Source organism: Spermophilus citellus, assembly GCF_964194105.1.
Source record: "Spermophilus citellus genome assembly, chromosome: 2".
Classification (NCBI taxonomy): domain Eukaryota; kingdom Metazoa; phylum Chordata; class Mammalia; order Rodentia; family Sciuridae; genus Spermophilus; species Spermophilus citellus.
Window position 1 is genome coordinate 162,361,961 of NC_138183.1, and position 144,179 is coordinate 162,506,139.

Consider the following 144,179-nt stretch of genomic DNA (forward strand, 5'->3'; position numbering starts at 1 on the left):
CACATGCAAGGCAAGTGCTCTACCACTGAGCTACAATCCCAGCCGGCCTTCATGTTTTTTAATTTTTCCAAATGCATTTTTCAGCCTCAAAATTTCTGTTTTAATTGCTTTTCTCTGTTTGTAAGTTTCTGTGTTAGAGTATTGAAATGTTTCTCTTCATTTTCCTCAATCTCATTGAGTTTCCTTAAAATAGTTCTTTTAAATTCTCTGAAATTTTTCCCATACTAATTATGGCTTGTTCAGTTTCTGATACCTTATTAGGTGAAGTTGTGATTTCCTGAAACCTCTCAATGCTTGTTGATGAGACATGTTGGGGCATTAAAGGGTTAGGTCTTCCTAAGTTCACTTTGTTTGTGCCTGTCTTTCTAGAAATAAGAAAGCCAGCTTATTTTCTCTGAACCTGTAGTCACTTCCACTGTTTTAGCAATGGATTATGCCCAGGTTAATTTTCTAGGAGTCTGCTATTGATTTGTCATTCATAGTACTAGAGGGCAATCCAAGCCCAGGTTTGTCCCAATACACGGTTGGTGTGTTGTTCAAAAAAGAACTAGGAGAGTCCCTAGAAAGAGTAGTCTGTTCCCACAAGCCTGGCTTGTGTAAGGTTGAGTAGGCCCATATACCAACTATGGTCAGTCACTGTGGGATTCTGCCAGGCTCTGGGTAGAGGACCATGGATGGACCAGCTCCAGGCTCCTATGTGACACCTGTAGCCATCAATAACCCCCAAGCTGTGTCACACCCTGAGCTCCCAGCCTGCCAAGACCAGCATAACACTGGGAGTAAGATCAAGACTTATACAGCTGTTAGCTACCTATTGTTGTGGTAAACTCCTGACTCAAGACGGCTGCAATCAGCCACAGGGGATGCTAGCTGCAACAGAAGTCTGAAAGGCTGGGGCCATGTGTCTTCCCCTGGCATTGGAGCTATTCCAGTTGTTCCATCCTCAGACAGACCTGGGTATGGGGGCCATTAGGAGGCCATTACTGTATTGGTTTTCACTAACGTAGCACTAAGTTTCAGGGTAAAGTCTGTCCCACCTTTGGCAAATGGTATCTTACACTATATTATGTTGCCCAAGGTTGGGAGAATTCTGGTGAAGGCAGTCCTTTGTCAGATGCTAAGCTGGGTCATGCTTGAGTCTCATAGTTGCAAGGATATACATGGTTTCAAGGTATATCAAAGCCCACACCAAAGGTGGCAGAGATGCAGGCTGAAACAGGGTTATATCCCATTGGTGCACAGGTCTCTGCCTATTACCTGGGAAGTTCTAATGACCCATGTCTCAGTACTAGCCTAGAGATTGCTGTGCTGCTCAAGGTAGGGAACAGGTGGTAGAGACAATACCTTGACAACTAAGGCTGTCACAAAGGTTCCTTATGTCTCACAGACACAGTGTCCTGCACAATTTCAGGATGAGGGTGGGTGTTCTCTAAGCCATTTCAAAGCTAGAAATGATGCAGACCAAAACTTGAGTCTGTTTCACTGGTGTGCATGTCTCTGCCTAATGCCAAAGCCTATCTAGAGGAACCATCTATAAGCTCTGGTCTGTTTACAGGGATTTCGGTTTCTTCCAGATGGTGGGTCTTATCTTGGTGAGCCTGGCACTTGGCTCCAGAGAAAACCCCTGTGCTAGTTTTCCTGCTTGCTCTCCAGTGGATGGAGTCTTGACGCCTATCTACTGCCTGAGTTGAAAGGAGCTATGTTGAGGAAAATTTCTAGCAGCTCATTCTGCAGGTATGCCATGGGGCACTGGGTTTCACTGTGGTGAATCTGGTATTGGGCTTCAAGTCCAAGGTCTAGACTCCATTCTTTTTTCCTTTCCCAAGCAGGATGCCTCTTTCTCTACACTGGGTGCTTAGAGTTGGGGCAGGAGTGATGTAGGGAACTCTATTTTTTCCTGCCTTCTTCAATCAATGTTTTCATTTCCTTGTACTAAAAGCAGGCACTATGGTCTCTCACCTGATTTTTTTAGGGCTTGTAAAGGTAGTTTGGTGCATAAATAGCTGTTCAACTTTGTGTTTTTGTAGGGACAATTACCAGAGGATCTTAATTGGCTGCCATCTTGCTCCTCCCATCCTATATGGTCCATATCCACTGGGGATTGGATCCAGGATTTCCCCCCTCCCACAGTACCATAATTCAAGGGTGCTCCATTGTATAAAAGTGTAATAATGGCTGGAAATGGTGATATAAGCCTGTAATCCTAGTAATTCAGGAAGCAGAGGCAGGAGGATCCCAAGATCAAGGCCACAATCAATAACCTAGTGAGATCATGTGTTAAAATAAAAAATAAACAGGGCTGGAGATATGGATTAGTTGTAAAGTTCCCCTGGGTTCAATCCCCAGTATCAGAGAAACAAACAAACAAATAAATTAAAATAATAGCTTGGTGTAGTTATATAAGCCTGTAATCCCAGTAATTCAAGAAGCAGAGGCAGGAGGATCCCAAGATGGAGGCAAGCATCAGTAACCTAGGGAGACCCTGTGTCAAAATAAAAAATAAAAAATGTTGGAGACATAGCTCAGTAGTAAAGTGCCCCTGGATTTAATCTCCAGTATCAGAAAAACAAACAAACAAACAAACAAATACAATGGAATAAGCTGGGTGTGGTGATGCATGCCTGTAATTCCAGAAACTCAGGAGAGTGAGGTAGGAGGATTGCAAGTTTAAGATCAGCCTGAGCAACTTGGTGAGACCCATCTCAAAAAAAAAAAAAAAAAAAAAAAAGGAGCTGGAAAATATTTGCCCAGGCTACTATCAAACTTGTGGGCTCAAACCATGCCTCAGCCTCAGCCTCCTGAGCAGCTGGGACCACAAGCATGTACTACTATGTCTGGCTTCCTCCAGTACACATTAAGTCATCTCTAGATTACTTATAATTACTAACACAATGTGATATGCAATAGTTGTTGCACTGCATTGTTTAGGGAATGATGACAAGGAAAAAAAATCTGGCTGGGTAGGGTGGCACAAACCTGTAATTCCAGCAACTTGGGAGGCTAAGGCAGGAGGATTGCAAGTTGAAGATCAGTCTTAGCAACTTAGTGAGACCCTAAGCAACTTAGTGAGACCCTGTCTCAACATAAAAAAGTAAAAAAAGGGTTGGGGACTTATCTCAGTGCTAAAGCCCCTGGATCCAATCCCCAGTACACACACACACACACACACACACACACACACACACACACGGCTGTAACTCTTCAAACACAATTAAAAAAAAATAGTATTTGTAAACTGGATACAGTGATGCAAAACTGTAATCCCAGAGACTTGGGAGGTTGAGGAGTATGGCAAATTCTAGGCCAGCCTCAGTAACTTAGAGAGACCCTGTCTCAAAAAAAGGCTGGGTATATAGTTCAGTGATAAACCACCTCTGGATTCAATCTTCAGTACCCTCACCTTCATCCCACTCCAAAAAAGGTATTTGTGATCTGAGGTTGGTGAATCCAAGAATGTGGAACTAATGGATGCAGTTGTGGGCTCACTATACCAGGTTCTTTCTAATACCTTCTAAGACATCCATCGTTCCTTTATGCTGTGTATTCTTTCTTACTCTAAGGAGTAATAAATTCAACTTGTCTAACTACATATATATATTCATGAACATCTAAGCCATATTTTAATCTTATATATTTATATAAAAGCACACACTCCATAAAGGGACTATGTCATGCTTGCTGGAGTTGTTTTTTGTTTTTTAGGTAAATTTTTTTTTTTTGTCTTGCCTTTTGCATCTCCACCCTCTTTATGGTTACTTCTATTGACCTGTATCCTATGCTTTCTTCCTTGCTCACATAATCATATACATATGTTGTCAAATTAAAAAACCATACAAGGGCTGGGGATGTGGCTCGAGCGGTAGCGCGCTTGCCTGGCATGCGTGCAGCCCAGGTTCGATCCTCAGCACCACATACAAACAAGGATGTTGTGTCCTCCAAGAACTGAAAAATAAATATTAAAAAATTCTCTCTCTCTCTCCCACTCTCTCTTAAAAAAATGTCAAAAAAAACCCCCATACAAATCCTACTTAGAAGAGACTTTCTGGTAGTCTTTGATAGGAGGATATTGACAATATGCTTTGCCTCTTTTCTCTTAGGACCCTTCTCTGTGGGGAGGGACCAGCTGCCAAGTAAGCTGACCAAATACCCTGATGTCACCAGGATGTGAGGAAGTTCAAATTAGTCTACATGGAGGGTCCCTGAAACTAAGTGGCTACAGAGAGGTGCTGGTCAAGTGCTAGATTTTTCAACATTATTCTCATATGCTACCCCTGCCTTCTAACTTCAACTGCCTTCAAATGTAACTGCACTAGAAACCTCGAGCCAGAATTGCCTGGCCCATGCTTTCCTGAATTCCTGACCCACAGAAACCACAAGAGATAATAAAATGATTGTGTTTGAAGCCACAAAGATTTGGGGTTGTTTGACACACACAATAAATAATATAAGTATCTGATACATGGTAGGTGCTCAGTAAGTGGTAGTTACTATTGTTGCTATTATTTTGACTTGTAAGAAGTAAGATTATTATGTGCAAAATTCCCAGCCCCTAATTTTTTTTCCCAGTACATTTCCTTGGACAAAAACTTGTGGATTGGTGCCAACAGATCGACTCAATGTATTTTAATCCTGATACCAAAATAATGTAGACTGATCAATACTCCTCAGTAAGGGAATGAGCTCATTTCGTGCTAGAAAGTACTACTATTTGCTACTCTTTGAGGAGGACTTTGTGTTTAGAAAATACATATAACTTTTTAACTTTAGAATCTGTACCAGTGGTTGAATATTTTCTGGCTCCATCTTCTCCTGGAAGTGATACATTGAGCCTAACATGTTTTAAATTAAGATTAATGTGGCCTATTGAAACATTCCCTAATTGAATTTTATTTTATTTTTCTGGTACTGGGGATTGAACCTATGGGTAATTTACCACTGAATTACACCCCCAGCCATTTTTCTTGTTTTTAATTTTGAGACAGAATTCAATAAGTTTCATAGGGTCTTGTTAAGTTGCTGAGGCTGGCCTTGAATTTGTGAACCTCCTGCCTCAGCCTCCCAGGTTGCTGGACCACAGGCAAGCACCATTGCACTCACCCAGCTAAATGAATACTTTTTTAAAATCACAAAATTAAAATATTAATTTCTAAAAATTGAAGCTATTTTTTAAAAAAAAAGAAGAAGAAAGGTATGTCAAAAGAAAATGAAGATATATAAGGCAGCTGGATACCGTGGCACATGCTGGTAATCCCAGGGACTCTGGTGAGCTGAGGCAGGAGGATTGTAAATTCAAGGCCAGTCTTAGATATTTAGTGAGACCAGGTCTCAAAATTAAAATAAACAAACAAACAAACAAAGAAAAAGTGGCTGCTGTGAATGTAGTTCAATGGTAAAGCACCCCTAAATTCAATCCCCAGTACTAGGGGGAAAAAGATATATAAGACAATTTCTCTGTTACTGAAAGCTCAGCCCTTGTCCCTGATGCCAATCCAATAACAAGGATGAGGATAGTTTTAAAAATTTTTTAAATACATGACAGCAGTGGAAAACTGCACAATTTTTATTACACATATAGGGCACAATTTTTCATATCTCTGTATATAAAGTATGTTCACACCAGTTTATGCCTTTATACATGTACTTTGTTGTTCTTTTTTTGCATTATAATTCTTTTTTTTAAGAGAGAGAGAGAGAGAGAGAGAGAGAGAGAGAGAATTTTTTAATATTTATTTTTTAGTTTTCGGTGGACACAACATCTTTTTTTATTTTTATGTGGTGCTGAGGATCCAACCCAGTACCCTGTGCATGTCAGGTGAGCGTGTTACCGCTTCAGTCACATCCCCAGCCCCATCATTATAATTCTTAATACACATATATACCACAATTTTTCGTATCTCTGTTTATATATAAAGTATGTTGACACCCAATTCAAGTCTTCATACATGTACTTTGTATAATGATATCCATCACATTCCACCATCCTTGCTAATCCCCTACCCACTCCCTCCCGCCCTCCCCCCACATCTAGAATTAATCCATTCCTCCCATGCTCTCCCTCCCTATCCCACTATGAGTCAACCTCCTTATATCAGAGAAAACATTCAGCATCTTTTTTGGGGGGGATTGGCTAACTTCACTTAGCATTATCTTCTCCAACATCATCCATTTACCTGCAAATGCCATGATTTTGTTATTTTTTAATGCTGAGTTAAATTCCACTGTGTAAATATGCCACATTTTTCTAACCTTTCATCCACTGAAGGACATCTAGGTTGGCTCCACAGTTTAGCTATTGTGAATTGTATTGTAATAAACATTGATGTGGCAGTGTCCCTGTAGTACACTGTTTTTAAGTCCTTTGGGTATAGACCGAGAAGAGGAATAGCTGGGTCAAATGGTGGTTCCATTCCCAGATATCCAAGGAGTCTCCATACTGCTTTCCAAATTGACTGCACCAATTTGCAGTCCCACCAGCAATGTATGAGTGTACCTTTTCCCCCCAACACTTATTGTTGTTTGTCTTCATAATAGCTTCCATTCTGACTGAAGTGAGGATATGGTTTTGAGAAAAAGGAAAAAGAAGTTTTATTGCTTTGCTAACAAAGGAGAAACACAGGGGACTCCTGTTCCAGAGGCTGTGATTTTTGCACATTAAGGAGAGTAGAGGACTTTTAAAGAGGTTATTCAAAGGCTATATTCCACATGTTCTGTCCAGAAGTTGTAATTCACTTGTTAATTTGGAAGACAGTCATTTCTGAGATTTTTTTTGGTGCCATCCCCAAAGTCTGAATTACTTCATTCCTATAATGGGACAGATAAATCTGCATAGGATGGGGAAGAAAGGTAATCCTGTTTCCCCTGAGATTAGGGAGAGAAAGAATTTAGGGAGGCATGGGGAGAGAGGAAGAAAAAGTAATATGTTCTTTACAAATCATTTAAAAAATAAATTGCAGTGGCAGAAAAAGGCCTATATTCAAAGCATAAAGTGGACCACTGTCACATCTCCTTATATCCAACTTCAATTCCTGATCACTCCCATGATTTAATCCTTATTAGTTACTTAATATGTATTCTTCCACACCCTACCTTTCTTGATCATGTAAGCGCAAGTGAGTATAAATATATTTATATGTGTGTGTATGTATTTGCAAAGATATTTTGCTATTTAATTGGTGGTTTTCATTAAAATGCATACACATTATACTAATACTCCGCAACTTGCTTTCTTTTACTTGATAATATATTATCACCTTTATAAATTAGTATGTTTATATTTATGTTTGTTTCTTATGGCTACTGTTAGCAAATTACCATCAATTTTTGTTTTTGTGTTTTTGGTACTAGGGTTCTAACCCAGGGCATTATACCACTGAGCTACAAACCCAGACCTTTGAATTTCATTTTGAGGCAGGTTCCTGCTAAGTTGTTGAGGCTCTCACTAAATTGCTGAGACTGGCCTTAAACTTTTGATCCTCCTGCCTCCTGAATTCCTTAGATTACAGAGACTTTTCTTTTGCTCCTTCCTATGCTTCCTGCTCCTCCTCCTCCTTCTTCTTGCATAAGTATGTGGGTAGATGTGCACTGGGGATTGAAGACAGTGGTACTCTATCACTGAGCTAAATCCACAACCCTTTTTAATTTTATTTTGAAATAGGGTGTTGCTAACTTGCTCAGACTGGCCTTAAACTTGAGATCCTCCTGCTTCAGCTTCTTGAGTAGACAGGATTATGGGTGTGTGCTACCATACACAGCAGGTTCACTTTTTTTTTCATTTTTCATATCCACTTACCTTTTCTCCTTTTTCCCTCTTAAAAGTTTTTCTTTTCTTTTTCAAATTTCTTTTTTTCCCCCCTCACCTCTCACTCTCTCTCTTTTCTTGTACTTAGTGAAGGGAAAGTGAGGAGCAAGAGATGGGTAAGCAAGAAATGAAAGACGGAGACCAGACAGAGATACATACAAGAGTTTATTTGTCAGAGCTGACAAAGAAAGGCCCTTTCTCTATAGCGCAGAGAGGCAAAACAGGCTTGGGTTCCGGGACTTTTATGGGGGAAGGCTCAGGAATGAGAGCTGGGCACATCCTAATGCAGGCGGTTAGGGCTGGGGTTGGTATGAGGGAATGGTGAGCCTTTCTCAGAAACGCTTTTGGGAGGGAAAGCGAAACTTTCCTTAAAATGATGGTTGTCACTTAAGATGGCTGTCCAGATGCTAAGCAAGGACCTTATACCTAGGGCCTCATGTATGTTAAGTGTTCTCTCTTTGCCCCTCATGTTTTCTCATGTTCTTTTAAGGTTACGTGGTTACTTATTTTGACAAACATCCTATATTTTTCTCTGTGCTCAATAACCATATATATATATTGTCAAATAAAAATATGACTTAGCAAGCAGAGACTTTATTTGAAAGAATTATTGCCTGGGGAGGGGTGGGGTTTACTGCAGTAGAAAGAGGGGGGCTAAGGGGTGGGGTTGGGCTCAGTGGTAGAGTGCTTCCTAGCATGCATGAGGCACTGGGTTCCATTCTCAGCACCACATAAATATAAAGACATCATGTCCACCTAAAACTAAAAAATAAATATTGAAAAAAGAAAGAGGGCAGCTATTCCCTGAGTAAGTGGGGGGAATAAATGTAAGTGTGGCTTGATTGTTAGTAGATGAGAGAATGTTTTGCCCTGAGGTCAGCTTATAAGGAAGGGCCTTAAGGAGGGTTTTAAGTGTTTGCTCAGCCTTAGGGTAGGTGAAAGTACAGAGGCCAGGAAAGGAAAGGAATTTTACCAAGAATTTTGTTTTGGTTGGTCAGTGGAGACAAACATTTCAGCCAATCATTTGTGACATAAAAAATAGTAGAGGAAAGGGAAGAGAGGGAGGGAGGGAGGAGGTGGGGGAAAGGGAAGTACTGGGGATTGAATTGAAGTAAATTATATTCCATGCTTGTATAATTATGTCAAAAGAACTCCAATGTTATGTGTGTGTGTATGTATGTGTGTATGTATATATACATATATATAATATAATATAGTTATATATAAATTATATAAGATATTTTATATATATATATATATATATATATATATATATATATGAAAGAATTTAGAAGATCTGAGGCTCACCTTGTCCCAAAGGGACTTTATGGGTCTTATAAAAATCATATGGAGGACAGGGCTGGGGTTGCAGCTCAGTGGTAGAATGCTTACCTAGCACGTGTGAGGCACTGGGTTTGATCCTCAGCACCACATTAAAATAAATAAATAAATAAATGTATTTAAAAAACTCAGTCTTCATTAAAAAAAAATCACATGGGGGTGTTTCTTTGTACTGTGTTGTTTACAGGAACTCAACAGTGTGGGAGATTTTTAAGCCATAACTATTTTCCAGGAGCACAGGGGTTGGGTAAAATTCAACATTGTCAATATGCAGGATTTAATGCGCTGGGGCTTTAGAAAAATGAGATCCTATTAAACACAGTTCTGATGTCCTCATAATGCTTCATGATGTGGATGTTTCATACCATTTAGTTAGTCCTTTATGGATGACTTAGTTTTCAGGGGTTTTTCCTCCATTTCACTTCAGCAATTTACACACACACACACACACACACAGAGTGGGGGGCAGGGGGAACCCAGGGGCCTGGAACATGCTAGCAAGCACACTACCACTTACCTCTATTTCCATCTCTTTCTATTTTTATTTTGAGACTGAGTCTCACTAAGGTGCCCAGGCTGGTCTTGAATTCCATCATTCTCTTGCCTCAAGTTCCAGAGTTTCTGGGATTATAGCAGTGCACCACTACACCAGGTTCACTTCAACAGTTTTTAAAATAAATCATTTCTTTTAAACTTTGGGGTTTCAGCTGGTCCCTGTGACACACCCAAGTAATCCTTGCGCATCCGGAGGCTGAGGTAGGAGGACCAAAAGTTCAAGGCCCTCCTCAGCAAGTGGTACCCTCAACAACTTAATGAAAGCCTGTCTCAAAATAAAACATAAAAGGAGTGAGGATGTAGCGCAGTGGTAAATCTCCTCTGGGTTCAATCCCCAGTTTAAAAAAAAAAAAATCAAGCAATAGAAACAAGCAAACAAATAAACAAGCAAAGTAAACTTCAGGGTTCCTGTAGTTGGTAAATTTGGAATTCCTGAAGCTACATTTCATCTTTCAAAACCTATTTATTTATTTTTTTAAAGAATCTTTTTACAGAAAACTGCCCATTCATTTACACTTCTTAAATATATATATCTTTTTTTTTTTTCTTGTCTTCCACCTCTCCCAAGGAAGGAGGTGGTGGGGTGGGTGTGGGGAGTGGGGAACAAACAGTACCAACACCTTTTCTTTTGTCTTCTTTTTTCCGGAAGCAAGGACTCCAGCAGACTTACTGATTTCCTTCTGTTTGGGAGAGCCTGGAACTTTCCCACCTTAGGCTTTAGTCTCTTTTAATCCTTAATCCTCCGGGGTCCTGGGGAAGCATCGGAAGGTGTGGCCCTGGCAGCGGCATCCTGGCTGAGCGCCAGGGGTCGGTAGCGTTTCCCTTCCTGGCACCCCCAAGACAGCTCCGAATGCTGCAAGGAAAACCTAACATACCCGTAAGGAAAGAGACGTGCCGAGCTCCACGCCACAAAGACACATTTCCAGGATCTTTTAAGGATCTTACCGTTGCTTTGCAAGGAACACACACACATACACACACACACACACACCCTGGAATGTCCCTTTAGTTCTTTCAAAGGGGCTGGCTATCTTCTATAAATCAGAGGGAGGAGACCGCGAGATAAAGGGAGAGGTCAGTCGGTCCTGCTAGTTAGCAAAGTTCAGGTAGTTACCGCCTCTCTGTCTTTAGTGAGGACACCGTGGAGCCAGTCACAATAACCTCGGATCACCCCATTTGCTGATTTGAAACAAGGAACCATAAAAACCTGAAAGGCATATTAGGTGCCACAAAACACTGAGGCTCGACTGCCAAGGTGAAAAAAAAAAATCGCCCTTTCTCCTGCTGCTGCCCTGTGGTGCCAGGTTGCAATCTGCAAATGTATTGTCTGGCCCTTGGGGCTTGACAGTTAATGATTTGTCGCGGAAGGAGCCCGACCGAGGAGCGAGAGGGAAGCGAGGGAGCCAGCCGGCGAGCGAGCTAAGGAGGTAGAGCCAGCGCAGGGCCCGAGCTCAGTCCCCGCCGGCTGCACAGGCGCCGCCTCCTGTCTTCCGGGCCCCGGCACTTCGTGGGGTTCCGGGCGCAGGACAAGTCAGGGGTCCCCATGGAGACAGACTCGCCGGCGAGTACCGGCACCCCGCTGCCCCGCGCGCTGGGAGAGGCGGGCGCGCTGGGTAGCCTGCTGCGCAGGATAAAAGGCAAACTCTTCACCTGGTGAGTGGAGGGAGCGCGCGGCGGCGGGCCAGGGAGGCGGGAACCGGAGCAGAGCGCGGGCCAGACCGCCTGGCGACCGGCTCGCACGTGTCTGGCAAGCGGGGAGGCCGAGGTGGCGGCGGCATGGACTTTGGTTCTGGGCGCTCAACACGAGCACCAGGATGTTGCGCTTTCACCTGGCTTCCTTAGGTACTTCTGGCCCCTCCCTTGGCGCTCTTTTAGGTCGTGGCACTGCATTTCAGAGGATCTGGGTGACATTCACCCTACTGGCATTGTTAGGTCGGGTCCCCGGTGGCCTCCCGGGCGGATGCTGTGGAGAAGGGGTACCCATCCTCGGGCTTGGCAGGTGGATGAGTTCCACTTCTGGCACGGCGCCCGCATTCCTTCTGCCTCTGATCCTGTCAGACTGGGGGCCGTGATCTGCACTGAGTTCACCCAAGTAACAAATCCAGGTTAAGTTTAGTATGGCAGAACAGAACCTGACTCGTTTTTGGGCCCGAAGCTAGGTGACATGGCCACCTCCGGAGCTGGAGTCCAGGGAAGGCTGTTTCTGGTGTCACTCCCGCTCTGAGGGAAGTAGGGAGAAATGTTCTTAAGGAGCTGGCAGCGACTCTGGGGAAACCATTTCTGTGGTTACTGGAGGACTTGCATTCTGGAAATACAGATAACCCAGGACCTAAATAATGAAAGCCATTTATTGAGCATTCATTCTGCGCCAGGTATTGTGCATAGCAGTTTGTATGGATAGTATCATCTCATCCTCCCCAGTAGGAGATAGTGCTATTGCAGATGGAGGAAACAAAGAAGGCTAAACAATTTGGCTAGGACCATTAGATGACCTGTAAGGAGAAGTGACCGTAATTTCTGATCTAAACTGCACCTTAACCTCTCCTGGCCAGGCACCTCCTAAAATGGGCATTTGATTTTTATCTTTTCCCTTTGGAGATCCTGAAAGCTATATTCTGAAAAGCCATACTATTTTCAAAACTAGATCAATAAAGGTGTATGTATTGTCATATAAATAAGTATAGTTTTAAATAGATGCACATGTTTAAAGGGGACATTTGGTCAAAAATCACCTTGTTTCCAGCTGGGCACTGTGGCCCATGTCTGTAATCCCAGCAGCGCCTCAGGAGGCTGAGGCAGGAGGATGGTGAAGTCAAAGCCAGCCTCAGCAACAGCCAGGCGCTAAGCAATTTAGTGAGACCCTGACTCTAAATAAAAAACAAAATAGGGCTGGGGATGTGGCTCAGTGGTTGAGTACCCCTGAGTTCAATCCCCTGTGGCCCCCCCCCCCATCACCTTGTCTCCTAAAACTTGTGTATATCCTGATAATGTAGCTAAAAGTGCTCAGCTCTGAAGTAGTATAATGGTATGGCCAAGGACACATATTCTGTATTCAAATCCTGGCAGGTAGACATGAGCAAGTCACTTAACTTCTCTGTGCTCCAGTTTTTTCTTTCTTTCTTTCTTTCTTTCTTTCTTTTTTTTTTTTTTTTTTAATTTGTAAAATGGAGATAATCATAGTAACTACAGAGGCTGGGAATGTAGCTCAGTAGTAAAGTGCATGCTTGGCACATGCAAGTCCTTGGATTCAGTTCCCAACACCAAAAATAAAATGTAGTAAAAACAAACAACAAACAACAAACAAAAACAAAAACAAAACAAATCAAAACTACAAACTAAACAAACCAAAAAAAAAACAAAATTACTTCCCAACCTCAGGACAGTACTTACCTTGTAGGACTGTGTGAAGATTAGTTGGGAGACTATACATGGCTACACAGGAGTGGGCACACAGTCTGGTCATTTCAGTGCCTGCATAGGTTGTTGTCACCATTAGTTCTCTCCATTCCTGGGTGATGGGAATGTGGAGGTGATTGCTCCATGAGATGCCTGTGTCCTTGAGGCTGGGCCAGATGATATAGCAGATTTCAGTTTAGCAAGATATAATAAATAGCAATAATTACATTAGCAATTCTCCTAATATTCTCACATTTTCAGAGTCCTGGTGTGTTTTACACTTAGAGGCTCTAGTAGCCCATTTATTTATTTATTGTGGTCCTGGGGATTGAATCCAGGGCTTTGAGACAGGCCTTGCTAAGTTGTCCAGGCTGGCCTTGTGATCCTCCTGCCTCAGCCTCCTGAATAGGTGGGATTCAGGCATGTACCACTGCACCCGTCTAGTTACTTTTTAAATATGAGATTTCCTCTGTCTCCAAATGTACTTCCTTTTTTTCTTTCTTTACTTTTTTTTTAAACTTTCTTTACTTTTTTACTTTTGTCTGGAGACTTTTTGCATTTCCAGTGGATAGAGTTCTTTAACAGCAGGAATCATATTATTTTCATTTTTATATCTCCTACAACCTTTAGCACACAAATGAATGAAAGAATGAATTGGAATTGTTCATTTAGGTTTTTGGTCTTACCTATGCCAAACATCTAGGCACTTCAATTCTGGATGGCAATTTTGTCCAACCTAGTGACTAACTAGTTTAGTTTAGAGAATACCTATCTGTGGTGAGGGAACTATGGGGATGCAGAGCAGTTTGTGAATGGAGATGATGTGTTACCATCGTATGGATAGGATGCAGAGGGATTGGTTTGTAATTGCACAGCTCTTTTCTACTCCTTTTACCCAAAAGTGGAAAGAATAGCCCTTTTACCAACTGGGTACCAAATACAGAACAAAGTTGGGGGCCTAGAATTCATTCTGTTTTCATCATGAGAAGCATGTATTCTAGGTGACCCCAACTCTTAGCTATCTGCCTCCCTAAGGTACAAACAGCTTTTCTCTTTGATTAAGAATTTCAGGTTGCTCATTAAGTTTATTGAGCACTTACTATGTGTTAGGATTCATGATAATGAGTGCCACATAGTCCCAAAAAAGTCTCTGCTCTTAATTTTTACTTTCTTTTTTTTTTTAAATTTTAACTTATTTTAGTTGTAGTTGGACACAATACCTTTGTTCCATTAATTTATTTTTATGTGGTGCTGAGGATGGAACACAGGGCCCTGCACATGCTAGGTGAGTGCTCTACCACTGAGCCACAATCCCAGCCCCTAATTTTTACTTTTTAAAAATATTTTCTAGGTGCGTGCTTTGGCGGCACATATACTAAAATTAGAACGATACAGAGAAGATTAGCATGGCCCCTACGCAAGGATGACATGCAAATTCGTGAAGTGTTCCATATTTTAAAAAGTATATATATATTTTTAGTTGTCAACAGACCTTTATTTTATTTATTTATATGCATTGCTGAGAATTGAACCTAGTGCCTCACAGATTCCACCTAGTGCTCCACCACTGAGCCACCACCCAGCCCTTAATTTTTACTTTTGTCATTTATCACTATCAACTCAAATGACCAGTGCTGTAACAAAAGTCTGTGAGTGCCCAGAAGTACCTGAAGATGCTTATTATTTAATTGAATTCCATCAGGAGGTTTACATATTGTCCCACAGATTCTTTTATTTATTTATTTTTTTGATTAGAGAGAAAGAGGTTTTATTGTTGTTCTGGGTATAGTGGCGGAGAGCTGATGGCCAGGCCTGGGTGAGTCCCACCAGGTAACTTTAGGTAGAGGGGAAGGGATGTACCCCAGGATGGAGAAATCGTGGATCACAGAACCCCTGTTGATTGCTGTTGTTCAGTGCACTTCCCTTAGGCTGTTTTATTAGCTGCTTGGAATGAGGAGGCAACTTCTCTAGGTTGTAGCCCATTAGCCCAAGGAGCTTAGAGCAGGTGGGTGGAGGAATGATCGCTGGCTGGACAGCCTGACCTGTTTGGTTAATTTCTCAACCCTCTGGGGAGATGTGAAAGGGGCAGGCAGTATCTCTCCCCTCGCAAATCTAGCGGGCCTTCCTCTAGGCTTCTGGTTGCTCCACCTCAGGCTGTAGTCCTCTCCCTCCTCCAGACCAGTTCTAGACAACCTCTGGATTCTTCTTGCTTTCCTTCATTCCTTTTTACATGTTGATTTGAAGGAAGCAGCAATGGCTGCCAGTGCTTGTTCTCTGTTTTGACAACACTTCCAGAATATTCCCAGATTCCTTCTCCTTTTTTAATCCTTACCTTCACTACTTCAGTGCAAGCCTTTATCTTAATCTCTCACTTGGACTCTTATAGCAGCTTCCATTCACATGACCTACCTTCCTCCTCCTCAGTCCCCTGACTTCCCAGGATCCAGAGTGATACCAGCTAAGAAGAAAGGGCACCAATAGTTGTCACTATGTGAGAATTCACCATGTATCAGCTCTCCTACTTACATTTCATCAATCTTGTGACACTCCTATAAAATATGTTGTTTTTTTTTTTTTTTGCTTTTTAAAAATTTTTACTTTATTTGTTCTAATTAGTTATACATGTCAGTAGAATGCATTTGACATATTGTATACAAATGGAGCACAACTTCTCATTCCTCTGGGTATTCATGGTAAAATAGGTTTTTTAATCCCACTTGACAGAGTAGGTAAGTAACTTGCCTAGGACAAATTGCTGCTGCAAGGCAGAGCTGAGGGAGTGTCATTTGATTCCAAATGCAGACTGCCTCTACTATTTGCAGCGTCTCACTGTATCATATTCAAGTGGAAGCTTCTTAGATATTCCTCACATCACCTACACCAGTGATTTGCAAACTGAAGGTGAGGCTCTTGGGGTTCCCTGGAGGTTCCTTAGGGTTCACCGTGGGGGACCAATGGAAAATTAGGAGTTTGTGTGCTTCTGGGAGGGCCTCTGGGGCTTCCACCAGATCTGCTGCTATTGTCAGTTTTATAGTTGGGCTTTTAATCTGTCCAATTGGGCTGTGATAACAGCAATACTATAGACTGGGTAGCTTATACACAACAGAAATTTATTTCTCATAGTTCCGAAGTCTGGGATGTCCAAGATCAAGGCTCTGGCAAACTGATGTCTGGTGGAGGCCCACTTCCTGCTTCATAAAATGCTATTTTCTCACTGTGTCCTCATATACCCCAAGGGGCCAGAGAACAATCTGGTGTCTTTTTTATGAGGGCACTAATCTTGATCATAAAGACTCCACCCTTACTGCCTAATTACCTCCCTGACCCTCTCCCACAGCTACCATCACACTGGGGATTAGGTTTCAACATGGATTCTGGGAAGACACAAACATTCAGTCCACAGCTGTGTTGTCTGAAGAATGATTTCTATAGCTAATAGGGGTCTGAAAGCCACTGGTTACTGGAAAGAGCTCAAGTTGGTGCTGTAGCTGCTGGCCCCTCCCCTCCTGCTGTCTCTTCTTTTTCCTTTACCTATTATTTTTTCGTTTTTTTCTTGAACTCGGAATTGAACCCAGAGGTGCCTTACCACTAAGTTGCATTGCCAGCATTTTTTTTTTTTTTAATTTAAGGCAGAGTCTCACTAAATTGCTGAGGCTTGCCTTGAATTTGTAATCCACCTGTCTCAGCATCCCGAGTTGCTGGGATTACAGGTGTGCTGCACTGTGTCAGTTCATGTTTTTTTTTTTAATTGTGATAAAATATATGTAACGTAAACTTCACTATTTTAGCTGCATTTATGTGTGCAATTCAGGGGCATTAAGTACCTTCACAGTGTTGTGCAACCATCACCAATGTGTATTTCCAGAACTTAGTCATCCTCCCAAACTCCATAGCTGTCAAACAACTCTGTGTCACCTCCCTGCGCAGCCCCTGGTAACTCCTGTTCTACATTTCATGTCTGGGAATTTGATTTCTCTAGAAGCCTCACATCGGTGGTGTCTCATCACATTTGTCCTCTTGTGAGAGCTTAAGCTTCTTGGTATGAACCATAAGGGCCCCATCATCAGCCCCTCCAGGCTCATATCCCAGAACCTGCGTTTCTCACTTGTGTTTGCTCCTGTGATTGCTCATGTGCATGCCGTGGTGGCTGCAGTTTTGCCCTGTGGTCCCCTCCTGGGTTGCTTTTGATGTTTGACCTCTTCTCCTGGCATCCTAAAGAATCTTTGTAGACAGCATCAAGTTGGGAAGTTGTCTTTGCTGAATTCTTTCAATTTCTCTTCACAGACATCTTCTTTGGGTGCCCCTCCTGTCAGGATTCTTAACTATTCTTAACTCATCATTGCCCTTACCGTATTGCAGGGTGAAATGTAGTTCTCACCAGCCTGCCAGTGTACCTTCAGGTAGAGGCTGCCATTCATCTTGGAACTTCCTGCAATGCTTCGTTCTTGGCACAGACCTCAAATGATAGCAGTTCTTTCCATTTTGGAGGTAGAATTGATTTCAAGGAACAGTAAAAACCTATTTGCAACTAGATTTGGTAAGTAAGATGTATAAGTTAGGACTGAAGTAAGATTAGGCTATTTCTGGGGAGGAAATTTCAAAGCTGTTTCCAAGGTAAGCACATACATGGAAAATGGGCTTGTGTCTGTAAGTTTCGGTAACTTTATTAAAGGACTCTACAACTTCCTTATGTTATTATTTACTGAGGATCATCAGGAGGAAATTATCATTTCACACAGGTGAATTTCCCAAATAACTTCAAATTTACTCTTCTAAGCATTAAAATTTACTTTTTAACCCAATTGAATGGCAGCATTTATGTAATGGATTTCTCACTTCTGCTAAATCATTTGTTCATAATTTATTTATTTATTTATTTTTGGCAGCAGCTCTCCAACACTTAATTGGTCTGTACTGAACAACTCTCCAGGGTAGGCCAAACCATTTAATTACTTAGTGGGTCCATTTGCAACAAATCCTAGAGATTTTGCCAAGAAAGAAAAAAATAAAACATTATTTAAAATTCTTCATGGCATGTTTAAAATATATAGCAGTAGTCTTTTTCATAAATTGAACGTGATGCTATCTCTTCTTGATTCAGGATCATCATGAACTTGATTCTGTTGAGCGGCAATAATATGCTCAGGTGAATTTAAGTGAATTACTTATTTTTTCCAACTTTTTCTCCCAGCTTGTCAACATGATGTGTGTGTGTTACTAAGCATATTTGCAGAAGCCTGTATTCTTTCCAAATTATGATTTCTAACCCATTAACACTATAAGAACAAGATAACTCAGTTCACTTACTGTGAAAGGGTGAATAGGCTCTGAATAAAGACTTGAATGGTTTTCATTTTAATAAGTTATAGATGTTTTTAATCTGCAGAGTTTGGGATGTTTATTTTGGATGGTTACAGGAGTCTATATTAATTGAAAGTCACCAGGAAAAGTGGTATGTCGCAAAAACCTGTGTTAGTTATTGATAACAGAGACAGATTTTATGAGACTTACATGAAAAATCCATTCCAAAACTTCTTTCTAAGGCTCGGGTTGTAGCTCAGTTGTAGAGCAGTTACTTAGCATGTGTGAGGTACTGGGTTCCAGTCTCAGCACCACATATAAATACATAAAATAAAGGTCCATTGACAACTAAAAAATAAAAAAAATTTAAAAAACCCCAAAACTTCTTTCTAAAATATGGGTGTATTTATAAAACAAATTGATTCAATTTCTTAAGTCCAAGTCCTTACTGTGAATTTAAGGCTGTTTTCATGCTGGGTGTAGTACGTCTTCCCAGAGAATTATTAAAACATTTCTGCTCTAGAAGAGCTTAGGATATACTTGGGGAGAATAGCATTTTCTAAGTTTTTCACAGTGGAATCAAGTGAGAGATAAAAATAATAATAAAAGTCAAACTTGATTAAATTGGACTCTGTGCACCTAGAGCACCCACACCATTTCAGGACTTTGGGGGTGGGAGAATTAACTCATGTAATCCTTCCGCTAACTTTCTGCAGTCAGCATTTTAATACTATAATTGCCAGCCCCATTTGACATATGTGGAAGCTGAGGCAGAGAGGTTAGGTAATTTTCCCTAACAGGATAAGTCATACAGTAGTGAGGAATGCAGTCTGGTACTCAACACTGTTCTCCCTGTTTCTTGAGAGATGCACAGCAACAACAACAACAACAACAACAAAAAACCCAAAAAACAAAACAGTTCTTGGGCAATCTTATCCCAGGCTTGCTCTGGGCTATTTGTGTCTCCAGTGGGACCAGAAAGATGTACATCACAGGATAAATAAAAGTATCTTCCTGGAACATCATTTGACTAATTTTTTAGCCTCCAGTGCCCTGAAGTGGATTAATCATAATTCCTGGCTCATGACACACTCCTATTGTCGACCCATGCGTGGCTCAACTGATTTTTTTAATGTAACAAGTTCCCATGTTCCTACCACCAGCCCTAAAACGAGGATTTTCAAGTTTTGTAAAACTAAATTTACATGCAGATAATCCCTCTTCCAATCCCTTACTCTTCAACCACAGATCATCATCATCTGGAATCCTCTTTAGCTCTTATTTTCATATAGTTTTGTATTTCTATGTATGTCCACAAAGGGTTCCTGTCGTGATTTTAAACTTTATAGAAAGGGTACCATGCTGTGTGTAATCTTGAGATCTCTCCTCTAAGTCACATTACTGAGATTACTCCGTCTTGTTGCATGGTGCTGCAGAACAGTCACTTTTTCTCTGAATAATATTCTTTCTGTGAGCACATCATTCTCCAACCATTCTGTTTCTGGGCATTTAGAAGTTTCCAGGTTTTTCACTCTTGTGAACAGGACACGCTTTTTGCACATTATATTTATATTAAACAGATCCCTCTGTACACTTTTCTGTGAGTTTTAAAGACACCACCAGAGGGCTTGCAGCAGGTTTACCACCCAGGCTCTTTGGCTTCCCTTGGAGAGTGGAAGTTCACTGGTGAAGTTTGAGAGTATCGAGCGTTGGCTGGATGAAAGCAGTGGAAGCTGATGTAGGAGGAGGAGTGTGACAGTGTTTCGGGTCTGAGGCCTGTGGGGTGTTGAAAGGCTGGTAGGATAGGATGACTCACAGGAAATCTCCCCTCCGCCTCCGTTCCTCTCACTGGGCCAGGTCCCCAGGAGCTTTGTAGGTCAGTTTTAGACTCTAGTTTTTTTTCAGGAGCTTGGGTGGTGTTTGATGAGTGGATTAGGTCGGTTCTTCGAGAAATCCAGCTCACCACTGGCCTAGGAAAAAAGAGCATTTATCGCTTTATAGGATCAGGAAAGACCACTCTGCCAAACCACAGGGAGACCAGGGAAGGAGATGGATCCTGGAGCCCAAACCACACCGGGGTTCTTTCTCTCTGTCTCTATTTGTTCTTCTCGTTCACTGTTGGCTTCATTCTCCCAAAGGCAGGCCAGTTGTTATGTCTTCATTTGAATATTACATTTTGTAGTTTAAGTCACACAAAACAAAACAAAATAAAAAACAATGGAAAAGTCAAGTTTTGAAAACAATTTTTGCTTGGATAATCCATGAAGAAGTAAGTTTAGATGTTATGACAGTTAAATAGTCCTTCAAAACTTCTTATTCGGCTTCAATGGTCAGGCAGTATTAAGGATTTTCTGGGATATGGCTTCTTGGCTGCCTTTGAGAGCAGGGTTAGTCTGTTCTCAGTTCTTGTGCCAGATTGGGGTGGGTAGAGAGGGGGGAGTTGTGTCCGTCCCAAGGACATAAACACTTGTAATCCAGACTTGAAACAGCAGTGCACTTATGATTCAGTAACAATCCCACGCTTCCTAATCCTGCCCTCCCCCCATCCCTGCACCCACCTTTCCAGCTGCACTGGAGCTCCTGTGTGTCTACCTGGGTGCTTCTCTTGGAATTCACAGAGAGGAGTCTGGGGAGAGGGAATATTCTGGAAACAGAGGCAAAATCCTTCACAGCATAGGACTCCCCTCCCTGAATCTAGGATCTACAAAAATAGAAGGACAAAGAGAAGACTATCATAAATTGATTTTATGGGATCTGGAACTGTAGCTAAGAGGCAGAGTGCTTGCCTAGCACTTGTGAGGCACTGGGTTCGATCCTTAGCGCCACATAAAAATAAACAAGCATGCTGTCCACCTACAACTATAAAATAATTTAAAAAATTAGATTTTATGGCTTCTTTCCTTCATTAACTTTGCAGTACTGGGGATTGAACCCAGGTCACTGAACCCAGCCCTTTTTATTTTTTATTTTGAAACAGGGTCTTCCTAAATTGCTGAGGCTCGCCTCAGACTTGTGATCCTCCTGCTTCAAACTTCTGAGTGGCTGGGATTATAGGTGTGCTCCACCTGCCTGGCTTTCTTTCTTATTTTCATCAGAACACCCATTATTAAATAACTGTAGAACATATCATCAAATGGGTTGTGCTAATCAGTGCCCATTGTTAGAGATGCTGGAGTAGTTTATATCAGTTCATCTCCCTATGTAGTATAATAATCCTCAATATTATATATTTACTATTATTAATATTATGAGAGAGACATTGTGTGGACTGGCAAAAATGTAGACTTACTAATTCTCTGACCTTGGATAAGTTAATTCTCTGAACAGCCGAACCTCACTTTCTCAACAGTGTAACTGTGCTAATCATCCCTATCTCATGAGAGTTTTTTTCTCCTTTGATACTCAGAATTGAACCCAGGGGTATTCTACCACTGAGCCACATTCCCCAGAACTTTTTATTTATTTATTTTTTATTTTGAGACAGAGCTTAGAGGCTCACCTTGAACTTGTGATCCTCCTGCCTCTGCCTCCTCAGCTGGGATTACAGGCATGCTCCACTACAGCCAGCAAGTTTTTGTGAGATTGAAATGAAACATCATATATAAGCACTTAGTATGATCCTGGCACATAATTACTTTTATTAAGCCACCTCAGTTTTGTTGGGATAAAATGAAAGTGTTTTTGAATCCCTAATGGAGGGCTGGGGATGTGGCTCAAGCAGTAGCACGCTCGCCTGGCATGCGTGCGGCCCGGGTTCGATCCTCAGCACCACATACCAACAAAGATATTGTGTCCGCCGAAAAAAAACTAAAAAAAAAAAAAAAAAAAAAATTAAAAAAAATTCTCTCTCTCTCTCTCACTCTCTCTTTAAAAAAAAAAAAATCCCTAATGGATGTAAGTAGTGTTCTCCCAACATAGCAGTGGTTATGAGCTCTAATGTCACACTTGGGTTGTTTTCCAGATTTTATCATTTGCCTGTTGTGTGATATTGGGTGAGTTGTTTAACATCTCTGTGTCTTGGTTTCTTTATCTATAGATAGCAACAATAAATGAATTAGGACTGTGAAATTGTTAGCATAGTACTTGGAATATAGTGCACAATGACTATGAGATGTCATTATTATTACTATTATTATTATCATCATCATCACTATCCTCATTCTACTGTTACTAGATATTTTGTGTGGCTATGTGTATATGGAGAGAAGGGGTAAAAAATATTCCTGACACGGTTTCTTTATTTATAATCTGGTAAATCAAATGCAATATGTAAAACTTCACAGGAAGAATGTAGAAATAGGAAAAAAGGGTTATAACCAAAATGCCATAAGAATTTAGAGGTTATCATTCTGGTGCTATGCACCTTTTTCTTTAATACTTATTTTTTAGTTGTAGTTGGACACAATATCTTTATTTTACTTATTTATTTTTATGTGGTGCTGAGGATTGAACCAGGGCCTTGTACATGCTAGGTGAGTGCTCTACTGCTGAGCCACAATTCCAGCCCCTGCTATGCACTTTTATTACTTTTATTTATTTCATTTTCTCAGCGTGGCAGAAGGGAAAGAACACAGGCTGTAGAATCATATTTAGATTTTGAACCTAGTGTTGCTACTTATATGCCATATGAACTTGGTTAAGAAACATGAACTTTGGCAAAATGCTACCTAGTTTGTAGTATTATGTGAAAACACAGTAAGTTCATATGTGTAAGAGGTTCAGCACAGTGGCTGGTACTTTCCCTTCTTCCTGTATAGGAGGTGGGAGAGCATTAACAGATTTCTCTTATTCTTGACTATCTAAGAATCATGCAGGCCATACTGTATATGAAGAAATCACTGGATTTATACTTTTATTTTTTTGGTCTGCATAAAAGTGGTTTAGTGCCACTTGATGGCATGGTTTTATCTTTTCCCTGGCAAACGATGAAAGTGCTTTAATCCAGGTTGACTCCTGATCAGCTTTGCATGCAGTTATTTAATGGACTTTTTATTTGATGGGATTATCTTACTAGTGAGGAAATTCACTGAGATGAATCTGAATGGGTCTAACATTATGATTCAAGTATCTCATACATTATTGACTTAGTGTGCTAGTTTTCTATTGCTTTCATAACAAATGCCTACAAATTTAGTGACTTAAAACAACACAAATTTGCTGGGTGTGGTGGTGCACATCTATAATCCTAACTACTCAGGAGGCTGAGGCAGGAGGATCTCAAGTTGGAGGTCAGCCTCAGCAACTTAGTGAGACCCTGTATTCTGATAAAATTTTTTAAATAAAAATTAAAAAGGAGCTGGGGATGTGACTCAGTGTTAGAGTGCCCCTGGGTTCAATCCTTGGTACCACATACACACATCCAAAAAAAAAAAAAAAGAACCCACACATTTATTATTTTATAGTTCTATAGGTCAGAAGACCAACACAGGTCTCACTAGGACAAAATCAAAATGTTGGTGGAGTTGCATTCTTTTTTAGAAAAGTTAGAGGAGAATCAAATTGTTTGAGTTTTTCTAGCTGCTAGATGCTGCCTGCATTCCTTGGCTCATGGCTCCTTTAGATCTTCAAAGCCAGCAGCTCTCTGACTCTCTGACTACACTTGGAAAAAGTTCTTCCTTATAAGGCTCATGTGGTTAGATTGAGTTTACTTGGATAATCCAGGATGACCTCCCCATCTCAAGCTTCTTTACCTTAATCACATTTGCAAAGGACCCTTTGTCCTGTAAGTTATCCTATTTACAGGTTTGGGGAGAGGACTCGGCTGTTTTTGGAAGGCCAATATTCTCCCTCCCAGAATTAGTGATAAAACTTAAGATGGCTCCAATAAAAAAAAATAGCTTTAAAGCACAAAGAAAGAAGACTACCTGGATATTGGTAAAAATGAAGCAATAATTCATAAAATGTCAAGGAAACATTTTCTCAGAATTTTTAAACCCCAACTTTTCACGTTTGAAATAATCAACCAAGAATAATTGCTACTGACTCTGTTCAAGTTGTACTATAGGTTTGGAAAAAATTAGGAAACTCCTAATTCCTTTGGAAGAGCTGCATCTCCTTGCTCCGGTCATGCTGAGGACTGCTGCTCCGGCTGCTGGAATGACACTTCCCATATCTCTTCTCTTGACCTGAAAAACTTGTCCTCCACTACTTCTTCCTTTTAGGTTTTCTTCTTCTCCTTCTCCTTCTTCTTCTTTTTTCCCCACTGTGGATGGAACCCAGAATCTCACACTTGCTAAGCAAGTGCTCTACCTCCCAGCTGCATCCCCATCCTTTTTTAAAAAAAAAATTATTTTGAGAGGGTCTCATTAAATTTCCTGGCCTGGACTTGTGACTTCCTGCCTCAGCCTCTTGAATAACTGGGATTGTAGGAATGCACCACCATGCCTGATTTACTCTGTAAGTCTCAGATGACATATTACTTCATGAAATACTTCATGAAAATCTCCATGAAATCCCAGATTAGGTTGGATCCTATCCTACCCGCTCATCTCTTTGGGCACACTCTCCATATTTGTAATGATGTCTTTACTGTTCTTCTTTTCTGTTGTATTGTGAATTCCATGAAGACAGGTGCTTTATTTGTCTCTATTCTCAGAGCCTGGCATAGTGTTAGCATCCCTCTAGGTATTAAGAATGTATTGCTGAATTGAACTGGACATCATTAAAGGGATGACAATAAAAGTCACTGTGGGTATTTGAAGTTGCATTCTAGGTTTGGACTGTTTCCACTAAACAGACAAGGAAAATTCTCCCATATTCCAGTCTCTCGGTAGAAGACTTGCAGTGAGTGCTATTGCAAAGGCCTCTTCTGAAAAAGTCCCAGGAACAACCTGGATTTGAGTGTTCCCGAAATAGTCCAGCTCTCAGATAAGACTGCATTTACCAGGTGTGCCCTGTCTATTCCACAGGTGCAGTTACCACCTTTCTCTCCATCTTTGTTTGCAAGTGTGTGTGTGTGTGTTTTTTAAAAGAGAGAGTGATAGAGGGAGAGAGAGAGAGAGAATTTTTTTTAATATTTATTTTTTAGTTCTCGGTGGACACAACACCTTTGTTGGTATGTGGTGCTGAGCGCGCTACCGCTTGAGCCACATCCCCAGCCCGCAAGTGTGTGTTTTTAAGGTTCAAGACATTGAATGGTTTAGACCCTTCAACTAGCATCTATTTGATTTTCTGTTTAACAGTAATTTTCTAGAGGATTTGATATTGATAGCTTCTGTCTTATTTTCAGTGGGATGATATCGTGATGATTTAAAGTTGCCAGGGATTGCAGAAAGTTGAACATGTCAGTAGTGTGGGCAATATCTATTAAACTGATTAAAGTGTGTTAGTATATATATATTTGCATGCAAAATTCAGATAATTATAATCTTATAATAACTGAGTCTGTAGTTATTATGAAATACATTATTATAGATTGTATGAAAAATATTATACCAAAGTAATGTTTAATGATTAGGTAAAAGGTCAGGCATTTATAAAAAGAGAAGAAATTAGTATGATCCAGCCTGTTATTTTTGCACCTTCATTCATTTTTATCAGTTCTTTGGTTGGAGGAAACAAAAAAAAAAGATAGATCCTTTAGTTTGGAGTTATTTTAATAGTTTCGTGTAGGAGGAATGTGGTTAGCAAAAGCACTCTACTTAGTGCCAGTGGATTTGAATTTTGTACCTGACACTTTCGAACAGCGTCAGGTGACCCATTCAGCCGCTCTTAGCTTTAGTTTCCTTGTGTATCATCCTGCAGCATTGGTGGATGGATCAAAAATCAAATAAGGTAGGGTATAGAAAAGTTTCTGTAAACTATGAAGCACTATAAAAAACAATGTATTCTGATGGGGTCCATTAGCATGAATGTGATAAATAAATAATACCTGATGGTGATGGATGCCCCACTGGCAAATCCAGGGAGCTTTCAGTCAGCAGTTTGGAAACCTTGATTGTCAACAGAGGATCACAGGGTAGGAGGAGGTGGAGGGGAAACAAGAGGAAGGTGAGCTGTGAAAACAAGTTAGCCCAAGGATTCAAAGTGAGGAGTGAGGAGAAGTCTTCGAATGTTATAATACTGTTTTCTCCTGGTCCCTTTACTTTGCTAGTTTTTTTTTTTTTAACAAAGATTTAAAAAATAGATTTCTCCTTGTTAAAAAACTTGGTTCACATAAAATGGATAAAGAAGACTTACCAGATTCTGTGGTTCTTTAAGATGCAGTCAGGTAATTTGATCCATTCATCAGTGCATCCAAGTCATTGATCTCCTACCCCTTCTACTAGTATCCTTCAACTCTAAGCCTTCTCTTTTTTTTGGAAGTGGGGTGTTACTGAGGTATGAACTCAGGGGCATTTGACCACTGAGGCACATCCCCAGCCCTATTTGTATTTTATTTAGAGACAGAGTTTCACTGAGTTGCTTAGCACCTCGCTTTTGCTGAGGCTGGCTTTGAACTCCCAATCCTCCTACCTCAGCCTCCCGAGCCACTGAGATTTCAGGCAGGAGCCACCACTCCCAGCTCTAAGCCTGCACATTCAGAACAGAATGAAACAGTTCCAGGAACTAACAGTGTTGGGAAAGCCAAAGTTTGAAGATTGTTTTCATTGAGAACATCCTGAATTACAACTAAAGTGACTGGATGTAATTCAGTGGGTTTCTTGCAGGATCTAGACCCACACTAGGCTTGCTCTTCTCTGCACTTTTGTTATGTTGAGAAAAATGCTGTAAGACTGGTTCACTGTATTCCCCTCTTCTAGTCTAAGAAATACAGTATGATATATTGTGAAGATTAGTAGAGGAAAAAAATTACTGAAATCAGGGATATCTTACTACATTATTCTGTAATCACAAATATAAGAAAATGTATTTGGCCTAACAAAATGTGTGGGGTCATTTTTTAGAAAAGCTTGCCTTGTTACTTCATTAGATGCTGGACTATGTGAATATGCTTCTTGAGTTGTAGATAAGGCTGACATCTCGATCTCAGGATTCCTGTTCCTTGTTGGAATTCCTGTTCCTTGTTTGGAACATCAGTTAGTTCACTTGAGGGTGACCAGGCTCTGGAGAAAGTTCTTGGGCTATTCAGACTTACATTTATACTTGAAAACAATTACTAATGTACTAATTAATGAGAATCGATCCTGTTAAATTTGAAGCTGGTCATAATAGGATCCTTCCAAATGAAAAACCAACATAAGAAATGTAAGATCTGACACATACACATGCACACACACACACACACACACGCACACACACGTGAAATATGAGATCTGAAGTTTCTTGGTAAATCTAGAACAAGGACAAAATAAATGATATGACCTCCTCACTCCGAAACCTTTTCTTCTACTCTTGATATCTGTCTTCCAAGAAGATGAGAAGTATTGGTAGCGGAAAAGGACTCCATGACTCAAAGAGAAGTCCCCCCCCACTTTTCTTTTTAAATTCATATTACCCAGCATATCAGATCACTATCACTCTGTCCCATTTCACTATACACTATGACTTATTTTACATTTTATTTTTAATTTATTTTTATGATGCTGGGGATTGATTCCAGGGCCTGGCCCATGCTAGGTAAGCTCCCCACCACTGAGCTCTACCACAACCCCCTGCATTTTTAAGTTGAATGCTTTCTAATAGTCATGTATGGGTTGGCACATTTCTAAATTACACTGTGGAATGGTTTCTTTTTATAATCCATTATAATTTCTATTTATAATCCATTTGCTATAGATGGACTAATGGGCCTTCAGAAAGGCCAGCTTTCTCTGCTGGTCTTTTCTTAACCTTTGCAGCAATTCAGCCCATACTAATTCACATACAGGATGAACAGAGATGAACGTAACATAGTGTCTGCCTTCCAGGAGCCTACTTCTTTACTTGGGGAGCCAAACACACATAGTAAGGAGAATTATGTGAGATACTTTATAGTGGATCAGCAGTTTTCATGTTTTTCCTTCATCATAAACCCAATTTGTTCATTTTTTTTTGCCAGAAATCCTGTTTTTTAAAAAAATTTAACATTTCGCTCCCATAATTGCATTTGTTAAGTACTAATGAATTAATGTTTCCCTCTGTCTCTTAACTAATCAGAAACTAGAACTTCTCATTAGCAAAAGAAAATGAGTATTACCACACTTGTTGGTATAATTATAGCTGACAGCAAATATATGCGATGCTTTGGTGTGTCTGAAAAACCTTACCATTGAAATGTTTCCTTTAAATTTTTTTTTTTTTTATTGTGGGAATGTTGAAATAAAAGTAGAGGCTGTTCCCTCTGATGTACTCATCACCTAGTTTCAATAAATGTCAGTAACTCATCTCGTGCCTTTTATACCTCTGCACTTCCTCCTTCCTTGATGGTCTTAAAGTAAATCTAGGTATCAGATAATATTATGCATAAGTATTTCCATATTCATTTCTTAAAGACAAAGACTTAAAGATATAATCATAATCCTGCTATCTCATTTAAAAATTAACGATAATTCCTTAATAGCAAATAGCCAGTTCATATTCAAATTTCAGCTGTCTTTCGTTTTGTGGTACTGGGGATTGCATCCATCACCCACCCCACACTGCCCTGCACTTTTTTTGAGGCATACTCTTGGTCTTGCTGAATAGCTGAGGCTGGCCTTGAATTTATAATCCTGTTTCAGCCTCCCATGTAATTGGGATTACAGGCCTGTTCCATCATGCCTCTGGCTCATATATTTTTTTTAATGGTTTGTTAAGTCAAGGTGCAAGTAAGCTCCACAAATTGCAGTGGATTGTATTACCTATATATTTTTCTCTCTGGAGGCTTCCTCCTTCACTTTTTTTGCTCTTGGTGTATTTTTGAAGAAACATTTTTTTTTTTTTTTTGTTATACAGAGTTTTCTATATTATGGTTTTTGTTGATTGTGCCATTCTGGTGGATTGACGGTACTTCTTTCTTTTTCACATTTTTAAATTGGTTCATTATAGTTGTACATAATGATGCGATTTTTTGCTGCATTTTCATATATGCACACAATATAACAATATAATTTGGCCAGTTTCACTCCCCAGACCTTCCCTGCTCTGTCTCTTCCCTCCAACCCCTGGTCCCTTTGTTCTACTGATCTTTGATTTATGTGAGATCTGCGAACTTTCTTTTCCCTTTTCCTCTCTAACTTCTGCATATGAGAGAAAACATGCAACCCTTGACCTTTTGAGTTTGGCTTATTTCACTTAACATAGTGGTCTCTAGTTCCATTCATTTTCCTGGAAATAACATAATTTCATTTTTCTTTATGGCTGAATAAAACTCATTGTGTATCTATAGCACACTGTCTTTATCCATTCCTCTGTTGATGGACACCTATGTTGGTTCCATAGTTAGGCTATTTTGAATTGTGCTGCTATAAACATGAGTATACACATGTCACTGTAGTATGCTGACTTTAATTCTTTGGGATAAATACTGAGGAGTTGGTATAGCTGGGTCATATGGTGATTCTTTTGAGGAGCTTTCAGACTGATTTCCATAGTGATTGTACTAATAGTGTAGAGTGTCTATTTTTTCTTCATATCCTCTCCCTCATTTATTCCTCTCTGTATTCTTGATGACTGCCATTCTGACTGGTATGAAATAAAGTCTGTGTAATTTCGATTTGCATTTTTCTAATTGCTAATGGTGTTGAACTTTTTTTCATATGCTTTTTGGTCCTTTTTATTTCTTATTTTTAAGAATCTCTTTAATTCACTTGCCCATTTATTAATTGGGTAATTTATTTATTTATTTATTTTTTTTTTGGTGTAAAGTTTTTTGAGTTCTTTATATATTTTAGATTTAATCCTCTGTCAGAGGAGTACTAGCAAAGATTTTCTCCCATTCTGTAGAGTCTTTCTTCACATTCCTAATTGTTTCCTTTGCTGTGCAGAAGCTTTTTAATTTGATGCCATCCCATTTATTAACTCTTGGCATTATTTCCTGAGCCTCAGAGGTCCTATTAAGTAAGTCTTCGCCTGTGTCTATATGATGGAGTGTTGACCCAATGTTTTCTTCTAAGAATTGTATAGTTTCTGGTCTAATTCCTAGGTCTTTGATCCATTTTGAGTTGATTTTTGTGCAGGGTGAGAGATAAGGGTCTAGTTTCATTCTTCTACATATGAATAACCAGTTTTCCCGGTACTATTTGTTAAAAAAGCTGTTTTTTTCTGTGATTTATATTTTTGAAACAGTACTTTTTTCTTAGAATAAATATTTGCCCCCTCACTACTGGGATTAAACCCAGTACTGATTCAACCCAGATTGAATGTATTGAATTCAGAATATATCAACTGATCTATATTCCCAGCCCATTTCATTTTTATTTTGAGACACGGTCTTGTTAAATTGCCCAGATTGACCTCAAACTTGTGGTCCTCCTGCCTCAGCCTCTGAGTCACTGGAATTACAGACGTGTGTGCCTGGCTAATTCCTGAATTCTTTGGCAGCAAAGTCATAGATACTGTAGTACTACAGTAGTCATCTACATTCATAATTGAAGGAATTGTTAAATTTTCAGATCATGTTACTGAAAATCAGGATGTATTTTTCTCCTAATGAAGTATACGTTCCCCAGACTATTTTCATGGGCTTGGCTCATGCATGCCAGGTAAAAGCACTTGTGATTATATTATTAGTGAGAATATTTCACAGGTATTGTATACTGCCATTAGGAAGCACTTAGGGTTTGCTTTCTCTTTTTGTTATGTTAGTAGCTATTGACATTTATTATCCAAACCCATTTTTAAAAAATTAAGACATAAAGTGATATTTTATTTCTATCATTTCATAAGAATATTTCTACAAAGATTAAACTCGCTTTCATCAACTCTTTGAAATGTACAGAAAAAGGCAGGATAAATGTTTCATCTTTCCCTTAATTTACTATTACTTATTTATTTATTAAGGGTACTGTAGACTTTTAACCCAGGGGTAATTTACCACTGAACTACACCCCCAATCCTTTTTATTTTTCATTTAGAGATAGGGTATCACTAAGTTGCTTAGGGCCTTGCTAAATTGCTGAAGCTGGCCTTGGACTTGTGATCCTCCTACCTCAGCCTCCCACTTGGCTGAGATAAAAGGCTTGTGCCTCCACACCCTTTACCACCACGCTTGGCTTATTTACTAGCTTTTAAAATAACGAATTGGTTCTTTAGCATTTTCCGAATTCCAGTGAGTTTTTTTTTTTTTAAGTATTGCTATTATTAACTAGTGGATTTAAACATATTTGAGGTGTGTGAGTCCATTGCAGTTATTCTTATCATACTCAGAATATCTTTTTGTCATGTATTTGGTAGTTTTCTTGTGCTTTGGTATTGATGGTCCAGGCTTGTTTTGTCACATTTCCTGCCCTAGGTCTGAAATCAGCTATTCTCAAAGAACCCTACCTCTTTTTAGTGGGAGGTAGTACTTGGTCACCATAATATGGGTTCTATGGGTGTTCATAAGTCAGTGGGTAGGTGTTTGTTTCAGGGCTTTTCAGTGGACAGAGGTGGGAAATATGAATAATCATAGAATATCTCATTAGTTAATTCTAACTTTTAAGTTCAGAATTTAGGGTCTTAACCCAACCTCGTCAGTCTTAAATCTTCATCTCCTTTTTCCTTAACATTGGTACATCCATGTAATTTCTTATTTGTTTTATTCCACAGTATTCACGCACAGTCTCATAATAATAGGAACACAATTGCCAAACAGTTTAAGATGTCTTACTGTTCTTTTTGTTCCTATGGTGTATATTTCTGTTAGGAATGTACTGTTAAATTAGCATATGTTAAAGTCACTTGAAATAATTCCCCTGTTTTTTTTTTTTTTTTCTGTACCTGAGACTGAACCCAGGGGTGTTTAGCCACTGAGCCACATCCTCAGCCCTTTTAAAATATTTTAGCTTAGAGACAGGGTCTCACTGAGTAGCTTAGGGCCTTACTAAATTGCTGAGGCTGGCTTTGAACTCTTGATTACAGGCCTGTGCCACTGCAGCTGGCCTCCGTTTGGTTTTGCCACCAATTTAAAACATCAAATTCATTTTTAATTTAAGTTTTTAGTTAGATGTACCTTAAAAGTTTATTTTAGATAATTATATTGTTTTATAGTCTTTACATGGTTCCAAAGACAAATCTAGAAAACAAGATATATTTAGATATCTTTTACTTTGTTCCCTTACAACCCTATGAATAACTTTTAACTTTTAAATTCTAATTTTTTAATTATAAAATATTAATAAGCCAGGTGTGGTGTGGTGTTGCACGCCCGCAATCCCAGTGGCTTGGGAGGCTGAGGCAGGAGGAGTGCGAGTTCAAAGCCAGCCTTAGCAAAATCGAGGTGCCAAACAACTCAGTGAGACCCTGTCTCTAAATAAAAAGAAAACAGGGCTGGGGATGTGGCTCAGTGGTTCAGTGCCCCTGAGTTCAATCTCCAGTACTCCCTCCCACCTCCAAAAAAATAATAAGCCAGGTGTGGTGACACATGCCTGTAATCCCAGAGACTCTGAAGCCTGAGGCAGGAGCACAATTTTGAGACCAGCCTCAGTAACTTAGTGAGTTCCTAAGCAACTTAGTTAGACTGTCTCAAAATAAAAAATAAATAAATAAATAAAAGGTGGGTGGGCTGGGTTTGTGGCTCAGAGGTAGAACACTTACCTACCATGTGTGAGGCACTGGGTTCAATCCTCAGCACCATGTAAAAAAAATAAAATAAAGATATGTGTCTACCTATAACTAAAAAATAAATATTTTTAAAAATAAAAATATAAATAAAAAGGGATAGGGATGTGGTTCAGTGGTAAAACATCCTGGAGCTCAGTCCCCAGAACCAAAATAAGTAAATAAATACATAAATACAAAACTAGTAATGAATTATAGACAAAAATTAGTATTCTGTTTCCACTGTGCCCCACATTTGCTTCTTTTATTTAAGTGCACCTGGCAGTTACTTTATAGCAGCCTATAGAAATTTTTGCCTTTTTTCTTTTCTTTTGCCCTGTTTCATAGCTGTACAGTACTGCTCTGTGTTTACTACTCCAGTCCCTTGTTGGACATTTAGGTTTCTTCTTTAGTCTTGCTATTACAGTGTTGCAGTTAATAGCTTTGTATATATACCTTTTTGTATTTTTGATGACATAGCTTTGGGATGGGTTCCTAGAGATAAAATAGCTCAAGTTGCCAAAAATTGCCACTCCCTCCCTTTCGATAGAGATTGTTTCATTTTGCATTCTTACCAGCAATGGTCAGAAGTAATTTTAGACTTCTTGAAGTTTTATAAAGATCCCCAACAGAACAAGGATTGCTGTCACTTCTTTCAAAGGGTTCTGGGTCTGAGGTCTCTCAACCTCAGAATTGGAAACATTGCTGTAAAGCCTTGCTAAATCAAAGTGTGGTCCAGGGACTGGCAACATAGGTATCACCTGTGCACTCATTTGAAATGCAGAATCTCAAGATTGTCTCCAAATGCATTGAGGCAGAAGTATGCAACTTAACAAGAGCTTTAGGTGATTCACATCACATTAACAATTGAGAGGTACTGGGCTAGAGCTGTGCTTTCTAGTACCAGAGCTAGTTGCCATCTGTAGTTATTTAAATAGAAATAAATAAAAATGAAATAAAGTGAAAAATTTAGTTTCTCATTCATACTAGCTACCTTTCAAATGCTCAATAGTTACTTCTTGAACATTCCCATTATTACAGTAACTTCTACTGCACAGTGCTCTTTTATAACTGCACCATTTAATTTGATACCAGTAGCCACATATGACTGTTTTAATTTACATTGTAGTTGAATAACATTAAAAATTCAGTTCCTCATCCACATTTTTTTTTTTACATTTTTTTTATTGGTTGTTCACAACATTACAAAGCTCTTGACATATTATATTTCATACATTAGATTGACATGGGTTATGAACTCCCAATTTTACCCCAAATGCAGATTGCAGAATCACGTCAGTTACACATCCACAATTTTACATAATGCCATATTAGTGACTGTTGTATTCTGCTACCTTTCCTATCCCCTACTATCCCCCCTCCCCTCCCCTCCCATCTTCTCTCTCTACCCCATCTACTGTAATTCATTTCTCTCTTTGTTTATTTTCCCATTCCCCTCACAACCTCTTATATGTAATTTTGTTTAGCAATGAGTGTCTCCCTTCATTTCCATGCAATTTCCCTTTTCTCTCCCTTTCCCTCCCATCTCAAGTCTCTGTTTAATGTTACTCTTTTCTTCCTACTCTTCCTCCCTGCTCTGTTCATACTTGCTCTCATTATATCAAAGAAGACATTTGGTATCTGTTTTTTAGGGTTTGGCTAGCTTCACTAAACATAATCTGCTCTAATGCCATCCATTTCCCTGAAAATTCTATGATTTTGTCATTTTTTATTGCTGCATAGTACTCCATTGTCCTCATCCACATTTTAAGAGTTCATTAGCTACACATGGCTACAGAGCAATGTATTTGATGGTACATGTATTAGTCCATTTTGTGTCGCTAGAGCAAAATCTCTGAGACTGTGTACCTTTAAAGAAAACAAACTTATTTGACTCACTATTTCTGGTGGTTGGAAGGTCCAACCAGCATCCTGATGGGATTCCCCTATGTCACAACATGGTGGAGAAATGGAAAGGGAACCAGCTGTGTGCAGAAAGGGGAGAGTAGCCGCATGGTGAGACAGGAAGCCAGAGAGGTTTAGGGGAGGTTCGAGGCTTATTTATAACAGTCCTCTCTGGGAGAATGCACTTCCATGAGAAAAGCATCAATTCCTCTCAAAAACTTAATCACCTCCCAAGAGGCTCCACCTCTTAGAGTTTGTACCACCTTTCAACATCACCACATTTGGGACCAAGATTCTGGCACATGAAACTTTAGGAGACACACTCAGACCATATACAAACCATACCAGTGCACATATGAAATATTTTCATCATTAAAATTCTACTTGGCAGGTTACTGAAAGGATGGGCAAGGCAGAGGAAGGAAGGAAATAAAATTCAATGAGTGCATAAGGTGGGTGGGTGGTATAATATCCATTTAAAATAACAAGAACAACTATAATTTTAAAAGAATTTTAAAAGGGTAGAGTTAGGTTCTCTGTTTTGAAGTCTAGGATTCTTTGGTATATTTGGAAGGCATATTCCTTTGAAGGCCACATCTCAGGAGCAATTACCCTCAGACTTCTAGAACAAGGCTTGATGCAAACCACCATTTTCACTTGCCTATACCTGTTTCTGTTCTCGTTCATGTTTCAAATTTAAATCTAGATCTCATTTATTTTTAAAAGTTATTTTATTTTATTTATTTACTTTTTGGGTGCCGGGGATTGAATCCCGTAGTGCTTTATCCCTGAGCTACATCTCTAGCCTGCAGAGATGGAAACAAAACAGGTCATTGAGGCTTCTTTTCACTATGTAAAGAAAAAACTATTTATAATTAATTTTGAGCTTGTTTCCAATATTATTTAAAATGTTCTAGAAAACAACTGGATAATTTATGTGTGCTAAGTGTAAGGGCTTGGCCTAAATGAATATTTCTTTATGGATATGTGATAAAATTTCTATAGATGTTATGGAAATTATTATTCTTTACCAGATATTTATAGGTGGTAGATGTGATGGATTTAAAAAAATTATCCAAAGTAGCTGTGCTTTATAGAAGTCTTTAATATTAAATCCTACCTTTATCAGACCATGTGCAACCTAGCAGCAGATTTATTGAGACATAATGTGAAGGAAATATGTGATCTGCATCCAAACAATGCATTTTATCAATCATTTGGATGTTTCTCTCTCTCGCTCTCTTTTTTTAATATATTGAGGGAGTTGAACCCAGGGTACTTTATCACTGAGCTGTATTCCCAGGCCTTTTATTTTTTATTTTGAAACAGGGTTTCACTAAGTTGCTGAGGCTGGCCTTGAACTTGTGATCTTCCTGCCTCAGTCCTCCAAGTCACTGGGATTCCACGTGTGTGCCCCTGTGCCCAGCTTGGAACTCTTTTCTTTTCCCCCCATCAAATAAAAAGGAGAGAATAATTTGATGGTTTCCTATCTTGATTGAATCTTAGACTCATCTAGGAGGCTTTTAAAATAGGCTGCTATTTTAGACACTGCATCCTGAGAATTTGATTCTGTTGTTCTGAGCTGGGGTCTTGATGTCCAAGTAGAGGACTTCTCATCTGACTTGAAGTTGCACATGAACAAGTGCTAAAGAAATGAATGAACTCCATCATTGTGTATCATGTATATATTATGTCCAACTAGTGTTTGATTTAGGCAGAAATCAAGATTGTAGCCTTTCCTGTGTTCTTGAATCTTCCTGGAAATCATTCGTCTTTCTAGTCTCTAATCAAGTATCTCCTCTCTGAACCTTCTCTAGGAGATCTTGACCCTTTTCGTCTTAGCTGCAAGCACTGCTTTTATTTTTAACTTTCCCATTTTATTGTCCTTCTGTGTTGTTAGGTCTGACTCTTTATCTAGACAGAAACTCCTTAAGATGTTCAACAATGGTAAATATCCCTCCCTGTGTGCCAGACACTGTGTTAGTCATAGAGGATGTAGGGTCCCTGTTCTCTTGGAGCTTAGGGTCTTAGTGGAAGAAGAGCCATCGGCCCACAGTGTGAGGCCCAGATTTGGGCTGGGGAGAAGAGAGAGGGTCTGGACTGGGAAATATGTGGGTCTTTTATTTTTTTTATGTTAATGACTTTTAAAAAATATCTTTATTTTTTTTAATGTGGTGCTGAGGATCAAACCCAGTGCCTCAGGGATGCGAGGCAAGTGCTCTCATTCTGAGCCACAATCCCAGCCCCATATGTGGGTCTTTTAAATTCTAAATTCCTGGTGGGTGACAATTCATATAATATACATATATTAACATTCAATATATGACTGAAGAATTTACTGAAGGAGTAAGTGCATAAAAGAGGATATGGTTTCATTGGAAAGCATATGCATGAGTATGTGCTTTGGAGTAGAAGGGATATTAAGTTACGTACTTTAGGTTTTCTGGAAGAAAGAAGGGGGAAATAAAGTGCTGTAAAGATTGGGAATGTAGCTCAGTGGTAGAGCACTTGCCTAGTGTGCGGAGGTTAGGTCCCCAGCACTACATACAGTCTTCTTCTTATTTTTTTTTTTCATTCCGTAAATTCTTAGGTTCTTATCCAAACAATAAAGTGGTTGGAAGTGGCCTTACTCACATCTTTCCTACCTGTCTTCTGCTGCTGCTTCCAGTGATCCATAGCTCTTTTGTTTGCTGTGCTTTCTGGTGGCCTGGCTCCCACAGCATGATGCTGCCTTGGGAAATATATCTTACAGTTGGACCATATCCTGCCATTGAAGTTCACTTCAGTGAAGGTTCCGTTTGAAAAACCATGACAGGATATATCCCATGGTCAGATGCACGTTGATTCTGGCAGCTTCCCTCAGACAGGAACAGGTTTTGTTCTGGTGTAGTGTCCCTCTGTTCAGAATTCACCCAAATTAGGACCTCATGGTAAAATGTAAATATGAATGTTAGGTTATAAGCAACAAAATGTGTTTTGAAGCTGCTGTGTCTTTCATTACAAGTCTGAGTGTTTCCCTCTTTTTTCTTTAATTTCCATCCCCTCCAGGTTCTCCCTCTCTCTTGCTTGTATGCCCTCTCTTTTTCCCTCTCACTTGCTCACTTGATCTTGCTCTCTCTCTCTCCTGCTCTTCCATTATAGATGAGGTCATTATGATTTGGAGCCAAGAGAAGTGCATTCCTGTAACTTTAAATCTCCATACTCAATTTGTGACTCTTCTTTTTTTTCTAGAAGATGGTATACTTTATAGTTGGAGGACAGCTTGCTTAATTGCACTATTTTAGAATGCAAATATGAGCTTACTGGAGAAATTCTGTCGGTTTGTGAATAGGACTTAGTGATGCCACACTTCTTTTTCTCACTTATTTCGAATTTATAATTGTTTTCAGGTCCATTATGGGATGTGAAAAATAGTCTGAATATGATTAGGTTATCAGCCACTTGATTAGATTTCCTGTGCCTTATCGTTTGGAAATCTATCTCCCCCATTATACACAGGGAAGCAGTGTTACTGAGGGGAGGGGAGAGACCAGGGGTGGCTCGCTCTTTCTTGACAGCAATGTGAGGTGCCAAGAATGTTTCGGAAAAGAGGTTTTCTGATATGGGCTGTGTTATGGAATCACAACAGAGAGGTTCAGGCCGCTGGGGAGAGAGACATGAGGAAGGAGATTGAGGAGAAATGATGCAAAGAGGAGGAAGATACCCACTGTGAGGGATGACTTCACCTATTATCTCAAGACCATGTGCTGTAGGAGGCACAGCAGATGTTTAATGGTCAGGAGATTTGGGCATTGCATTTTTTTCCCTGTCTGTCCTTAGGCAGAATGAATCCCTCCTGTGGGTCCCAGTCTCCTCAATTTAAAGAGGTGGGCATTAGTACCAAAGTTTGATAATTCTAAGATTTTCTTTCTGGGGAGGAGAGGAATTTTCCCTAACTCCCCAACCCTCTTAAAGGGAATTTGAATCTTCTGATTAGTTCAAAACAAAACAAAACAAAACTGATTTCTTTTGCCCTTGGCTAACTGGGTGAGCTTCTGAACCATTCTGAGCTTCGTTTTGTCCATCTGTAGCATGAGCATGATGATACTTCTCTCGGGGTTATGGTGAGAATTGTGTTGGGAGTGTGTGCTACGGTTATACTCACTGCACAATGAGATATTGGGAGAATGAGAAATTGGGATAATTCCCTTTGCCACGCACCCTGTCCTTCATGCTTACCAAGGGGAATATGTGGCTGGGAGGAAGGACACTAACGAATGAACACATAATGAATGACAGTAATGAATGAACTGTTCATCCTTTGGCTTTGTCTCCTTATTCCTTCAGACCCTGAGTGCACTATACAGGACCAAGTGGTGCATTTCTTTTGTCTAGGATAGACCCATTACAGCCCGAGATCAAGGCCAACAGGCCCCTTTAGTAAGAAGTGAGCACAAAAGAAAGAGGCAGCAACCTCGGGATCTGGGTTACCACTTTAGCCTGTGGCTACAGCATGCCTAAGAAAGTACCTCCCCTCCAAGAGCATGTCCTTAATATTTTGCTCATCTTGGTGAATTGTTTTTTCAATAGCTTAGTCTTTGGATTTGGAAAGTTTCTGACATCATTCCTTCCTCCTGAAAGGTGGAAGTTCCTTCCTTTTGGAATGGGCAGACTAAAACTACAGGGAAGAATATAACCCTTTGAACAGCAAAACTAGTAAAGTTGATGCTTATGCTCTAAGACCAATGACTCCACTCCAGATTAAATGATTGCTTTAAACTCTTAAGGCACAATAGAAAGTCATTATATTTTCAGTGCACTCTAAATTCACTGTTCCCAGAAGTAAAAGCAACTGACTGGAATCTCTCCAGATGCCTTAGATAGCCCCATCAGGCAGTCCTGAGTGCTAGGGAGATTACATTTTAAGTATATCTGTAATCCATTTGTACAGGTTTGTTAAAAACTAGAAAAATAGATATGTAAATCAGGAGACATACACTAGAATGTTTTTAGAGGCCTTGTTCACGAGAACAATAAAAAATTGGAAAACAATCTAAAAAATCTAATACTGGGAGAATGAATAAAATATGATATATTTGTACAGTGGAATACTACACAGTAGTGAAAAGGAAGGGATGATACTCTCAAACAATGTTGATCAAAATAGCAAGTTGCAGAAGTATACATATACAGTATAGTGCCATTTATATAAAATTTAAAAACAAACAAAAGCAATGATATTTGCTTAGGGATACTCATGGTAATAGAAATGCATGAGAATAATAAATATCACATTCTGGAAAGTAGTTACCTCTCAAGAGGGCTCAGAGATTGGGGAGAATGCAAGAGAGGTATGTTGATGTTGTTAATTTTTATTTCTTAAGCCACCTGGTAGCTACATGGTACATATTGATTGCATATAAGATAATTGATCTTATATCTGCAGGTTGTATAACTATAAATTCAACCAACCACATTTTGAAAATATTTGGGAAAAATTATGTCTGTACTGAAGACATACAGATTTCTTTTCTTGTCATTAATTCTTTAACAATACATACATTATAACACATACCTTACTTTTTTTTTCTTTTTGATGGTACTAAGAATCAAATCCAGCACATGCCAGGTTAGTGCTCTACCATTGAGCTATACCCTCAAGTCCCATATAAAGTACTTACGTTGTAGTAGGTATAATAAATACTCTAGAGGTGCTTTAAAATATACAGGAGAATGCTTTGGTTATATTTGAATACCACATCCTTTAATATACAGTATTGAGCATCTGTGGATTTTGATAAGTGTGGCAGATCCTAGAACTAGTCCCCCATGATACCTTTGTTATATTTTTAACAAAGGTATCATGTTAAAAATTAAACAATCTGTGAAGGAGTAGTGCAAGATGAGGCTGGAGAGCGAGGCACAGGTCTATCTCCAACTTGGTTCTTTCCCCAACTTCCAACTGCCTACTCGACATTTCTTCTTGGCTGTCTAGCAATTAAACAAAATCCAGTATGTCCAAAATAGAGTTATTTCCTTCTAAATGTGTCTTTTTCTCTTGCCTTTGGGATCTTGATTAAACATTGTTTTCTGGTCTAGGAATCCGGGTTTTGCTCTAGACTCTTTTGTCTCTGTTAACTTGTCTCTTTAATTGGTTTCTTTCTGTATTAGATAAGGTTTCGGGTGACATATTTGGAATGACAATGCTAAGGGTTGACAATGTATTCTTTTCTCTGTAAGATTTGTTTCAGTAATTTGCCATTCACCTTAAACAAGGTCAAAAAGAAGAAAAGTGAAGCTTGCTGGGTAAGACAACCCTAAGTACATTTGTAGAGCACCTACCATGTGCCAGGCCTTGGAGATGCAAAAATGAACAGGCACCCTCTGCCCTGAGAGGCTGGGTCTGCTGGGGATGGATGTCAAGAGTTCACCAGAGGGGCTGGTGTCATGGCTCAGCGGTAGAGCACTTGCCTAGCATGTGTGAGGCACTGGTTCGATTCTCAGCACCACATATAAATAAAGGTCCATCAACAACTAATAAAATATTTAAAAAAAAAAAAGAGTTCACCAGAGGAGGGCTGCAGCTTAGTGGCAGAGGATTTGCATAAAGCACATGGGAGGCCCTAGGTTTGATCCCTAGTGTCACACACACAAAAAAAAATTCACTAGTCTGACTCAGTAAGAAAAGGCATTCCCAGCAGAAGTGATATCAGATACCAAGGCACAGAGCCAGAAAACTGTGGCACATTCAGAGATTTCAAGTACATTGATGTAGGTACAGCACAGAGCATAAGGAAAAATGGCAACAGGTGAGGGTGGAAAAGTCAACCCAAAGCAGATCAAGAAGGGCTGAGGATGAAAAATGCTCTAATGTGAATGTCTTATCTTGCTGGTGTTGAGATCACTAAAATCTCCTAAATAGGAAGGAGGGGAGTGATCAGCAAGGCAGGAAGGGAGCATTCATTCACCAGGACACCAGCCCCTCTGGTGAACTCTTGACATCCATCCCCAGCAGACCCAGCCTCTCAGGGCAGAGGGTGCCTGTTCATTTTTGCATCTCCAAGGCCTGGCACATGGTGGGTGCTCTACAAATGTACTTAGGGTTGTCTTACCCAGCAAGCTTCACTTTTCTTCTTTTTGTCCTTGTTTGAAGTGAATGGCAAATTACTGAAACAAATTTTACAGAGAAAAGAATACATTGTCAACGATTAGATACTCTGTTTCCTCTTATTGCTTAGGAACTCTGGACAACAAGTACATGTTGAATGAAATAAAAGAAATGAACGAACAAGGAAAATATTTTAAAAAGTAAGACAGGGTGACAGTATAAAGTTCTGAAGCTAGAAGAAACACTAGAGAAAATAATTAGAGCTGGGTGGGGGGTTGCATCCCTATTAAGCCAGCTACTTGGGAGGCTGAGGTAAATTCAAGGCCAGCATGCCCAACTTAGCAAGACCCCTGTCTCAAAATTAAACAACAAAAAAATGTTGGGGATGTAGCTCACTGGTAGAGCATCCCAGAGTTCAAGCCCCAATACTGTAAAAGGAAGAAGAAAGCACACATCTAGTAATTTAACAGAAATTCATAAATCACTGCAGCAAGGCTGGACTCTATCAGGCTTTCTTGTGGCAGTTGGGTTGTTTTAGTAAAGCAAGACAATAGCTAGTTGTGTTTAAAAGATGGCTCCTGGGGACTGGGGTTGTGGCTCAGTGGTAGAGCACTTGCCTAGCATGTGTGAGGTTTGATTCTCAGCACTGAATATAAATAAATATATATATAATAAAGTCTATCAACAACTAAGAAAATATCTAAACAACAACAACCACAACAAAGTTGTCCCCTGGCACATAGTTTTAAAATTCTCTTTATTGGCTCTAAAGATGGTGGTAGGAGCTGCCTCACAGTCCAGGAAAAAAAAAAAAAAAAGAGGAATATGGTCATGATTAGAGGAAGGGGCAGCCCTACCAGTGGCTGATGGAAAGGCCCATCTCAGTGGCATTAAAGTATGTAGGGGGCACTTGTGGCTCCTGCAGTTTCTACTTTGCATTCTCAAATCCAAAGAGAACAATGCCTGGAGCTTTCAGCCTCACCAAAGAGCCCAGCCTACTAAGGTGACATCGAAACCAGAGGTGTTTTTTTTTTTTTTTAGTTGTAAATAGACACAATATCTTTGCTTTATTTATTTATTTTATGTGGTGCTGAGGACCGAACCCAGTACCTCACCCATGCGAGGCAAGGGCTCAACCACTAAGCTACAACTCCAGACCCCAAACCAGAGGGTTTAAAAGGAGTTTTAAAAAGCCATGACATAGTTTGCTGAAATAATCATGCACATCCTCAACACAGATGACATGGTGAAGAGTCTTAGAATGTCTGTGAAGACTTATTGGGTTATGCATAATTTCTCTGAAACGTTAAAAAGAAAAAAAAAGGAGAAATTCGTAAATCAGATTGGATCCCTAAGGCACCTCATCTCCCCTGTGAACTTTCCTGTGGCAGCTCTAACAGGAGAAGGTTGAAGTGCATCTTCAGTCTCAACGTGGCTCCCTAAAAGCAGACCAATTCCTAGATTCCACTATAGAGATTGTCCAATAATTGGTCTGTTTGGGGGGCCAGGAAACCAGAATTTTATCCTATTTGTTTGTTTTTTTGCGGTTGAAGATTGAATGCAGGACCTTGTGCATGCTAAAAATTCTCTCTGCCACCGGCTCCTTCCTGAGCCATAGGTACTTTTAAAACAGCTCTCCTGTTAATAGTAGTATGAGCCAGGGTGGAGAACCAGTGAGCTCTGAGGTTCACACGATAATGAATTCAAATTCTTATCTCTCTAAGTTCAAGGAAGCATTTCTATAGAGAATATTTTTGATAAAGGTTGTAGTGTTCTCAGCCCTGGTTCCTGACCCTTCCAAGAACTGCCTGTCTCCATCATCTCTTGATTTTCTTTCCTGTGGGTCTTAGGCTTTCAACCTTGCTGCCTTCTGTTGTTTACCTTCCAAACATGCTTAAGTTTCCCTGATCCTTGGCAAGACAATGAAAACCCTGTCCTCAACACTGCTGCCTATTCTTTGAACTCTTTGCCCATCCCTGTTCTCCTTCCTTTCATCATTTTTTGAAACAGCCGTCTGTTTGGTGCACTCAATTGTAGGTCTTCTGTTCCCTCGGCCCGTTGAAATCCACTTTGGATATTCCCACCAACAAAAAGTTTGCCTTCAAAAATCCAGCAGCTTCCAATGTACCAGTCATCCTGTTTCCTTAGCCATCCTGTCATTCTCTCCGCAGTTTCTGACACTCTGTATTGATGATCTCTTCCTTCTTAATGTGCTTTTTCTATCCTAACTTCTCTGACATGGCATTCTCAGAATTTCTTATCTTTTTCTGACCATTGCAAACTATTGGGAAAATAGGGAAGTGTATGTATATTTGGGCTGACAAGGACTGACAATCTATTTACATTCTTTCATTTAACAAATGAAAGAATTTATTTAGTGATTACAAAGGGCCAGTTATCTATGGCTACATAAGAAATTAGCATAATCTTCGTGGCTTAAAAACAACATGTATCTATTATCTTACTGTTTTTGTGGATCAGAAATCTGAGCACTGCTTAGCTATACTTTCTGCTTCAGGGTCTTTCACGAGGCTGCATCATGGTGTTGGCCTGGGCTGGACTCTAATCTGAAGATTCAGCTGGGAAAGGATGCACCACCAAGCACCAAACTTCTAATGTGCAGGCAACTTTGACAGTCGCTGCTTCTAGAAGGGCAGATGAAGAAACAGTCTTCAAAGAGTGAAAAGATGACAATGCTTACCGAACAGAGAGAATTTAACTAGAGTTAAAACTGAATTTAAAGAAGTCTCTCTCTCTCTCTCTCTCTCTCTCTGTCTCTCTCTCTTTCACACACACACACACACACACACACACACACACACACACACACACATTTCAAATAACATAACAGCTTAACTAAAGTGATCACTGATTGGATGGTCAATTAAATGGGGAACATGTCTTCATGAGACTGAGGAGGGGTCAGAAATGTAAAAGAGAATAAAAATGTAGCCTCTTAAAATCCAATAATTTAATTTTTATGCACATGAAGTAAGCAATAAAATGAAATAAGGAACTATTGCAAAAAATTTAATATTTCCCTTTGTGTTTATCGAGAGAGAGAGAGAGAGAGAGAGAGAGAGAGAGAGAGAGTGTGTGTGTGTGTGTTATGGATAAAACTTACTTGCAAGTTATTCTGATATCTTCTTTTATTTTCTAGGAATATTTTGAAAACCATTGCTCTGGGCCAGATGTTGTCCTTGTGTATATGTGGGACAGCCATCACCAGCCAGTATTTGACAGAAAAGTACCAAGTGAACACCCCCATGCTTCAGAGCTTTATCAACTATTGCTTACTGTTCCTAATTTATACAATGATGCTGGCATTTCAGTCAGGTAGGTCAAATGTGGAAATTACCTTTTCAATAAAATTATCTTCAAAAAGGTGTTCTGCTTTTAGACGCTTAAAAAATAAAACAGTGCAAAACCAAGAAAGAAAACAGTAGCATTAGTTATAAAAGTTATTAGAAAAAATGACACTTTTAAAGTCTGAAAGTAGTGACTAGAAATTTATGCATAACTCTCAGAAGTTGTTGATTAAAATCAAGTATGTAGCACCAGCTATTTGTAACAGGGTAGAAGTTGTAAAAAAAAAAAGGGTTTAAATGTTAGATTTCATTTTTTTTCTTCTTCTCTCCTCTGGTTAATAAAATTAAGAGCCAATATCAGAAACACTTGAAAAGTCAAGAACTTTACTTTCAAAATACCTAGTTCCAGCCAAGGGGAGAATGTTGCATACGCATGGATTACATGTGGATCAAGTCCATTTTGTGAGTGACAAAGATGAGAACTTGGCAAAGAATTAACATCATTATTGCTAGCACCATTAGAAAATTGTTGAATTATTGTTTCTAGCTAGTTACACAAAAATGGGAAAAGCTAGACATTTTTTTTTTTTTGTGGTGTTGGAAATCAGACCCAGGGTGTTGGTCACATGAGCTCCACCAGAGCCCCAGGCATCATTTTGATTGCTTAACTCGTTTGTTATATATGGACTCATGGAAGCCTCATAGCTCAGGTGTTATATTATCCTCATTTAACAGAAGAGGAAGCAGGTGTGTAGCACTTAGATCACTTGCTTTAGGTTATGTTGGTGGTAACTGGTAGAACCAGGAATTCAACCTAGGCAGCCTGTCCCAGATACCATGCTCCCATCACCTCTCTGTATTAGGGGCTGCTTGTTTTGCAGTCCTAAAGTCCTTCTCACAAGAAAAGAAGAACATGGTATTGCCAAATCAATTAAAAAAGATTCAGTTCAGGAGCATGAAGAAAATGGGCAACCCAGCTGACTAGGTTTCATCATATTTAAAATTACCAGTGTGGCATTTGTTAATCCACTTTTGAAATGAATCTTAGTGCATTGGTGGTATTCCTATGTGTCAGGATCATGACTTTTTTTTTTTTCTTAAAGAAAATAGAAACTAGTTGTGAGAGGGGAAAACATGTTTGGGAGTAGGGGAACACTACATTTGACAAGAGCTCTAGAAGTTGGAAGCAAAACCAGTACATGGTTTGCAGACATAGACCTTGCTCTTTTCTGGAAGCCCTGGACTTCAGGAAGTCAATGTGATTCATAAGTGCATCATGAGGTCCTCCTAAGGAATGCTTGTTGTGTGCTTTCCATGGATCTTACATCTAGGAAGACTTACTCTGTTTTCAGGATATTCCTGCCAATTGGATTTTAATGATGTTTATTTGGTTATTATTCTCATTGGTTTTATTTCTTTTTAAAAAAAATTTTTTTAGTTATACCTGAACACAATATATTTATTTTGTTTATTTAGTTTTATGTGGTGCTGAGGATCAAACCCAGTGCGTCACACGTGTGAGGCAAGTGCTCTGCCACTGAACCACAACCGCAACCCACTAGTTTTATTTCTTCATGGGTTATCTTACCATAAAGCTTCCCCTATACATGCCAACTCAATGTCTCCTGTGATGCTCGATTCTCCAAAGTATTGACTCTTTGTTAATATGAATAAACAAGATTTGGTGGAATAAAAGGTGTTTGTTTAGTTGTATGGCTGGGCCTTTTCCTAAGCTTATCACTGGCTTCCTTTCACTTAACAGTTCATCTTTTTCAAAAGAAAGACCACTTGCAGAGTTTCCTTTGAAGAAGCCCATGAATGGAGGTTAAATAACCAGTTAATTCACAGGAAAACATTTCATTTCCTAGAATAGTCTGTGGCTAGTCAGAAATAGTGACATCCATGCTCATCTGGATATTGTACTTCTTTGACAACAGGAAAGAAAATTTAACCACTTTTCTCTCAATTTCTTTCTGGTGTTTTCATTGACTACTTGTTCTATTGTGACACCTTAACTTGAGTATCATCTAGAAAAAATATGACTCTGCTAAGGTGGTGCAGGAGTTTGGATTCTGGGTAATGAAACTTAGGTGGGACCACTTTCAAAATACGCAATACCGAATACAGATCAGAGAGTCCTGGCTTGAACGCTCTGATCTCCAGATGAATATGTGTTTTATTATTTTCAAGTAACATGAACTAATCCAGCATTCTTTCAACCAGGCAGTGATAACCTTTTAGACATCTTGAAAAGGAAATGGTGGAAGTACATTCTGCTGGGACTGGCAGATGTGGAAGCGAATTACACGATCGTCAGAGCATACCAATACACCACTCTAACCAGTGTCCAGGTGAGAAGGAGCCTTCTGACCACGGTGGATTTTATAGCTTCAAGAGGAGAACATGTGCTTATGTGTGCTAACTGATTTTATTGAAATCTGTTCTCTTGAAAAAATAACCTAAACACAGGTGGATGATATCTGTTTTCCAATAGAGCACATGCAGTAATGAGTAATGTTGCCTGGAATTAGTAAAAAAAAAAAATGTATACATGTTAATCATTTCCTAAACCACTAATGCTAGAGCAGTTTAGAACAATTCCTACCAAAATAAGCACAAATATTTAGTTGGCAGTTGGTACTGTGATGTTGACAGGAGTTCTGTTTTATGCGTTGCTCAAACATGAAAGTGGATGTATCTTTATACTACAGAAAAGTTGGAGGTTTGCAAGCAAAGGAACCTATTGAAGGAGCCTATTAAACATCTTGGGGAGAGAGGGTAGCCAAAGGTAGAACTCTCATCCCTATTTCTTTATTAGTTTTATTCTTGCAGGGTTGAAAGAAAAATGCTCCTATATAGCATTAATTTCCAACTTTTTGGAGTTGAGGAAGACTTAATTTCAGTTGTTTAAATGTTAGTGGGAATGCTATGTATTAATACCAACTCATCATTACTAGCAACAAAATGTATATGGAGATGGAAGTGAAATGGACTCCATGTTTAAACTTCGAAGTTCTATGAATTTATACCTTTTTGATATATTACTTTTCTCACTATACAGTTTGTATTAGACCTACAAATTTTAGCAACTGTGGAAAAATTAAAGTGAAATTAAACTCATTTCACTGGAAAAGGTAAAGATTGACAAAAATCTATTTTTTCTATATGAACATACATTAAATGTTATTCCCAGAATGTGTTTTATTAAATACTTTTTTTCCCCCTATAACATTGTGCTAAGCATCATCCTCAGCAAACCCTTTGGTTTTTTCACTGGTATAGCTTAAAATTCCCAGATAGGAAATGATTTGTTAAGACAGACATTGTTTTAGTCACCAAAATTCCTGACAAGAATAGTTAGAGGGGGAAAAGTTTATTTTGGCTTGCAGTTTTGGAGGTCTCAGTCCATAGATGACTAACTGCATAGCTCTGAGCCCAGGGTGAGGCAGAACTCTTGGCAGAGGAGCATGGTAGAGGAAAACAGCTCAGGATGTGGTAACAGGAAGTAGAGGGAGCTCTCCTGGGATAAAATTCATACCCAAAGGCTGGCTCCCAGTAGCCTATGTACTCCAGCCACACCCTACCTGCCTACAGTCACCACCAGTTAATCCATATCAGTGGGATAAGCCATCCCATCAAGTTACACTCAAAACCTAATCATATCACCTCTGAACGTTCTTGAGTTATCTCACACATGAGCTTTCAAGGGACACCTCATATCTAAACTGTAAGCTGAACACCAGAGGAGGCACACAAAGAACCTAGAATTTCATAAAAATTATAAGCAGTTACGTAAAGGATGAAGTTTGTCACAAGGAGGAGTGAGTACATATAGAAAATGTCATTTTCTAGTCACATCTACCCTTATAATTTCAGATACCTTTTTTTTTTTTGGTGCTAGAGAGTGAACTCAGATACATTTTAATTACTTGATTTCAGTTTTCAGAAACTTTGATATCTGACTAGTAATGATGAACAGTTTTTTAATTGGTTCAAGGTCTACACACAGTTAAACAAAATACTTACCTTTGGATTTTCTTTAAGGGGGGGGGGGTACCAGGAAGTGAACCCAGGGGTGCTTGATCACTGAGCCACATCCACTGCCAGTTTTATTTTGAGACAAGGATCTCCCTAAGTTGCTTAAGTCCTTACTACGTTGCTGAGACTGACTTTGAACTTGCGATCCTCCTGCCTCAGCGTCCTTAGCTTCTGGGATTACAGGCATGTACCAACATGCCTGGCTTACCTGTTGCAACTGAAGTTCATGCTTTTTCCTATTGAAAACAATTTCTTTTATGCTAGTCCCTTAGAAAAACCTAAGCATTTGATTGTCAAGTCATATACTTCTGGTCCTAGCAAAGAATATATTATTTCAGAAAAAGCATCTTCCTTCTAGCAGCAGAGATGCCTATGATTGGATTTATTCAAGTTGATTCTCTGTTAAAGTAAATCTCTGACTGGGGAAATCTGAAAATGTGGAAATTTGGATTAGAAGGTCTTTGTACCTCCTTCTTAAGGATTCCTTCAAAGATTCGTAATTACAGGTAGTCAGACAGTTGTTCATTGAAGTTCATGGTGTGGCCTTGGGTTTCTACTCCTGTCTCTTCCCACTCTTCTACCACATCTGCCCATCCCCTACCATATCTTCTCCTTCTCTCTTTTGCCACTCTATTTTTTTTCTAGAATATAATCTAGAAATCTGTTTTGAAGTCCTCTCCCCTTTCTCTAAGGCTTACTTCAATGTGGCTATCTTTTCTATATGCTATTGTTATTTTTTATTTTATTAAAATATATATTTATTTTGTTATATATGATGGCAGAATGCAATTCATTTCATATTACATGTATATTGCACAATTTTTCAAGTCTCTGGTTGTACACAAAGTATCTTCACACCATTCGTGTCTTCAAACATGTACTTAAGGTTATGATGTCTAACTCATTCCACCATCTTTCCTACCCCCAAACTCCCTCCCTTCCCCTCCCTCCCCTTTGCCCTATCTAAAGTTCCTCCATTCCTCCCATGCTCCCTCCCAATTGCCATTATGAGTCAACATCCTCATATCAAAGAAAACATTTGTTTTTTTTTGGATTGGCTTACGTCACTTAGCATGATATTCTTCAACTACATCCATTTACCTGCAAATGCCATTATTTTATTCTCTTTTAATGCTGAATAATGTTCCATTGTGTATATATACCAAAGTTTCCCTATCTATTCATCTACTGAAGGGCATCTGGGTTGGTTCCACAATTTAGCTATTGTGAATTGTGTTGCTATAAACATTGATGTGGATGTGTCCCTGTAGTATACTGTTTTTAAGTCCTTTGGGTATAGACCAAGGAGAGGGATAGCTGGGTCAAATGGTGGTTCCATTCCCAGTTTTACAAGGAACCTCCATACTGCTTTCCATATTGGCTGCACCAATTTGCACTCCCACCAGCAATGTATGAGTGTGCCTTTCTCCCCACATCCTCACGAACACTTATTGTTGTTTGTATTCTTAATAGCTGCCATTCTGACTGGAGTGAGATGAAATCTTAGAGTAGTTTTGATTTGCATTTCTCTAATTGCTAGAGATGTTGAACTTTTTTTATATGTTTGTTGATTAATTGTATACCCTCTTCTGAGAAGTGTCTGTTCAGTTCCTTGGCCCAATTATTGATTGGGTTATTTGGTTGTTTTTTTTTTTTTTGGTGTAAAGGTTTTTGAGTTCTTTATATATCCTAGAGATTAGTGCTCTATCTGATGTGCTTGTGGTAAAGATTTGCTCCCATTCTGTAAACGCTCTATTCACTTAATTGATTGTTTCTTTTGCTGAGAAGAAGCTTATGATTTTGAGTCCATCCCATTTATTGATTCTTGGTTTTAATTCTTGCACTATAGGAGTCTTATTAAGTAAGTTGGGGCCTAATCCGACATGATGGAGATTGGGGCCTACTTTCTCTTCCATTAGGTGCAAGATCTCTGGTTTAATTCCTAGGTCCTTGATCCACTTTGAGTTTTGTGCATGGCGAGAGGGGTTTAACTTTATTTTGTTGCATATGGATTTCCAGTTTTCCCAGCACCATTTGTTGAAGAGGCTATCATTTCTCCAATATATGTTTTTGGTACCTTTGTCTAATATGAGATAACTGTAATTATGTGGGTTAGTCTTTGTGTCCTCTATTCTGTACCATTGGTCTACAAGTCTATTTTAGTGCCAATAGCATGCTGTTTTTGTTACTATTGCTCTGTAGTATAGTTTAAGGTCTGGAATAGTAATGCCACCAGCTTCACTCTTCTTGCTAGGAATTGCTTTGGCTATTCTGGGTCTCTTATTTTTCCAGATTAATTTAATGATTACTTTTTCTATTTCTATGAGGAATGTCATTGGAATTTTGATTGTCATTGCATTGAATCAGTATAGTGCTTTTGGTAGTATGATCATTTTGATAATACTAATTCTGCCTATCCAAGAACAAGGTAGATATTTCCCTCTTTAAGGCCTTTTAAAATTTCTTTATTTAGCATTCTGTAGTTTTCATTGTAGAGGTCTTTCACCTCTTTCATTAAGTTGATTCCCAAGTATTTTATTTATTTATTTTTTTTGAGGCTATTGTAAATGAGGTAGTTTTCCTCATTTCCCTTTCAGAGGATTTGTCACTGATGTACAGAAATGCCTTTGATTTATGGGTATTGATTTTACATCCTGCTACATTGATGAATTCATTTATTAGTTCTAGAAGATTTCTGATGTAATTTTTTTGTGTCTTAAGGTATAGAATCATATCGTCAGCAAATAGTGCTGATTTGAGTTCTTCTTTTCCTATCCGTATCCCTTTAATTTTTTTCAACTGTCAAATTGCTATGGCTAGAGTTTCAAGAATTATGTTAAATAGAAGTGGTGAAAGAGGGCATCCCTGCCTTGTTCCAGTTTTTAGAGGGGATGCTTTCAATTTTTCTCCGTTTAGAATGATATTGTCCTGGGGCTTAGTATAAATAGCTTTTACAATGTTGATATGTTTCTGATATCTCTAGTTTTTCTAGTGTTTTGAACATGAAGCTGTGCTGTATGTTGTCAAATGCTTTCTCTGCATCTATTGAGATGCTCATATGATTTTTATCTTTGAAGCTATTGATGTGATGCATTACATTTATTGATATCTGTATATTGAACCAACTTCGCATCCCTGAGATCAATTCCACTTGATTGTGGTGCACTATCTTTTTGATATGTTTTTGTATTCGATTTGCTAGAATTTTATTGATAATTTTTGCATCTATATTCATTAGAGATATTGGTCTGAAATTTTCTTTCTTTGATGTGTGTTTGTCTGGTTTTGGAATCAGGGTGATATTGGCCTCATAGAATGTGTTTGGAAGTGCTCCCTCTTTTTCTATTTCATGGAATAGTTTGAGGAGTATTGGTATTCTTCTTTAAAGGTCTTGTAGAACTCAGCTGTGTATCATCCAATCCTGGGCTTTTCTTGGTTGGTAGGCTTTTGATGGTGTCCTGTATTTCCTTGCTTGAACTTGATCTGTTTAAATTGTGTATATCATCCTGATTTAGTTTGGCATATCATATGCCTCCAGAAATTTGTTGACGCCTTTGATATTTTCTATTTTTTGGAGTACAGATTTTCAAAATAATTTATAGTTATCGTCTGTATTTCTGTAGTGTCTGTCATGATTTTTCCCTTTTCATCACGGATATTAGTAATTTGAGTTTTCTCTCTCTCCTTCTCTTTATTAGCATGGCTAATGGTTTATCAATTTTATTTATTTTTTTCAAAGAACCAACTGTTTGTCAGTTTTTCCAGTTGTTTCATTTTCATTGATTTCAGCTTTTATTTTAATTATTTCCTGTCTTCTACTGCTTTGGGGGTTGATTTGTTCTTCTTTTTCTAAGGCTTTGAGATGTAATGTTAGGTCATATTTTTTTGACTTTTTCTTCTTTGAAGGAATGAAATTTCTCTTAGAACTGCCTTCATAGTGTCCCAGAGATTTCAATATGTTGTATCAGTGTTCTCATTTACCTCTAAAACTTTTTAAATCTCCTCCTTGATATCTTTTGCAACCCATTGTTCATTCAATAGTATAGTATTTAGTCTGCAGGTGTTGGAATAGCTTTTATTTTTTGTTTTAGCATTGATTTCTAATTTCATTCCATTATACTCTGATAAGAATGCAGGGTAGTATCTCTCCTTTTTTGTATTTACTAAGAGTTGCTTTGTGACATAATATATGGTGTATTTTAGAGAAGGATCTATGTGCTAATGAGAAGAAAATGTATTCGCTCGTTGATAAATAAAAGGTTTTATATATGTCTTAAGTCTAAGTTATTTATTGTATTATTTAGTTCTACAGTTTCTTTGTTTAGCTTTTGTTTGGAGATCTATCCAGTGGTGAAAGAGGTGTGTTAAAGTCACCCAGAATTATTGTGTTGTGGTCTGTTTGATTCTTGAACTTGAGAAAATTTGATTGATGAACATAGATGCTCCATTGTTTGGGGCATACATATTTATAACTGTTATGTCTTGTTGATGTATGGTTCCCTCAAGTAGTATAAAATGTTCATCTTTATCCCTTTTGATTAACTTTGGCTTGAAGTCTACTTTATTTGTTGTGAGGGTGGAAACCCCTGCTTGTTTACGCAGACCATGTAAATGGTGTATTTTATCCCAACCTTTCACCTTCAGTCTGTTGACATCTTTTCCTATGAGGTGAGTCTCTTGAAGGCAGCATATTGTTGGGTCTTTTTTAAATCCAATCTGCCAGTCTCTGTCTTTTGATTGGTGAGTCAAGGTTATTATTGAGACCTGATTTGTATTTTTGGTCATTTTGTTTATTTTTGGTATTTAACTTGACTTGGTTTCTCCTTTGGTTGGCTTTTCCTTTATTGTAGTTCTTCCCTTTGCAGATTTTCATTGTTGTTTTTTTATTTCCTCCTCCTGGAATATTTTGCCAAGAATGTTCTGTAGTGCAGGCTTTCTTGTTATAAATTCTTTTAGCTTTTGTTTAGTACAGAAGGTTTTTATTTCATTATCAAACCTGAGGCTTAATTTTTCTGGATATAAGATTCTTAGTTGGCATCCATTATCTTTCAGAGCTTGGTGTATGTTGTTCCAGGATCTCTGGCTTTGAGAGTCTGGGTTGAAGAATCTGCTGAGACCTGAATTGGTCTTTCCTTATAGGTAATCTGATTTTTTTTTCTCTTGTGGCCTTTAAAATTCTATCCTTATTCTGTATGCTAGGCATTTTTATTATAATGTGTCTTATTGTAGATCTGTTGTTATTTTGTACATTTGGTGTCTTATAGGCCTCTTGTATTTGATTTTTCAATTCATTCTTCATGCTTGGGAAATTTTGTGATGTTATTTCATTGAAGAGACTGTGCATTCTTTTGGTTTGAATCTCTGAACCTTCCTCTATCCTAATAAATCTTAAATTTGGTGTTTTGATGCTATCCCATAATTCTTGAATGTTCTCTTCATTGTTTCTTACCATCTTCATTGTGAGGTCAGCTTTATTTTCAAGATTGTGTATTTTTGTCTTCATTGTCTGAGGTCCTGTCTTCCAAGTGATCTAGTATGTTGATGATGCTTTCTATTGAGTTTTTTATTTGGCTTATTGTTTCTTTCATTTCATGAATTTCTGTTGTTGTTGTTGTTGTTGTTTTTCCCCAGAATCTCTCTTTCTTGAAGTAATCTCTTGCTACCTGTCTTTGCTCTCTTATCTCTTTGTTGGTGTGATTGATTTTTGCCTGTATCTGCTCATTTAGGTCATTCTTTAATTCCCAGATCATTTAGTTATAAATATTCTGAACTCCTTCTCTGACATTTCATCTAGTGTGCTATCTGTGGATTCTATTGTTGTAGTATTTTGCTTTGTTTGGGGCACTTTCCTCCCTTGGTTTTTCATGATGTCTCTGTGTGTTCCTCTCTTGCAGTGTAGATCTGAGGTATTACAGCTTTGCCCTATTGTCTTATAATGTCCCTGCAGGTTACCAATACCTCACCTTAAAGGGGGAGATTAACATTACAGCACTCAATGTACCCAATGTGCAATCATAGATCCGTTAGTTTCTATTTTTACATTTACAGTTTTGTTGCTATAATCAGAAATGATGAGTTTGGTTATCTTCTACCATATAGTTGATGGGTTTGCATAATGGTTTACAGTTTCTAATGGTAGAAGTGGTGGCTTGGGGGTGGGCTGAGATGTTTGTGAGGTAGGATGTTAGTAGGAGAAACAAGAGAGAGGCAACCCTGTGCAAGACTCCCTGTTACCTTAGCAACAGGATAACTGTTAGCACCCCTAGTAAAGATACCTCTGGTGCAGCCAGGCTCACAGGGACTTTGGTGACATCTTACCAGGTCCTTATTGTTGTCCCTTGATAGAAGTTACGATATGCCAGTTTTGGGGCAGTGGCAGCTTCGAGCCTATATGTACCCTGATGTTGAGCCATGGAGCCACACTTTGGTGAATAAGGAACCCCAGCTCAGGCTGGGCCTCTCTCTGGGTCACCAGGCCGCGTGGAGCTGCGGAGCTTCTAATATGATCTAACTCGTTTTTATATCCGTGTCTCCCTACTCCTGTCCTCAGGGTCTCACTTAGTGTCCTCTTGTTGTGGCTCTATAATGCTTTTTAAAGATGAAGTGAGAATCTTGGAACTGAAGGCATCGAAGAAGACACCCATCAGCAAGAATACATTTTTGAAAATTTGGTTCATGCGGATAAATGACTGAAGGTGTTAGGTATCAGATGAGAAGTTATGGAATTTTAGAATAGAAGTGAACCTGAGATCATTTGGTCTGATCCCTTCATTCCATATTTTAACTCAGAGAGTGACTGGCTTGAGATCACAGAGTTAGCTGGTCCATGTCAGGGACAGAGCCGAAGCTTCTGAGGCTTTTCCCATGACAGCAGCTTCCTCATAAGGTCATTTGTGGCCTACTGAAATTGGTACAGGTAGAGCAGATTCAAGTTTGATTTTAAGATGCAGTTTTTGGATAGGGAGTCTTTTGTGACAGTTTTGAGTGAACTTTTTCTACTTTTTTTTTTTTTTTTTGGTTTGAGAACTTTGTTAAGCTATGATGGGTTCTGCTGGTGTCTTCCGGGACAGCCTATTATCATTTGCATCATTTAATGGCTTGTTATTCAGGCAAACTCAATAAAGCACTTAGGAGATTAGAGAATTGCAGCTGGAATAAATAACAAGGCAAGGTGCCCATTTCTACATGGTGTGTTGGATTCCAGTGATGATACTGCAGTAAAAGGCAGATAGGATCAGACAGGCTGCTGGAGATTTAGAGATCTGCCTTGTCTATGACTAAACAGATTCAGAGAGAATCAAGGACAAGAGTTAAACAAATAACCAAATCAAATCAAACTGACCAACCAAATAACAACAAAAAACAGGTTAATCCAAACCCAGCAGTTCTGGGATATTATTTGTGTAAGGCATATATATACTTGAATGCATCATGAATTATCCTTATTTATATTTTATCCTTGAATTTACATAGTTTTGCAAAATTAAGAATTAAGTGCCATCTTTATTTTTCTTTTATTTTGCAAATAGTTTTGGATTTGTTATAATTTTGACACCCTTAATGTCCCTGTCTTTGAGATGGGCAATATCAGGGTACAAGTGTTTTCTGGACCTAGGATTAACAGGTGATGGAGGAGCATGTGATGAAAACAAGCAAGAGTTTGAACAAACTATTGTCTCATGTCATGGGGTCACATACTCATCAGGGAGAGGGTTCTACTTGCTCTTTCAATGTGACCTTTACTTCTTTGTAGCACATTTCCCTTTTGCAGTTACTTATCTGGTTTTGTGATTATTTATTCCATATCTGTTAACCTTGTATAACTCCTGAGGACAGGCCTTGTATCTATCTTGTTCACCTCTGTATTCCCATCTCCTCTCACAGTGTCTTGCACATGTCAAGTGCTTAATAAATATTTGTTGACTGAGTAAAGAGATGAATGTAGGAAGGAAAGTTTGCCTTCTGGATTTTAGGATAAACATAAGAGGGAGTGTAGAGGTAAATTGCATATGCCCCCGAACAGAATTTTTGGGTTCAGCAACCAGTCATCCCACTTTGGACAATATGGTTTTGGGCAACTCTTTTCTTCTCTCTGTGCTTTTGTTTTCTCATGTATAAAATGTGATTATAATTCCAAGCTCACAGGGTTGTTGTCAAGGATTTTTAAATGAGTTAGTACAGGTAAAGCACTTAGCATACAGGACTGGCAATAATAAATGCCCAAGAAATACTGCTTCCTATTATTAGTAGCCATTTTTTAGCTTATGAGAGACTTTTGAAGCTGTTTATTTTTCTTTCCTTGAAGCTTTTGGATTGCTTTGGGATTCCTGTGTTGATGGCTCTCTCGTGGTTTGTTCTTCGTGCAAGATACAGAGTGATCCACTTCATTGCTGTGTTTGTCTGTCTGTTGGGGGTAGGAACCATGGTTGGTGCAGACATCTTAGCTGGGAGGGACGACAACTCAGGTAAGAACTTGTGTGTTATTTCTTTGTGGTTCAGTCACAGAAAAGTTTTGCTCATGTTTGCACTTTTAGTTTTGCAAAGATGCAGTCAAAGGCAGTAAACATGTCCTGGTTAACTATCTTTTACATTTCATTTTCAGCTGTACTTGTTTCTGGTGTTTTGTAACTGTTTTCACAAAACAATCTTCCTGTTCCTACTGGCCCACAGTCCTTCCCTGCTCTTTTTTTTTTTTTTTTCCTTCTCAGTAAATAGTTTCTGGTTTTGTCTCATGAGAGAGTCGTTTCTTTGTATATTTGCAATCATCATCTTTTGGTATGAACATTTAGATTAGTTACTGAAAAATCTATTGTAGAGTCTTCTTGTTTTTCTGTTTTTATCAAAAATGAGACTTGGTGTTTTCTGGTGACATCTAAAGTCACTGTAGATGACTTTGGTGAAATTTAGACTTTGTGTCAGATTTAGACAAGAGCATTTCCATGCTTCCTGCCCTGTGGTTTTTAATATATCCCCTTCCACAAATTCCATGAATTTGTCAAGTTATAGAATCACTTTCTGAGGCCTCATACTATGGAATATAATATTATTTTCCAGTTATTGAGGAGTAAAAATATGAAAACTTTGCCATATAGTGAGAATTGTATGAACTTCTAGAAACCAGGGTTAAATAAAAATCTTACTTAAATGAACAGGAATCAGGTAAACCCCTAGTTCACTTATTGACAATATATTCCTCTTTGTGTTTTGCCTGCCTGTAGGGAGTGACGTGCTGATTGGTGACCTCTTGGTCCTGCTTGGAGCTTCCCTCTATGCCGTTTCTAATGTGTGTGAAGAATACATTGTGAAGAAGCTGAGCAGACAGGAATTTTTAGGAATGGTGGGCTTATTTGGAACAATTATCAGTGGCATACAGTTGTAAGTGTCTAAGATTTTTCTTAAGAACAAACTAAGCAAATATATCAGAGATTGCTTTCTAACTACTAATATTCATATGTTCGATTAAGCCCAAATTCACTTCTGAAATAGAAAGCTGATAAAGATTTGTTAGAGGATTGTTAAACATCAATATTATTATGTTTTATTTTCTTACGCATGTGGGATTCCATAGGATTCCTGACTACAATGTTGTGGAGGCCTTGCCAGTAAGAACTTTTTCTTTTAAAATTATTTTCGAAAAAATGTTAACACATTAACTTTCTAATCTTGTTCAAGGGAAAGGAGTATGCCATGTTTTCCTTCTATAGCTGACTGCTGTTGAAGAACACTTGCAAAGGAGTCTCACATATCATTTTTTTTTGGTGGTGGTGGGGTACCAGGAATTGAACCCAGGGGTGCTTAACCACTGAGCCACATCCCCAGCTCTTTTTAATATTTTTATTTAGAGACAGGGCCTCACTGAGTTGCTTAGGGCCTTGCTAAGTTGCTGAGGCTGGCTTTGAACTTGCAATCCTCCTGCCTCAGGCTTTTGAGCAGCTGTGATTACAGGTGTGTGCCAATGTACCTGGCTGAGTTTGACATATCTTTATGGACTCCTTTGGTTTTATTATTTGTCATTTTTATTGAAGATAATTATTTCCTAAGAAAAATTCAAAAGTCAACATACTTTTGCTGAAGTATAGCAACTAAACTACTTATGAAATAGTAAAAATTAGGGCTGGGGATGTGGCTCAAGTGGTAGCGCGCTCACCTGGCATGCGTGCGGCCCGGGTTCGATCCTCAGCACCACATACCAACAGAGATGTTGTGTCCGCCGAAAACTAAAAAAAAAAATAAATATTAAAAAAAAATTCTCTCTCTCTCTCTCATCTCATCTCTCTCTCTCTTTAAAAAAAAAGAAATAGTAAAAATTAATATGTGGCTCTCTCTGCAACCTCTTGTTTTTATCTTAGATTGATTGTGGAATATAAGGATATTGCCAGCATTCATTGGGACTGGAAAATTGGTATGTAAATAAATAATAATTTTGTTATCCGTGTTCTATCCCCAACTGACAAAAGGCACACCAAAAAACAAATGCTTCATTTTAATAATATTTATGTCTTTGTAAAATCACACTGATGATAGAGATTTACATTGAGTTTTCTCTGAGAATTGGTAGATGAACCCTTATAAAATTAATTTTTAATTTTTAACTCCAGGAATAGCTTTAAAAAAAAAAACCAAACTATGAATTCTGAACAAGACTGATGACTGAACTTCGTCACACTAGCTTTCAGTTAGATCTGTATTTAGGTCCTCCAACGTGTGAAAGTTGCCATCTGCTTGTTGTAATTTGTGAAGCATTAACTGGAATCACTCACCACCTCTGGTTGCTCCTCTCATCTGACATTGCTAGGTGTCTGCACAAAAATAAAACTGAAGAAAATGTTAAGAGAGTGAAGAAATATTTGAGCCGTATTTTTTTTTTAATTGGTTGTTCAAAACATTACAAAGTTGAGCCGTATTTAATGATGGGTGAAAAGAAGTTAAACAGTACATAAATGTCACTGAAGATTATGTACCATGCTTGAATAACTTGATTCAATTAAATAACAGAGAGAGAGAAAGAGAGAGAGAAAGAGAGAGAGAGAAAGAGAGAGAAAATGAATATATGTATATATTCGCACTGAGCATAGCACAAGGTTAAAGAAGTAGATACAAAGCGGAAACATTGCTATTGTGATCAGCATTCACATGACTAGCACTGTCCCAAAGAGGATAGTTATATCGTGCCGTCTTGGAGCATTTAATTTAATGTGATGTACAAAATACAAAGATCTATATCTGTCTTGGATGTTCTAAAAATACTTTATTCTGAATTCAATTACACAAATCATACCCTAGTGACCAAATAAAAGGAACAAAAGATAATGAGTGATTTCTCTTGACACATGACATTGAGTCTGTTTTTATTGACCTTTTATCACAGAATCATTTGCCTAGGGAGGGTAGATAGGATAGCAGAGGATGATAAGAGCTGTTAACTCAGTCACACTATAAGCAAGATATTATGGTCTTCATCATCCAACACCCTATTAGATTTTTAAGGTTTGTCATCTACATCACAGCTTGGTATTTTGGTATTATTTTCCAGAGAACTTTGTAGTCGCATTTGCAGTACTACTATTAGGAGAAGCTTTGTAGATAGTGTGTTAAAGGATCAGGGAGTTTTATATGGCAGCCAAGCTTAAGCCACTTTGTCTTGTGATTTCTCCCCATAATATTAGATATTCCATTTTTCCACAGCCCTGCTGTTTGTGGCATTTGCTCTCTGTATGTTTTGCCTATACAGCTTCATGCCATTGGTGATTAAAGTCACTAGTGCCACCTCTGTCAACTTGGGCATCCTGACAGCTGATCTCTACAGCCTTTTCTTTGGACTCTTTCTGTTTGGTTATAAGGTAAGAAAATAGATCATGTTCAAATAAGAACACTTACCTGGTGGAAAAGAAGTTTCTTTAAGCAGGTTTCTTTAAACTCTCTATCCAAAAATAAAACCTCATCCTCTTAACAAGGATTTCACTGGACAAGCCTAACTCCTTTTGTTTCCAAATTAGAAAATTGGTCCAAATAAGAATCGCCCTTCTGGAGTTATTTCAAAGGGTGAAATGCAGTGCACTTTGTTTTTGATTTATCCAAGAACACTAGGTTTTGGAAATGCTAATATGTGTTGCCAGGTGATAACCAAACAATGCCAGAGATGCTATTGACCTTGCAAACTAGACTGAGCACTTGGGGCTTTTCTCTTCACTCTTTGCAGATACAGAGTCTGCAACACCTGATGGAAAGGAAAGAGGAAAAGGTACATTATCACGAGTGTGTGATTGCAATGGGTTCCTCTTTGGCAGTAATCTTATATCATAAGGGACCTAAAAGGTAGTTCAGTCCAGTGGTTTTTCAGATTTTTTTCTGTCTCCAGAGCATCACAGCACACCATAAGCATAACCCACTCCCATCATTAATAGTTTCTGCTAAATGCACTAATGATCAAGGGGAATAGGGTGGGAGGAAATAAATCAGCGTCCTCAGGGGAAGCAAGAGAATGAATATGTAATTTGAAAAAATTGTATCCTCAGTCTGGACCACTCTCTCTCGAGAATTACTGATTATATTATTTATTTTAGAGATGGGAAACAAAGGCCCAGGGAAGTTATATGTAGTTAACTTGGTTAGCCTTAGTGAGCAAGGCTTTACCACTGGTTAGTGGTGAAGTCATGACCAAATCTTAAGTTGTCATCCTCTTCTTTCTCTTCTAGCAATCCAATTTTCTTTTCACTGAACTTCCCACCCCCCCATTTTCATTTATAAAATGAGAATATCAAGTTAATGAATTCATCATGTTGTCTCATACATCAGAGAGAACCAAATAAGTAAATATTTTTTGACTTCACAGCCTATTTGAGAACTCTTAGGGCAGCATTTTCCATACTTTTTGATCTCAGGACACTTTGAAATGCTTAAAAATTGAGGGCCCAAGTCACTATTTCCTATTATTTATCATATTAGAAATTAAAGCTGAGAAATTTAAAAATATTAATTTATTAACACATTGAGAAAATAATAAACTCATATAGTACATAATAGCATAAAAAATATTTTTATGAAAAATTATGTTGTCTAAGATTTTTTAAAAATGAAATTGATTTACATGTTTTAAAGATTAGTATATCTTATTTTTTTAGTTGTAGATGGACACAATACCTTTATTTTATTTTTCATTTTTAGGTATTTTTTATTCTAATTTGTTATATATGACAGCAGAATGCATTGCAATTTATATTACACAAATAGAGCACAATTTTTCATATCTCTGGTTGTATACAAAGTATATTCACACCATTCATGTCTTCATATGTGTAATTAGGATAATGATGTACATCTCATTCCACCATCTTTTTTACCCCCATGACCCCTCCCTTCCTCTCCCATCTTTTTTTTTTAATTTTTTAATTTTTTTTATTGGTTGTTCAAAACATTACAAAGCTCTTGACATATCATATTTCATACATTAGGTTCAAGTGGGTTATGAACTCCCATTTTTACCCCAAATACAGATTGCAGAATCACATCTGTTACACATCCACATTTTTACATAATGCCCTATTAGTAACTGTTGTATTCTGCTACCTCTCCTATCCTCTACTATCCCCCCTCCCCTCCCCTCCCATCTTCTCTTTCTACCCCATCTACTTTTCAAAGAATCTGTTTAATGTTCAGCTTAGTAGAAAACAGTTGGAATCTTGCATCTGCTTCTTCATTCAGCCTTGTGATTACACGTCATGTAGCCTCTGGAACATTCCTCTGTGCACTTGTAAGACAGTGGAAGTGAAAAGGGCAGATATTATCTTAGTATCATTGTGAAAATAGTTTTGAATTTACAGATTCCCTTCAAGGGTTTCCCTCAAAGGTCTTTGGATCACACTTTGAGAAGTGCTCTCTTAGAAGCTTTCCCCCCCGCATCATACCCACAACAGAGGCTGGTTGACCTGCTTGCTCTCTTTCTCCATAATTGTGGAGCAGATAGTTACCATGTTGGCTGTTACCTGATAATTTTAATTTCAGTAAGGAATAGCAGCTATATTTCTTTGTTCTAGTAAACTTTGTATCCACATAGTAATCCTTTATGCTGATGTATGCTCTTTCCCAGGAACCAGCCATGAACTCACATACTTATCTGAACTGTTGATACATGAAGCTTACTGGGTTCTCAGAAATTGTTGCTTATGAACTGTAAACCTTTGTCTTGCAAAGCGATGGAGGACAGAAACCAGATTTTATCTTTGCAGACTTGGTTAAGATATTACTGAATTAAGACAGAAGGAGTATTTATAGTTTATTGGAAGCATCACAAAAAAGTAACAAATGTCAAAGTGAATCTGAGAAGTGGTCCTGACAGGCCCATCCCCCCCCCCCCCCAGAATTGTCAAGGGTTACAAAATACTTCTTAAGATACTGAGCTGCTCCTTGGTTCTGTGGTTGCATTTCTCATGACTGCCACTAGGGGATGGTGGCGTTTCCATACTGCCTTTCCAGGCCCATGGTAGCTTCTGTACCCAAACAAAGCATTTGGGGGCAAAAGTAAAATTTATGACCTGTCTCACCAGTGCTGTTTAATTTTTTTTAACCAAACATATTGATTTATCTCTAGTAGCTTAACTTTTACTCTCCTATCATAAGTAAAATATTGTCCAAAAAGGAGCAAAGGTTAAAGAAATAACTTCTAGGACTGGGGTTGTGGCTCAGTGGTAGAGCGCTTGCCTAGCATGTGTGAGGCACTGGATTTGAGCCTCAGCACCACATAAAAAAAATAAATCAATTTATTGTGTTCATCTACAACTAAAAAAAGAAAGAAAGAACTTCTAAGTGGAAGTTCCCTTGTCATTGTCATAAACTCTTTATCTTAACAAATATGTTATTTAATAAACTCTTAATAATAAGTAATTAAGATTAGACCTTAAATATTTGCTCTTCAATCTCCCTTGAAAAAGCCCCCTTTTGTGTCATTTTTGGGGCACATGACTTTAAAGTATTATTCTTAGAATGGGAACTTGCAGTCTATATATTCCTCTCCAGTTCTTTTGTTTTATGGTCCTTTGTCCCTGCTGGTATAGTAGCTAACTCCTAACTCAGATTAGATTTTATTGCTTTTGTCCAAAGGCCATTTCAAGACTTACAGAGCAAAGAGCAGGACTGCAGTGATTTTCAGGCTAAATTGTAGATGTATAAAAAAGTTCAGGGAGTAATGAAAACACCTAGCATTTTAGACAGTTTTTAAAGGAAGCCCAGTATACCACCAATTTAAAAAATTGTATAGCCAAAATAACTTTGATCTTTTGAAGAAGACAATTGAAAAGAGGTTTAAAAGTTTTACACTTGTCTGTGTCAGATCTTAAACACTCTGTTCCTCTGGAATCGACCTTAAGTAAATACCTGTTGAATAAAGTGGCTACCAGAAACTTCCTGTATAGATCCAGACTCACAGGGTAGAATTGTATAAAGGAAAAAGGGTCATAACCTCTGTTTAGGAGACTTACCACACTTCCTCAGTCTCTATTCTAATAAAGGTGCCTCCATTTCATCACCCTTCTTCCTAAGAGTGATACAGTGTTTTTCTTTGGAACATCTGAAAACCACCAAACCAAATTGGGTATGTTTTGAACAAACTATATAGCTTTCCCCAGAGGTACCTCTGAACACTTTACAGGAGAGTGTGATTGCTTTTTATAATACTGACTTTAAAAGTTTAATGAGCTGGGTGCAGAGTTGCATGCCAGGTTCGTGGGAGGGTGAGTCAGGAGGATTTTTTCGAGTCTGTGAGTTCAAGACCAGCCTAGGCAACATAGTGGGACTCTCTCTTAAAAAAAAAATTAGGATATTCTAAATAGCTTTAACTTCCCCTAATAGTCTCTGAATCAATGTTCCCCCTACAAGCATCTGTTAGACACCAGCTATGTGTTGACACCGTGCTAAATGCTAGATATAAGAATTAAAGCCAGGGGCTGGGGATGTGGCTCAAGCGGTAGCGCGCTCGCCTGGCATGCGTGCGGCCCGGGTTCGATCCTCAGCACCACATACCAACAAAGATGTTGTGTCCGCCGAAAACTAAAAAATAAATATTAAAAAATTCTCTCTCTCTCTCTCTCCTCTCTCACTCTATCTTTAAAAAAAAAAAAAAGAATTAAAGCCAGTGGTAAGAAGGTAACTCAACTGCTCAGCTTGATGTTGTCACTGGCTCTGAAACATCATTGAATCTGGTGAAGGCTGTCAGGCCTTGGGAGGAGAGCTGCGGCCTTTCTGTTCTTTATGAAGATTAATATTAAGAGGAAATAAGCATCTTTGAAAATTAGCATGTCAAACCCAATGGTGTTCCATAGAAGGTCACTTATTTCACAAACCTACCTTTAGGGATGTGTCTTGCTTTCCTTTTCATCTCTTTCTGTAATCTTTCTCTTTCCTTTCCCTTGCCCATTCTGTTTTCTTACTGCTCTTTTTGTAATCCCCTTATTTAAAAACCCTTTTTAAATGGACATAATATAAAACCTAAGTTAATTCAATACATCTACTGACCTGAATAACATAACATGCCCTTCTACCCCCATTCTTCATTTTAAAATCAGTTTAACAGGACCATTCATGAACTGAATCTACTTCTATCAAGAAAAAAAAAATCCTGGGCATTTAATTACGCATTACTTATGCTACATAGTTTCCATAATTTAAAAAAATATTCTATTTTTGGTACAGGGATTGAACTCAAGGGCACTCGACCACTGAGCCACATTCCCAGCCCTATTTTGTATTTTATTTAGAGACAGGATCTTTCTGAGTTGCTTAGAGCCTCGATAAATTGCTGAGGCTGGCTTTGAACTTGTGATCCTCTTGCCTCAGCTTCCTGACCCACTGGGATTGCAGGCATGTGCCACCTCGCCTGCACGTAGTAGTTTCCATAATTTTTACTTCACTATTCTTGATTAGTCTTCAGTAATTTTCTTTCTGTGCTTTATTTGTCATGCTAATATAAAAGCAAATACAGTGTGTTCCAAAACCTTCAGGGAGTACCTGAAACTGACTGAATGGCACTGAACCCCATATCTATCTATCTATCTATCTATCTATTGATAAAGTTTATAAATTAGGCACAGTAACCCTAATGATGACTACTGACAACAATTATAATAATAAACTGTAATAAGAGTTATGTAAATGTGTCTTATTGTACCGTTCTTATCCTTGTTGCCTTGGGTAATAGACACCAAGGAAGGTGAAATCATGGATAAGAGGGAACCACTTATATTGATTTTATTAATTTATTTAATACTTGAACTTTTGTATGGATCTTCAATTCATATAAGAGAACATTTACAAGGTACCTAATATAACTTGTTTAAATTTTGGGAGGTATGTCAGATGTCAGTTTTGGAATATATACCCAATGAATTAGCTTTCTGTCTGTATTGCATTTTGCCCTGGGTAGATGTTTTTATTCCTAAAAAGGATCATTTGAAGAAGTCACCAAAACTGCTCTGTATTCTTATGGTGTGTCTGTCAGAGTGGGCTCCAGTTCTGTTGGTCCTTCTGGGAGCAGAGAGGGTAGCCAATGTCTCCTGCAGGTTCATTCTTGTGGTTGTCATCACCCCACTCTCCTCTTTGGGCTTCAGACTCTTTTGAAAAATGGTGTCTTAGTCACTTTCTAGCTCTAAAAATCTGAATCTGTGCAGTCCATCATAAATTTTACTATGTAATAATTTCCTACAGAAACAGGATAATTCATTCTAGTATAACAAAATGAAATTTATTGAAATAGCAAGATGTGTTAGTCAGCTTTTTATCCTTGTGACCAAAATACCCGACAAGAACAATTTATAGGAGAAAAATTTATTTTGGGATTATGGTTTCAGACATTCTGTCCATGGTTGGCTGGCTCCAGACTGGAAGGGGGAGAGGAGCGAGAGAGAGGGGAAAGAGGGAGGGAGAGAATGCACACATGAGCAAGAAAGAGCCCAAGATATAGTACAAAGCCACACCCCCAGTAGCCTACTTCCTCTAGCCATGCCCCACTGCCTACAGTTGCCACCCACTAGTCCATTCAAATTGTTATTCCATCAAATGGATTAATCCACTGGTGAGGTTACAGCTCTGATAACCTAATCATTTCACCTCTGAACATTCCTGCATTGACTAACTCATGAGCTTTATGGAGGACACGAAAGATCCAAATTATGATACACAGATTGAGAAGTTATTGAGTAGATATGACATCTGTGCATCCATATTTTGTCTTAGGTTCTGTGCCCTTCTGTTTTATAACAATATGGTAAACTGTGTCTAGGATCTGAAATGGGCTCTCTCGTGGTATTCATCATGGCCTTTTATTTCCTCCACTTTGTTGATTGGTTTCAGGGTGAGGTACATCTAAATTATCACAAAGAAAGGCAAGTTTCCATTTCCCTAAAGAGGCAAGGCTGTAGTTGGCTGATGTGCCAGGTGTTTCCATAGCCCGTGCATTCACCAGTATACATGGGAGGGTCTGGGGCATTTAGCTTCTTCTTACAGAACTTTCAGAAATAGGTAAAGAGAAGGTAACCTTCAAAGGACTATAGACGAAAGGTGTATATATATATGCGGGAGCGCTTTGCATTGTTTGTTCTTTTCTTCTCCCAGTTTTCAGGACTCTACATCCTGTCCTTTACTGTCATCATGGTGGGGTTTATCCTGTACTGCTCCACCCCTACGCGCACAGCAGAGCCAGTGGAGAGCAATGTGCCCCCAGTCACCAGCATTGGAATTGACAACCTTGGACTGAAGCTTGAGGAGAGTGGTCTCCCAGAGACCCAATCTGCGGTCTTGTAGCTGGAGAGGATGGCACACACCTGTGCAGCACCAGGAGAAAGCAGAACCCACCGACTGCTGAGAGACACTTGGGGAAATTACAAGGCTCGGAATGAACCCTCTATAGCACTGGATTACATTCAGTGGTTAGATTTTAGAAAGGAACACTGAACAATGTATCAAAAATAGATATACCAAAATAGAGCAGAACCCAAGACTAGGACCTGTTTCTTCTGTGTGTTAAGGACCAAAACCTTTGGGTGAGAGGGAGACAAGGTGTGGACTCAGAAGTACATGTGAGAGAGCAGAATGGGGGAATACCCAGGAGTGAACCAGCCTTGGGCAGGGTCTGAAAGCAGGCTGTCCAGCCTGGGCCAAGTGCTCAGGAGTAGGGATGGTCCAGGGCGGTTCTGGAACAGGTTTCCTCTGTTGGAAACTTTGGGGTTTTGTCCTGCTGAGGCAGTTATCCACAGGCCTTGTGGCCTTTGGGCACAGATGAGTCCTGGCCACTGATTGCATACGGTGGGAAAATGGGTGGGGCAGCATTTGAGAGCTTCTCAGATAAAAGAATGAATAATATGGAAGCATGAAACTGGAATGTAGTAGCCTAGAACCCTCTCTCAACTGTATGCTCTCTCTCTTTTTAAATATTTCTCCCCCATCATTCCCAGGTCCTCACTGGTCACATTTGTTCCTTCATTCCAGGGCCCAGAGCAGACTGTGATCTTAAAGTCTGTGACGGTGAACATCACTTCTACATTTTCAGCTTTACACCATATGCCAAGATTTCTCAAAACCTGAGCAAATATGTGGATACCATCCTTTAACAAAAATTCTCATGAATCCCAGAAATATTCCCTACTGATCTCATTTCACTGTTTCAGCTCAGAAAACTAAGTCTTACAGCAAATTATCACAGCAAGGAGAAAACTTTATTTGTATAACTGGTAAAGAAAATAGATTATCATCAAAATGAAAACATAAAGTGAACGATTTTTCAGAGAATAGTATGCCCCAGAGCCTAGGAAGCCTCCATTAGTTGATAGAGAGCTCTACACTACTTCCTACCAAAATGTTTGTAATGCCATGAGATTTTGATGATTCTTTTTCAATGTAAAGTGTTAACAAGCAGCATCAGTATAATATCAACCACCAAAATGACACTTTCAGAAAACTTTGTTTGTAAAAAAATTTTTTTTATAAAAGTATAATACAACAAGTGGGGCTAAATAAAGATTTTGAATTCACAAAATATAGTTATTGTGTGTTTTCTTAGGTTCACTGAATCCCCTGGTGGACATTAAATGACTTCATATATTCAAGATCTTTTATATTCAATTTTTTAGAATCATGTCTCCTGTGAGGTAAGGCAGACATACCTATTTGGGGGGCTACTGTGGGATTGAGGGAAATTGATACTGAGCTTACAGGTCGTTTGTAGGAATCTGAATGGCCACAATGGGATTTTTACTTTTTTGAATAAATATACTTTCATTCTCTGAAACCTATTAAAACTGCCTTCCCGAACTCTTCCCTCTCTCCCTTCCCCCTTTCTTTCTTTGTACAGGGGTTTGAGTCCAGGGTTTCATGCATGCCATGCTAGTGCTCTGTACTGAGTTATATCCCCAGACCTGCCCGTCCCCTTTAAAACATTTTTTTTTTTTTTGAGACAGGCTCTTGCTAAGTTGCCCAGACTGGTCTTGTACTTTTGATCCTCTTGGCTTAGTATCCTGAGTAGATGGAATTATAGGTTCACACCACCATGCTAGATTTTTATGACAAAGTACTCATTGAGCAGGTTATAGTGGTGCATGCCTGTAATCTCAGTTATTCAGGAGGCTGATCCAGGAATATCTCAGATTTGAGGATAGCCTTGGCAACCTGGCTAGACTTTGTCTCAAAATTTAAAAATTTAAAAAAGAGCTGGGGACATAGCTCAGTGGTAAAGCATGCCTGGGTGGTTCAATTACCAGCACTATAAATTACAAACAAACAAATAAATAAATATTTAAATATGTGGTGATTCCTTTGAAAATCAAGAGCATATGCAGGTTTTTGAAATACCACATTTTTAAGCTGAGAGTCTTCTCTAAATTCTTTTTGCCTATTAGAACAATATTGATTTTTCAATAATTTTAATAGATATTCATGGCATTAAAAAAGACCCCTATGAATGAGAGAGTTGCTAGAATGTTCCCTAGTGTTGTATAGATGTGATAAATTGGGAAACTGGACTGTGGTAGCACTATAAGAAGAGAGGACTTTGCCTATGCCATGTTCACTATTTGTATTTTGAAATTAGGTTTTCTTTGGTAACAGTTAACAATTCTAACCTGATAATAGCAGCATCTCATCCAATTGATATGTATCAGTGGCCTTTCCAGCAGGTGGCGCTTTAACAATTGTAACAATCCAGAAATTGTGATATAAATAACAGTGTCATTTTATAGCACCACCATGCTGTCCTGTTAGCATATTTGATTTTTTTCAATTTGTAGATGGAAATGATACCTTTTTATTTATTTATTTTTATGTGGTGCTAAGGATCGAACCAGTGCCTCACATATGCTAGGTAAGTGCTCTACCACTGAGCTACAACCCCGGACCCCAAGTGTATTTTTTTCCCTGCATCTTTTTTTTTCCACATCTATTTTCTTTTAAAAAAGGTATAATGAATTTCCTCAGCAGAGATTGCTGTTGCTTAACAGTTGAAGAACTGGGGGTTCAGAAGAGTTGAAACACCTTTAGCAGCTCACACAGATTTTGGGGGCTAAGTAGAAACAGGATGCAGATTTAAAATTTTTCAGTTTATCCAGAATCTGGTTCCTGCTCAGTATATTCTCAGGGGTCATGGTTCCTGTGGGACTGCTGAGTCGGTGAATGCAAATGCTACTCTTTTGAGAGCTGTTGGGAAGATTTTTGTGGAAAAACTAGCTTGGTAGTGTTTTCTCCGCAACTCTGGAGCCTGCCCTTTAAAGAGAACTGTCTACTTTTGTCTCCACAAGGTGTTTTGCATGCTTAGTCACGATTCTCGTTTCTACCATAATTATAGTGATGTGCCATTTCATCCTCATTGAATCACTTAGTATCTGGACATATCCTCAGCCCTCAAAAGATATCAATAAATCAGGGAAATTCAGCAGATAGCCACTTAGCTGATTAAAAGGCAAGAGATTTATGAGCAAATTAGGTAATGCTGAACATGCAATTCTCCAGTAGTCATATAAAGGGTGTTTTGGAAACTCTGACGCTATATAAAAGGTATATCAGGGGAATAAAGCCTCTTCAAAACAGCAGAATGTAACCTGCCCTTCCATGTGTGAACCTGTAGAATTTAATGCCCCAAGGTTTTTTCTCCCAATGCTCAACACTTTTCACTATGTACTTTATTCCTTGATTTAAATAATGCCCTCTTCTAATAACCTAGGTCTGAAATGCAGACAATTTTGGAGAATGAAATTGAGATTGAAGGAGGGTGGGTAGACCTGATACTGATATAAAAAGGGAGGCCTTTTGAACAATCATTGTCACTGACCATAAACAAGCATTTAGATGTTTCCAGGCACTGGTCACTCAATCTGCTATTGCCACTCACTGCCTGCTCACTGAGGAGGCCAGAGTTTATACACAAGGTATGACACAGAGAGCTTGTAATGCTAGTAGCTACAGTTTCCTTGTGAATCCCACCTTTTCTGTGCCTTTCCACATTTGCCTGATTATTTTACATTCTTTCAGATTCATAATCTGACTTTGGCCTGTGATCCTCTGTAGATCCTACTAGTTCAGTGCATCTACCTTTAGAGATCTCTCTCTCTCTCTCTCTCTCTCTCTCTCTCTCTCACACACACACACACACACACACACACACACACACACACACAATCACTAAAACAAACCTCACCAAGATCTACTTTCTTAGGAATTGCTATTCTCAAGATGGATTGTAGCAGTTTCAGGGACTCTGCCCCTGCCTCTGGCAACATCCAAAGGCCTTCCTAAAGAACTTTAATTTCCCCAGTCCCTCTGTTAGCTTGAGTGTATTTGGTACCCATACTTGGACACAGTAGGTGTTCAGCAGTTTTTTGTTCTCTGTTGTCAATCTGGAGGATCACATAGGCCATGAAAGGGCCAAGGGTTGGTCCCCTGATTTGCTAACTAGAGTGGGAGACATGCCAGAGCAGGCAGATTTGGCTCAGCAGAGAGGCCAATTTGGCTGGTGAGCCCAGTGCACTATCCTGGGTACTCTTGGTTATGATGTAGTAACATGGCTGAAGTCCATATCTCCTTGTGGGATGCAGAGCAGGAGGACTCCAGGCTAGGCCCACAAACGCTGTTGGAGAGATCTATCTGTGGATAACCAGGCACTCTAACAGCCTGGAATTTAGCGACCACATGCCAGTCTCTTAGGGAGAAGGCTAGCTAGAGCATGGGAGGGTGCTTAAATAAGTCCCCAAGGTGGGATACCTGGCATGGGGAAAGAAACTGAGGAAGGTGAGACTCCTGAACACCTGGGGTGAAGATGAACTCAAGAAAGGTAACTGCGGGCGTTAAAGACAGACTGAACTCAGTCTGCTATTGGTTTAGTAATAGGCCTGTGTCCTTAGAATGTTCTTAAACTTCCTAATATGGAAATTCCTGAAGCTGACTATCCCACCATTGCCTCAAGCCCAGGAAATCAAATTGAAGCATGTTGTGATTTCTATTCCCTTCTCGTCTTCCGTCATCTCCTCTCACCTTTGAGCGTCCACTTCTGAATTCCATATTGCATTAGTTGCACTGTTCTAGTGTTGCTCAGATGCAAATCTTTGAAACTATATTAGATTTTTTTCTCACTCATTACATCCAACAGGCACCAACAGGCTATTCTTTGATGATAACTCTTACAACTGTCTTTCTTTTTATTTTCAGTTCTTTCATTAGCTCAAATTCTCATTACTTTTTTTCATACACATCCTATAGCCTTCTGTATTAATCACTGTTCTCTAAAGAAACAGAACCAATAGGGCATATAGATAGAGATACAGAGAAAGATTTTAATGAGTTTTTATTTATTTCTCATGCTTCACTATTTATCTTTTAGAAAACATAAATGTCAGATAACATACAAAATCTTATGTAACTGCATGTTTTGTCTCACAATACAATTTCAAATTTATTAATCATTTTTTGTTTCTAATAATTTTAATTTTTCCTAATTTCTATTTTATGGATTACTGATTTTACTGATTATTGATTCGACCTCTATACTACTCTCAGACATTTTCTTTTTAGAATTTTGCATGTGTACACACATTTGTTTGTGGGCATGTAGATGTGATTGCATACATTAGATAAAGTATCAAAATGAATGCTTTGAGGAACCCTAACCTTCAAGAACTCTCTTAGAGATGACTGCCTATGAAGCAGACTACTATGAAGTTTCTTCCTTTATGAACTTAACTGTGTCTTCCCAATATTCATATCTTGAAGACCTTACAAACAATGTGAAGAAATTTGGAGATAAAGTCTGCAAGGAGGTCATTAAAGTTAAATGAGATCATAAGGTTGGGGCCCTAATCCAAATTGACTGGTATATTCTCATAAGAAGGAGAGAGATACCAGGGATGCACACAGACAGCAGAAAGACCGTGTAAGGACAAAGCAAATGGTGGTTGTCTGGAAGCCAAGGAGAGAGGCCTTAGGAAAAGCTAAACTTGCTAATATTTTTATCTTGGATTTCTAATTTCATAAATGTGAGAAATAAATATTATTCATTTATACCATCCTGTCTGTGGTGTTTTATTATGGTAACCCTAGCAAACTTATATGTCCCACACGTACATTTCCCACAGTCACTAGAATGGTCTACATTATGGATTATCACACAAAATAGAAACTAAAAAATGGCTTCACGTAGCCAAAATACTAAAACAGAAAGAGAGGGGGAAAAAAAGAAAAAACTGGACTCCTGTTTTGGTCAGATTTTGATTGCTGTGACCAAAAGATCCAAGAAGAACAACACAGAGGAGGGAAGGTTTATTTGGAGCTCATGCTTTTACCGGCCTCAGTCCATAGATGGCCAACGTCATAGCTCTGGGCCTAAGGTGAGGCAGAACATCATGGCAGAAGGGTATGGTAGAGGAAAGCAGCTAAGGAAACGACGGGGCAGCCAGGTAGCTAAGAGAGCTCTGGTTACAGGGACAAAATGTAACTCCAAAGGTACACCCGCAGTGAACTACATTCTCCAGCCACACTCTACCTGCCTATAGTTACCACCCAGTTCATCCATATCCTTGGGCTAATCCACTGATTAGGTCATACCTCTCATAATCCAATAATGTCATCTCGAAAAATTCTTGCATTATCTCACACATGAGCTCTTGGGATTACACCTCTTATCTAAACCCTAACATTCTACCCCTGGCCTCCAAAAGCTTATGCCCATTTCACAATGTAAAATACATTTAGTCTATTTCCAGGAGTCCCCATAGTGTTAACATTTCCAGCATTGTCCCAAAGTCCAAGTCCAAAATCTCATCTGAGACGAAAGACAAACTCTTAGCTGTAACAGTAAAAATCAAAAAGCAAGTTACACATTCCAATATATAATAGCAGAGTAAACATTTCCTTTCCACCAGGGAGAAACAGGAGCACAGAAAGAGGGGATGAAACCAAAGCAAGATTGAGATCCGGCTGGACAAACAAGTCCTGTAGCTCCACATCCAGTATCTAGGGCACATGGCATTATGATGTTCTCTCCAAAAGCCTTGTGTAGCTCCACCCCTGTGGCCTTGCCTGGTTGCAGCCCACAGGGCCTCTCTCTTGACTTGTTTCTGCTTCATTCCTGCAGGTTTCCTCAGAAGATGCTCTGTATTGCTGTCATCTCTTAATCTTGGGACTTTCTACTATAGTTTTGGCATCCTCCTCACTTCTTCATGCATCGCCATCTCAGGGGGCACCCCACAGGGACTCTAACCCTGCTACATTTTGCCTGACCTCCCAGGCCTTCCTTTGAAATCTTGATGGAAACCTCCACAACTCCTTACCTCCACTATCTTGCATTCCTGCAGAACAAGCACCATGTGGTTAATGCCAAGTTCTGCCTCCATTTAAGGGTAACCAACCTTCCTGGGAACATGGCTCCAGCAGCCTCTGAGTACCTGGGCAGCTGAGCCTGGTGAAAATAACTTCTTAGACACCTCTGCAAACAGGGTACCCTAGTGGTCTCTTCTCAAAGGAATTTTGACTTTAACATCCTTGAACCTGAGATGGATATGGTTTTGCCAATTCGTGAATTTCCCTCAAGCCATCTTTTTAAATTGTTTCTGGGTAAAGTACTTAGCATTCCTTTAGTGGGTGTAATGTCTTTAACCACTACACCTTCCCTGGCCATAGTTTTACTTACACTTTTAAAGCTGAATTGCCAAATTTTAAAATCTTTCTGCTCTGCTTTCTGCTCCTGATTATTACAGTAAACATGGCTAAAGGCTTCCAGCAATATCCATGTCACTGCTTGAATGCTATGCTGCCTAGAAATTTCTTCCACCAGATAATTATTCCATCTTCTTTAAATTCAGCCTCATGGAAAGTCTCAGCACATGGGGAAAATGTAGACAAATTCTTTGCCACAACATAACATGAATTGGCCCCTAATCTAATTTCCAGTAGAGTCCTCCTCCTCTGAAATGTCATGAGCCCAGTGTTTACTGTCCACAGTTCTATTGGCCATTCTGGTCTTCTGAGTTCTCACCCCAATCATCCATTAAGCTCTGCTTACAACATTCTAAAGGTTTTCAAACTTGCATCTCTAAACTTTTCCAAATTCCTCCCCCCTGCAAACCAGCTCCAAATGCTTCTGAATCACATGGTCAGGTTAGTCACAGCAATGTCTCCACTTCTTGGCATCAATTTCTGTTTTAGTCAGCTTTTTTTGGTCACCGTGACAAAAAGATCTGAGAACAATGTAGAGGAGGGAGCACTTATTTGGGGTCATCCATAGACGACTGATCTATAGCTCTGAGCCCAACATGAGGCAGAATATCATGGCAGAATGGCATGGCAGAGGAAAGCAACCAGGAAGCAGAGTAGAAAGATTTACTAAGTGGGGTTGATTCCTGTGACTGTAGAGGCCAAGAAGTGCCACAAAATGCCATCTGCAAGCTGGAGGTCCAAGAAAACCAGTGGTGTGGTTTTAATTCAAGCTCCAAAACTTAAGAACCAGGGGTGCCAATGGTGTAAGTCCCAGTCCAAGTCTGAATACCTGAGAACTGGGGGGTTGATGTCCAGGAACAGGATAGATGACTCAAACAAGAAGAGGGAATTTAACCTTCTTCTGTCTTTGTGCTGTAATTGGGTTTTCAAGAGTTTGGTTGATGCCCATCCACATTTGTGAGGGCAATCTGCTTTCCTTAGTCTACTAATTCAAAAGCTAATCTCTTCCAGAAACCCTTTCATTGACACACCCAGAAATGTTTTACCAGCTATTTGGGCATCTTTTAGCTGTCAAATTGACACAAAATTAATTATTATATCTTCTAATATCTTGAGTTTTTGTCTACAGTTTCTTTCTCTTCCTATAATTCTTCAACCTTATGTATTCCTGCTAGAGGAAATTTTCTAAAGCGTGCTCAATTGACCCAGAAACCTTCAATGGTCCTAATTACTCTTAGAATAAAATCTGAACCTAACTGATTCTGTTCTTACCTTCCAATCTTATTTCTTGTTACTGCTTTCTCACATAAATTCAATCAATAAGCCTCCTTCCTGGTCTGTGCTCACATGCTTACTGCATTCTGTCTTCATAGATTTTATAGGCAATTCTTCTTACACATGATTTCTTCTTCCAATTCATCTTTGTATATCTAATGTGTACTTCATTTTCCAAACCTCAGCTCCAGTCCTCTTCCCCCTTCCTAGATGATAGAGTCCACAAGCTTGTCTCCCTCCTTAGGGTGTCAATATTGCTTATTCTCTTGTAGCACTCAGCTGATACACATGGATCATTTTCTACCAGAATCATACTGCATTCCTTTAAATGTGAATAAGAGTTGAATAGGCAAGTCAAAACAATACATTTTCATGTTATAAAGGAAAAGGAGGTTCAATTCAAGACAGCCATGAAATTTAGACTATCCAACTACAGCTCACATTTTATTTATTTTAATTTTTTAATTAGAGCTTTATAGTAACACATAGTGGTTGGGTTCGTCTCAACAAAATCATACAAACATGGAAATTGATTTCAGTTCATGATCCCCCCTTTTCCCTCCTGCCCTCCCTCTCCTCTCCGTATTCTTCTTCATCTACTACACTAGACTTCCAGTCACTCATCTGTAATTATATATTTGATTGGTTCTTTATGTTATCCTGTCCTTCCCACCCGTCTTTCCTTTATTTTACTTTAGCTTCTGCAAATGAGAGAAAACATTTGACCTTTGATTTTCTGAGTTTGGCTTATTTTACTTAGCATGATTTTCTCCCCTTCTGTCCATACTGGCAGAGACCACAATTTCATTTTTTTATGACTGAGTAAATATATACCATAATTGTAAATTATGAACTCCCTTGTAAATATATACTATAATTTCTTAACCCATTCATTTATTGACAGGCATTTGGGTTGATTCCACAATTTAGCTACTGTGAATTGTGCTGCTATAAATGAAGTGGCTTTCTCACTGTAGTATGCTAATTTTAGATCTTTTGGGAAAATATCAAGGTGTGGGATAGCTGGGTCAGTATGATGGTTCCATCCCTAGTTTTTGGAGTAATCTCCAAATCTCTGCTTTCCAGAGTGCTTGTACTAGTCTTCAGTCCCACCAACAATGTACAAATGTACCTTTCCCCCCTCAACCTCACAGAATTTATTATTGTTTGTATTCTTGATCATTGCCGTTCCAACTGGAGTGAGATGAAATATTAGTGTAGTTTTGATTTGCATTTCCCTGATTACTAGAGATGTTAAACATTTTTTCACATATTTTTTTGGCTATTCGTGTTCTTTTTTTTTTGAGAAGTTTCCATTCAGTTCTTTTGCTCATTTATTGATTATCTATTTTTTTTGATGTTAAGTTTTTTTGAGCTCTTTGTATATTCTATATATTAATCCCCTATTGGAGGAGTAGCTGCCCAAGATTTCATGGCATTCTGTAGGCTCTCTCTTCATATTCTTGATTATTTACTTTGTTGTGCAGGAGCTTTTTGGTTTGATGGCATCCCACTTACTGATTCTTAGTTTTATTTCTTGCGCTTTTGGGGTCTCGTCAAGGAAGTAAGTGCCAGCGCCTATATAATGGAGTGTTGACCCTATGTTTTCCTCTAGCAGTTATAAGTTTTCTGGTCTAATTCCTAAGTCTTTGATCCATTTTGATTTGAGTTTTGTGTAGGATGAGAATAGGGGTCTACTTACAACTCACAGTTTAGACACATACTTAGGTTCTACATGTTTAGCATTTTTTGAGTATTTTATACTCAATCTTTATTGCTTCCTTCCTCCTCATTTGAAAATCCAGTGAGGTTATGGATACACCACTTTCATTATTTCCACATTTTGGAAATGTACACATTTGCCAGTTTTGTTCTATTATATTACATTTATAAGAATTACACTATTATATGGAACTAATATTATCATTCCTTTTTATAAAATAAGATGGGCAAGATGAGGTAAAATAGCCAAACAGTTACATAAATGCCAATTGCTCAGTGGAAATAAATTGTTGATTGGCGGCAGCATCATTCATTAATTCATTGAAAAATAAGCTTATTGAGCAACTGAGGGCCTTCAAAAGTTGGTTTGGGGTCTTTATATAGTATGGGATATTTGGGATTCTATGAACATGTTGAATTTGAGGTCTTGCATTGCTAATTTACTTAACAGTTTATGTTAATATATTATCTTCTTAATGAAATGATAAGATCTTTATGGACAGAAATTATGCCTTGCTATAGAGTGAATGCTTGTGTCTCTGTGAAATTCATATGTTAAAGCCTAATCCCTAAAGTAATGGTGTTTGGAGGTGGGCTTTTGAGAGGTGATTATGGAATGAGGGCAGAGTCACTAGTGTCCTTATAAAAGAGCACCAGAAAGCTCCCTTCTACTTCTGCATGTGAGCATACAGTGAAAAGATGGCCATCTATACACTGGACAGGAGGCCTCATCAGACAATCAGTAGCCACCCAGCTTCCAGAACTGTGAAAAATAAATTTCTGTGGTTTATAAACCACCCAGGTTTATAAACCACTTGATATTTTTGTTATAACAGCCTGAGCAGAGCAAAACACGCCTTGTTTTAGTTTGTGGTATACTAAAATCTTAATGCAGTGATAAAGGTTAGAAACTCTCTTTTTAATATTCAGCATAACCAAACATCAACTCTTAAAAATAAAAGAGACTGGTCTGGGGCTGTAGCTCAGTGGTAGAGTGCTTGCCTGCATTTTTTAGGCACTGAGTTCAATCCTTAGCACCACATAAAAATCAGTAAATAAAATAAAGGTGTTCATCTACAACTAAAAATGTTAAAAAATAACAGATATTCAGGCATTTGTTGGTTAATTATGTTTTTCCCATGTTCTATCAGACTCTAAACTTGTGAAATGCTATTTTAAGTTTGGGTAAGTAGTAATAATTCTATGATGTAAGAACTAGAGGGTAATTTATTATTTAGGACATTGTCCAATGTTGTGGCTGATGTGGTTCCCATTAATTGGATTAATTTATTAATTATTAGTTTTATTAGTTGCATTCGTGTCTCGCTGGAAATATTCTTAAAATCCTTTAAGATGGGACTGAATGAAGAATTTTGGAAGATACTTGATGAGGAAATGCTACTCTGGTTTGGAAAAAGTAAAGTCTAGGTCAGTAGACTTAATTTCCTACAATTAGACCTTGTTATTGAAAAATGACAAGCATATCAAATAGAAGGGAAATTTTGGTCATCACAGTGTTAATATGTATATTGGTGAAAATGACTACATTTGGAAGCCAGAATATGCATATTTGAATTAATGATTAACATTTTACAGACTCTCCAGATGACTGCTTGGGGAAAAGGACCTTGTTCTATTATTAAAAATCTAGATGATATCAGCTGATTTTTTGCTGCTTTTTTCTTTCATATCTCTTATTGATCTACAAGTAGTATGTGAATGGAAGTGTACTAAGTTTTTAGAAACATGTCATCTGACTTAAACTTTATAACATCTTAAGCATGTTGTATTTATATCACAATTTTACAATTAGGAAACTGAGGTTTTAAATCAGTGAGGAAGGACTAGGTTATGCTGCTGTAACAAACAATGCCAAATATTGTATTGCCTTAAAACAGCAAAGATTTAATTTTTGACCATACTACAGTTCCGTTTTGAGTGTGCCTCAAGTTGTCCCCACTCTGGGGCCCAGGCCAATGGGACCACATGGCAGAGGGACAGAGGGAAATTGAAAATTCTTTCTTGGCTCTTAATTACTACCCTGAAACAACATATATCACTTTCTATTATATTTCACTGGCCAAAGCAAATTAGATGGCCATATCTAAATTCAAAGGGACATACAAATGCAATTCTGCAATGTGCTGGGATGGGGAGAAACTTGGGTTATTTATGTGTATCCCTAAGACTGTAAAAAGACTTAAGGAAGTTAAACAAACATCAAATTTAGATTCTCCTTTGTCTAAGTCCAGGGTCTACATTTTCAGGCTCCATGATATAGTGCCATGGTATAATAACAATTCTTGTATTATCTATCATTGTTGAAGAGTAAAATCAATAATATGGGCAGAAAATCATAAATAAATTTCAAGGTATTGTTTTTAAATTAAAATATCAGTATTATTTTGTTATTATTTAGATACATAGAGATCTGATTATAACCAACATAATTGTGAGCTTTAAACATTAATATCTCCTTGCACTTAATTAGTGATAACCAAATGCAACCATTTGAGAGTTGACTTGGTAGTGTGTAAGCCTGACAGAGAGTGTTCTTAGTTCCTGGGGATCTGAAAGTAAATTCTGAGCTTTAGATTTTGGCTGTTTTCCAGATACAGATAAGTCTGCTACCCAGGGAGCTATTGGAAAAGCCAGCCAGAATAACTAATGTGCTGCTATACTCAACCCTGTGAGAGATAGACTTCTTCATCTAAAACTTAAACAAACAAAAAACCAACCTAGGTGAATTGGAGTTCACAAATAGGTTGTGTCTGCTGGGCTGACCAAAGATCTCTTCTGGCCTACCAGCCTTTAGAGTAAAAAGCAGCGCCACACGGTGATTGTGAGTGGGTGCAATCCTGGCTTGCCTTTTGCTTAGTGAGCCTTGAGAAAGTGATGTGATTTACACTTTTTGGTCCTCAAAGTTCAACATAGTTCTCCACAGTTTCACAGAGGATGTTATTCCTTTTTTGTGTGAGGCCAGTGTTTATCCAGGTCTGCACAAATTGATGTGGTTCTTTGATGGAGAGTGAGCGATCCAAGCCTGTTGAAGTTTGGCCAGGCATGTTGCAGCATTTAATATTTAGCATTTTATTTTATATATAACTATCTCTTATCTGGACTCAGATACTTAAGTAGGACTTGTTTAATGCCTGCTGACCAGAACTACTGACATCTTTTCTTTAGCACTCAAGCAGTGTAAAAAGGTTCAATTCTCAAAACACAAAATAATTCTCACTCTCCCCACACACCAAACCACCAATACTCCTCAGAGATGCAACCCTTAGTTTTTTGAATGCCATAAAAATAATTTAGGAGAGATGCCTCCAAGGAATTGAAATGACTCCACATAAGATTCTGGGGGTAGTGACTAATTTTAATGACTCTAAGCTATTCTCTCTCTTTCTGAATGGGAGATGCTCTCAGTGAATCTAGGGTGGTTGTCTGGTATCTTCCTTGCCAAAAAAAAAGAGAAATTCCCTACAAATTTGTTGTCTGGAAAGTAATTTCATTACAATATCAGGATGATTTACACTTAAGAATAAATCATCAAGTTTGAAAAATCTGAATAGCTTTCTTTAAAAAAATAGTACCCACCAGGAATCTTTTCTCTAATGGGAATTAATAATTATTTGTGCTTTATTGCCATTGCCATATAATTGTTGCCAGCAGTATTCTTTAAATTCTTGTCCCAATGAAAAAATTAGATATTTTTCTCAAAGCAATAAAATGTATTTCAACAAATATGACTATACCTTTTATTGTATCTCTTCATGTTTCATATTTAGTTTCATGCTTTCTGCCTCTTGGTGTGGCCCCTTTCTGCCTCCTTTTCACTCTCCAGCCTTCAATAAGGATCTTGCAACTTGGTTTACAGTTCTTCCATCCAGCATCTTCCATCACACGGAGAGTCTGTACCCTTGTAGATGACCCCCCCACACACTTGAACCTCACAATTTCTTTGTTTCCTTAATGCCAAACATTACTTAATTTCTCTCTGGTAATTTCTCTCATATGGTATCGAAAATTTGTCATCCCACAGAAATGCTCTGCTTTGGTATCTTAAAATCCCATATTCTCTATTTTGAGCACAATATTCTCAAACCCAGAACACCTATCTTTCAAGTTCTCCTGAGCTCTTATTCTATAATTACTTTAATGTTTCCCCTTCTGGAACATTTTTTCTCCTCTCTACTCTGCCTGTAGTCTGTGGTTGATTGCTTGGACTTCTTCCATCTCACCTTAATATTTCATATTTTTTTTACATTCATATCCTGCCTAACAAACCCTCATGCTGGATAAGTGGTATGATACAGCATTTTTTTATAATTTTCCCCAACCTGACATTCCTTCCTCACAACCCTGGCAGTTTTCAATCACCTGCTTAATATTCTAGCTTGTCTAATATTGGAAATGCATGTTGGAGAGTCCATGGGTTAGAGTTTCTGAACCACCTTTTGTTCAGTCAGGGGAATTTATGACTCTGGATAAGGTATTAGAAGTTTTATAGTGGAAGTCTCCTCTCAGAGAAGCCCAAAGTCCATGTTCAGTGATCTCCAAAGTGACAGCAAATGGAAAGTAGCACCAAGTACAGGAAGGATCACACTACCATAATAGGTCCTACCAGTAACAGAAATGAATCACCCATCATATGTACAACTGTTACTGAATGCATAACAAGTAAATGCATTTCTCTACTCAGAATGGTCTACTGTATTTCTGTTACTTCTTCACCTTCTGGTAAGTCAAGGGAGTATCAGATTTCAGGTACAACTATTCAAGTGGCATATGTACCAGATCTCCTCCTATTACATTTATACTGTTCTATTGTGCTAAAGATGGGAGACAATTCCTGGCTTGCAGATAATGGAGGTCATCAGTACGGTGGTCTTCTATTAACAAGAATGCTTAATGTAGCTTTAATTGCAAGGGTAAAAAAAAAAACCCGAAAATAATGCAAATGTTAATCAACAGAAAAATGGATAAACAAGTTGAGACAAATTCACAGATTGAATATTTTATGGTTTGAATGTGAGGTGCTCCCACAAGCTCACGAGTAAGAGACTGCAAGAAGGTTCAGAGGAGAAATGATTGGGTTAGGAGAGCCATAACCTAATCAGTGAATTAATCCCCTGATGGGATTAGCTGAGTGGTAACTGAAAGTTGGTAGAGTTTGGCTGGAGGGGGTGGGTCACTGCGGGTGTGCCTTTGGAGTATATATTGTATCTGGTGAGTGAATCTATCTCTGCTTTCTAATCATTATGTAACCCTCTTCCCTTTGCCACTCTCTTCTGCCATGAGGTTCTGCCTTACCTCAAGCCCTGAGGAATGGAGCCAGCTATCTATGGACTGAGACTTATTGCCCACTTCCCTTGAGGGCGATGGAGTCTTTCCGTGTAAATTAGGCTGGCAATGTAAACACCACATAAACATGGAAATACCTTTTGCAGGGGTCAGGGGTGGCTCTGTGACCTCAGGAGTCAGCTCCCACCCTGGAGGGCAAGAGGAGCTAGGGAGGCAACAGAGAGTGAGCTACCCCGAACCCCTGTATTTATTAGGGAAAAGACATTCGATAGAATATTCCACCCAAATAAGGCAAGGGATTGTGTTACAAGAAACAGGGAGGCATAGCCCAGTTCCAATGGATGATGCCCAAGCCCAGAGCTGCACTTCCTTGCTGAGGGAAGGTAAGGCCCACTTGCTTTGCACTGCATGTGTTGCCAGTTCAATACCTTTATTACTCAATGAAGGGGGGCGTACTTAGCTCATGTTCAGGGTGGCCCAGACAGAGACATCTGAAACTGTGAGCCCCCAAATAAACTTTTCCTCCTATACAACTGTTCTGGTCAGATCCTTTAGTCACAACAGCAAAAAAAGCTGACTAAAACAGAATTTGTACTTAGCAATAAAAGGAACGTATTATAGATACATATAATAATGTGACTGAATCTGAAAAACATATATTTATGTTGAGTGAAAGAAACAAAATGCCAAAAGAATACATATTGCTTGATTCCATTTATATGAAATTCAAAACCAGGCAAACTAATCTATCGAACTAGAAATCAGAATGGTGGTGCTTTGGGTGGTATATAAGTCATTAGAAAATGGCAAGGGAGAACTATCTTGGGTTTCTATATCTTGCCTGGGGTAATGGTTACATAGTTGTTCCATGACTTTTTAATGCCCATACTCCTTTTCTTTGAACCTGCCTTGTCTCGCATTGTTCCTTGTTCCATATGACCTGCTCAACTTCCATCTTCTCCCCTTCACCTGTGACTTACCTTGATACTTCCCTGGATGGAAAACCATAGGAAACAGTAAAGGAGATAGTTGCTCCATGTAGATCCTGATCTGGTGGCAAACAGCATACAGTTCAGAAGGGTATGGGATATAACCTTCCAAGCTCAAAATTTCAGGAGGGTCAGGAGCCCTTTGCCAAAAAAATAAAGAAATTTGGATTTTCTGTCTGTGAAAGACAACTTCACACTCTAAATAGAAACCTCTCCTCCAAGTACTCATTTTTGATTTAATGAAGACAACTGAATGTAGGTACAAATCTTTAAAATTATAATCTGAAATAGGCAAAAGCCCTAATAATCAGTGCACTAACTGTTAGGCAGAATAGCAAAGATGCCCATGTCCTAATCCTTGGAACCTATAAACATGCTGCTTTGCATAGTAAAAGGAATTTTGCAGATGTGATCAAGCTAAGGATCTTGAGATAGGGAGTGATCTTGGATTAGCAAGTGAGCCCAACACAACTACAAGAGCCCTAATAGGTGAAAGAGAGAGGAAAGAATGGCAGAGACAGAGGAGATGTAATGATGAAAAAGGTCAGAGATGTAATGTGAAAAGGCTCGACTGGCCATGGCTGGCCTTGAAGATGAAGGAGCCATGAAACCAGGAACATGGGCAGCCTCTAGAAACTGGGAAAGGCAAGAAAATGGATTCTCCCCTTGAGCCGTCACCAAGGAACACAACTCTGCCCACAGCTTGATTTTAGTCCAGTGAGAACTATTTCAGATTTCTCATCACCAGTAAGATAATAAATTTGTGTTGTTTTAAGCTACCATGTTTATGGTAGTTTGTTCCAATAAAAGATGAATACATTAGCCATTTGTGGTTAACATACTCTTGCATGTAGGTGAGTTCAGGTGTCAAGAAGAGTCTGGGAATGCCTGAGAATCAGTCATGTTGGATTCTAATCATATTGACTAGCTCAGAGATCATGGGGTTATTGCATTCAAGCCTCTGGGTCCCAGACTGTCTTCTGCAAAATGAGGACAACAGAAGCCTCATCTTCCATTTATTCATCTGAAATCCTTTTTTGCACTACCTTATGCCAGGCCATGCATGAGAGAGAGAGAGAGAGAGAGAGAGAGAGAGAGAGAGAGAGAGAGAGAGAGAGAGAGAAGGCTTTGGAGTTAGTTAAACCTGTATTCAAATGCCAGCCTTTTTTTACTAGCTAATGTCTTGGGCAAGCTGCTTAACCTTTCTGAATTCTTTCTTCTGCAAAATGAGAATGATAACTGTGCATGCTACTCATAGGGTTATTTGGAAGATTAAACAGTTCAATGCATATGAAGTTCTTAGAACAGGACCTGACACATAACTTGTGCTCAACACACTCAATAATTTTGTTTCCCATCTATGCAACTTCAGGAAAACTTGTACAAAGAACTGCCGCAGTCTGGCTAGGCACAAAATCACGAGCCACTCAAGCAGGAACAAACTTTATTTTTGAAACTGCCGCCAATGCCCCGGACGCTCCCTGGAAGATTGCCGATCGACGCAAGCATTGTTCTCCTGGATCCCAAGAGGAAGTTCCTCCTCTGGAAATCCCTCCTACTGTACTTCCCCAACCAATGGGAACTCTCCAGGAGTCCCATAGCAGGCCGAGGTGGACAGCAGGAGTCCAATGTCCATATGAATGTAAATCTTAACATAATCATATCATCTCAATGGCTTGCTGGCATCACCTTTCAATCAAAAATGCCATGCATCATATTACTTGGCTGTGGCTCTTAGCATCTCCCCCCTTCTGTTTAATTAAGCAACAAGCAATGTGGCTAGGGACCGGGCCTGTTAGGTTTGTCCAATTCAACATATGGTCCTTACCCGTCATCGGAAAACTGACCTCTAGGCGTCAGCCTCCTGTCTTAGGTTGATACCACTGCAATTGGATCATACCCGTCACTGACTACCGGTCCAGCATATAGCCATACTTGTGGATAGGCCTATGCACCAGTGGGGGGGTGAGGTTCTTTGCCTCACCTCTGTTGGCCCCCAAAATTGGCCTTGGTGCTGGTGGGGGGGGTGAGATTCTTTGCCTCACCTCTGTTGGCCCCCAAAATTAGACCATCACTAGTAGAAGGGAGGAGGATACAGAAATGCCATGACACCAAGTCAATTGATGGCTCTTTAGGAAAAATTACAACACTGGTGACACATCAGCAAAGATACGCCAGCACTACCATAATTCGCTGCATCAACAGATAGAGCACAATGCATACAAGTGATACATAGTCCAGGCAAGTTTTGTAAGCAGTTCAAAGCGGAGGAGTCTATCAATATGTCTATTTCCTCCCAAAATAAATCAACTCAGTGATTGAGCATTACTTGTTGAGTTATTATTCATTGATGCATCAGTTTATACAGTTTGTTGTGATAACTATCGAAGAAACTGTAGTTTGGTTTCATCTTTGTCTTCATCGGCACTGGGATGAAGATAGGAATTCTGACAATGATGCTAAAAAAAATTATGTAACATTCCAACAGGTACTAAGAAAACAATTTTTTGAACGATTTACATTATCCTGAACAGAATTATTAAATATAATGAAAAGGAAAGGTGAAAGTAAACAAACAGATCTGTTAACCTGCTTATTTATACACATATTAAAACAATCCTCAACAGCTGTTTACCCAATTTAAATTAAACCATTAAAATCACATGAATAATAAAAAAAATCAGATCCATTTATTCATGAGCGCTCCTCATATATGATATATGGACATACGTACATACAGACATACAACACAAAACAGAAGTTTGCAAACGTAACATATAACACATAAGACAACAGTAAAGCCCTTGTAGCTTTACCTAGGTGAAATCTCCATTGTAATGTTTAAAAACTCCACAGTCAAAAAATAAAACTGATCAGAAAAACATTAACCTAGGTCTGTATGAGCTCAAAAATAAAATAGAACTTTATGATGTGGGAAAAAGCAATAATAAAATAGATATTGAAAAAAGCATCCTGGTTGATCACTGTTGCAGATGTAAGAATAGCCAAGCTGGAGTTTTGGATATCAGCTTTATGGATTTGAGTCAAATTATCTTCTTTTTGGTCTGTAGAAATTGTTTTGGTTAACCTCTCTGGAATCCAAATTGGCTACTGTTCTCCCTGTGGAAACACACAAACAGAGCCCCGACTCCAGACAATCACTGGGTCAGAACCTTTCCATTGTCCTGTTAGAATATCCTTCCAAGGTACCTTAGGCTTATGTACTTTTTTGGATACAAATGTCTTTCCTCAGCACTAAGACCTGATGAATCCAAATTTAAAAAGTTTAGAGTAAAAAGGGTTATTTTAAGTTTATCTTTGGGGGATATATACCCCTTTCCAATTCCCTCCTTTTGTTTTAATAAGTACATTTTAATAGTTTGATGAGCTCTTTCAACTATGCCTTGTCCTTGTGGATTGTATGGAATTCCTGTTATGTGAGTAATGCCAAATGATGAGCAAAATTGTTTAAAAGAGGTAGAAGCATAACCAGGACCATTATCTGTTTTTAACTATTTTGGAACGCCCACAGTGGCAAAATTTTGTAAGCAATGAGCTATACCATCTTTAGTTTTTTCTCTGGCATGAAGGGAGCCCACCAAAAATCCAGAAGAAGTATCAACTGTAACATGCAAATATTTTGATTTTCCAAATTCTGGCAAGTGTGTGACGTCCATCTGCCAAATATGGTTAGGTATCAATCCTCTAGGATTGACTCCAAGATTAACTTGTGGTAAAAATGTCACACAATTTTGACATTGTTTTATTATATGTCTGGCTTGTTCTTTTGGTTATTTTAAAATGCTTTTGTAAAGTATTAGCATTGACATGGAACCTTTTATGAAAATTTATAGCTTCTTCTATTGTGGAGAAAATATGTATGTCATGTGTAGATTTATAAGTGATTATCAAATGAAACATTAGATTTACACATGATTATTGCCCAAGTATTTAACTCATTAGCTAACTCATCAATTTGATCCATAGTATATGGAGTAATAATTTTATTAAGAGAAATCCCAAACACTCCCTTTGCTGCTTTTATTCCTTTGAGTATTAATTGTCCTACAGCCTCAGGATATCTAGTAAGAATAGTGTTAGGAGAATAAGATAAATGTATCCACAATAATGGACCTTCTTGCCAAAATACTCCTGTAGGAATATTTTTTGTTGGTAGTACAATAAATAATAAAGGCAAACTTATATCAATTCTATCCAAATGCATATTTTCCATATATGTTTCAATGATTTTTAATGCCTTTCTTGCTTCAGGCATTAACATGCGGGGTGAATTTGGATCTGATGGACCTTTTAGGATATCAAATAAAGATCCTAGCTCTCCTGTTGGTATGCCTAGATAAGGCCTTATCCAATTTATGTCTCCCAATAACTTTTGAAAGTCATTAAGTGATTTGAGATGATCTACTCGTATTTGAATTTTTGGTGGACGGACCATGGTTGAGGATAATAGAACTCCTAAATAATTAATTGGAAGATTTAATTGTACTTTATCTATTGCTATCTCTAGATTATAATTTTTTAATAAATTTGTAAGTGTGGCATAACATTCTAGCAATGTGTTTTTATCTTTATGTGCCAATAACACATCATCCATATAGTGAAATATTTGTAGTTCAGGATTTTGATTTCTAAGTGGCTGGATTGCTTTGTTAACATAAATTTGACACATAGTTGGACTATTAGCCATCCCTTGAGGGAGTACTTTCCATTCATATCTCTGATCAGGACCTTCATGATTTATTGCAGGGATAGTAAAAGCAAAATGTGGACTATCCTCAGGATGAATTGGAATTGAAAAAAAACAATCTTTAATATCTATAGCTAAAACATACCAGGTTTTTGGTAAAGCAGACAATTGGGGAATCCCTGATTGAGCAGGTCCCATAATAACCATCTCATTATTAATGGCTCTTAAATCTTGCAATAATCTCCATTTACCAGATTTCTTTTTAATGACAAAAATGGGAGTATTATGGGGAGATACGGAAGGTTGTATATGTCCCTCCGCTAATTGTTGTTTGACCAGGTCATGGGCTATTTGTATCTTTTTTTTTAGTCAGGGGCCACTGAGGAACCCACACTGGTCTTTCTGATTTCCAAGTAATTTTGATTGTCTCAGTGGCCCTTTCTGAAAACCAAATCCATGTCTATTTATTTCTTGATCTATTTGAATTGGTGCTGTCATACCTTGTTCTTGTTCTCTTAATCTTTTTTCTTTCCTAAAGCCTTGTCTATCCCTAGTAGTGGGTGCATTAGGACTGATGTTATTTGTTAATGTCAAACCTAATTGATCTAGGACATCTCGTCCCCATAAATTTATAGGAAGATGATCCAATACATAGGGCTGTATAGTTCCTTCACATCCTTCAGTATCCTTCCAATCTAATACCATTGCACTTCTATGGGGATTAGTCGCCACTCCTAGGCCTCGAAGCGTTTGAGTGGCTTGTTTTAATGGCCAATGTTTTGGCCATTCTTGATGAGATATGATGCTAAGGTCAGCACCTGTGTCCAGTAGCCCATTAAATTCATGTCCTTGAATATTTAGTTTTAGCATGGGGCGAGAATCTAAATTTAAAGACAGCATAGCCCAATCTACACCTGTGGAGCCTAATCCCCTGGAACCTCTTTCTACAGTATGACTGGAAAATTTATCATGTAGGCTGGGTACTTTTAATAACTGTGCTATTCTATCTCCTGGTGAAATTACTGATATACCTCTTGGAGAAATAGCTATAATTTTTATTTCACCTTCATAATCGGGATCAATTACCCCAGGACTTATCATAAGTCCTTTTAGTGTAGAAGAACTGCATCCCAATAATAAGCCTACTGTTCCTTGGGGAAGAGGTCCTTTTACTCCTGTGGGAATGATTTGAACTCCCATGTTTGGAGTTAGTACTGCTCTGGCAGAGGCGCAGATGTCCAACCCTGTGCTCCCTCTAGTTTGTCTGATGAGGGATTTAATGGATAATGTGTCCTGGGCACTACCTTGATGGTGCTGCTGGGTTCCTCCATTGCCCCGTATATTTGTAGTTTTGGGCCCCGGAGCATTGGGCCCTCTAGTCCGTTTTTTGGCAATGGAGCTTGATGCCTTTCTCCACGATATCATGAGTAAACACTTGGTCCTTGTCTGTTTTTTGATAACGGAATACCCTCTATGGTGGTTTGAGAACGGCATTTATTAGCCCAATGTCTCCCTCTACGGCATCGTGGGCAAATACCCGGTATTCTATTCCTTTGATACCTAGCATTGTTAAACCCTCCTCCTATGGGGCAACTCCTTTTAAAATGTCCTGTTTGATCACAATTATAGCATGTTTTTGGCCTGGCATCTAAAGCCTGTTGTACTGCTGCCAAGATTTGCCCTTGTTCATTAATGTCTCTACATAATTTAATATATGTGTTTAAATCTTCATGTTTCCATGGACTAATGACCTCTCTGCAGCAACGATTTGCTTGGTCATAAGCCAGTTGTTTTATAAATGGCATTGCCTGTTCTGTATCCCCAAATATTCTAGAAGCTGTTTGAATAAGCCTATCTACAAATTCAGCGTAAGGTTCATTAGTTCCTTGTATTACCTTAGATAATTGTCCTTGTTAATCTCCATGCCCCTGTAAAGTTTTCTATGCCCTAACCGCATCTACAGAAATTTGTGCGTATACACCAGGATCATGTTCAATTTGTTGCCGTTGACCCTCATAAGGTCCTTTTCCTAACAACATTTCTAGATTTCTTTGAGGGTAACCGGCTGCTGCATTTCACCTAGCTGTCTCCGTGCAAAATTCCTCATTGGCAACCTTCCATAACAAATATTGTCCTCCATTTAGCACAGATTGACACATGTTAGCCCAATCTGCTGGTGTCATGTCCAAGTTGGTAATAGATTCGACCATACTTATGGTAAAGGGTGCTTGCAGACCGTAGGTTGTTACAGCCTCCTTTAATTGCTTTACTGTTTTAAAATCTAAAGCACGGTGAATTCGTTGCCCTCCTGTCTGCTCAAGTACAGGGCATGCTAATCTTTGAGGTTCTGCCTCAGGATTCTGTCCATCAATTATGGGGGTTGAGGGCCACTCAGCTGTAGATGGAGCTGTTGGTTGAATTACACCCTCTGGTGATAGAATGGAGTTAGTAGCAGCCTCCTGTTGTAATTCCCCACCTGATGGTTGTTTTTCCTCTAAGCTTTCTTTCTTCAAATTTTCCTCTGTCTGACTAGCTCGAGAGACCTTCTCTTTTGCTTGACCTAACATGTTTTCTACCATAGTCTGGACCTCTAACAATTTACTTAACAGTCTTTTGGTTTGTTTTTTACTAGTTTCTAATCTACTATAAAGGTAATGCAACCCAATAAGATAGCATAAAACAAAACCGAAACAGAATGAAACAAAAATGGAACAAAAAATAGTTGTATCAATTTTCTCTTTCTCAGGGCCGAACAACTTCAAACCTTGAGCCAACCATTTTTCCCAGTTTGGTGAGAAAATTCTAGGGATAGGCAGCTTGAAACAAAAACAAAATAAATCAAAACAAGAACACATTGTTTTTTGAAATGGTCACCCATTCTGTCGCCTTCCCTCAGGGGCGAGCAATTTTACTCACCTCCAAGCTTCAGGCGTTCCACCCCCCCCCCCCATGGGCCACCAATTGCCGCAGTCTGGCTAGGCACAAAATCATGAGTCACTCAAGCAGGAACAAACTTTATTTTTGAAACTGCCGCCAATGCCTTGGACGCTCCCGGGAAGATTGCCGATCAACGCACCCGGTGTTCTCCCGGATCCCAAGAGGAAGTTCCTCCTCCGGAAATCCCTCCTATCGCACTTCCCCAACCAATGGGAACTCTCCAGGAGTCCTGTAGCAGGCCGAGGTGGACAGCAGGAGTCCAATATCCATATGAATGTAAATATTAACATAATCATATCATCTCAATGGCTAGCTGGTGTCACCTTTCAATAAAAAATGCCATGCATCATATTACTTGGCTGTGGCTCTTAGCAAAGAACTTCGCCTGTAATGTGGTTACATGCTACGATATATCACTTCATTGATTATTGGTTAGGGAATAGTAACTAACACTTACCACTGAATAAATTTTACTTCCTTTTCTATTGTGCCTGTGGACAATATGTGGGAATTTCTTAGACACGTGGAGAACTACGTAGTGCTCAGTGTCTAGAAGAAAGACTTGGATTCGAATGCCATATAACCTTTATGACTTTGAGAAAGTTACTTAACCTCTGTGAGTCAAAGTATTCTCATCTTTAGGATTTAGTAGTTTTGCCTTTAGGATTATTTTATGATTTAGAACACAGTGGTTAGTATATTGCATAACATAGCAAACATTCATTAAATGGTAGCTAATATGGTAGAGGGACATTGTCTGACTTTTTTGAAGATCAAAAGAATACATTTATGCATAGTCACTCAATAAACATCAGTTGAATGTAATTACATTTAGGAAATAGTCCTTTTTGGATGGATTCTTATCTTGGGGGCTCATTTGGTCTTTTAAAAAGTTATGTCTTCTCCACAATTACTTAAATTATTGATTAGTGTTATGAAAAAATGTAGGGCAGAAAAGAATAAGAAAATTTTAAAAATCCTCAAATTCTACCAACCAGAAATAATCATCAATAATAATTTGGAGAATGTTTCTAGGCCTTTATGTAATAAAAACACATGAAAAAATTTGTACAGATACAGATGCACATAAATAGTCCCATGTATGGATCCACATAATACATACCATTTTGTAATTTGCTTTTTAAAATGTTTTAATATTTTATTTATTTATTTATTTATTTTTGTTTGTTATTTTTGGATATACATGACAATAATAGAGTACATTTTGACATATTATACACACATGGAATATAACTTCCCATTCTTGTGGTTGTATGTGATATGGAGTTATACTGGCTGTGTATTCATACGTGAACATAGGAAAGTTACATCTGATGTAATTTGCTCCCAATAATATGTCAGGACATTTTCTTAGGTAGAGAATGTTGATCTTCCTAAGATTGAATAAATAGTATTCCCTCCTACAGATATTCTGAGGTTTGGTAAATCAGGGAACTGAACACTAGATGGCGGTGTTGAAATAAAAATTTTGGAAAATAAATACCTGCATTAACAGGAGAACAAGAAGCCCCTGGGACTTTGTTCAGTTGAATCCTGTTATTGACTTTCCTGATAATTAATAACTGGTGAAAGAACATTTATCTGATTAAGATTGTATTACTTTGGAGGCTCCTTATTTCCCCAGGTTGGGCTGCAACATCAACTCCCCTGAAGGATTTGTAAAAATACATTCAGGCATCCAGGTCTGTTTCAGCATCCATCTGTGACACTGAGAATTTTCACTCCATGGAAGGCATACGGTACTTGCCATCTCTTTCACACTCTTTCTCTGATGCTCATACCAGACATGGCAGATGGACTGACACTTCAATGCCTTCTGCCCCAAAAACCGAGTCTGATTTTTGTACCATGTTCATCACAGCACGGGAAGCCCTACTCTGTGATAGTTGGGTGAGAAATAGCTTCCTTTCTGGTCCAAGGTACTCTGGGGTGGGGGTGCTTCACTCTAGAATTCCAAATTCCAGAGACCTGGATCCTGGGAATGTGTATTCCACATAGTAACTGTGTGTACAGAGATACCAGGTCAATCTCGACCTTCAGAATCCCAGTCTTCCTTGAGTCAGATTAAGTCACCTTGTGTTTTATAGATACTTTCCACCACTGTCCCAATACCTGCACACATTGTGTATACAACTAAGTATATGGGCAGTGTAATCTAGTGGAGAGAATGTAAGATGCAAGTCTAGAATTTAAGTTTAACTACTAACTAACCACATAATCTTGGTCAAACCCAATAGAGTGTCTATTGTCTTAGCAAAAACAGTACTTGCCCCCATTCTGAGATTTCAAATATATACATCATATCTGTGCTTAGGGCTTTCCCAGATCCACTCATAAAAATAAAAAAAATATATTTTTAAGGAATTTGATAATTTCTGTTTTTCAAACATTCATTTTGGAGAAAATCAGAAGTTTGTGAGTTGTTTTTCTTTACATTTATTTGTTTTTTATTTTGGACAATGGTGACTTCTAAAACCACTCCAGGGTAGAGGCTTCTAAACACGTAATGCTGTCAAAATATTCTGTGATTTAGAACATGAGGGTATTTCCAGAGTCAGAGCTCAGTCATGTCACGTTCCCTGATGGTTACCCCTGGGTCTATTATAGCACTGAGTCATGGGCAGAAAGTTCATCCTATGGGAAGCAGCAAGGGGAGGAGAAGCAGCTTTGCTCACACAAGCTCTGTGAAAAGCCAGGTGTCACTTGCTCTGGGAGCTGATTGTCCTGGCTTTAGCTGGAAAAAATGGGGATATCTGTCTGAAACTGAACCTGAATAGGATGAGAGGTGGAGGAGATGGTTTGGGAGAAGTTACACTGTTGAAAATTTTTTTAATTCCAATTTTTTTTGTGTGTGTGTGTAAAAACACACACACACACATATTTTTTAATTAGAGCTTTAGAGTTATATATAGTAGTTGGGTTCATCCTGACAATCTCATACATGCATGGAATTGGATTTCAGTTCATGATCCTCCCTTATCCCTCCCTCTTTCCCCTCCCATCCTCCTTCCCCTCTCTTATTCACCTTCCTCTACTCTATTGGACTTCCTTTTGCTCATTTATTTATTTATATGTGATTTTTTTCCCTACCTATGTATAAAGATGAGGTTCCCTGTGGCATATTTATACATGCACATAACATGATTTTTAGAGAATTCACTCCACATTGCCTACTCTTACCCATCCCTCCACTCTGCCTCTGAATCTCCTTCTACATTAAGGATCTTCCCTTTATCTTTGTTATCTTCCCCTTCTCCTTTCCTTTATTTTACTCTAGCTTCTGCATATGAGAGAAAACATTCAATCTTTGAGTTTCTGAGTTTAGTTTCTTTTTTAAAAGAATTGTTTTAGTTGTTGATGATATCTTTAATTAATTAATATGTGGGGCCGAGAATCAAACCCAGTGCTTCCCACGTACTAGGCAAGCACTCCACCTCTGAGTTGCAATCCAGTCCCCAGAGTTTAATTTATAATTTCACTTAACATGATATTCTCCATTTCCATCCATTTACTGGCAAATGCCATAATTTCATTCTTTTTTTAATTGTTGAAAGTTTAAAATGACTCTAGCTCTCTTCCTGGTCACAGGCAACCAACGAAACACTGTCAATTTGATAACCTTTGAGTGAATAGAAGAGGCAAACTCTCTACCTGTCTCTTTCACTTGTATTTCCTATATTTCTAAGATAAAAGGGAGAAATAGTCAACCATATATTCCAGAGATTTTTTTTACCATAGTAAAATAAGAGGTTATATCATAGTTTATCCAAATGGTTCCTTGGTGATGAAAATTTGTTTCTTTACAGCCTTTCACTGCAGTGAATTTCCTTGTTCAGTACTACTTTGTAACATCATGGAGGAGGTTTGTGTCAGTGCTAAGGGATAAGAAGTATAAGAAGGTGGGGGGCGGTGTCTCAATCTCTTCAACATGGCAATATATTAGAACTATTAAAAATACTTGGCATTCCCTGGAAATGGTAGGAGACCTTCAAGGATACATAAAATTATAAGAGGTTATGAGGGGCAAGGGGGAGGGAAAAAAAGGGAGAGAATTGAACAACAGCAGGGGAGGTAGAGAGGGAAGATGGGAGGGGAGGGGAGGGGAGGGGGGGATAGTAGGGGATAGGAAAGGTAGCAGAATACAACAGTCACTAATATGGCATTATGTAAAAATGTGAATATGTAACAGATGTGATTCTGCAATCTGTATTTGGGGTGAAAATGGGAGTTCAAAGCACAATTTGAGTCTAATGTATGAAAGATGATATATCATGAACTATGTAATGCGATAAATAATCAATAAAAAAAAATTAAAAAAAAAATACTTGGCAAAATTTCTGGATGCAAGATCAACTTATAAAAATAGACACCATTTCTCTCTAGGCCAGTAATTAGCAAACTTGAAAATAAAATAGAAATAAGATTCTGTTGACAACAGTAATAACAACAGCAGAAAATGACTGACAATTAAAATATAGTGGATAGAGCCTGAATTAGAAGCTCTGCTGTATCTTAAAAGTGGTATATAAACAGATTTAAATGATATTTAAAGTACATGCACAACACCACATGTTTCATGAGGATATATGTTTATTTTATGACATTTTATGAAATACATCCATTAGTGACTTTGGGGTCAAGAATGAAGAAGGAAAATAAATAGATAAAGTAAGAGAGATGCTTTTCATGGACTGAATATGATAATGTGCTAAGAATGAGGACATTGTATTTAATGAGACGATTCATCTAAGTTAGAGCAAAACAAAACAAAGCCTCTTAAACAGACATCCCTGCAAATCCACAGGGACAAGGCTCACCTTACACAGGGCAAGTGAAGTTTACATAAATGGACCATTAGAAATTGCATGGCATGCTGAGAAGCCGTCTGACAGATTGTCTAAGCATGTAAACACTTTGTTGAAATAAATTCAACAATTTGTTAAATCAAGCCCTCTATGCCTTAACTGAAATGGCAGATGTGATACCCATGACATCTTGTTCCTCCTGAGAGCCAATCATAAGAAACTCACTGCATTTTTTCACATGGGACCTGGTCTGCAAAAAATAGTTTTCTATTATTGTGTGGTGATTTTCACTCCATAGGATTTAAAGTGGGAAGCAACTGTCAGTAACCCTGAGTCACCAAGATTCATGGTTAGAATATTTCTGCCTGCTGGAACATTCAGCACCAGCACCACTCCTGCTGATGGAATGCACATGGGGCCCCTCTCAGTGACAATATATAGAAGGTGCATAGTCCTACAGAAGGTTGAGTTTCAATTAGTTTATTCCAGTTGTCTCGAATAATGAGCTCTAGGTACTGTGGTCGAAACAAAGGTATCCAAGGAAACTGTGTTCCTTTGACTCATAAAACATTATTTTTAGAAGGAGTGTATTAAATGGTCATCCTGTCCAGTTCTCCATTTGATGCTTGGCTCTGCTTAGCAAGATTCCATTAATTACCCATTTGATTATGATTAAATATCCTTGTCTGGAATGCTTACTTCAACGACAGGGATAGTGTTACCTTTTTCATACATTGATGGATTCATTAGTTCAACAAATATTTATTAAATATCAACAATGTATCAAGTACTAGGCTACAAGGTTGAGCAAGAAAGGTAAATTTCCCACTCTGGGTCTTTCTGGTGAAAGAAGAGTTAATTAACAGGTAAAGGATATGTTACTGAGTGATAAATGCATGATGATATTAAAAGAGAGGGCGGGGTAATAGGGCAGGCAGTGGGATGATTACTTAGGTGAGGTGGATGGAAAGATCTCTGAAGAGACTACATTTAAACTGAGAGATAAATACCAAAGAGACAATTATAGGAAGTTTCAGGGAACATAGTTAGGACTAAGGCAGTGGCTGGCACATACATAATGGTTAGAGTTGGAAAAGCTGGTATGTTGGAGGAAGAGAAAGACCTTGATTTGAGGGACAGGTATGTGCTGGTCATTTGGTGTTTCTCTTTTGTAAATCCCCTGTTCATAGTTCTTTACCAAGTGTGGATATCCTTTTTTAAATTTCTTATGTTTTCAGGTGGCCCTGGCATACGGTGGGAATCCATTCCTTGTTGGCTTTTTATATTATAAATATATCCTAATCTGTCACCATATCATTTACAGGTATATGTGCTTCCTTGAACAGAAATCTGGACTTTGATGTAGTCAAATTTCACCAACTTTTCTCCTTATGGATTTTTCCTTGTTTAAGAAATCCCTGAGTTATAAGATATTTTCTTTCATTTTCCCCTTTTTATTTGCTTTATGAATTTATCTTTCATGTATCATTATTTAATCCACCTGGAATTTATCTTCATTTGTGGTATAAAGTGTGGATCCACATTAATTTTTTTTCCATATCATGAGACATTGTTTTTTCCAACACCATCTTTTCCTCTTGTTTAACAATGCCACACCTACTATGAACCAAACAAGACTGGGGCACCAGTGACTCTTCTTGTTACTGACATGTTTGTTTATTGTTGAAATTATGAGCTCATGCTAAGGCTCCAGTACCATTCAGCACAACAGATTTTCCTTTCTATCCTCCATTCCATCACTGTGTCTCCTTTCTTTCACAGTTCAAATCCTGGCTTCCTCAGACTTAATCACATTCACTCAGACTCACATCTACAATAAACACAAAATAGATTCAAAACTATTATATTTTTACCACTATGAAAAACAAAACTGCTAAAAAAGGTTTAGATTTGTTTGGTATTTCCTCACCTCCTACCTTGACTAGACTGATGATTGAGGATTATGGTCAAAATATTGTGTTCAAAAGTGATTATTATGTACAACTATAATGCACCAATAAAAAATGTGGGGAGCTGGTGTGGTGGCATATGCCTGTAATTCCAGTGGCTCAGAAAGCTGAGGCAGGAGGATCGCAAGTTCAAAGCCAGCCTCAGCAATTTAGGGGGGCCCTAAGCAACTCAGTGAGACCCTGTCTCTAAATAAAATACAAAATAGGGCTGGGGATGTGGCTCACAATAGGGCTGAGGAGTGGTTGAGTGCCCCTGAGTTCAATCCAGAGTACCTGCCCTACCGCAAAGAAAAATGGGGAAAAAATGATTATTCACTCCTGCCATCCCCTGACCATGAGCCTTCAGTGTGATCATGTTATTTACTTATTTTTTTATTTTATTTTTTAGAGGAATAAAAGTTTATTTTGGCTTGTGATTTCAGAGGTTCAGTCCACGGAAGGCCAACTCTATTGTTCTGGGCCCTATGTGAGGCAGGACATCATGGCAGAAGAGTATGGTGAAGGAACACTGCTCCATTTATGGTGGCCAGGAAGTAGAGAGAGTGTTATTATTTATTTCAAATACAATTGGGTTCATTTGTTTTTGTTTGTATTCAGTTTTAGATCCCCTCCCATTTTTGTTGATTCAACTTTATTATTTATGTATGTAGAATATTAACATGCTTCCAAAAATTAACACCTCACTCAGAGAAGCATCACTTTCTCTTGCATTTATCTTTCTCATTCCTACTTTTAAGTGACCAATTTCATTGATTTCTGGTTGCCCTTCCTGTATTTCTTTTTGCAAAAAGACAAAATAGTACAAGTTATGCTTCTTGTCCCCTATTTTTTTTTAAAATCACAAAATGTAGCATACTATGTGAACTCTTTAGCATTTTACTTTTTTTCACTTAACATATCTTGGAAATCACATTTTCTCAGCCTTTTCATCAATTAGATGTTATAATGATGGTATATATTTTATGCACCATGCTTTTTTTGCTATTTAGAAAGAATTTCTATTAGCACTTAGTTTTATAATTAGTTCTGATAGTTATCTTTGTTTTAAAATAATTTCCAATCCCCTTTTCCCCTTTCACTATCCACTGACTTTCAGTTGAAGACAGCGTCCATTTTCTGAATCTTTTTCTATTTTCCCCTTGTCTCTTCTCACCATTATTTTAGTTGCATTGCTTTTCTGTTTTGTTCACATATTATTATTCTTCCTTTTCCTAACCTTTATTTTATTCCCAGTTTTATGAATAAATATGTTAAATGTTCATTTTCAGTTCTCTTCCCATGTTTTTCTCAGTTATCCTGTGGTTAAAGAAAGCATTCCTCGTAGGTTCCCCTCTAGTGAGTACTAGAAGCAAGCTTGACTCCATATAAAATCCCTGGTTCTGTCTGAGACCTCTCACCGAAGCTGTTAACTGTTTCCTTCAGTTTCCCACAGACTTGAGATGTGCTGAGACAATCTCAATTAACAATATTTTGCTGCAGCATCAGACCTGTGTCAGATCACATATTGTACTTTGGGGTTCAATACATGGTCACCAAAGCTCTAAGCCTAGTATAGTTAAGAATTAGTGACAATGAGGTTTTAAGTTAAGGCTTTTGGCATAAAATTGGGGAAAGGAAACAGTAGCAGGATGTCCAGACCCCATCACTGTACAAACTTTGTGTGGAAGCTGAATTTAGATAGAGTTCCCAGAGTATAAATAGATGGGACACTAATTGGGGAATGCCTGTGGGGTGAGGCTATGTGAAAAGAAGCAGCATTCACAGTTTAAAAAAAGGTTCCATGGCGTCTTGTAACAGCTGACAGTATATTTCTAGCTCCTTCCCAGAATTTACTCAAATAAAAGGTCACCTGTCTCTATGCTCTTCAAAGCCTTTGAGATTTCAAGGAGACTACGGTGTCAGGGCTGGAAGGGATCTTAGACTTGATAAAATCTACCTTTTCTTCCATTAACAGATTAGGAAGCTTGCAGAGTTAAGTCTGAAACATTTGAAACTTCCTTATGAAATGTCAAGCTTATTAAAAATGTTTTGAAAAGAAATTGTGTTGCAGAAATAAATTGGAGCTAAAATATTTTTAATTATTCAGCTCAGATTTTTGAAAAAAAAATTAAGAAAAATAAAGAGCTAGCAAAATTGGAGTTCTTCTATTTCTCACTCCTATTTATTTTCCTCCGTTTCTAGAGGTAACAATTATCAGGAATTTGGTATATGTTCTCTCCATGCTTTTATACTTTTCATATATGTATTAATAAATATTTTATAATTATTCTAATTTATAGAAATGGTAACATAGTATATAACATTTCAAAATTTGTTTTATTTTCATCTTGGTGGCAAACAATATTTCAGTGAACCCCCTTGTACATACCTCTGTAAATATGTGTGAGTCATAGAAGATCATAAAGCATTTTTTAACTTCATTAGATATTGTCTGATTCACTCCTGAAGTGTAATTCTTTCTCATCCCATATTTATCAATACTTCCTCTATTTAGACGTTAAAAGTTAATAAATCTGGGGTGAAAAGTTATCTTATTGCTTTAATGTGCACCTCAATTAATGATGAGTATTTTTCATATATACTTCCTTGGCCATTAAGTTTACTATTTTTGTGAGTTGCCTGTTCATATCCTTTGCCCATTTTTCTATTAGATTATTAGTCTTTTTCTTATTACTTATAGGAATTCCTTGGATTTTTTTTTTTGGTGGTTTTGATATGAAGTTAGTTTTTTTCTTTAACCAGTGGCTTATCTTTTAACTTGGTTTATAGAATCTTACTTTTATGGATATTTCACCATTTTATATAGCCAAAATTAACAATTTTTTTTTTTTACTTGTAACAAGGCTAATTTACAACTGGACACCAAATAAAGGCAAGAGTAAATAAATCCCTATGATTCCACCTCTCCCCAGGCTGTTGGCAAGTGAGGCATTCAGCACAAGTGTTCTGGTAATTGGGATGGCTATGAGTAATTAGCAGTGGTCTGTCCCTATGAGGTGTCAGAATGCACTTGCATGTTGGATGAGGAGCCTTCTGTGGCTGGATCTACTCCTTCAGTTGTGACTGGTAGAGAGCTGGGGCATAGCAGGAGGAACCCTGAGCAGACACCGGGAGACCGGACTTCCAGCTCTACTGCTAATTCCATCTGAACCTCATTTTCTGATCTGTAAAAAGGAATGATGTTGTTCCACAGGGCTGTTTGTTTCAGGTTGGATAGTGATGAAAATACTTTGTAAGATGATGAATAAAAACAAAATACTGTTACTATTAACCTCTGTGGACTTCAGTGTCCATATTTGTAGAATAAGAGGGATACAACTAGGCATTAGAGGCCCCTGTCAGCTCTACAATAGTCTGTGATTCTATGACTGGGGGTAAAAACAGATCCTACAAATAAGATGGGGTAGCAGGTGGCCTTTAGCAGTTACAGGGCTCTTGGTAAAGCCACATTCTGGAACAAAGCAAGAAAGATAATGTGGTATCCCCTGCTTCCTCTCTTCATTGCTTCTTGTACCTTCTCCTTCCTCCCTTTCTTCCTTTATTCCTTCCTCTTGTTTCCTTTCCTCCTCTCCCCTTCTTCCTTCTTTTTTCCATTCTCCAAACTGCTATTCTCTCTGGAGCACTCTTTAGGCCTTTCCTGGTTAACTTTTATTTAGTCTCAAGATATTCTTTTTTTTTAATTATTTCTGGGAAGCATCTTCTAGGAGGCTTTTCCAGAGCCCTCCCATTTTCTTATGTTTTTGTAGGAAGTCCTTCAAATGAGCCCTTCTCATTTGCTCCCATAGTGTGCTCACAACCTCCATCATTGTACTTATCACATTTACTTGAATTATTTGCAATCCTTGATAGAATTTAAACTTGGGGGTAGGGAAGGTTCATGTCTTATTCACAAATGTATTTCCAGAGCTGTTCCAGGATACATACCTAGCAGTTGTTCAAATTCTGTCAAATACATGAATAATAATAATAATAATAAATAGGCACAATTCTAGGTGACATAGGTACAGAGATAATAAAAGACACAGCCTTGGCCCTAGACAAGCAACCAAGTAACTGCAGTACTGTGGTATAAGAACAAGTAACAATAATCTGTTCAAATTGCAGATGTATGAAGAGAAAGATTTGGATGGGTCAAGGAAAAGTCTACATGAGATAGATGAACTAGATTTTTTTTTTTTTTTTTTAGTACTGGGGATTTAACTCAGGGTCACTCAACCACTGAGCCACACCCCCAACCCTATTTTGTATTTTTATTTAGAGACCGGGTCTCATTGAATTGCTTAGCACCTTGCTTTTGCTGAGGCTGGGTAGGAACTCAGGATCCTCCTGCCTCAGCTCAGGAATCGCTAGGATTACAGGCCTGCACCACCGTTCCCAGCTATGATGAACTAGATCTGGATGGATGAACAGCAATGTGTCAATCTGAGAAAAGTAAAATGCATGCCAGACAGAGAAGCAGCATATTTATTCAATAATTTATTTAACGAATATTTATTGAACCCCTGTTATGTGCCCAGTATTGTTTCAGGTGCTGAGCTAAAGGAAACAGGCCTCTTGGAGCCCCTCCAGTTCCTTGCAGAGGTCCTCTTGCACGGATGACTCATGTCATATGGTGCGGCTTCAACTCTTCTAGAACCTGGGTATCTGCTGCATAGGAAGTCTATGAGAAGTTGACATGCCTTTAATTGATCCAGGAAAATAGAGTCCTGGCTGGTTTTGTGCCAAGGAAGACGTGGAGGCTTGAGTTTCTCAGTGTTTTGATCAAAGGAACACAGCTGTTACATGAGAACACCATGGAAATGTAATCTGATTGCCCCAAGGCGTGGACTGGGCCTTGCCATCTGTCTCAGGCTACAATTTGACCGAGAACTGTCTTTGACTGAACACCCTTGGCATGCATCTGCCAAGGGAAATAACAAGATAAGAAGAAATAAAAATGGAATAAAGGCTGGAGGAAGTCTCATAAATCCACACACACCATTACACAGAGCTTTTATGGAGAAGATCAGTAGAAAAAAATACAGGGTTACATGAAGATGAAAAATAAATCATTTAAGGGGTCATTTTGTGGCAAAAGCAGAATTTCAACTTGCAGAAATTTTTGATTCATGTGGCATCCTAGAAAGGAAATGATTTTCTTTCTTGTCTGATTGGATTCTTTTATTTTATCTGAGTCAACCTGATATTTAAAATAATTTAAACATTCTTCTTCCGCTGACTAGCTGAAAGGGCCGTCATGAGATTTATAATTTGAGGAGAGGTGTGCCCTTAAATATTTCTTTAAGTTTTTAAGAAAATTTAGTGGTTTAGATTTTCCAATAATATGTGCAATAGTTTAAAGAGACCAATAGCTTTATAATAAACAGCAGCCATTTTCCACTCACTCCAATCTCTTACCCTGATGACCACCTTCTCCTCTTGGTTCATTCATTTCATGTGCCTTACGTAATTGTTTTTGCTTATCATTTCATGTTTACAAATTAAAATGAGTTTTTTCAAAGACACAAAGATTTATTCAGGAAAGCAGGGACACATTTTTAAGGGCGAATGTGGCCCATCGAGAGAGAGAGAGAGAGAGAGAGAGAGAGAGAGAGAGAGACAGACTTTATATGTTTTTAAATAAAATATATGCATTAGTTCTTGAATTTAAGGTTTTGATTTCTCACTATGGTAAGAAGAAGCTATTTCTCTTTACTACTTTTCCATTAAAATCCCAATAAAATAACATTTTAATTTTGTTTAGCTTATTATTCAGCATTTACTTTAGTAATATGAAAATGTTCTTCTTGGCTGAGAAGTGTGATAAACTAGGCTTTCTTTTTCCTTTCCTGGACAAATTGTGATTTTTTTTCCCCTGGGGATGAAAACTGCCATCATTCTGTTGGTTTGGTGACTTTTCTATGTACTTATCACTTATTCAACCCTGAACTCCACACACGCTTGAAAACACCCCTCAAGGTTTTGGATGCATCAGGTTTCTTAGTGGTTTGCATTTTCCTGAAGGTATCTCTTATAGTCTTCTGATCTACTCTAATCTGCACTGGTTGCCCTTTGTTCCAGGTACATAGATGTCCATTTGCTATCATCTTGGGATTTCTTCTGCCTCTTCTGTTTCTTGGATCTCAAGTCTGTTTTCATGGGGGCTGAAGCCATTGGAGGTAAATTGTTTGAAACCAAGAGTACCTAAATCTTTATTTTGCCCTTCACTTGGGCATAGACTTCCAAGTTAGGTACAGTTGTCCTTCAGACTTTTGAAGTGATTTTTTCATTGCCTTGCATTTTTCAGTGTTGCTCACAAGAAGTTGAAAAGCAATCTGATTTCTTCCTCTTGCATGTTTTATTCTCACTGTGTAGTTTCTGTTTCCCACAAATTACTCTCCTTCTCCTTATTTTGGACTTCCACACTTTATGTTAATATTTAAGTGCACAGGACTAAAAATTTCTAAGACTCTCCAAGTTCATGAGTGAGGCTTAACTCTGTTTCTGTTTTTAATGAACTGTTGGGGCTGTTTCTTTGGGGGGAATTCCAGTGCTGGTATCTTCTCCCCTTGGGCTGCTCAGATTCCCCAGTAGAGGTTCTCCAAATCTTCTGCTTGTCGCTCAAGTGGAGGTCTAGCTTCCATTCTTCTGAGAATTGAGTGGGAGAAGAGGGCTGAGTGGAAGGTGGACTCACCACACATATATATAGTCGCACATCACTTAACGATGGGGTTATATTCTGAGAAATGCATGGTCAGGATTACATTGTTGTGCAAATACCATAAAAGTCTACTTACACAAACCTAGGTGTTGTAGTCTCATCATTCTCTGTGGCCTCTTGATTGCATCAAGCAACTTGGTGCGATAAGCTATGAAGCTGTTGTTGGTGTAACATATCATATTGTTTTACAGTAAATTTTTTATAAGTAGAAGAATTACACTCAAATAACAAAAATATAGCACCATAAATACATCATCCCATAACAGTTGTTTATCATCATCAAGTATTATGTACTGTAAGTAATTATCTGATATACAGATATCACAGACTGGCAGTGCAGGAGGTTTGTCTATACCTGCACGTGAGTAATACCTTGTACTACAATGTTCCCTCAGCTTCTGCATCACTAGGCAATAGGGCATTTTCAGCTCCACTATCATCTTATGGGACCAGCATTGTATGTATGGTCCCATGTTGACCAAAACATCAACATAGAGCGCACAACGTCACATTCTTTTAAAATCTCTTTCCAAAAGGACATTTCTGCCTTCAACTGTGCCTGGACAGTCCAGAGACTCTGTCCCAGGAGTAAAACTCCAGTCCTTTGCTTTTTAAAGCTAGGGTCAGAAAAGGGATCTTGGGACCTAACAATTTCTTCACAATTTTTCAATTACTTCTTATTTTAGTCCCTCATCTCTTCTCCCAAGTGCCACCAATTTAAGCAGTGTCAATGGGGTAGGCTCTCAGTTACTGAGCACCAGTTCTGGATGCAGCTGTCTTAGCTTTGCTAAATCAGTTACAACTGTCCTTTTGTTTTATTGCTTCCAGCATTTGTTTGCTGCTTTCTCTTGCAGTTCTCCTTGTTCTTATGGCATTTTGCCTTTTAAAAAATCATCTACTGCCTGACGTGGTGGTGCACGCCTATAATCCCAGAAGTTTGGTAGGCTGAGGCAGGAGGATCACAAATTCAAAGCCATCCTCGCCAAGTTAGTGAGGCCCTTCAAAAAATAAATAAATAAATAAAAAGGGGTGGGAATGTAGATCCATGGTTAAGTGTCCCTGCCTGGGTCCAATCTGTGGCAACAACAACAACAACAACAACAACAACAACAACAAACCATTTATCATTTTAGGTGAGTTTTGAGGGTCTAAAATTAGAAATATTTGTTTAATCTGCTATTATTAGCATACTAACTCAGAAGATCAGAAAACTTTTGAGGGTAAAAAGAAACTATTCCTATTACTGAATCTCAAACTCAGATAACTAGGACATTAGCAAGCAATAGCAAGCAATAGCGAAAGCGTTCAGATCTTAGACCCTAGCATCAAACCTGAAGATTGAATTCTGTATCTGTTATTTGCTATATGTTTTAGGCTATTTTGTGGTTGCTATAACAAAATAGCTGAGGTTGGATACTCTAGGAAGAAAGAGAGATATCTGGCTCACAATTTTTGTGGCTGGAAGGTCCAAATAGCATGATGCTGGCATCTGGGGAGAGCCTTATGACTGTGTCACAACAGGGCAGATGGCATCATGACAGGAACTTGTGTAAAAGATGAGTGGCATGTGCAGAAGAGATCACATGGTGAGAGAGGAAGCAAGAGACCATGGAGGGGTTAGCTAACTCAATATAACAACCTGCTATTGAGAGAACTAATTTATTCCTGAGAGAATTAACTCACTTCCTTCATGAGGTGGGCCATGACCCAGTCTCCTCCCTTTTAAAATCCTACCTTTTAAAAATCCTGCCACCTTTCAATATATTATATTGGGGACCAAACTTCCAGCATATGAGCATCTGGGGAACTAACCATAACCAAATTATAGCACTCAATTTCTGACCTTTCGACATTTTCCCTACCTCTCTCAGCCTTAGTCTGTGACAGAGATAACAGTATAGCTAATCTATATGTTTAAAGTACAAAAACATATAAACCATGCTTCTTACATTGTGTAAATTTTAGAACACAGTAATCGCCAATAAATTGATATAACTTGGGTGCCCATGAAAGAACGGTCATTTAGTGAATCAGTCAACATCTTTATGACCCTCTGGCTGCATGTTACCTAGCACCCATTGCACACCAGGCACTGTGCTAGGCACTGAGTTTTTTTTTTTTTTTCAACCTCCCTATGCTACCTTTTCCTTTCTTCTACAAAAAGTCATTTGAAGATTGCACATATATGGCCAAACTGAGAACTGGCTTTAGTGGGCTGAAGTGAAGAAGAACAGGATCCTGAGAGTGCATTAGGAGACAACCCCTAAATGACCACACTGAGAACAAGGCTTGACCTGCATATGGAACATGTCTTAGGCACTGAGTTTATAGTAGAGAATTGAACATGTAGAAGATTTGCCTTTAAGGACTTCAGGGTCTGGTGGGGGAGAAGACAATAGATAAGCACAAGTAATATATAATTAAAAATCATGATGCATACTGGAAAGGAAAGGAACAGAACACATATAAAAGGGAATAACAAGGGAGAATTAGTTTGAAGTTGTCTGTTGGGTAAAATCTCTTAATGAGAGAGAATACTGCATATGTCACACACAGATTAATGTCAAAGTGTGTTGGTAAAATGCATACACATTTTAACTACTCAAAGTAAATTAATATTAATATGTAACATTAAGGTCAAAGGGATTAGAGATGTGGCCTTGCTGTCTAGTTATGTAACTTGGCTTAATTTTCTCATCTATAAAATAGAAACTGGACAAAGTAATCTCAATTCACCTCCAATGCTACAAATCTATGCAAATACAAGACAGTAAGAATAATTAACAAGGCTAAAAATAAAGAGAACAGATTTCCCCCTGTAGTCCTCACTACATAATTTTATTACTGAATTTAATTTTATTTAATAAAGCATAAATACAGTTTAGGAGTTACCAAGCCAGAAGTGAAACATCCTTCCTCCCCCTCCAACCTCTTTCCATAGGGACCACCATAACTAATTCTATGCCTTTTCCTCTGGTGTGCATTTTTTCATTTGTTCTGAGTATTAGGCATTATATTCTTAGAAATGAAAAGCATAAGTGTGTTTTGGAGACTGGAAGATAAGTGACAAAGTATTAATAATAGTTAATAATGCTATTTTCCCCTCATTTTTTCCTTCTAACATTTCTCCCCTTTTCCAGAATTTGCAAATATTACTTTTAAAGTAAAAGTTCTATTTAAATAAAATGTTAGTTGTGATGAATAACAACAAAAGTATTTTATCTCTGTCTTATTCTTTTTATAAAATTTTTTTTTAGTTGTCAATGGACCTTTATTTTATTTATTGATATGTGATGCTGAGAATCGAACCCAGTGCCTCACACAACCTAGGCAAGTGCTCTGCCACTGAGCCACAACCCCAGCCCTGTCTGATTCTTAAAGAGAGAATAAGAATAGACCTATTCATTTCATTAACAAATTTGCATGGAGATAGTTCTAGGTAGTTATTAAATTTACTCTGTTAGTTTTAAAAAATGTGACAGTAAGTTCATGTTTCCATCTCCAATAACTATGTAAAATATTCATAAAGACAATACTGGCCTCTGTCAGCAAAACATTCTTATGTAATGAGTTCAGGGCAGGTTTTTTTGGGGGTGGGGTGGGGAAGCTTCTCTAATATCTTTCAGTAAATAGTTGAATTGAGAATTTATCAGCCTTGGGGGAGGGACGGTCAAATTTCCATTATTGTCTCACATTTTTCTTCTTTTTAACTTAGTTTTATTTCAGAGTTATTATTTTCTAGAAGTTAAAAGAAGGCCAGTAGGATGTACTGGCCTTCCCACTGAATTATTCATTTTGGATTCTACCATAATCCAATTATATCAAGGATATTCTAGCCTTTGAGAAGTTTAAGGGGGAGTTTCATGATGTCATATTGTTGATGAAATTTTAATGGACTGAAGCTATTCCATGAATGTCACAGATTGGGTCAATGCCTGGATGTTACTGCTACAGCTTGTGAATCCATATTCATACTAGTCACAATCTATAGACTGAACACATGACTTTTATTACTATTTCCCAAATATTTGTAGATAGGATTTAATAAATGTGGATTTATTTAGAACTATTATTATTATTTTTTCTATGTGTGTTTTTTCAATAAATATTTTCTAAAAGGTTGGGAACATTTAGTGAAATGAGCACTTGATTTGGAATTTTTTTTTTTTTAAGTACTGGAAAATGAATCCAGGGCTTCACACATTCTAGGTAAGCATTCTACCATTGAACTACATCCCCAGCCCAGGAATCTTTATTTTCAAAAGACAATAAATACTACTTTTATATATAAAAGGTAAAGTTCATTCTGGGTTGACCATTTAACTAGCTGTGTGGTGCATTTTCCTCTTCTTTTATTTGAAAAATTGAGATAATAATATAATTTGTATTTATTCCTATATGAATTTTGTGAGTCTTCAAGTGCTTTGAAGAAATCATGTTTTGAAAGTTTTAGATGTCTCTATGATGACAGTTATTATCACAATTATTTATATTGCAATATGAAGTATGCTCGAGGTCAGAAAAATCAGGTTTAATTTCCTGCTTTTTAAGTCCATGAAAGCGCATTTTTTGCTATTTCCTTCAGTAACTCATTTTTAAAATATAAGTAGGAGGAGTCATGTCAAAAGAAATTCAGAAAAACCACCTTCAAGGTGCTACAGGCCTAAAATGGAACAAATTTGAGCAGCAGAAATAATCAGGGGGCTGGGATTGTGGCTCAGAGTGAGAACGCTCGCCTGGCATGCGTGAGGCACTGAGTTCAATCCTCAGCACCACATAAAAATAAAGATATTTTTAAAAAGCCAATGGAAACCTTTAAAAAAAGAAATAATTAATCATCACTGATTAAAACAGCAAAAATAGAAGAATCTCTAGTTCATATCCATGAAATTTATTTGGTTTACAGGGCATTAACCACAGCCATGAACATTGATATACAAAGGGGTTCCTGCCTTCTTCCTGTCTGAACTATGTTTTTTGGATAACCCAACAGAATTTGATGAAGGAGACTGCTTTATGGAAAAATTTTAGTAAATAAAAATTTGGATATTATATCTACAGAAAGAATTAAAATGTTACTAGTTTGAAATCCCCACTAAATAATGTCAGGGCAACTGTTTATTATGGCTCCTAAAGCAATCAGAATTTACTAATCAGTCTTAGATACACTATAGCTGGGAAAACTAGACATCATCTGCCTTACAATTTTATGTCATAAAATGTATATTGCTGCAACAATGAAATATTCGTTCCCCCATAAAATTGAGCCTGAATCTATTCATCAGTTTAGATGAACTTAGATCTAACTAGCATTTTGTGGTAAATACAGAAGATAAAGGAATAAGTTAAATGACACCACAAGGAGAGTGCAACCAATCTAGAATGTGGTCACTACACAATATATTAGCCCTATTTATCTGACAAATTAATAGTGCACATGCATGCATGCTCAAGAGAGAAAGAGAGAGAGAACACTATTAGAGAATAAAGATATTAACCAAATACAATGTATGAATCTTGTTTGAATACTAATTTATACAAACTGGAAAAAACATTTTTGAGACAATCAGAGAAATTTGAATATAAATTCTTAAATAGAATTCAGAATACTATTAATTTTGTTAAGAAACTGGTGTGTGGCTGTGTTTAAAAATTTTGTTAATTAGAGATTCGTATTTAATGATCATGATCACTGGGCTTTCCATTAAAACATTCTAGAAGAAGTCCAGTGCAGTGACACATACCTATAATCCCAGTGACTTGGGAGGCTGAGGTAGGAAAGGAAGATTGCAAGTTCAAGACCAGCCTCAGCAAATTTGCAAGGCTTCTTAACAACATAGTGAAACCTGTTTCAAAATGAAAAGGGTTGGGAATGTAGCTCATGGGTAAAATGCCCCTCGATTTAATTCCCACTACCAAAAAAAAAAAAAGTTCTGGAAGAAATAATAACAGAAGTAAAGAAAGAAAAGGGCGGCTGTGTGTGGGGGGGGGGAGTGTGAGGGTAAGGGTAAATGTAAATAAATGTAACAAGATTGGCAAAATTTTCATCATTATTAAAACTTGGGTTCATTATAATTTTCTTCAATTTTTGTGAGTTTAAAACTTCTATTATGAAGGATTTAAAAAAGGGGAACAGAAAAATAGATGAGAGATCTTTAAAATAGAGTCTAGGCAAATATAATGTAAAGTGATACCACCAATAAAATACAAAAAGATTGAATGGATAATTTTCTAGTAATATAATAAACTCCAGAGTTAACTTGAAAGGAAATAGGAAAACTACTCAATAAGACCTACAACCATGAAAAATCACGATGTAAGTAGTTAAAAATTTCCTCCAAAGCTCCCAAAAGGTCAGATCCCTCTACAGTTTAATGTTGTATAAAAACCAAAAACCAACCAAACAACAAACAAACCCCAAATCCTATTTTATAAAAACTGTTTCAGAGAAGAAAGACTAAAACCTACCTTTCCAGTTAGCATAATCTGGATACTAGGTCTAAAAGGGTTAATTATAGAAAGTTGTATTATGCCCCAAACTTATAACAGCTGGGGAAGTGTATCTGGGGAGGTGGAAGGAGCACAGAACCTCTGATTTAGTGGGCCCCTGCGTTTATCTAAAGTATTTTAATTCTTTTATTAAAGAAAGACTTGAAGCAATATGACAAAAATGTTAAGAACTACAATCGTGTATGGTTACAAACATTCTAATTAGTTTTTGCTTTTTTAAATTAAAAAATTTTCTAAAAGAAAAAAATCCACAACGAATTACATTGTTTGCTGCTCAACTTTAACAGCAGAGAAAACCAACCCTTTAAAGCCTATTATGTGCCAACCAAATAAACAGCTGTCAGGCCTGCTTGGTGGTAGGAAGCCCAGAATATGCTATTCTTAGATCAAGAAATTCTGGGTAGTTCAAGTTACTTACAGCTCTGGTAAACATCTGAACTTAAACCCATGAAAGGTTAGAACACTTCATTTTTAAAACCATTCACCGATATGGAAAAAAAATTGCTACAACTCCCCAGAGTTTAAAAGTTATTAGTTAACCACTTTACATCCACGTATTTATTTATCTAACGAATGCTATGGAGTTCCTACCTCATACTGTGCACTATATGATTAGGCACTGAGTCCACAGGGGTGAGAGACACAATCCAGTTCATGAGGAGGGGTGATGGCAAGAAGGCCAAGGTTGACTACATGGTAAAACCAGTAGTGGATATGGCTCCATAGGTCATAGAGGCCTAGTTGTCCTTGCCTTGAGAGTTGGGGAATGTGGCACGTGAACTAAATGCATTTGTCAATCATCAACTCATCAAACAAGGTGGGAGCTGTTGAGGAAATGAAGGAAAATGTTCTGATAAGGGAGAATAGTAAATGCAAATGAAGATGAAAGTTGAGGAACTCTTCAAGTTTGGAATTACCAGATAGGAGGGCCAGGATTTTGCCTCAGAGGATTCAGAACTTAATCTGGGAGCTATAGAAACCATGGTGGGGTCGGGGGTGGAAGGTGGGGTGGGGGATGGGGAGGGACACAAAACAAACATGTTTTTTATCTGGAGTTCAGAGAAGCTACTTTATACTCGGACCCCAAGTTCATTGGTAGAGACCATGACAAGGCTGCAGATTCTGTGCAGGGATATTATTTGGTAGGGCCTCAGCTGGAGTGCAAGGTGTGTCTAGTTGTATAGTTCCAGATTTGTCAGCAGATGTCTCACATACTAAGAGCAAGCCTGGGAGAAGTTGATATGCTTTGTGAACCTAGATGCCTCCTGAGACAAGGAAAGTCATATCTATTCCTGCTGTGTAGTCCCTGGATGAACTTCCTTATGACCTCCTGTGTAGGAAGATGCTGAAGTGAGTGTGAGGTAGTATTGCTTCGTTCTTGTGATGGTGAATTTTATGTATCAGTTTGACTGGGTTCAGGGATACCCAGATAACTGGCAAAAGTTTTCTGGGTGAGTCTGTGGGAGTGTTTCTGGAAATGACTGGCCTTTGAATAGGTGGACTGAGTAAGAAGATCACCCTCATCACTGTGGGTGGGCATCTAGAATCCACTGAGGACCTGAATAGAACAGAAAGGTATAGGAAGGGCAAATTCTCTCTTTCTCCTTGAGCTGGGGCGCCTGTCTCTTCCTGTGCTTGGGTATCCTAGTTCTCCAGCCTTGGGCTTCTGGGACTTACACCATTGGGTTTGTTGGCTCCCAGGTCTTTGGACTCAGACTGAATTACACCAACAGCTTTCCTGGTTGTAGATGGCATATTGTGGGATGACTTGGCCTCCATAATCTTGTGAGCCAATTCCCAAAATAAATCCCCTCTTACACCTCTATAGCTGTCCTATTGGTTCTGCTTCTCTGTAGAACCCTGACCAATGCAGTACTTCTCAGCAGGGTGAAACACATCAAAAAAGAGGCCCACTTCCCCACTCCCACCTCCCATTTTGCTCCAGAATTAAGAGTAAGTTTGGTATTTCCAATGGTCCAAAGCATGGAACCCAGCACAGGTGGTGTCAAAGGAAGGACACTTTGTAGGCATGGAAAATACCCCAGGCAAGTTATGGTGGTGCTTGGCAGATGTAATCACATCCATAGAGGGTGCCGTGGGGAGGTGGTGTGCATGTGTTGGTCCTCAGTGGGAGTAGCAGGCCTGAAAGTTTGCTGTAAATGTCTGGGGAGCAAAGTAACATCTAGAAAAGAAGGAGCAGAATAGAAGAAGAGGAAGAAAATTTGGCTAATTGAACTTTTATTAGCACAAAAACTATGCCTCCAAGGATATAATTAGTGGCCTGAATGTGTGGGGTTTTCTCTTCTATTCTGGCAAGTGGGGGCAAAAACCTGTGAAAATGTGAGCTAGAATTGGGCTGAACTACCTCTCCCCGATGAGGTGCCCAAATTCACAGAATACTAGCCCCTAGCAACCTCACATTTGCTCTTACTGTAAAAGTGTAAAAGGTTAGGTTACTGTCCAACCTGTCGATCAAGTGCCAGTTTGCCTTCTGAGATGGCACATCCCTAATCCCAAGGGAAACCAAGCCTCTAGCTTGCATCCAGCTAATTTTCCACATTGCTGCAACCAGGCAGTTCAGTTTTCTCATTACCTTCATGGACAGCAGAGATAGATTTTTGTGACTCTTCAAGACTCTGTTCTGTATGCATTAGTAGCCAAAGGCTAAAGTCAAATGAACTCTTTCACAGGGAACAACAAGCAATTTTGTCTGATCCTTATTATTGTTGCTAAAATAGCAATTGTGTTATTCTGACTGACAGATTCTCAGAAGAGATTCAGTGAAAATACTGTTGATCAAATTCACTAAAGAACAGAATGTTTCAAGTGGGCGTGTCTGGCTAGAATCTGAACTGCTCAGTAATCGCACATCCCAGGACTGCTGAATTCTTACTTCCCATCAGAAAAAAATAACAAAGCAATTGAAATCTGGGAGTGTTTTGAGGGCAGATGGTATTAGCCTAGTAGTAAACACATTTTTGGCTGCTTCTTCTACGCCCCTTCCCTGTAGCTATGTTTAATGTGCTGAGGGAAAGCCATTTGTGTGCATAATCTTATTTTAGAGCAGAAATATACTTGTTCCAGAGAAAAGAAATTTAATTGGTTCCAAGTCAAATAATGTTAGCAGAGGTCACCTCACCAATCCAGGACTTAAGATGGGTTATTATAAATAGAAGAAACAAAAATTTCTGGCTCTCGCATATGTCTCTTAACGTTCCTCCTGATTATTTTCCAGCAACTTCAGGGGTGGCTCATGTGCGCTCATGAATAAGTATTGTCAGTGCCTACTGTTTTCTTGCTCCTTAGCTCTGGCTCTTCTCAGCTGCTTATAGAGCTTAATATGCTGCAAGTAAGTACTGGTCAGTATCAATGCTTCTGCTGGGCTCTGTAACACTTCAATAGAAGGACAATATGTTGCTGGTTGCATGGATATGCAGTGATCTGCCAGAGGACATATGAAGAGGGAATGTCTCTCTCCAATTCATCATCATACACTGAGAGTTCTGGAGTTTTGACCCATAGTCCTCTCTCCTCCCAGCAGGGGAAGTTGAATGGGTAGTTTATCATTCTGGAGACTGTGACCACGCACAGTTCAGATCCCACTGCATGGTAATCGAGGCGGGACCAGTAGCTGGGCTCTATCACCATCATGCTTGCACTGAGGCCACACTTCCAGCAGGCTGCTCCCTGTTGACAATGCAGCACAGGAGGGATACTAAGGCTGACTCATCCCTGGGAGATATGGCACAGCTCTGACAGGTGATTGATTTGAGGTTTCCTGCCAGCTTGTCCAACTTTCCTAAGAGCTGCCTTGTGTTTAACCTGCTTCCACTGGACCTTCCTTCCCTTTTCTGTCTCCTCTTGGGGATGGATCTGCATTACTGTTTGATGACTCTCTGCTCCCCCTGGATTTTCGATAATCCTTAATACATTTTTTGGGGGGGGCACAGTTAGTTCCATCTTGGCATCTGCTTCTCATAAGAGTGTCACGAAACTGTAAAATGTTTTCTTTTTTAAGAGCCTTGAACCAGTCTTCCTTCTTAAAGTTAGAAAAAAAAAGGAGGACATTTTTTATTTTCTCTGGTCAAGCTAAATACAATTCCTATTTTCATTTCTGTAATGATTAATCGACAATCTTCTTATCTTTGTTATTCTGTGTAATTTACAAGCTTGATATGCAGAACTATAGATTGCTTGAGGGTCTACCAGATGTCCACCCTCACCAAGCAGTCTGAAAATTTTGATTTTACCAAGATGTGTGAAACTACCAGCAACTCCGCCACCCCCCCTTCCCCTTTCCCTTCTGCAGCTCATAATCATGCTTGCTGGGGTAAGGTGGATTTGGCACCTCCCCTGCCTTCTCAGTGGTATCTTCTTGTTTGGTACCTTCTGGATTAGATTAATTTTTCTTTACTTTGACCTCCACTGTTCAGTGATTGCTGTGCATCTGGCATCGGAATTTGATTTGGGCATTCAGTACAGGACCTGGACTAACACAGAGCATTTCTGTAATGTGCTTTGGAATCCTTGTCTCTTCTCTCTGCTGCGGAGCCATGTGTATCTTCTGGATTCACTTCCTTTCAGAGGAGTTTTCCCTCCCCGGAGGTTTCTAGGTCCTTTCATGAGTAGATTTGATGTTGACCTCAACTTCTCCACTGGTATTTGCCAGGCACGCTCAGGCATGTCAGGATCTCAGCGGGGTGAGATGTGAGGGGGGCTTTTAGGCCTTTGTTATGCATTTCAGAGCATCTATTTCGCTTCTTGACTGATTCAGTGCACAGGTAGGAAATGAGAAACACAGGAATTGTCTCTGCCTGGGAAATTAAAATTCAGGTAGTGAGATAAAAATCACACATGTGCTACAAGTGGATAATGTAGATAATGACATTTAGTTTTCAAGAAAGATTAATTGATCACCTGTCATGATTCAGTGTATAACCACAGCTAAATTGTATGGAATTCATTTTTCAGTGCCATAGGTTATAGCATGTTTCCAAAATGGGGGGAAAATATTCTCCTGGTGTGAAAAAAAAAACAAAAAATAAAATTTTTATTTCTCTTCCTTTTTAGAATTCCATACAATTTAGCAAGACGTCTCATATTTAATAATGTTTATTTTGGTGGGCTGTAAAATACACACAAAATACTAGTATGGTAGCACTTACACGTAATCCATAAAAAATACACATATTTTCTGTTGGTGATCATGCTAAATTTTTTTATTAATAAAGTGTACCATAAAAAGAGGTGGAGGTGGGGCTGGGCTATAGCTCAGTGGTACAGCGCTTAGCTAGCAAGCATTAGGCACTGGGTTCCATCCTTAGCACCACATAAAAATAAAAGTATTGTGTCCATCCACAACTAAAAAAAAAAAAAAAAAAAGATGTGGAGGTGTGGGAAGCCACTCCTGAGCTATTTGGCATCATTAGTGGGCCATAAGCCAAGGAGATTTGGGTTTGGCATTGCAAGTCATTTTGTGGCTCCTCCCACTTAATAGAGTACTCAGTGCTCCTGACCTCAGTCTTCACTTGACTAGGAAGGCTGCTCTCCTAGTGCCAGAATTGGACGTGACCCATTGGGCCTGGACAGCCCACCTGCTACCTTATTTGGCAAAAGAACATTCCATGGAAAACCTTTGAAGTTCCCTTGTATGAGTAAACCAAAACATGGGCTCTTGTTCTCTCTCTCCCCAGTGTGGAAGCTCAACCCTAAGGTCAAAGAGTCATCCCACCCCTGCTTTTAAAATTACTTTCTGTGTAGTGTGGTTTTTCGCTGCTTTCTTTTCTTAGCTTGATTTTGCAGCCAGCCCTTGTCACAGAGGAAACCCAAATTCCACCGCCTGCCCACGGTGAATTTGGGTGAGATGGAGGATTTGGGGCTAGAGAATACTTTTATCACTGTACTGACTACATTATCATGTAGTGGTTAGATGTCCAGGGCAGGGTCCCAAGCTGTGTCTTTAAATCTCATCCATGCCATTTACTGACTCTTTGGACTTTTGTCTAGGTACAGAAATGTTATACCCACCTCACAGAGATATTGTAGGGATTAAATAAGGCAATGCATATTTAGTGACTGCCAATTGACATGATGATGATGATGATGATGATGATTTATTGTTATTCTAGCCTTAAATAACTTTGTTTTTCTCATTTTGAAGTTCAACTCAAGCCTTCTGGTTGATTGCCCATGAGTTTGCTTCATCTTTAGGACCTTATGTTTACTCTTTTAAGGAAGCTGCTCTGCTTTCTTATCATCTCAGGGGAAAGACATCTCTCTTGCTCTGGAATTCCTACAGATTTTTTGATTTTATTCTGGTTCCATTTATCTTGTACTGTCTTGTGTCCTATTGTGCACTTAATTTTTAAAAAATCTTACTGTATGGACAACTTACAACTATATATATTTATGAGTTACAGAGTGATGTTGTTATGGAGCAATTGCAAAAATCACCCAGCTGATCTTAAAGCAGGAGATGGAAACTTTATTCACCAGTTAGCGGTCCGGATCCACCAGCTGGCGGGCCAAGGGGAAGGCTGCAAGTCTATACCCATCAACGCCCTCCTGGGGTTTGAGTATACCTATTATAGTCCAAAAACACATTAATCATAAGTGGCTGTTGCTATGATTCAAAACCATAAACAAACATCATGAGATCTAAAATCATAAGCAGAAAAAGGAGTGGGCCAAAATGTCCCTAGTTGAGTACAAGTAAAAGAATGGTTACCAATATCTAGACAATCAATCTCTGAAAGGGCACATTGTCCAAGAAAAATAGGAACCAAAGAGAGAACACTTTTACATTGTATAAGAATTGCCATTTTGTGTTGCCAAACAGGCTATGCTAAGCAAGTATTCATGGGTACAGAGGCTGGGCTTTCTCTGGGAGAAGCCTTTCTTACATGACATGGAGTCTCAGTGTAAGAATGGAGTCGGTTTGGTCATTGCTCATATAGCCTGAATAGAGTGCAAGCTAATTAACCAAGCTAACATATCTGTCACTCAAATACTAATTTTTTTGTGTGTTGAGAACATTTGAAATTTATTCTTATCAGTTCTGAAAGATATACACACTATTATTTACTATACTTTCCACACTGTGCAAGAGATCAAATAACAACAACATTCACTCATCCTGTACCCTTTGACCATCATCTCCTCACTCCTCCCTTTTCCCCCATCCCCACTGCCCCCTGGTCACCTCTATAACCACCATGTACCCTCTGCTTCTATGAGTTCAGTTGTTTTGGATTCCACATGGAAGTGAGAACACGTTGAACTTGTCTATCTGTGACTGGCTGATTTCACTTGGCATAATGTTCTCCAGTTCCAGCCATGTTGTCACAAATGATAGGATTTCCCCCTTTTTAAAGGCTTAATAGTATTCCTTTGTGCATATACACCATATGTCCTTTGTCTGTTCATCTGTGACACTAAGGTTGATGCCATAACTTGGTTATTATGAGTGGTATGAACTTTTATTAGCTTTCTCCTTTTGGGGGAAATGGTCCTATTCTGTGTCATTATGACTTCTTGTGTGTCTAGAACACTGTTTTGTATGTAGTAGAGCTCACTTGATACCAGTTGAACAATCACAGGAGCAAAGGTGGAGGTGGTGACTTTGGCCTTTTGCAGTAAACCTTTCCTGCTCTTCAGGAATAGTGGGCAGTAAATGAGGGGCACATGGATGGCAAGAGGAAAAGTCAGGGAAGCCATGCCTGCTTCAACTCTGTGTAGAACCACACTTATGCTTATGCTCCCTTCATTGGATTTTTACAGTAAGTGACCCTCAACCTATTCTCTTTTGATCCTAAATGAAAAGAGAAGTTTTGCACTTATGTTAGAGAAAGGCGTTCCTTGTCATTTGTTGATTTATGTGTATTTTAAACTGTTACAAATGAAATAAAAGAAGCCCAGTGTGATTTAACTTATAGGCTAGGCAGATTCTGTACTTTTTTTGTTCTTTCTTTTTTAATTTTTTTGGCACTGGAGATTGAACCCAGGGGTGCTCTACCACTGAGTTTTACTTTTTGTTTTTTAGAGACAGGATTTTGCTAAATTGCTGAAGGTGTGAGGCTTGAACTTGAACTTCCCCTGCCTCAGCCTCTGGAGTTGCACTAAATCTTAGTAGTAGAAAGGAACAAGAGCTTTTACACACTTATCAGTTGGATTCTGATTGCATGCAAATGTTTTTAAAAGCATTGTTAGTATTTTCATCTTATAGATGGGGAAATAGGCCCAGAAAGGATAATTTTTTTAATGTCATTTAGTAAGTGGAACATTCGGAATATGGACATAGGTTTTTGTCATTCCAAGGTCCCTGTGCTTTCCACTTTACTACACGGGACTGAGCGGGGGCAGTTTTCCCCAAATGGTAAAAGGCTTGCTTGAGTTGGCAGTTCTGTGTAGACTCTGTGGCTGGTCACCCAAGCGCCTTTGTGACCTTTACTTGGATTTTCCCTGTACTCAGAAGGGCAGCCTTACACAATGATTGTAGATAGTGACATGGAGACAGCTTCAAGAGATCGAGCCTCTTTTTTTCTCTGGACTTGTCCTCATGTGTTTGGGACAGTGAAAGAGAAGAGCAGGAACCCACTTCATTCCTTTTTGAGCAGCTGGATGTGAAGACATGAGATGAGAGGGCTCCATGATGATCACACTCAGGTCTGTGATGTTCAGAAAGCTTAACACCTTACATCATGGCCTGGTGAACTGTCCTATCGTGTCATGGACTACAGAATTCAGAGACTGACATAGGTACTTACTTTTTAGTTCTTAAAGTACAAAAGAGGATGGGAATGGGGAGTGAATTAAACAAGCAAGTTCAACAACTACTCAAGCACAAGAGCTTATCACTGCATCTCCGGGGGTCTAATATTTTATACCTGAAAATGCATATGGTGATGGTGGTGGCAAAGATAAATGTCAATCAGAGCATTGGTGCCACTGCCAATGTGTACTCTGTTTCCTTGACATTTGTGGCCCTTGGCTAAGTTGTAGATGAATAGGCACAGAAATAATGTCAAAGATTATTTAATATGTCCTCCTGCTGACAGGCAGAACGGCACCTTGAAAGAAAGTTGATATGGAACGAGCTTGGCTAAGTCACGGTAATTGCTCACAGGAAGGAAAGTATCAGCAGAATGAAGTAAGGTTAATGGAAAGGGATGGATTTGCTTTGGCACTGAAGTTTGAAGCCTGGTCATTCTCAGCCTTTTACATGAATACAAAAATGTTGATTTTTTTTTTTTTAAATGGACTTGCAGATCCTGAGAGCTAAACTCTCCCTGAGGCCTTTGAATAGTTGTCAGGTGATTATAGGTGGCCTACATAATTTTCCCAAGTCTAAGTCAAACGAGTGACAAGCTGAATTCTGAGTGTGATTCCACCAGAGAAACCATTGAAAGGCAGAAGTTTCTGAAGCCTGGGACTTTGTCAGTGTGCTGGGCACAGCAGTCCCTGTACAATCTAAGATACTCTTGAGCGAGATAAACAGACAAAGTAGCTGACTCATCGATTCAGTGAAAAAACAAACAAAAACAAAAAACAAACACTTGGATGTTTCCTCCAAATTACATAGAAATTAACAATTTCAACTAAATTGACAGTATTGGCTAGCAGTTCCAGTGATGAATTAACATCTCCCACTGTCTTTTTAATATTTTCAATATTGTAGAGCTAATCAATATTCCAACATGTACAAAATAGATACCTGTCCTGTGAACCCAATACCAACACATGGTATAACGTGAATAATTTGATTCTAAATGAGTCAAAAAGGAAAAAAAAAAGTTATTCAAGTGTCAGATTCTTTTACTAAAAATACCCTGGGAATTTGAGAATTTTTTCTATATAGCTCAAAACATATAAATAAAAAATAATATAAAGTTTTTCCTCTTTGAGGTGGTGAGATAAGTGGAATTGGATATTTTCATATTTTTACATATTTTTGAGTAGTCTACAATAAATGTTACTTTTTAATTGGACAAAAAAAAATAGTTTTGAGTGGTTAAAAAAAAAAGGACAGAGGTATCTTGGTGACCAGGAAAACATTCCCAGTATTTGAAACAATCTGGCAAGAGCTTGGAAGCAAACGGCAGAAATCTGACTACATTCAAGGAGTTTGCCAGATGGCAACAAATGACTGCCAATGTTCAGTTGCACTATAATTGTTGTACACTATCTGTCACTTCAGAGAGCTATCTTTTTACAAGACAAGTGGTGACAGAATGCTGAATTAAGATTACCCAAGAAATGAAAAAATGAAATGGAAAGTCCTTCTTTTAGCAATGAGCCTGGGGTATGAGGACTTGTGGGAAAGATTTGGCTGAACACAATTTACAGATAATTTTTTTAATGCCTCTGAGACTGCATTATTTTGATTGACCCTAGTTGGGAATTCAGAGGGGAGATTTGTTCTTTTATCTATAGAGAAACTCCATATCTGGAGTCATGGTTAAAGGGTTAAATTAATCTCATTTCAAGTCCAGTTAAATGTTTCAGAGATTCCATTTACTTTCAAACATCCGATTTGTTGATTGCAAACTCATTTTAGTCAGTTAGGGGTTATATTGAAAATTACATATTTTATTTCTTTCAGATATATTCTATGTATCTCTATTATAGTTTATATCTCATGTCTTTACCATCTTGACCAGCTCCTCTTCGACCCCCGATCTACCCCAATGACTGAGTCTTGCTGTCTGATTTCACTCCTCTGTTAGTGTATTGACAGAGATATTCAAACCAGGGCTTTCTCAGCTGTTTCAGATGAAACTGTAGATGAACGTGTAAACTTGGAGGGCTTAGCTAGGAAGTTATGTGTAGCAGGTGACGGGGGAGAACTTTCACTGCCAGAATTGAAGTCAGTTTTCAAGGAGTGCCTATGGAATTCTTGTGTGGGGGGGAGACTGGCGGTGTGGGTGCAAGACAGAGACCTCTTCACATGTCAGATAGGTAAAGATGTGGGTGGGGGGCTGGGGATGTGGCTCAAGCGGTAGCGCGCTCGCCTGGCATGCGTGCAGCCCGGGTTCGATCCTCAGCACCACATACAAAACAAAGATGTTGTGTTGGCTGAGAACTAAAAAAAAAATAAATAAATTTAAAAAAAAAAGATGTGGGTGGTGAAATGAAGTCACATTTCCACACCTTCACGTGCTGAGTGGGGAGAAGAGCCAAATGCAGCATCGATTGGTTAAAATTAGCCTATTGCTTTTGGTTTATGATGTTTTAAAGACATGCTAGAGATATTCATAAAGATGTAAAAGATAAATTTAAAATCCACATAAATTACACTAAAAGGTGACTGTGGGGTTAATACAAGTTGGTAACCAAAGGAATAAGGTCTTAGTCAACACATTTCCATGTCCCCCTGAACACAAATAGCCTCAGACCTTTGGAGGGTGTTCCTTTGAGATGTTTCATCACTGACGTCAGAGTGAGTGCCACCTCCCTCAGACTACTTTAGGCCCTGCCCAGAGTGGGGGAGTCCAGACAGCCTGGGAGAGGAACAGGAGTTGGGGCCTGAGTGGGAGAGAGCAAGGAGAAGTCTACTCAGCCAGGGCGTGTCCTAGACCCTCTTCAGGTAACCCTGAACAGGATTTCCTGCTCAGCAGATGATGTGTGTTTGTGTGCACAAATTACTAATGAGGGAGACAGAGGAGAGCTTCTATATCTCAAAAATAGATGATGTTCCTTGTACATGGTATTTTAAAGTGAATATTATTGATTTTTGCTTTTCTTTGGTGTGCATTTTCTTTTTTCATATCATGGAAGAAAGTTTATCTTCCATCTTCTCAAAGTTTCTAATGAAAGAAAGCCAATGTCAAGCTTTTTGTACAATCTATTCATAGCCTTTTGGTGTTTGGTTCATCTATATGACAATCACTTCAGATCACAAGACATGAACTTGATGCTAGGGTAGGTTTAGAATGAAGTCAAAGCTGTTTGGTGTATTAACAGCAGAAAAATAGAACACTGCTGATCTGAATTTCTAACTTTGGTCTGTGCTTCTTAAAGGGTGAAAATAAAGTCTACACCTTACATTCAGCACAGACATTGATTGGATTGGGTTCCTTGAAAATTCTCACTTTAATTCTTTATGTTTTGTTCATTTAAAAATACACAAAACAATAAATATTTAAAGATGCCATTGAAGTGTAATAAATTGTAAGAGGTGAACCACAGTAGACACAGAAGTGTGATGGGTAACCTGGTAACCTGTCAATTTAGAGAAAATTGAAAAAAAACTTGTGGAGTCCATAAACATATGCAGTTTAAACAATAATTATAAGTTTCATCAAGAAACACGTTTTTGCCAGCACCCAAGAAGTCCAATCCTGATCACCCCTCTTCTGCTCCTAAAATGTTAAGATTGTCTTGTCCCTGCTTTTCTTTAAAGTTTTACCATGTCTGTATTCCTATACAATATTTTAAATTCTCTATTTCTGATTTTGTCTAAATGGAGTCATATTCTATATTCCCTCTGTAAATTCTTTTTTTGTTCAACAGTTATGCTTGTGAGATCCATTTATCCTGTTGTGTGCAACTGTAGTAGTTCCTGTACTTTCTTTACTCTGTAGCATTCAAATATATGCACCACTGTACTGCTGATGAACATGGGAGATGTATCCTGTTTGGGTTCTTGTGAACAATGTAGTGAACATTCTTGTGTTTGTACCTCAGCACGTGTGTGCTTGAGCATCTGGGGGTAGAAGGGAAATTGTTAGATATTAGGAAGAAAGCATTTTCCACTTTAATTTTTAAAATGTCAAATTATTTTCCATAGTGGTCGAAAATTCATACTAACTTTGTTTAGCCATGGCAGTTAATTGCAATAATAATTTGTTCTTGTAATACGTTGGTGGCGTGATCACAATTCTGATAACTAATTCTAGTCTCCCACTTTTAGCTCTACTTCCTACTTTCTGAGAGTCATTACACAGCAACTTCTCTCTAAAAGTCAATTTCTCAGCTGTAATTTTGGCAAAGACAAAAATCACAATAATACTTGCCCTAGTGTACAGGTAACATGAACAGAGCTGTTGGAACTGCTTTTAATAGCATCCTTCTCATTATCCAAGTATATTCCTGTTGGATCACTATCCATAATTCCCTTATATAATAGCTTAATCTAATAAGCAGATTTGATGGGAAAGTTATTTTGCTTTCCCTAGATTGGATTGTTTTGATCATTATAAATAGGGTTTCATAATTTCTGCTTCTTCCCCCTGCCCACCTTTCTTCTCTCTCTCTCTTTTTTTTTTGGGGGGGGTACAGGGGATGAACCCAGGGGTGCTTTACCACTGAGTCACATCCCAGTCCTATTTATTTATTTATTTATTTATTTATTTATTGACAAGGTTTTGCCAAGTTGCTGAGGGGTTCCCTAAGTTGCTGAGGCTGGCCTTGAACTTGTGATCCTCCTTGGACTTGTCAGCCTGCTGCCTCAGCCTCCTGAGTTGCTTGGATTATAGGCACACGCCATTATACCTGGCTGTATCTCTGCACTTCTTGAGAACTTAATCCCAAAGTAGGCATTTGGATCAGGATTTGATTTCAATTAGTAAGTTCATAAGGAAGAGTCTATCTTTGATTCTCATTCCTTTGCCTCCAGCCTCCTTGGCTGGATTCATTCCCTTCCTGCTCTCCTCTGCTCTTATGTGCATTCTTACATATTCTCTGTTATTTCTTTACCCATTAATCTTCTGTTTACTTTCCTTTCCAAGCAAATCTTTGTAAAGTTTTTCATCGGCAAATTACTATTTCCTTCATGCTGAAGGTCAAAAGATGGATAAAAATTAAATAGGAAATTAAACATAGATTCACCATTATTGGCCATTTTAAACCCCAACTCAACAATCTACTGGTTGAAATAATCTGGTTTGAACCTATACGTCATATTAACATAATTTAAAATTTGATTATTCAGCTGAAATTTACACAGCTAATTATTTGGTCTATTGATGATATAATAAATATTATTAATAATTGAGTCAGTTTAGATGGTTAAAAATACCATTCAGGTCAAAACCTTGCTAACAAACTTCTCTGTCCCTTGCACTCCCATCCTTAGCAAATAGAATGTCCTTTCTGCCTAAACTTTTTCATTCTGTAGTAGAATTTGGTCCAAGATATCTAAAATATATGTATCTACATAAAATTATTTAACATATAAATCTTCTATTTTATTGGGCTGGGGCTGTAGCTCAGTGGTAAAGTGCTTGCCTTGCATGTGTGAGGCACTGGGTTTGATACTCAGCACCACATAAAAATAAAACAAAAGATACTGTGTGTCCATCTACAACTAAAAAAAAATTCAAAAAAAGAAATCTTATATTTTATTTATATTGCAAAACAAAAGCCAATTATAATACATCACTGAAGCTAATAATTTGATTGACTGCATTGTATATGTTTTTCAAGTTTGATTTCCTGCAGGAACAATCTGTACACACTCTCAAGATACCATCCCTGCTCTTTGAAATGTTTACAATTTAGGCACATCCTGGGCCTAACTAAAAATAGCTGGCACAAGCATTTGTTGAAATAGGAATACCCATTAAGTTAACATGTGCTTTTTAGACTGAGTACCTGTTATGTGAGGGACTTTTGTTTGACCCTGGTAGGCTTTGTGCCCAGTGTAGGCTTATACAAAAACCATGCAGCTGTTGGAACTACTTTGTGCTTTCATCAGGGTTAGATAAAGACCTAAAGCAGCCTGAAACCTGAAGGATTATGGTATCCCACTTCTAAATGTTACCCAAAACAAGAACAATACTAAATTATAACTTTTTTTTCTGTTTTGATGCTCCTACTTAGTGATATTCAGTTAGTAAAGTGAATACATGCATACACCCGCAGAAATTGAAGAGAGAAAAATGTAATATTTTAAATTTTATTGAAAGCACCAATACAATCATCCAAGAAGAAAATCAGAACAAAAGTGTTGGTGTTTATCACAATGGGCAGAGAAACCAGGCTCTCTGTATTAGAGTTCTTCAGAGAAACAACTGTGTGTGTGTGTGTGTGTGTGTGTGTGTGTGTGTGTGTGTGTGTGTGTGTGTTTAAGGAATTGGCTCATGTGGTTGTGCAAGCTGATAAGTCCAAAATCTTCAGGATAGGCTTGCAGGCTGGAGACCTAGGGAAGAGTGATGGTTCTAGTCAAAGAATCTGAGGCTACATGTTAGAAATCAGACAGTCGGCAGGGTTGGTTTCTTCGGATACTACTCTTTTTGGCTTGGTGATGTTCATCTTTCTGTGTTTTAACATGGTCTCCCCTCTGTATGAGTCTGTCCTAATCCCCTCTTCATATAAGGACACCAGTCACATTGGATTAGGGGTTACATTAATGACCTTATTTTAACTCAATTACCTTTCAAAAGACCCAAATACAATCACATTCTTGGGTCCTGGGGGTTAGGATCTCAACATATGAAATTAGAGGAAGACACAGTTCAGCCCCAAACCACCTCCTTTCCCATGATACTTCTATTTCCTTTGGGAAAGAATAAGCATCATCTTCCAGGAACACTTGTTCATCTCCCATGTTTTCTTTGTCACTTTCTGTTAGGAGGTGAGGACAAGCCGGAGGTCTTGCTGTGCCCCCAGAAGTCTACCTGAAGGTCTCATCCAGCCACTCTGAGGATGGAGCTATCCACCCGGGAGCTGTTTCTCAACTTCACCATTGTCCTGATTACAGTCCTCCTCATGTGGCTCCTTGTGAGGTCCTATCAATACTGAGAGGCCATGCCTCACTCCTGGGACTGACTGAGATGCTCTGGAGCTGCCTGCTGCCTACCCTGAGGTCCCACTGCTGTCACTGTCATGGGAGGCCATTCTGGACACCCTATAGCACCTCTGATCTGCACTCACAATGCCTGACATGCCCCAGCACTAGGATTGATTGTTTTCTCTAAGATGCTGCTCTCGCAGGCTGCCTAGTGCTTGCCAGTAAGTGTTAGATTTATTCCCCAACTCTTACTGCAAATGTGTCAGACAGGCCTCAAGGTTAAAATTAAATGGGATTCATGATGATGTAGAATTATAACAAGCCCCTGATCTGTCTCACTGCACATCCCTCCAACCTACACTGTCTGCAACCAAACTCTAATTCAACCCTCCAGAAGAAATGTTAGAGGAAGTCTTTGTCAATCTCTCCAGCGATCATGTGAATAAAGTTAAGTCAACCACAAAAACAGCTTTTAGAATTTATTTTAGTTACTAGCTGTGATACAGCATTTGACCCTTGGCTGGGATTGAAGTGACAAATGCTACAGTATTTCTAGCATTTGAGATAAGCCAAGATGCTCCAACTGCTGAGGATTTGAAACCAAGTCAAGTTAGAGTGTCACATTTCAAATAATCCCATTGGTTCAGAGCTCCTCAAACTTTTCCCTTAACTTGTCCAAGGACAGAAGGAGAGTAAGTTTATTCCACTATGAGATCTGGACCGGAACCTGAAGTGCCCACTAAAAGCAAAATATCTTTGAAGTATTCTGTTTTTTCCTTAGAATTCACAAGAAATGTGTATTCTACCCTGTAGTATCTCTATGTTTGCCTTAGTGTTTTTAAATATTTAGAATTCATTACCCTATTTACCACTGAGTAAAACAAAGTCATTTCCCTAACAGCAGGATATTCTGGTTTATTGATTAGATACAAAGGGCGCTAGTCAATAACTACCATTATAAAAGGAGAAAAATGGAAAATACACATTACATATGTTTAGGAAAGAGACATGAAATGGGCATTTCTTAAACATGTTGCTAGAATTTGATGTTTACTTGGGTCAGTTCGGAGATGACATTGGGGACAGAGGAATGTGGTTAGGCCTCATCTTTCCCAGCACCCCTCATGGAGGCATTCCTTGCTGTGAACTGGACCTGTCCTGGGGAACTGCCTATGTCGCATTATGGTTCTCAGGCCTGGTTGGATTCAAAGAAAGTCAACAAATCTAGGGCTGAGTTTTCAAGATCCTGACGCTGGGTTCACTTCAGACCAACTAAATACAAATCTAAGGGGGCAGAAACCACACATAAGCTTCATTTAAAAAATACTCCCTGGGTTGGGGTGGTGGCTCAGTGGTAGAGTGCTTGCCTAGATTGTGTGAGGCACTGGGTTCGATTCTCAGCACCACATATCAATAAATGAATAAAATAAAGGTCCATCAACATATAAAAAAATGTTCAGAGGATTTAAAAAAATACTCCCTGCCCCAAACCCCCAAAGTTCTCTAGATGATTACATTGTGTAGCTGCGTTGAGAGTCACGGATACCCACTAACCATTGCTTCTCAAACTGATGTGATTGTGAATCATCCTGAGGTCTCATTTAAATGCAGATTCTGGTTCAGATCTGATTCTGATTGTCAGAGGTGGGTCCTGTGATTCCACGTCAAATATGCTCCTAAATAATGCCAGCGCTGCAGTTCCACAGGTCACTACACTTGAGTGGCACCTCAGAATCACCTGAGAACCTTTGGGAAAACACCCAGCTTGAGCTGTGCTCCTAGGAGTTTCTAATTTAATTGGTCTAGAGGTAAACCTTATTTTTGAAGGGGTCCAGGTGATTCTAATGTGCAGCCAGCATTAAAAACCTGAATGCAGTTAGAGAAAAAAAAATGGGTATTTTGAGAGGTTCTCAACAAAAGTTGGGAAATAACAGTGTATGGTCCTCAATATCTTGGGCCTAATTTTGGAGTTAGACTACACACATGGGTGTACAACTGCTAATGATTCATATACAGCACACCTGCTCAGAGGCATGTGGCTTGAGGGCCCTTTTGATGGTTAGCAGAATCTCCTGGCGTGTGAGTGTTTGAGAAGGTGAATGTGTGCTGGTGGGGAAGGGAATGGACAAGCCTGAATGACACATTCCCTCCAGACACTGGACCATCTGATCTTTCTCTGAAGTCTCTGTCCTGGTGCCACATTTACAGGGGGCACCATTTCATGAGTCCACTGAATGTAAACCCCGTGCTGGCCACTTTCCACATATCAGGCCATTTTGTGGATGTGGGAACTGAGGGTCAGACACCTAGCTAACCAGACATAGGTGGTGAAGTTAGGATGACAAATAGTGTCATCTCATCATTGAGGACTGTTTGATGATAGATCTCCAAATCATTTGACCATGTTTTAAGTTTTATTCTCATATGCTTTAGCTTTTGAATACACCAGCCTAATTAGGTAAAGGTGACAATTGCAATTCTCTGTTATTTCTCTTTGTTTATCAATCTTCATCTGTCTTTTCCTAATTTCCTGTGAGTAGATCTATTGATATTTTTAGGTCACATTGTGGTCATCTTTTCAGAGTTAGGACATCCATTAACAATTTTCAGTTGTGGGTCTAGGAATCTATGTCTAATATCTTCCATATACAGGAGTCCTTGTCATTATGGCTAAATAATGACTGACTCAGAAATCTTTGATGCATAACCTTCCCTGGGACTTTGGGATACTCTGAATCATTGCAGTACTTTTTGCTTCCCTCTTGGCTCTGCCCACTCGAAAGGCACCTGGTTACCCTAAACCAAATATTAGTTCTTCTCTAGAACCAGAGCTCTGAATCCTAGTTGTTAACTGAAGTTCTAGCCCATGAGCTTGAGTCTACCATAACTTCTCTCTTTTAGTTCATTCATTCATTCATTTAAGTACTTATTGTGAACTCATGTAGAGGGAATTGTGTTAGACACTGGGGATAAAATGGCTAATAAGACAGAATTGAAACAGGTGTGGTGGCACTTGCCTGTGATCCCAGAAGCTCTGGAGGCTGAGGCAGGAGGATCATCGAGTGATCAAAGCCAGCCTCAGCAACAGTGAGGCACTAGCAACTCAGTGAGACCTTGTCTCTAAATAAAATACAAAATGTGGCTCAGAGATCGAGTGCCCCTAAGTTCAATCCTAGTATCCCGCCCCCCCCACCAAAAAAAAGACAGAGTTGAAGCATAGAGCATCTCTCCAACTGCTGGCAGTAATGATGCTTTATGAGGGCTGGTCTCAAGATTCTGATGACATCTGTTTGACTTCCAAGTTGGACCACTGCTGAGATCCTTTGGCACCATGCTTTACACACTGGAAGGGACCTCATACCACCAACAGTTGTTTGTATCATGATTATGTTTACAGAGAGTTTAGACACTGGGCCTTGGACCACCTGGCCACCTCTATTGACAGCAGCCAGACCAGTTCTCCCCAGTACCATCTCACCTGTGGAGCAGCTCGATGCTGGGTGATGTTCTCCTCTTTCTGTCATAAGTCCTGGGATGCCAATACACATCACATTATTGGTTTGTTTGTGCCTCCCATGTGTATTTCTTGTCTATGGGGACTCTTCAGTGTTTAATTTTTTGTTCCTAAAATTGTCTTGGAACTGAGTTGCCCACATTACAATGCCAACCATTTGAATTAAAATAACATCTTTCAGAGCTGGTTTGGATTTTCCTTCCAGTATTCTCTAAACTCAAATAAATGGGACATTCTTAGAAACATCCTGTATTTTTCTAACTATTCTCTCACATTGAAATAAATAAACAAGCTCTTAAATCCATTTCTGGCAGTTCCAACACTATATCTGCCCCCAAATCTTCTCCCTGGGGCCAAAATATGGTTGTCTCCATAAGGTATAAAAATTATTCAAATAATACCAATACTCTTCTAATTACTTTGTGAAATAGAAAAAGAAGGAGCACTTTCAAACTCATTGTGTGAGGCCAACGTCACCCTGATTCAAAAATCAGGCAAAAACACATAAATTTCAGACCAATATCTCTAATGAACATAGATGCAAAAATCCTCAATAAAAATCTGGCAAACTGAATACAAACACATATCAAAATAATAGTGTACCACAATCTTGGTTCAACATCCGGAAATCAGTAATTGTAATTCATCACATCAATAGACTTAAAGATAAGAATCATATGATCATCTCAATAGATGCAGAAAAAGCATTTGACATCATACAGCACCTCTTCATGTTCAAAACACTAGAAAAACTAGGGACAACAGGAACATATCTCAACATCATAAAAGCTATCTATGCTAAGCCCCAGGACAACATCTTTCTAAATGGAGAAAAATTGAAAGCATTTCCTCTAAAAACTGGAACAAGACAGATATGCCCTCTTTCACCACTTCTTTTTAACATAGTTCTTGAAATACTGATTAGAGCAATTAGACAGATGAAAGAAATTAAAGGGATACGGATAGCACGATTTACCAATGATATGATTCTATACCTAGAAGAACCAAAGAATTCCACCAGAAATCTTCTAGAATTGGTAAATCAATTCAGCAAAGTAGCAGTTTATAAAATCAATACCCATAAGTCAAAGGTATTTCTGTACATCAGTGACAAATCCTTGAAAAATGAAATGAGGAAAACTACCTCATTTATAATAGCCTCAAAAAAATTGGGAATCAACTTAATGAAAGAGGTGAAATACCTCTACAATGAAAACTACAAAATGCTAAAGAAAGAAATTAAACAAGACTTTAAAGAGGGAAAAATATACCTTGTTCTTGGATAGGCAGAATTAATATTGTCAAAATGATCATACTACCAAAAGCACTATACAGATTCAATGCAATGACAATCAAAATTCCAATGAAATTCCTCATAGAATAGAAAAAGCAATCAGGAAATTCATCTGGAAAACTAAAAGACCCAGAATAGCTAAAGCAAGAAGAGTGAAGCAGGTGGCATCACTATACCAGACCTTAAACTATATTACAGAGAAATAGTAAATAGTAACAAAAACAGCATGATATTGGCACCAAAATAGACCTATAGACCAATGGTACAGAATAGAGGACACAGAGACAAACCCACAAAATTACAATTATCTTATATTAGACAAAGGTGCCAAAAACATACATTGAAGATAAGATAGCCTCTTCAACAAATTGTGCTGGGAAAACTGGAGATCCATATGCAACAAAATGAAATTAAACCCCTATCTCTCACTATGCACAAAACTCAATTCAAAGTGGATCAAGGACCTAGGAATTAAACCATAGACCTTGTGCTAATGGAAGAAAAAGTTGGCCCCAGTCTCTATCATGTGGTATTAGGTTCCAATTTACTTAATAAGAGTCCTATAGGTCAAAATTAAAATTAAGAATCAATAAATGGGATGGATTCAAATTCAAAAACTTCTTTTCAGCAAAAGAAACAATCCGTGAAGTGAATAGAGAGCCTACATTTTGTGAACAAATTTTTACCACATGCACATCAGATAGAGTGCTAATCTGTAGGATATATAAAGAACTCAAAAATCTTAACAACAAAAAATCAAATAACCCAATTAATAAATGGGCCAAGAAATTAACAGACACTTCTCAGAAGAAGATATACAATTAATCAACAAATATATAAAAAAGGTTCAACATCTCTAGCAATTAGAGAAATGCAAATCAAAACTACTCTAAGATTTAATCTCACTTCAGTCAGAATGGCAGCTATTAAGAATACAAAAACAATAAGTGTTGGTGAGGATGTGGGGAAAAAGGCACACTCATAAATTGCTGGTGGGACTGCAAATTGGTGCAGCCAATATGGAAAGCAGTATGGAGATTCCTTGGAAAACTGGGAATGGAACCACCATTTGACCCAGCTATCCCTCTCCTTGGTCTATACCCAAAGAACTTAAAAAGAGTATACTATAGGGACACAGTCACATCAATGTTTATAGCAGTACAATTCATAATAGTTAAACTGGGGAACCAACCTAGATATCCTTCTGTAGATGAATGGATAAAGAAAATGTGGTATATATATAAACAATGGAATATTACTCAGCAATAAGAGAGAATAAAATCATAGCATTTGCGGGAAAATGGATGGAGTTAGAGAATATAATGCTAAGTGAAGTTAGCCAATCCCAAAAAACCAAATGCCGAATGTTTTCTCTGATATAAGAATGATGATTCATAATGGGGTTTTGGGGGGGCATGGGAGATAGGGCAAAGGGGTAGGAGATAGGGCAAAGGGGTGAGAGGGTAGGGGAGGGGTATCGAAGTAGAAAAGATGGTGGAATAAGATGGACATCATTACCCTATGTATATGTATGAAGACAAAATGGTGTGACTATACTTTGTATATAATCAGAGATACGAAAAATTGTGTTCTATATGTGTAATATGAAATGTAATGCATTCTGCTGTCAAATATAACAAATTAGAATAAAAGTTAATAAAAAATTATTCAGATAATTCATGTACTAATCCATGGCTCTAAGAAAAGAGTCCTGTGGTACTTCAATATAGAAAACAGGTTCCATAATTACATTTTCATCTTTGCCTCTCTGACTCATACTAGGGGTGTATGAATATGGTCATAAAATTGTAAAGATTCCATTGTTCTCTAGACTAATTTGGGGCTCTCAATCAGTCTATAAGAAATCTCAAGGAGATAGTCCATTTTTTCATTCTGCTATTTCCTTAGCCCTCCATTGTCCCTTTTGTTCCCCTGGAACATAATTCTTTCTGCCATTCCTGGCTGCCTCCAAAGATGTTTTGGTGCATGATCCTTGCCATTTCTACCTGGCATCCCTAGAACCTTCTTCAGCAGGTGGGTATGTCCATTCTCACCTTGAAATCCCAATCCCCAGAATCCTGTTTTGAAGTCCTAGAGAACCCCAGAAAGTACATAGAGACAAAATAAACTAACCATTTAGCTCTATTACCTTTTTCTCTGATGTTATCTAACATTTTATAACTTTCCTATTTTCAGACTCTGAAAATTTTTTTTTTTGGCCAAGAAGACCCTTCTTAGCTGTGCCATGTCTACCTGTAACTTCTCTTTTGTTCACCTGTCCCATGTGCCCCCCCCTACTCTCATTTCCAAATATTTATCACTATTTGTAATTTTCAAGTATGGCCTGGTCTCTTCTGCTGTGGTTTCCTTGTAAGGCTATTCCTTTTCCTGAACTTCCTACTTTTTATTTTCCTGGCTATCTCCTGATCATTTGCTAAGATTTCAAGTGTCCTTCCCTCTTAGAAGTTACCCCCAAATAATTCCCTTCTCTTGGCCTCATGCCTAAATGCTTTTAGCACTCACCACATTGTGTTGTTTGTTTGTGCCTCCCATGTGTGCTTCTTGTCTATGGGGAGACTTTTCAATATTTAATTTTAGTTCCTAGCTCATCCATCATCATCACTGGATAAGTGTCTATTGAACACATCAACGACTGGCCAGATATAAAAGCCTTTGGAGTAGCCAGGTACCATATCTATGGCTAGATCTGTATCCAACACAGAGGGATTTAAGAAGAGGCATTTAAAAGTTCTATTTCGAAAAGTTCCATTACATTAATGAGCAAACCAAACTTTTTAAAAACTTTAAGCTGTTGAAACAGCTTTTTCAAAGGCAGTTATGAAATATTCATGATGCTTACTTCTTTTTGATCTGTCTGTATCACCCCCTGAAGAATTTGACAATGTTTATGAATTACTCATCAAAGTACAATGTGTTGAGCATATTTTCAAGTTCATCCATCAACAGGGTGATACTGGAGAACTTTCCATTTTTCTAGCTGTGTTAAGTTAGAGTCAAAGTTCACAAATATTTACTGCATGCCTACTGTGTGTTAGAAAATTTCGTGTCCTATTTTATTTAATTCTCTTTTATCTTGTGAAGCATTCATTAATCTATTTTTTGAGATAGGGTCTCACTGTGTTGCCAAGGTTAGACTCAAATCCCTGGGCTCAAGAGATCCTCCTGCCTCAGCCTACTGAGGACTGGAACTACAGGTTCACTGTGGCTAGAGATAACAAAGTATTTTTGTTTATTCATAATTTAAAAGTGAGAAGACCGAGGCTCAGAAAGGACAAATGATCAGCCATAAAACAGAGAGATTAGAGGTAAATCTCATTTTCTCCACCTCTGAGATCAGCAAATGTACCTTTCTCTAATCATCAAGGCTGACCCTCTGCACTGTAAGATAGGAAATTCTGGGAGGCAAGGCATGTTCTCTTATTCTGGGCCAAAAATGTCAAAGAAATGGTGTGTATCAGAGGCCTTCAGATATGTGGCTTACTGGCTCTGTAGCTCAGTCATACAGGATGTACAACTTGTACAAATTTCTCTGTCCCAGGAGTTTAAAACAAGCCCTGGAAAAATCTTTTCTTGTCAGTCAAGTGAACGCTAGATAATAAGAGAGGAGAATATTGATGGCTGATTAGCTATTTTCAGTGTGTCAGTGTTATCTACAGGGATTAAGTGGAAACGACAGTTCCATCTACAGCATTAACTGGTTATACACACTTGCAGAATTTTGTCAGATGGTAATTTTCGTCTCGCACTCATTAGATTACTTGAAAATATTGCTTTGGAAAAAGCTTGGTCTTTTGGATTCACAGACTGAATTTTGCTTACTAATATGTGACCTCACACAAGTTGCTGAACTTTGATGGGCCTTAAATTTCTTAGTTGTAAAAATAGAAGAAACTGGTGTATAGATGAGTGGTAGAGTGTGTATTTAACATGTGAGAAACTCTGGATTCAATCCTCAGCACCTCATCCCCAAAATAGAGAATAATACCTTCTACATAGGGTCACTGAGTTAAATTAGATAATGTTTGCAAAGTGTTTAGCACAATGCATTCCAATTAGTAAATGCTTACAAATGATGGTTAATGTTATTACAAGTAAAGTGTTAACGATGCCTGGTACACAGTAGGTCCAAAAAGTGTTAAGCATTGGCAGTATTGTGGCTACTGCTATTTCAAGAGGCAATAATGAAGCATTTTGTGAAAGTTTTTTTTTTTTTTTTTTTGTGTGTGTGTGTGTGTGTGTGTGTGTTCAGCACTAGGAATAGAAGCCAGGGCCTCATGCATGCTAGGTAAGTGCTATACAATTAGCACCATTGAAAATACATTTTAAAATATTTTGAAGTTGTAGATGGACAGAATACCTTTGTTTTATTTGTTAATTTTTATGTGGTGCTAAGGATTGAACCAAGTGCCTCACATATGCAAGGCAAGTGTTCTGCCACTGAGCTCCAGCTCAGCCTGGAAATATATTTTTTAAGCAGGGGAAAGAGGTGAATTGGAGATTCCTTTGCTCTGAAAAGTACACCCTGTTTCTCAAAATGTAAGCATGATTGAATTACAATATCTGAAATACTTGTTTAATTGCAGCTTCCTGCACCAACCCCAGATCTACTGAAAGGGAATTTTTAAGAAAGGGTTCTGGATTGCCACATTTTAAACCAGCTCCCTGGTGATTATTAACTAAATTTTAAGAACAATTAATGTACAGCATCCTAACATACCAGCTCTCAGGATTTGCACTTCTAATTATTATCAAGGATTTGGGCAGTGGTTGGACTGAGAAGGGCACATGTTTCTACTTTCTCAGAGGGATCACAGAATTCTTACTCCCATTCCTTTACATTCTTCCAGAGAAAGCTCTCTTTGCATCTTGTACCATTCTTCCTAGTCAGTTTCCACACTGGCTCTGTGGATTCCCTCCTAAACAAGTTTCTGTCTTTGCACCTGCATATTCAGACCAACTACAGCTCTACTTTTAAAAAAAAAAGTTAACATTTTTAAAACTGAGGTTATGTAATGTGTTATCTTGTAGGTAAAAGTTCTATTTTGACATTTTCAAAGAAGATGCTGAAACTGTCATTCAAATTTTAATAGCTTTTAAAACATTAAACATCAAAAGGTTTTCCCCATTGATGTCTCCCTTTGACCCTCACTGTTTTCCCTGCATGTCAGACAGGTAATGTGCCAACCTAAGCAATAAGGTCTGAAGGAAGCACATGTCACACCATGATGTGAAAACCTAATCATCATACTATGAACCACAGAAGGATCTGACTCTTATTTTATTCCTCCCGGCAGCTAGTCTATACCCAAGAATAAAAACAAACAAAACAAAAACAAAACAACAAAAACTCAGCATAGAAGTCTTTACTTGAGACTCAGATTTTCAAAATTCAGAAATGTGTTAGCTTCTCAGTAGATGAGTAAAGTGAAAATAAATTTAATTAATTAATTTTTTTAGTTATAGATGGACACAATACCTTTATTTACTTTATTTATTTCTATGTGGTGCTGAAGATTGAACCCAGTGCCTCCTACATGCTAGGCAAGTGCTCTACCCCAGAGCAACAACCCTGGCCCTGAAAATTAATTTTCTCAGCAGCAGAAATTTCATTCTAGTCTGCATGATGAGACATTGTTTGGGGGACAGCGTTCACAGGCCTAGCCAGTACTGTGGCCCATATCCTACTGTGAGTTGTCTCTTTTCCAACTGCTTACCCACTTTATATTCCTCTGACACAGCCTCAAAAAGGACAGAGAGAAAAGAGTATTTTCAACAGATGCTGAGTCTCTAATGATGACATACATAGTGATACTCAACACCCAGGGATTCACATACACCTGCCAATCCAAAGCCAATTTTTCTTCATAATGGCAAACTTTTCAGATATCCAAAGGTTTCATGGTGATTATCAGACAGTTCAACACAAAAGCTGCTCCTGTCCTTTGCTGCATCCCTATTGGGCTTTCCATTCATCCAGAATAACAAGGCCATCAGAGTGCTTTACAACCAATTTTAAGATTTCTCTTGAACATAAAAGTCACACTTGGAATCAGGTGACATTGCAAAACATTTTTTTGAAAGTCATTACTCCCATCCCACCCTACCCTGTCAGAATGACAGGGGTTACATTCAGAATACAGACCAACAGAGTTAAGTGGGAAGTTGAACTTGTAGGATTTGATTTGGTCACATGATAATTTCAACAAATCTTGACTTTGGGAATGAGAGACAGCCATATACAATTTGATAGACTGCCAATCTCAGATACATTATGCATTATACCATATGTCACTGACTTCAAGGATGATTTTTGAACCAGTTCATTTTGAATGCCACTTATGAAAGATCACATCTTTGACATTTGATATGACTGATGATTAGTCTCTGAGCTATAAAGCATTCCATTCTAGAGAAAGATGTGTATAGTGAAATAAAAATGTTTCCCCTGAAGAACTCTGCTTGGTTCTATTTTTCCTTTTCCATCTTTTCATGATATTTTTAGTGTCCCAGATATGCTTATTCTGACACAGTCTTGATTGACATAGATTTTCACCCGAGGTTCTATCTAATCTGCAAATAAAGTCTCCAGAATCAAAGGACATATTTTTATCTACAGTGAAAAGTAAAGCAAACCCAATTTTCCAGACCTGTCTGTACAAATCGTATAGTTACTCACTTCCAGGGATGAGAATACAGGGATATCTCTGCTGGGAGAAAATGATGTATTAGTATCTGGAAAGCAGAACACATATTTTGATGGGCACCATTTTATTTGCAGTTCAAAACTGGCAAATGTTCTTTTGAATATTAGTTCTGATGACTTGAAAAAAAAGACGTCAGAATTTTTCAAAAAGATACCAGAAGCTGTGGGCCCTCCCTCCCCTAGTTTGAGTATCAGTCAGAAAAGAACTTTCTCCCAAAATATAAATTGCTCTAAGTTACTGTGCTGTTTTAATTACAAATGATTATAAACCATCATTATAATATTTTATATATTCTGGGGAGAGAAAAATCGATTAAATTGTATTTGGCATAGCCAAATCTGTGTGATTAATTTTCATGAAGAAATAGGGAAAGAGAAGAAGTGTGGTCTATCATTGCCTATTTTAATGTGGTGGACCTTTGAATTTATGGAAAATGTGGAGTCATTTCAAATGAGTGCTTTACATGGACAGCACCCAGTGACAGTATTTATATCAGACCACCTGGTGTAGGCATAAATTGCAACAGAGAGGTAGAAGAAATAACACTGTAATAATTGGGGGTTAATTTCAAACAGGAAATAATGTTTCTGGGATATTTTTGCTAGAGGGATATCAAAGATATTTAATTCAACAGTGAAATTTTATTGAGAAGAGACAGGCTGAGAGAAGTTATACAACTACTTATGATTTATTGATGGCAATGCTGGAGTGAGAAGCCAGATTCCTAGGGTTAGGCCAACATTTTCCCAACTGTCAGCTCTGAATAATTGGATTTCTCTACTGGAAGCTGGCTTCACAGCTCTTAGGCGGGAAGAAAGGGAAAAATCTGGTTCCCTTAGGTTGTGTCCCAAAGATTGTATCCCATTCCACACATATGGTCAGAGGTGTGTGATTATGTAGTTACCCAAGACCATGTTTCTCTTGCAGTGGGCTGGAAGATGGGTTGACATTTGACCTGACTGGCTGGATATCCAGCATCTGTACTGAAGATTCAGCTTTCTAATAGTTTGGTTACTTGGAAAAGGTGTTCACAGGGTGCTGGAATCAGAATCAAAGGACATATTCTCATGAATTTCTCAGAACCCTTTCTTATGGCTATTTATTTTTTTATTTTTATTTTTTATTTTTTTTTATTGTTGGTCGTTCAAAACATTACATAGTTCTTAATATATCATATTTCACAGTTTGATTCAAGTGGGTTATGAACTCCCATTTTTACCCCGTATACAGATTGCTGTATCACATCAGTTACACTTCCATTGGTTTACATATTGCCATTCTAGTGTCTGATGTATTCTGCTGTCTATCCTATTCTCTACTATCCCCCCTCCCCTCCCCTCCCCTCCCCTCCCCTCCCCATTTCTCTCTCTACCCCCTCTACTGTAAATCATTTCTTCCACTTGTATTATTCTTCTCTTACCCCTCATTTCCTCTTATATGTAATTTTGTAAAACCCTGAGGATCACCTTCCATTTCCATGCGATTTCCCTTCTCACTCCCTTTCCCTCCCACCTCTCATCCCTGTTTAATGTTAATCTTCTTCTCAAGCTCTTCGTCCCTACCCTGTCCTTGGTTACTCCCCTTATATCAAAGCAGTCATTTGGCATTTGTTTTTTAAGGATTGGCTAGCTTCACTTAGCATAATCTGCTCTAATGCCATCCATTTCCCTCCAAATTCTATGATTTTGTCACTTTTTAATGCAGAGTAATACTCCATTGTGTATAAATGCCACATTTTTTTTATTCATTCATCTATTGAAGGGCATCTAGGTTGGTTCCACAATCTTGCTATCGTGAATTGTGCTGCTATGAACATCGATGTAGCAGTGTCCCTGTAGCATGCTCTTATTAGGTCTTTAGGGAATAGACCGAGAAGGGGAATAGCTGGGTCAAATGGTGGTTCCATTCCCAGCTTTCCAAGAAATCTCCATACTGCTTTCCAAATTGGCTGCACCAATTTGCAGTCCCACCAACAATGAACAAGTGTACCCTTTTCCCTGCATCCTCTCCAGCACTTGTTGTTGTTGGACTTCATAATGGCTGCCAATCTTACTGGAGTGAGATGGTATCTTAGGGTGGTTTTGATTTGCATTTCTCTGACTGCTAGCGATGTTGAGCATTTTTTCATGTACTTATTAATTGATTGTATGTCCTCCTCTGAGAAGTGTCTGTTCAGGTCCTTGGCCCATTTGTTGATTGGGTTATTTATTATCTTATTGTCTAATTTTTTGAGTTCTTTGTATACTCTGGATATTAGGGCTCTGAATTCAGCAAAGTGGCAGGATATAAAATCAACACGCATAAATCAAATGCATTCCTGTATATCAGCGACAAATCCTCTGAAACGGAAATGAGGACAACTACTCCATTCACAATATCCCCCCCAAAAATAAAATACTTGGGAATCAACCTAACAAAAGAGGTGAAAGACTTATACAATGAAAACTACAGAACCCTAAAGAGAGATATAGAAGAAGACCTTAGAAGATGGAAAAATATACCCTGTTCATGGATAGGCAGAACTAACATCATCAAAATGGCGATATTATCAAAAGTTCTCTATAAGTTCAATGCAATGCCAATCAAAATCCCAACAGCATTTCTTGTAGAAATAGATAAAACAATCATGAAATTCATATGGAATAATAAAAGACCCAGAATAGCAAAAACAATTCTAAGCAGGAAGTGTGAATCAGGCGGTATAGCGATACCAGACTTCAAACTATACTACAGAGCAATAGTAACAAAAACAGCATGGTACTGGTACCAAAACAGGTGGGTGGACCAATGGTACAGAATAGAGGACACAGTAACCAATCCACAAAACTACAACTATCTTATATTTGATAAAGGGGCTAAAAGCATGCAATGGAGGAAAGATAGCATCTTCAACAAATGGTGCTGGGAAAACTGGAAATCCATTTGCATCAAAATGAAACTGAAACCCTTTCTCTCGCCATGCACAAAAGTTAACTCAAAATGGATCAAGGAGCTTGATATTAAATCAGAGACACAGCGTCTGATAGAAGAAAAAGTTGGCTATGATCTACATACTGTGGGGTCGGGCTCCAAATTCCTCAATAGGACACCCATAGCACAAGAGTTAACAACTAGAATCAACAAATGAGACTTACTCAAACTAAAAAGTTTTTTCTCAGCAAAAGAAACAATAAGAGAGGTAAACAGGGAGCCTACATCCTGGGAACAAATCTTTACTCCACACACTTCAGATAGAGTCTTATGGCTATTTAATAAGGGACATTTTAGCTGTCATTAGGATGAAAAGTGGAAAAGAAATTTAGCAAGGTTGAAATTAGCTGTGGGAAGAAATAAACATCTCCCATGGCCTCTGAGAGTCCCTAAAACATAGTTGGATGGTTTTCTTGAGAACTTTATTTACAACTCTCAGATGTTAAAACCAGCTGCTTACAAATATCTTTCATATCTTTCTCTACTCTCAAGGAACATGATCTAAATATGAATCATCACAAGATCTTGGCTAGAAAAGTCTTCCTAGTGACACAGTATCCTATTCCTTGAGAAGTGCCAGAGGAATTCTTTCCATTGCTTCTTCCTCAGAAGAGAGGCAATGGGGTGGAGTGGAAAAAGCACAGGTTTTGGCGATAATTAGACTTGAGTTTTAATTTTGACTCAGCTGCTTAGTGATTGACCTGACAAGTAAATTAAACTCTCTGAGTCACAGTTTTCTCATCTAAAAATGGAGATAATGTTACCTACTTCAGAAGGTAGTGGCAAAAGTGGAAAAAGTGTTTATAAAAATATATGTGAAGGGTTGAGGTTGTGGCTCAGTGGTAGAGTGCCTAGCACCTGTGAGGCACTGGGTTCGATCTTCAGCACTACATAAAAAATAAATAAATAAAATAAAGGTATTGTGTCCATTTACAACTAAAATAAAAATTAAAAATATGTGTGAAGTACCCAAATAGTAGATTCTGAATAAAGCATAACTTGCAACTATAAATTTTTTTAGGTTAAGCGTGGCTAACTAGAGCAGAGCACTGACTTCCTGTATCACATAAGCTTTTGAGAGTTTATTGCCCTATGAATTCCTAACACTTGCCAGTGTTGGTATGTGTTGGGGGTGGAGGGCTGGATGAGAGCAGACAAAGCAAGACACTGGTTCTTTTTTACTAAAATTTTAGTACTTTTTAAAACGTTTTTCTTTCTCATTCCTTTGTTTCTCATTTGCCTTTTAATAGTATTTACTTTTCAAATAAAAACAATACATTAATACATTCTTGTTAGGAAATGTGAACAGAAGCACCCCTGTCATTCCTTTTTTCTGACTAGGGGTGAATCAAAATAGCTGCTGCTATAGAGATGAAATGCTAGCAAGTAAACAGTCAAGGCTGGCTCTTCCTGTGAGAAGTCAAAATTGTCTTAAGTATTCTTGTGGGTTCATTTTTCCAT

General features: G+C 38.5%; 2 protein-coding genes across 3 annotated transcripts; both read left to right on the forward strand.

Annotated features, from left to right (window-relative positions):
• The first annotated feature begins 11,195 nt into the window (after positions 1-11,195).
• SLC35F2 (solute carrier family 35 member F2) lies at positions 11,196-68,620 on the forward strand. Its single transcript, XM_081281133.1, has 8 exons — positions 11,196-11,347; positions 45,181-45,356; positions 47,552-47,679; positions 57,672-57,831; positions 58,585-58,741; positions 59,716-59,768; positions 61,052-61,206; positions 67,967-68,620. Exons 1-8 carry the CDS (start codon positions 11,238-11,240, stop codon positions 68,153-68,155), a joined length of 1,128 nt encoding a protein of 375 aa, XP_081137259.1. The 5' UTR covers positions 11,196-11,237; the 3' UTR covers positions 68,156-68,620.
• Positions 68,621-123,913: 55,293 nt separating this feature from the next.
• On the forward strand, positions 123,914-128,681 carry SLN (sarcolipin). 2 transcript variants are annotated; one of them, XM_081281665.1, is made up of 2 exons: positions 123,914-124,069; positions 128,057-128,681. In XM_081281665.1, the coding sequence occupies exon 2, from the start codon at positions 128,131-128,133 to the stop codon at positions 128,224-128,226; it is 96 nt and encodes a 31-aa protein (XP_081137791.1). In that variant the 5' UTR covers positions 123,914-124,069; positions 128,057-128,130; the 3' UTR covers positions 128,227-128,681. The 2 variants fall into 2 exon arrangements, with proteins under 2 accessions (XP_081137791.1, XP_081137792.1); XM_081281666.1 differs by having other exon boundaries at positions 123,954-124,047.
• Positions 128,682-144,179: the final 15,498 nt, after the last annotated feature.

Coding starts and splice junctions, on each gene's coding strand:
- SLC35F2 (XM_081281133.1), top strand. CDS start 11,238: ATGGAGACAGACTCGCCGGCGAGTACCGGCACCCCGCTGCCCCGCGCG. Junction 47,680..57,671: donor CCACTCTAACCAGTGTCCAG/GTGAGAAGGAGC, acceptor CTTTCCTTGAAG/CTTTTGGATTGCTTTGGGAT. Junction 61,207..67,966: donor TCTTTCTGTTTGGTTATAAG/GTAAGAAAATAG, acceptor TTCTTCTCCCAG/TTTTCAGGACTCTACATCCT.
- SLN (XM_081281665.1), top strand. CDS start 128,131: ATGGAGCTATCCACCCGGGAGCTGTTTCTCAACTTCACCATTGTCCTG.